The following is a 144179-nucleotide window of genomic DNA, read 5'->3' on the forward strand; positions in this document are numbered from 1 at the left end:
AACTAAAATAATACAACAGGTTAGAATTTTTACCTTGCTATCGTGGTCTATGCTGCACGGTCTTCTAAAATGAGAATGGACTGGTCAACTAAATATGACAGTTGCTTCCTAATAAATCCAGTTGTCCTTTTCAAACACCGGAACTTAACCTGATAGCACCTGCTGCAATTCACTATCTGAACAGGCAGACCTACAGTTGCAAGGAGGGGAAGGGGAGATTGTGCACTGCCATTTTGCATCCATAAATACCTATTTCTAGGCATCCCTCCTTATGTCAAGAGGTGTTTGAGCTCTAATTTCAAAGGCATTTAATTTCTTAGCTGGAGGGGAGAGGAACGGGGAGGGTGAATTGTGAAGTGACAATTCCATTTGTAAAAGGCACTGGAGAAAACCACCCTAAATGCAGGATAACAGCACCCATGTTTTAACTGAGACTAATTTAGAGAGCCAAAGAAGCCAGTTATTGGTTCTATTTCTCTGTCCTTCAGCATCACTCTCAGACTCATTTTTCTGATCAAGACTAATTACAAATAAAGCCAGAGCTCTGCTTTGAAGAATAGCTCTGCTGGACCAGTCACCTGGTGTAATAGGCGACAAATAAATTTAATAAATAAATAAATCAGCCGAAGAACCAGCCAGTTCAGCACTCTGTTCCCATAATGGCCAACTAGATGCCTTCAAGATGCCCCAAGCAACCGCCTCTTTATGTCTCCCAGAAATCGATGCCTTACTTCCAGTGCAGGTCACTCATACTTTTGTGATCTACTGTACAGCTGTTGGTAACCTTGTTCTCCACTGAATAACTATCCTCTTTTACTTTTATCTCCACTGTTGTGCCCTCTATACTTTTCAGTATCCAAACCCAGAAGTTACCATCCGCTGTCTATACCACCTTCTTTACGTGAAAGCTCTGGAGAACAGTAATATGAAGCTGGAGAAAAGAGAGAGGGAGGGAAAGGCTACATCCTTCCCACCATGAAAGTCTGTGCAAACGATATCTTACCTTCCTGGATTCAACTAGTAAGAGATAAGACCGCAACAGATATGTTACTTTGATGATTAACTTCCTTGTTTTGTTTTTAATTTGCAGAAACTTAAATTCCCCTGTTATGTTTGGATGAGGTCTGGAGTTCTGTCATCCATGCTTATCCTCAGTTTACTAAATGCAGTGGCCATTTCAGGCTTTAATACAGGTTCCCCGAAGTTAGATTTCTAGTCTCCAACTTCAGACTGTGGAGCTTATGCTTGAATTGATTGCAGTAGGAAAGTGTTAATTTCATTGGGTTCATATGGAAGCTGTATGAGTGTTCCCCCACATATAAACAGACATATAGTCCTTTTCCCTGTTCTTCATCCTCCTTGTCAGGGCCCTTTGGAGAAGGCGGAGACATCACTTGGGTGTCTGCTTTTTTTTCTTTTGGTCCCCTCCCTGTTTCTCTTCGGTCTCCTCTGTCATCAACAGGCTGGGATCTTTTAAGAGGGCTCAGTTGAACAGATCAGCAGCCAGAAGTGGGAACACTTTCTCCAAGGTCAGTCCAACTTTTCTTATTCTTCAATTCTGTGGACCAAAAGATGTTCAGAATGTAGAGAAGGTTTGCCCTCAGCATCAGGTCAGTTTGATCCACTATATGGCCCAAATGCTGTGGTTTAAAACATGCCTGTTGCTTTATGTTTGGGATGTTGATGATCAAGAGATGGTCTGGAAATGCTAAGAAAGGGAACTAGTATTAAAGAAGAAAACTAGACTGAAAAATACAAGCTGAAAAAAGAAATGGCACCATGGTTGGCTAGAGAGCTAGAAAATAAGCTCTAACTAGCTGAAGTTGGTCTGCTGAAATTGAAACATAAAACAGGGCTGGTTGTATTCGTCTGTAAGGGAAATGCATTTGGCACATGGGTAGAGGTACCCTATCTTAGCTCTTGTTTTGCATACTTGGGTTTGATAAAGAAAACAGGTTCTCAGGCAGTTTTGTCAATTTCTCATGCTGAAGGCGGCTTCTCGCATTTATGTATGGCATAACCCCAGTCGTAGGCAATGGAAAAATGAGATGCCTTCTCTGCTGGAAGTAGTAAGACGGGTGGTTTACCTGCCTGCTTTCTTCCTTTTCTAAAAATTAAGGAAGGGATAGTGTTCCAACCAAATGTGTTAGAAATAATAGAACCATTGGAGAAAGCTACTGATTACAATGGAAGAGAATATTTACGGTACTTCTAAGAACATATGAAGTGGTCTTAGAATATATGATGCATACAAATAAGTGAACAAAAAAAAGGAGTATCTTAGTGAATTGAGATTGTTTTTAAAGCTGTACATTTTGGGGACAATGTGGATAGATTACCAGTGATTCAGAAAGATGTTTGTAAAAAATACAAATAAAATAGATTTGATAATTTATTTATTTATTTATTCTTTATTTATTAATTTTATTTCTATACCGCCCTTCTCCCGAAGGACTCAGGGCAGTGTACAGCCTGATTAAAAGCACAAAGACAGACAAAATTTAAAAATAATTAAAATTATTAAATGATAGGCTCAATTTAAAACCCCAAATTTAAAATCCCATTTTTAAAAACCCAATTAAAATCTTTATCTTGATAGCCCAGCCTGGTGGAACAACAAGATTTTGAGGGCACAGCGAAATACACGGAGATCAGAGATTTTACGAATTTCTGGGGGCAGCTCATTCCAAAGGGCAGGGGCTCCCACAGAGAAGGCCCTCCCCCTGGGTGTCGCCATCCGACATAATTTGGCCGATGGCACCCTGAGGAGACCCTCTCTGTGGGAGCGGAGTGGCCGGTGGGAGGCTACTGGTGGCAGAAGTCGGTCTCGAAGGTATCCAGGTCCAATTGAATAATTGAAGAGCAGGATATAATAGATGCATAAAGTAACAGATAGCCGATGCTTGTCAATTTCTTGCAAGATGAGATTCTATATCTGGAGAATAAGTCTTAACAGATAGATGGGAAACATTCATACTTGGCATTGGGACCTGGTGAATGCTGTAAGACTTGCTGTTGCCAAAATATACAAAGGATCAGGTAGAGTGCGCTGGTAGTCTGAATTCTTCCACAGTGGGTTGGGATTCTGAGTTTTTCTTCTTGTTAAGCGAACTAGCATTCTGCATTCCAGTTGTTGGAAACAAAGTGGGGGGGAAATCAGAGAAAACATGGCATTTTTTTTGTCCAATTAACTATGAAAAATTAATGTGGACAACATCAGGTGTGAGAAAAAATGGCTTGGCAGCTAATGATCAGTAAAGAGGCTACAAGTTATTAAGAGAGCAAAATGTAAATTTAAAAAGAAAATAGACTGTATGGCCGTCAGAACAGAATGGCGAAAGGAGAGCATTGCTCAGAAATGAAGAAACAGGTCGCTCAAGAGTTGTGTCATCGTTTTTACAAAGCCTGGACTGAGAGATTGACATACTGTAAAAAAACCGTATTGAGTAAAGAATGGAAGGAAGACAACTGCCCTTTCTTAAATACACACAAAATGAAAGAGTGGGGTTGCTGAAATAGTGGAAGGAGCAGAGGCACCATGCTAACAACATGTTATGAAATAGAGAATGTCCCACTCGCCCCAAAGTGTGCATCAATCATGTTCACTACACAATACTGGAAAATATGGTAGATGGTCCAGACATATCAATCTAACCAGTTCCTCTACAGAGAAACTTTATGTTCATATGAAGCCCCCTCCTACACTATAATTCCGCGCCTATGCTTTTCAGCCATTTTTAGAATCAAGTGATCAGGCAAACTGGGCTATGTCAGAAGGTACTTGAACAGTAGTTTCATATAACTATATCCAAAATCTGGCTGTTCAACTTCCTGGGGGAAAATGGACCCAGCACTTAACGTAAGATTGGAATTGTGCAATCTCCCTGAATGAGCCTTAAGAGACAGGGAACCTGACTTCAAGCCATGATTTAAACACTGATTCCTTTTCTATAAAATGGACATAATATCCCGAGTTACGCTCATGGATAGATACATAAACAGGTATGTTTACTTTTAACTTTCTTAGGAGAAAAAAAAATGCCTCAAAAGTCTGCAATTGAAGAATGAAGAAAGGGAAGCATATTGACGCTGGGACCCTATGACTATGCTTTCCTTTATGCTAAACAGAATTGGTTATGCTATAATTAATCTGAATTTTAACGGAGCCACAAAACCCCTTGGTGTATTAGCAAGATATAATCACAATTCTCATGGCACTGTGTCCTTGCAATGATCTCACAATGCAGGCCGCTATTATTCCCATGTTGTGGTGGGTGTGTGGGCTAAGAAAAAAATAGACCCCCCCTTCCACCCAGTAAGTTACTTTCAGAGGCAATTTGGAACTGAGAACATTCAAACATATATTCTTTACAACTATACTACATCAAATATAAACATGTTTGCTACCTACACAAATAGAAGGAGAGAAGGAATTATATTTCTAATGAAAATTCTTTAGAACCAAAAAAGAAAAGCAGTTTGGTCTAGTGATTAAGGCTCCAGGCTAGAAAACTTCAGGCATACAAGCCAGTTGGGTGACTTGGGTTAGTCACTCTTTCTCAGCCCAGTCCACCTCACAGGGCTGTCGTTATGGGGAAAATAGGAGGATGAAGGAGTATTAGATATCTTTGCCATTTTGAGTTTTATAAAAATAATAAAGTTTTATAAAAAAATAAAAAAACCCTCTCATCTTTAATTATTGTCAGTAGAATGTTCTGTCCGCCTTGGCCCTATCCTGAGTCCTTCTGACAATGTCTTTGTTTTGTTCATCGGCCAGAATTTCCCACAGTTTTTTGTAGTATAAAGTACCCGACAGCTACAAAAGAGAAACGAGACCAAAGGAGTCAAGAGAAGCCATCATTATAATGACAGTTTGTTCTCCATCATTACAAAAAGAATTTGCTGCTATTAAGAAGGACTACTGGGAAAGACTAAAAACATGAAATTGGGGAAGAAAACGCTACTTAAGAATGAGTCTGAAATAAAGTGAAGAAGAAGAAAAAGAGAAAATAATTGTAGCATAAATAGTAGCATTGTAGCATGTATATGAAGAAATGTTATAAGAAATTGCATGGATGAATAATAATAAGATGAAGACAGATTGGCAATGAAAATCTGGCTTGATAATATACGCAAATCTGGAATGCAGTGAAAGGGAGGAAATTCTTATTATTGTTTCTGTCTTTCTCCGTAAAGCCTCTCTGCCAACTTCTTTCTGCTCCCAGAAATATTTGAATCTGATTTAGTATCTGTCCTGGTAAGAATCCATGCAAAGTTCAGGAAATAGGTTAGATTTTCCCTGCCTGGGTGTTTTTTTTTTGGAAGTGGTTCTCTTCCCATCCTGGTTCAAAATGCTGCTGAAACTGTTTGGAGAGAATGATACCCATACCCAATATTTCCACACCCTCTTTCTAAGCTGTTGATTTACCTTCAGCCTTGGCTCTCAAATTCCTGGATTCGTTCAAAGGCTGAGGCTCCGTGGTCCTGCAAAGTTTCTGATGGAGATGCAGTGAGTTGAGAGAGGCTCACTGTAGGGAGCATCTGATCTTTTTCAAGGTGGATTAACATTGCTGCTTTAGTTGCCCAGGCACCCCAATAACAAATACCCTAAAGCAGGGGTGGGCAACTGTGGCCCTTTTACAACCTGTGGACTTCAACTCCCAGAATTCCTGTGACAGCCAAGCTGGCTCAGGAATTCTGGGAGTTGAAGTCCACAGGTTGTAAAAGGGCCACAGTTGCCCACCCCTGCCCTAGAGATAATTATCTGAATTATCTGGGGTTGGCGGTGATAAAATGCTGTAACCATCCCTGGGACCCACATCCCTTCTTCTCTTTCCCAGCGTAGATCAGAAACAGCAGGTTGATATGGGTAGGACATCAACTGTAATTTTGGGCTAAAATGAAATATTAAAAAGGAAATTTCATTCTTGCTGATAACAGCTGGTGCGGCTGAAAGATAAGGTGATGTCTCCAATGTTTGTGACAGAGTTGGTTTGATATATCACTGTTGAGGTGGGGGGAGGGAATAGAAAACCTGGAAATCTCTTTACTGTTGGGTCTATGTTGGATGTCAGCAAACGTGCTTACCATTGCAAAAAAAAAAAAAAAAAAACCACAGCCAAAACACCATTCTTGTTTTGTCCTAGAATTACTCGGCAAAAGTTGAAATGTGCTTCTAAATAATTCACTTATTAGAAAATGTGAATGGACTGCAGAACAGCCTTCTACAACCATTATTGCTAAAGGAAGTTCTTATAAATGGGCAATTCATAGAGCAAAGAGGCAGATCTTGATGTTCTGGAGCTGCAAATGGTCCTCAGAAGTCTTAAATGCAATTTCCAAGATTCTCCAAAAGTTGCTACCTATTGATATTTTTAAACGTATGATAAATGGGAAATCATTATATGCATGGGGAATAAAGCCAACTATGTTTATTTAAAGGTAATTCTATTTAAATTAAAAACAATTAAAGTCTAGTTTTATCATCGTGCCGACTGTCTAATTTTTGAAATGCATATCAGCTCTGGAAAAATGTTGCACTCTCGGATCCTAGACTTACCAGTCAAAAGTCATGAAGCAGCTTTTTTTGTGTGGGGAAAACAACGGAAATCCTGGGGATGCACTGAAGGGTAGCTGCTGGAAAATGGGCACACCTCGCCATACCCCACAAGGATAATTGCAGAATAAAAAACTGCTCTTTAAACACTCCAAATCCTGGCTAGCATCTAAATTGACAAGTGTTCTGCAATCTATAATTTTAGGCCTGAGCAACTTTTTTCTCTGTTAAGAATTCACCTGGCCTGGAGGTCTGCATGCTAATAAATAAGTAGGGCCAAAAAGGTTTGGTGGAGGAAGGGAGACCCATGCTTTTTCTTCATCTTTCTCCTGCAGTTTCTCTTTTCTACTTCCTCCTCTTCCCTTTCTCTCTCTCACTTGTTCTCTTTTTCTCTCAATTTCCCTGCTTGTGACTCCACATGGTAGATAGGTGTCAAGAGATAGGCTAAGATCCAGAATAATTGCTTGTTGGAATTAGCCCATGAGCTGCCAAGGAATAGGTTAAGGATCACATTGCCCATTCCTTCCATGAACCAGTATGAAACTCCACTGTACTCAAAAGGATTTGATTCTGTGACACTGTAGGCACGATTGCAGAATTAATGTTTCTGTACTGAAATTGCCAAGGGAACTAGATGTGTTTAGCCTAACGAAGGGAAGGCTTAGGGGAGACCCGATAGCTGTCTTCCAATACTTGAAGGGTTGTCATAGGGAAGAGGGGGTGGATTTATTCTCCATAGCACCTGACTGCAGGACAAGGGTGAAAACTTGTCAGAGGGAGATCCAATCTGGAAATTAGGAGGAATTTCCTGACAGGGTCTGCTGGCAGCATCTCACCCTCTGTCTGCTTACTGATTTAAGTTCTCAAGAAACTCAAGAGAAGGGACACACAACCTGGAGAATTTTTGATCTGTAAATATGCAATTTTAAAAAGCCTTCTCAAATGGCTCAAATAAAATAGAAGAAATAAGTAATTATAGAATCATAGTGTTGGAAGGGATCTTGGAGGCCTTCTAATCCAACTCCCTGCCCTTATACCATCCTGGACAAATGGTTGTCCAATCTTTTCTTGAAAACCTCCAGGAGTGAAGCACCCACAATTACAGGAGGCAAGCTATTCCACTTATCATTTTTTCTCAGTGTCAAGGAATTCCTTCTTATTTCCAGATTGGATCTCCCTCTGACAAGATTCTACCCATTGCTTGTTCTGCACTCAGGTGCTATGGAGAATAAATCTAACCCCTCTTCCCTATGACAGCCCCTCGAGTATTGGAAGATGGCTATCAGGTCTCCCCTAAGTCTTCTCTTCATTAGGCTAAATATACCTAGTTCCATTAGCTGTTCATCATACAATTTAGCTTCCAGATCCCTTACCTTCTTTGTTGCTCTTCTCTGCACTTTTTCTAGGGTCTCAACATCTTTTTGTATCATGGTGACCAGAACTGGACTCAGTATTTCAAATGTGACCTCACTAGTATAGTATAGAGTGGCACTATCACTTCCCGTGATCTTGATGCTATCCCTCTACTGACTCATACTTAAGTGGTAGTCCACCAAGACACCTTAGATCCTTCTCACAGGTATTACTGTTGAGCCAGATACTAAAATAATTTATATGTCCCTATATAAATGGGGACATAAAATAACCCAGAACATATATCAGGGAGCAGTACTTCAGTAATATTCTTCATAAACTCACAAAACAACATGAAATTTAAGAAATCAGAAGAGTGCTGTGAGCTCAGATTAAAGACCTATCCAGTCCAGTATTCTGTATCCATGGTGGCCAACAGGAGTCTGATAAGCCTAGAAGCAAGCAGGAGGGGAAAAGCTGTTTTTTACTCACAAAAGGCAGACTGCCACTGATCCTGTCTCTGAGCAATTGTTACCTATCAGTAGTGATCACTGACTGATAGCCGTATCCTCCCTCAGAATCTATGAAGATTCTCAATTATCCAGGTTGCCCCAAAAGTGCTATTCCAAAAGGCGGCTGGACTTGGATAGTTTTTTTCCTTGAAAATGTTTCACTTTCTCATCCAAGAAGCTTCTTCAGTTCTGTTCAGTTCACTTCAGAACTGAAGAAACTTCTTGGATGAGAAAGGAAAACATTTTCAAGGAAAAAACCTAAGAAAATCGACCTTTGGGAACCTCCATCAGAATTCTTACTTTTCTTTTAAAGCTGTTCCTTTTCCTTTGTCTTGAGTAGCAAATTCCATAATTTAGTTCAAAACTTTCAGAAAATAAATATCATAGTTAATCTGCTGTCCCTCCTTTTGATATTCCCTAAAAACTCAAAATTAGTAATGTGTGTATAAACCAAGATAATTTTTTCTTCTATATGGTACAGTTTGGTTCTTAAGAACAGATTTCACCAGTTTGCCAACATGAGATACTTAATTTGGATTTCCTTCCCTCAAATTCCCATCATTTTTTAAAAATAGCATTACATTGATCTCTTTTCCAATCTTTCAGAGCATCTTATATTTCGTTAACCAATGAGCAGAGACTTGATCAAGCAATTTGCCTGCCATCAATTTGTCAACTCCTAGAACTGCATTTCCAGTCACCATTATTTATCACACTATCTTGAAGTATTTTCCTGAAAATTTAAGTTGAGACTAGAGTTCTCTCTTACATTTTATGTCATGAGAAAAGCTCTCAATTCATCACAAATATTTTCTGCGTCGTCGTTATTCTTTTAATTCTATATTCCAACCATCCTCCTACAAGATTTTTGCTTTCTAATATCTTTGGATATATTAAATTGCGTCTTTTAATATAACTTGTTGTTTTTAAATCGTATTATGAAATTGCATTTCTTTTGCATGGGATTGTACTCCTTTATATTCTTCTCATTTAGATAAATCTTCCCATTCTTTTCTCTTGTTGATATAATTTCCAAACATTTTGGAGAATTTTTTCTTTTTTCCTTTTTTCAACATCCTTTTTACTAATCTGCTGATTTTTGAAGAAGCTCTTGGTTGAGAATGTTGGTGTGGAAATTCAAAAACACAGGAAAATAAAACTCCCCCTCCCTTTTCCACTTAAAGAATAGGAGCAGCTTCCTAGACACCCAAAGGCCCTATGAAATAAAAGACCAAAGGCCCTATGAAATAAAAGACTTTGGGATAGGTTGGGCTCCTGCAAAAAAATATTCCCTAGGGGGTAGGCCAGCTACTGAGAAGGCCTCCCTCTGGTACACACCCACCTTGATGGGAGGAACCCAAAACATTTAGGGTTGCCAGGTCTGCTTCCAAAAAATAGCAGAAAAGCGGGGGGGAGGGGGGGTTAAGTAGTAAAAAAATAAAAAAAAATTACAATTAAATTATATATTTTCTTACAAACATTTTAACATGTATTAAAATAATCACTTCAAAACTTTACTTAAAATTCAAAACATCAAATATATTATAATAATATGTAAAATATTAAATTACATTTTACTTTGCTGTTGTGTGTATTTTTTATTTGACTGCGCAGCTTTGATCAATTCTTTGTGTTTAAGGAATAATTCTTTAATTTCAGTACAACGTTGAGAAATATTAAAAAATATACAAAATTCACTTTGAACTGATACAAGCAGTCGGTTACGTTCGTCAGTCCACAAATTTCCTATGACGCTGAAAATTCGTTCAACATTTGCATTTGATACCGGAATTGATGCACAATACTGGAACAGTTTCAGTAAACTCGGAGCTGGCTCTTTCTTGAAAAAGTACGTCCACTTATCAAGGGATGAATTGCCCTGCAGATGAACATAAACTTCTTCTAAGGCAGAAATTTCATCGAAGAGAGTGTTGGGTGGAAGTTCTTCTCGTCATGGTGATAATAACCAGATGTTCATCATTTTTTCTAAAGTTGGAGATTATTGCAATCAATTAGATTGAAACAACTTAGCGTCTCATATACTGAATCGGTGAAATTATACCACTTTTCTAGGTATGCAATGGCTCTTTGATACACGTTGATGGCTTCTTTCTTGAACTTTTGCACAGCATTCTCAGGCAAATGTTTTTTACGTAAGGCAAATAAACTTTCATTCCAAAAAACTGCTCATCTATTTTTTTTGCAAAGAATCACACAGCTTACACATGATAATGTGAAGATCACATGCAAGAATTTTCTTGCTTTCCAGCTTCAGTAGGGTGTCTTGCATTATTGACATGAAGAAGTGCGTGAAATATAAATACAATTCTGAAATTGTTGGTTCATCGTCCTTTGCGAGTTCATTTTTCTGATCCAAAATAAGGTTCCAGATAACCTTATGGCACTCATCAGATCCAAGAGAAATAAAATACGATTTTAGAGGTATCCAGTTTAAAAGAAGTCTTTCGACCGCTTTAAACAAACTTAACCAACGTATTGGAACATGGCGCAAAACTTCACGGAATTCTGACTCGCAAAACTCAAAAAATGATTTCAACTCTTCTCGTTTCTTCGCAGAATTCGAAAATTCGGCAAAAACCTTCAGCACTACATTTTCGATATCAAAAGATAACTGCTTTAATGCATTTTTTGCGCTGTTGTGTAAAATGTGATTATTGCAATGAGCATTCGATCTTTGTCTCATTCTAATTTATGAAAAAAAAGACAAAACGCGATTCTCCTATCCTTATTCCCTTAGACTGTGCAGCTTTAGATTACGTACCATTTCATCATAAAGCTTTTGAATAAAAAAAATGTCCACTATTTTGTGAAAAAAAATAGTGAACATAATGTGAAAAAAGTGGACTGTCCGCTCAAATAGTGGACACCTGGCAACCCTAATAAACATACCTTCCTGGTTGTGTAGGTGGATACAGTTGGAAGGAGATTCATGTCCTTCACAAATCTGAGCAACCCCATTTATAATTAAAATGGTAAAACTTTTATCTATGTAGTTGATCATGAGCTGGTTCACTTCTTTTTTGAGATCAGAATAGGAATTTATCCAGACTAAGGATAATTATAGACCTCTATTACTATAACTATTTCTTCACCCCAGTCCCTGAACACCTCCCAGATTTCATTCCTGGTCTCACAGTCATCTTGGTTAAGGGGGAAGTTTAATAACTTTTGGGTTGAGAATTACATTCAGTCCCACAATGAGTCTGTGAAATAGTGTGAACTTGTCTAGTTGGTTTGATACTAAAGCTTCAATGATCTGTATTCTTCCCATTTTTAATGTCTGCATTTGGAATCAAAGTTTCCAGCTAAACATTCTGTAAATTATATGTATTACAGTTATCTATGCATATGTGACAGTGGTTTGATTTCTTTCTCCAGAGAGAGTACCAAATAAAGACTTGCAAAGATACTGGTGGCCACAGCTCTCAATCAGGAGCAATAAGGAGCCTAAGAACATACCCAGACTACAAAGGAAGTGCAATCTCACTGAGAACAAGCTGTATCTCTAACCTCAAATTGGCTAACTTTCCAGCCCTTTCATGATTGACAAAAGCTACTTTGAACTTCAGTTCCATTGCTTTACATTCTCCATTACCTCCTCATTTTCTTCTGAACTTCAAAAACAAGGTGATGTTTGGATCCATGTAGGCTCCTCATGCTGTGCAAACCCTAATTCCCCAAGATGTTAGAATCCCCGTAGGAATACAAAGGCCCTAGTTTCAGAAGTCTTCATCAACATGAAGAAAGGTTTGCAGAGAGTAGGATTAATACAAAGATTATGATGCCTCTTCTTGAGCCTTAGCTAAACTTAGTTATTGGATACCTGCTACTGCTATTTTTATTTATTAGCATCCCATTTTTATTATTTTTCCAAATAACTCAAGGTGACAACATATCCAACCGCCTTCCTTCTCTTATTCCCTCCACATAGGTCTCTTTTATTTTGTATTGCTGTTGGGAATTCTCAAATGAAGACAAAGCTCAAGTTTGTACTTTTTGACACCAGATTAAAAGGCTTCTGTTCTATTATTTGATACTTCTTTGGAGGGAGGCAGCTACTGCTTGAGTTTAAAAAATGACTTGAGATTAAGAATCAGGTTTAAACGTTTCCTTAAAATTAAGGTGAGATGAAATTTTGATCATGAAGTTTCCCTGCCTTATTCAGCAAATTGTGTGCCTTTTCTACCTTCATCCTAAACTTCCCCATGTATTCCTATTCTCTTCCCAGAAAACATCCGTTAAAAATGTTTTAGTTGAACAATGTGAACTTGAGAGTATTCTGATTAGATCCATCTGTCTTGATACTGCAGCAACCTGTCAGATTATCAGAAAGGACCGCTGTCCTAGCTGTATCAATTTAGTATTACTTTACTGTCAGAATTTTATTCATGATCTTTTGATTGCGGTTGGGGGCAATGTCCTCTATTAGAGAAATACAATGAACGTAGCACAGCCTTTCCTGATAGGTTTCTTCTAAATATTTAGGGATTATAATTCTCAGAATTCCCAGCCAGCATTCAGAGAACACCAGAGTTGGGGGCAGATTGACAAGCTGGTGTCCTCCAGATATTTTGAATTGCAGATTACATAACCTTTGACATTTACCATGATGGTTGGATTGATGGGAATCATAGTTCAGACATCTAGAGGAAATCAGGTGTCTACCTTTGACTGGAGAAAGTTCTGTTCATTACGGATAATAGGATATTGGTTAATGAATGTTCATGGCTTTAATATTCCTCTGGCGGGCTTGCACAGCACACTTGAAGAATGAAATGGGTGACAAGTTTATGATTCTGTGTGGTTTTGGTTATAACATGTTGTCTAAACTGGACCAACATGCTAGGTCAGTGATGGTTAACCTTTTTGGTGCCAAGTGGCCAAAGCACCCATGCGCGCATGTGAATGCTCCCACGTGTGCCGAACCCCAAAATGCAATGTAAGTGCCCCCGCACATGCGCCCCACCTCACCCTGTGCATGCACGCATGTCCCCCGTGCATGCACCCCACCCCCCTGTGCCCTGTTTTGGCTTCCAGGTTGATGCAGGAGGCTTTCCAGGCCCAAAATGGGGCGAATGCCCACGCGTGTGCTCAAACCCCCAAAGTGCAATGTGAACATCCCCTGCATGCGCCCCCCCACGCATGCGTGGCAGGGACCTGAAGACCAGCTGGCCAGTGGGAGGCACGCACGCATGCACAGTGGAGCTGGGCTGGGGCATAGCTGGTGTGCTCGCGGAGAGGGCTCTGTGTGCCCCCTGTGGCACCCGTGCCATAGGTTCGCCATCACGATGCTAGGTCTTTGAATTTTATATTTGTTTTAATCTAGCCCGTGATGGTATGTTGCAAGAATCAAGCCTATGTATCATACCCCAGATGGCATCCCAAATTAGATTTGACTGGTCGAAGCAGATTATGAAGTTGGTGAGATACCTAGACATTGTTTATAGATTCATACTCTTAGTAAATGCATTTGCTTTGTATTTATTTGAAAAGATACGTCCTTTTTTTTTTAAAAAAAGGATCATTATTATTATTAACATTTTCAAAAATCTTTGGAAATTTTTCCTCAGAAGGCAAATTATGCTAAAACATTGTCCTGGCTATTAGAGAAGCAGATTAGTGTGCATTAAAGAAGTCCAGGGGATGATGCAGAGGAGGCCTCATCATTTAAAGGAAATATTTTTACCTGGAACTCATTTCTTCGACACTTTGATGGGTGAAGCAGCATCTACTTGTCTGACAAAGAAGAGGTTTAAAACAGGAGTGGGGAAATACCTATCTCCCCCCCCCATCTGCCACAAATGAGGAGGCAGACAGGTTTGGAACCAAAGATGAGCAGAAGCACCCTCCTGTTATTTCTATGTGCCATAACTTTTCTCTTAACGCTTCAGAACTGCACAGAAAGAGCAAGTGACAATTATCTGGCTTGTGAACAGTTATTTCCTCTGCGTCACTCCACGGCTCACTTTCGGCTTTTCTTTTGCTTTTCTCTCTCTGAACTCCTCCCAACAGTACTAAATTAGACCAAAGGCAAGATGAAGTTAGGCTGAGGGCTGCTTGTGGTCCTTAGCTGCAAAGTGTCTGTCCTGGTTTAAGAGAAACAGATGGAACTTCTTAAGTGGATCTTTGTCTAATCCGTTTAGTATTGTGACTGACCAAGTGCCTGTGGAAGTTCAGAAGCAAAATGGGGGAGGGGAAAAACCACCCCTGGCGATTCTTGTTATATGCTGCCTATATTCAGTTCCTCTGAGGTTGTCAGGTTTTACAGCTACACAGGAAGCTACCAAAGATAAGGATGCTTATACACAAGGGGGGGCTTAAGTTTGATTTAATTTACACCACCCGACTCTTAACCAATTCTGGGCAATGTATAATAAAACCAAGCAAAATAAAAGTAGAATAATTATGAAAGAAAGAAAAAACAAGAACTGATTGTGGATCCGACTAACCATACCCACACCGATTGGCAAGGAGTCCCAAGTGTCCCAGCCCAAGGCCTAGAACAGCACGGTCTTCAAGGTTTTCTGAAATGCCAGCAGGATGGGAGCCACAGGGATATCAGAGATAATAACCTCATTTTATTTGCTCTGATTTTGTTACTTGGTTTCAAATAGCCTTCTTCAGGTTGGCGTTTTTGAGCATAACTTTCATCTTCCCCCAGCAGCGCAAACAGATGTTACCTAATACAGGTAGTCCTCAATTTACGACAATTGATTCCAAAATTTATGTGGCTAAGTGAGAAATTTGTTAAGTGAGTTTTTACAGGGACTTAGGGTCTTTCCCCCCTTGCTGTTAACTATGGGACAAAGCATATCCTGGCTGGTAGCATTTATTTTTTTCTACGAAGCCCCTAGGATGCTACCTTACCAAGGGCATTCTCAGATCCTCTGAAAGGAAACCAGGCAGCTGCTGTGACTGAGGCCAGAGGCAAGATTGGAATTGGGAATGGGCCCATTCCATGCCCATAGAGTTTTTTTTGCTGATTCTGGGATGGAGAAACAGTATTTCTAATCAGTACAGGAAAGACCCTTAGCATGTTAAGTGAACTCAGCCAGTTTTTGACTTAGTTAATAAACATGGCTAAGAATGAGCTATGAAACCCATCCAAAGCATGCTTGAGGAAATTCAGTTTCAGTCCCATCATAAGCAGAAAAATCACTGATGGCTTTCTCAAAGGTTGATCATGGTTAAGGCCAAAGGTGGGTATTTTTGATCTGCATGGTTGCATCACCATCATTACTATTAACCAATTTTTGAAAGAAGTCTGGGCAGAGAAGAGAGGTTGACCCTAAGACATTTATTTATTTATTTATTTATCAATTTTATACAGGCGCCCATCTTACTGAAAGCAACTCTGGGTGATGTGCACAACAAATCTTCCTGTGAAATTCATGACTAAATGGGGATTTTTGAACCGGGGTTCCCCAGTGTCTGACACATTGCCTTTCTGCATTACGTTCAGTGTAATAAGGGGAGTCCGTTAGTAAATTTTCATTACTGCACACATGGACACACACACACTCACAATGCTAGTGCAGAAAAACACACTTTAGGGGGAAGGAACATAATCAGATGTGTATATTGTTATCTGAGAAGAAAGCACGCTATAAAATGAGTTGTCAGTTCTGAGAAAGAGATCAGAGAGAAAGATAGAAAGAAAGAGGAAAGTAATTTGGATGCCTCCATTTCTTAATTTCAGAGTAGTTTTAGACTAGGAGTAATGTTGTTAGGATCAGGGAAGACAACTGCACACATAAAATGTTCTCTTACAGGCATGGCTATGTCTAACTGATGATACATAAATATGGAAAGTATATTTCTACCCTGAAGTATCCATGATATACAGTACTTATCATTTATTATCCAGTCTTTTGAAAGGAGAATTGTTAATCCACCAGAGTAATGCTACTGTCTCCTCTGTTTTGTGCAGGCAGGATATTGTTCTATGGAAAGGGGATTTTTCTGATCAACTTATTAAGAGCATCATTTCAACTGATAAAATTGGGATAATCCAAAAGAGAGAAATATTGGGTACATTTTTACTTTTTTAATCAGTTCTTGCATCCTTAACTACTGCAAAAAGGCTTGGCCAGTTCAAAATTTCACTGTCACATCTTATGTCTATGACAATCACCTACAGAAAGCAAGAATCACACAAACTATTGTTTGCAATTTCAGCATATAAATTGAAGATATTTATCAGAAGATATAAAATGATGAGAATAAAGAAAAGATTAATGAGAAATCATGTTATAAATAAAATAGTGGGAGACAAGAGCAATTTCTCAAATTATTTTTTTCAAATAGAGAAAGGGTTTGATAAAGTAGGATGAAAGTTTATCAAGAATATGAATTATTTCACCTGGTAGATTCGTTTGTTGAAATATAAGCAGACCTTATAAGGAATAATGGGAAATTTAAAACACAGTTCAGGAACAATAATAACAAGCTGGAATATGTCTAGAGGACAGAGAAGGGTGACAACGATGGTAAGGAGTTTAGAGTATGAGAGAAGTGCAAGAAAAGTTGTAGGTGATGGTACACTTTCCTTTCTCACAGAAGAGAGAGAAACTGGGTAGCTAATAAATATTATATCAGTAAATTTTCTGCAATGGATTGTTCCAACAATGAACCCATGATTAGACTAGCAGAATGCCCCAAGAGACTGCTGATTCAAACATTATAGCCTGTAAATTGTGCCATCTGGGGAGACATTTTGAAAACCATTTATTTTGAAAATTCCATATTACCCAAGGAAATGGAAGAGTTTTCAGGGAAAATTAGTCTTTACCTCATCATATGCTTTACAAGTTCTGTAGGGCAATTTAAAATTAAAATCCTTAAAAATCCAATGTTTCATAAGTGAAGAAACAGATTCCAAAGTTCCAGGTCCTATCATCCCTCTAAGCAATTGTTTTTGCAGCCTTGGCAAATTTAAAAAGTATGGACATCAGCTTCCAGAATTCCCCAGCCAGCATGGATGGCTGGGGAATTCTGGGAGTTGAAATCCACATGAGTGAAAGTTGCCAAGGCTGAGAAACACATACTAAATAATAATACTTGATTGCAACAATAGTATTGTTATACCTAGTATTTTCTGTTTTGTTTGACAGCCTCTTTTTTTTTTTAATGTAGGTTTTATCATTTGCAGAAGAAAGTTCTAAGAGAAGACAATGGATTACTCCAGTCAGGATTCTGCCCCACAATACATAGAGTCCTCTCATTTGCAAGGAAATGACGATTCAGACCTTTTCTTTGCGAGTCCTGAGGGAGTTGATTGCAATGCTGTGCCCACATATTTCTCTCGTATGCCCGAAACCTACAGACACTCTCCAGGTAGGTGTGAATGTAACAACTGGAAGGCTTTGCTCCATTGAGGCCATGGATGCTGTGATTTTTGGAAACCGATCTCAGTTTTTAAAGAAAGGCTTGGACACCTCAATTTCGTCTGCAGCTTTTTCCCAATTTAAAGTCATACAGAGGTTTACACTAAAGCCAGTGATGGTGGTCATTGTAGCCTAACACATTGGAGGATATCATCTTAGAAAATACTCTTCTATTCAATCACGGGTGGTTGTGCAAATCTGTTGTGTTGGCAAAATTGCTCACTAAATTCTCAAATGTATTTTTGCTATGTCTTTCTATGCTACAAGCTAGATTTGAGACCCAGCATTATAATTGAATCTAGAGTCTAGCACTTATAAGCCTTGGCTTAGATTAAATTCTCTCTGTAACAGGATCCTTTTTTATCATAATATTTTTGCTCTTCTACATTAGTCTCAACACTGTTGAGAAATTCTGGCTGCTTGGCTGATATTACCTAAGTTCACACACTATGTTCAGTTTAGTGAGTTGTATAAACACAGCCATTGTAGTTTATAAACCAGAGTTTATGGCTAAGTATGCTGTGTATAGCCAGAAAATGTGATTTATTCAACAAGCCACATTAAAAAAGATTGTGGCTTAGCATCATGTGTAAATCCTAACTGTTATTGTGTTTTCCTGCTGCAAACTTTTCCAAACATAACTAACTGTTAAAGCCTCATCATACTGAATCTAAAAACCTGGAATTCTAATATAAAGAATTTTAGACTCAATAAAATACCATAGAAATGTAGAGATACACATGCACATATGTTTGTATGTTTGTGTATATATATTTGTGTGTGTGGCAACCTTTTGCCATACAGGAAATTCTTTTCATTTCCTGTATGGAAATCTGTCAAGCTTTTCTTCAAATGCAATCAAAAGCAGGTGTGTTTGTTGTTCAGATTAGACGGTGGAAACCATGCATAAAACCTTATCTACTAGATATCTTTCATTAGGCAGTGTACTTTTTCCTTAGTCTATATGTGTGCACACACATGTTCACTATAGTGTTGTTATTTCTTGCATATAATTATATCATCATCATCATCATCATCATCATCGCCACTACCGGTACATCTACTACTATTATGTTCCATCTCTACAACAGTGCGGCAATTATACCCTCTTCTCAATGGTTTGCAGTGGGGGGACAGCCATCCCTACAGCACAGCAGCCTGGGTCTCCAGTGCCTCTGGGAAAACCCACACTGGACTTCCCATCTACACCTCTGCCACGTCCTCCTACCACACCCTGCATTCACCACCTTCTCCCAAGGACCTTTCTCCGGATGGCAAGAGCAGCCCCAGATATTTGGAGATGTTGAAGACAGAACGGATCAGTCCCACTCATGCTGAACTGATGCCCCTCGGGACCTCGACTGGCACAGCCCTAAGTCCTTACACTATGGGACAGGAGTATGGATATTTCCCGATGCCTGGAAGCCCCCTGTCAGCTGGATATTCCCCCAAACTCCGAGGGACAATGCAGCTCTCCCCCAGTGGTGAGATCTTCTGTTGGATATCTTTGATGTTATAAAATAATTGCAGGTTTGGGATACTAGATCCCTAATCACACACTTACCTTATGCTAAAAATGTGTGCTGTATCCACAGCACTAACATACAAAAAAAGAAACTTGAGTGCATTTTTTTGGCTGCTATGGACATGGATTTTAATTTTCCAATGTTAACAAATGTTAACAAATCAGGTTATGCAGCAATTTGGATTTGATTCCAAAAAAATGCTTTGGAACGGGCTGAGAAATAAACCTAACACCTAACTACAACCTGTGTCTTTTCCAAGGACTGGGCACTGGATTCTCTAATAGCAAAAGCAGCATAATAAGAATAAGAAAAAGAGAACAGTGATAGAAACCAGGGGTGAAATACAGCAGGTTCTGACAGGTTCTGGAGAACCAGTAGTAGAAAATTTTGAGCAGTTCGGAGAACCGGCAAATACCACTGGCCCCAGAGTGGGGAGGGAATGGGGATTTTGCAGTATCCTTCCCCTGCCATGCCCACCAAGTCACACCCACCAAGCCACACCACACCCACCAAGCCACGCCCACAGAACCAGTAGTAAAAAAATTTGGATTTCACCACTGATTGAAACACCAAATTCTATCCAAGTATAATTGCCTAGTGTCACTAATTATTACATTATATAATGAGATTAAAATACACATTTCCCAATCTTAATCTTGTTTTGGGTTTTTGAAAGAGATGGCTATTAACCCATAGCTATCCCTATGATTCTAGGCAAAGATTCAGCTATTGAACAGATTTGCAAATAGCTGTTACCTTCATAACCTTGTGCACTCCAATCTTTTTGAAATTAAATCTATTAAATCCATAGGATTACACAAGAGCTCCACAATGTGATTTCTCCCACCTGGAATCTCATGAGGCCAGACCTTTCTTGTTCTACTGTAGTAAAGGTTCTTCATTAATATTGCAACATTAAGAGCAGATGCCACTCCAGAGAAAATCCATCTGCAGCTAAATGCAAGATGATGCCTGTCAAATGCAGCCAGATGTCTTCTGAAGGCTTTCATGATTGAACAGGTCTCTGTTCAATCATGAACTAGGGGTTCTAGTTCTGAGTGATGAGCCATGGTGGCGTAGAGGTTACAGTGCAGTATTGTTGGCTACTTCTGCTGTCTGCCAGCTGCCTGCAATTTGGCAGTTCAAATCGCACCAGGCTCAAGGTTGACTTAGCCTTCCATCCTTCTGAGGTGGGTAAAATGAGGACCCAGATTGTTGGGGGCAATATGCTGACTCTGTAAACTGCTTAGAGAGGGCTGTAAAGAACTGTAAAGTGGTATATAAGTCTAAGTGCTATTGCTAAATGCTATTTAAGCCTTGTATATTCAAAGCAGACTCTTCTTCCTGATTTGACAGCTCATTCTACAAAATAGGTCCTACCAGCTTCTTGCCCTCTCCCAAACTGTCCTTCTCCAACACAACATTGTTTCAACAAGAACAACAATCTTTCCTAGAAGTGAAAAATCATATCGTATCCTTCCACCTGAACTATCATGTTATCTTCTCCTTGAATGTCTGTTTCCACCATTTTCCGCAGAGGCACGTGAGTGTGTGAATTGTGGAGCCACAGCCACCCCACTGTGGAGAAGAGATGGCACTGGCCACTATCTTTGCAATGCCTGTGGGCTCTACCACAAGATGAATGGCCAGAACCGGCCCCTCATTCGGCCCAAGAAACGCCTGGTAAGTCAACACTCGCTCTCCAGCAAGTGGATCCTGCTCACCTTCTTAAGAATTCCGTCTTAACATTGCAACTCTCTGCTTATTTAAACAGTGTCATAATTTTGTTTTGTTTTTTAAAAATATGCTCTTTTAAATACAGTAGATGGTTGCAGCAAAACCTGACACCCCCCCCCGACCAAGCTAAAAATTGTTGCCCATCCATCCTCAACTCAGAATAAATATCTGCTTGAAACGGAGAATCGTCTGGTCTCAGGAGTGAAGTATCCTGCTTTTATAGGGCAATGTGCTCCTGTGTTGGGAACCATAGGAAAGGCCTGGCTACTTTCTGCCACATGTCCCTTTCACCTTTCATCATGATGGAACCTTGAGCCAATCCTCTCTTGATGCTCTTACAAGGTGGGCAGTGATAGCTAAAGTCCTCTGATGCCACATTGCAGAGGCTTTATAGGTAATAACCAGCTTTATGAATTGGACCGGCAAGATCTTTGACAACCAGTAGAGAACTGGGTTTTCAAATACTAGTTGAGAAATATACTTTACCAGATTCTACTGTGAATTTTCTGTATGGATTAAGGAACCTGAGTCTCCGGAAAAGGGCGGCATATAAATCGAACCAATAAATAAATAAACCATCCTGTGGTCTACTTGGGACTTTGGCTTCAAGCACCAGAAATTTCTGTAGATATTTAGATTTTTTAAAAAATTAAATATTCTGAGTTCGGTATTGAAAGAGTGTTATGTAGTTTCCATGATCTGCCATGGTTTTCTTCCAATCAATGGAACAAAATCTCAATGCCTCCTCTTGAGGATATATTTCATGTTAGACTTTTACTTTACTTTACTTTTACTTTGATTTATATACCGCCCTACTCCCGAAGGACTCAGGGCGGTGAACAGCCAACAATAAAATACATATATACAAAATTTAAAAAGCAGAAATAAAATCGAATTAAATAGTTTGGCCCAGGCAGATTAAAACCCCAATCAATTTAAAACAAATTTAAACTTTGAGTATTAAAAATATTAAAAAATATTAAAATTATTAAAATTGTTTAAAAAGAGGGAGAAAGTTAGGCCAGGACCGCCTGGTGAAATAAAAAGGTCTTTAGAGCGTGGCGGAAGGTGCGCAGATCCGGGATCCTCCGTATCTCCGGGGGGAGCTTGTTCCAGATAGTAGGAGCCCCCACAGAGAAAGCTCTCCCCCTGGGTGCCGCCAGTCGACATTGTTTGGCCGACGGCACCCAGAGGAGCCCCTCTCTATGAGAGTGTACCGGCCGGTGGGAGGCTATTGGTGGTAGTAGGCAGTCCCGCAAGTACCCAGGTCCTGAGCCATGGAGCGCTTTAAAGGTGGTAACCAAAATCTTGAAGCGCACCCGGAAGACCACCAGGAGCCAGTGCAGCTCGTGCAGGAGGGGTGTTACATGGGAGTGCCATGTCGCTCCCATTACCACCCGCGCGGCCACACTCTGCGCCAGTTGGAGCCTCCGGGTGCTCCTCAAGGGGAGCCCCATGTAGAAAGTGTTACAATAGTCCAGGAGGGAGGTGACGAGGGCATGAGTGACTGTGTGTAAGGAGTCCTGATCCAGAAAGGGACGCAACTGGCGAATCAGGCGAACCTGATAAAAAATCCTCCTGGTCACGGTCGTCAAGTGCTCTTCTAAAGACAGCCATGAATCCAGGAGGACGCCCAAGTTGCGCGCCCTCTCCGTGGGAGAGAACAATCACAAACTTAGGTATATGCCTCTCTTTGGAAGGAGAAAAGCATTATAGATATTGCTGGCTTTCTTCCCAATAACATATACGTAAATGAGTGGACCTAATTGTACTATTGGCTTCTCCTTGAGATCTTAGCTAGGCATAAGAGCAGTGGTGGAATCCAATTTTTTTTTACTACCGGTTCTGTGGGCATGACTTGGTGGGTGTGGCAGGAGAAGGATACTGCAACATCTCCATTCCCATCCCACTCCAGGGGAAGGATACTGCAAAATCTCCATTCCCACCCCACTCTGGGGCCAGCCAGAGGTGGTATTTTCCAGTTCTCCGAACTACTCAAAATTTCCACTACCGGTTCTCCAGAACCTGTCAGAACCTGCTGGATTTCACCCCTGTATAAGAGGTCTTCCCTCCCACCTAAGTCTTACTGCCCTGCTGTATTATTAGAAATTAAGACTTTTAGCACAAAGAACGTTGTCACTTTTCTCATCTCGTTAGGAATCTGTGGGTTTAAAAACCTAACTTCTAACAGCAAGTCATGGATGGTTTGGGGACAAATAAATCAGGAAGTGAGACAAGAACTTTTATTATCTCTATTACAAAGGAACAGAACAGGAACAGGAAACTTCTGACCTCAGCAGATACAATAAAGTTCAGTGTCATCTAGTGGCTAGGGCTGGCAATAGAGTGGCCAGTCTCTTGCTTTCACAGACATGTGCATTTATGTATTTATTCAATTCTATACCATGTTTCCCCGAAAATAAGACCCTTCTTATATTTTTTTGAAGCGCTTGGCCTTATTGCCATACACTCAAAAGCCTGATTGGGCTTATTATCAAGGGATGTCTTATTTTGGGGGAAACAGGGTAGCTGCCCATCTCAATCAATGACTCAGGGTGGCTTACAATTCGAATATACATATACATATACATATACATATACATATACATATACATATACATATACATACACATACACATACACATACACATACACATACACATACACATACACATACACATACATATACATTGGGGATGCATGGCTCAGTGGCTTAGACGCTAAGCTTGTCAATCAGAAAGGTCGGCAGTTCGGCGGTTCGAATCCCTAGCGCCGCATAACAGAGTGATCTCCCATTACTTGCCCCAGCTTCTGCCAACCTAGCAGTTCGAAAGCATGTAAAAATGCAAGTAGAAAAATAGAGACCACCTTGGTGGGAAGGTAACAGCGTTCTCTGCTCCTTTGGCATTTAGACATGCTGGCCACATGAGTATGGAATTGTCATCAGACAGCTCTGGCTCTTTGGCTTAGAAACGGAGATGAGCCCCGCCCCCTAGAGTCGGGAACGACTAGCACGTATGTGCGAGGGGAACCTTTACCTTTTCCTATATACTGTATATATCACCATTGTTTATGTCTAATTCCCTGGTTAAGCTTACTGTATCTCTTTATTAACAAAATTCAGGTTGTACTATTAATTACAGTACAATTGTACAATACGGTACAATTCAAGGTGTTGGTTATTATCTTTAAAGCCCTACATGGCTCAGGGCCAGGCTATCTTCGAGACTGCCTTCTACCGCATAGCTCCCAGTGACCAGTAAGATCCCACAGAGTTGGTCTCCTCTGGGTCCCGTCAGCTAAACAATGCTGGCTGGCAGGTCCGCGGGGGAGGGCCTTCTCTGTGGCTGCCCCAGCTCTCTGGAACCAGTTACCTCCTGAGATCTGGACTACCCCCACCCTATTGGCCTTCCGGAAAGCGGTGAAGACCTGGCTTTTCCGGCAGGCCTGGGGCCGTTGATCTCGCTGTTGCAATCTTGTGAGATCCAGCCATGAATGGTGTGCATGGGCTTTTAATGTTTTAAAATGTTTTCATAATGTTTTTAATAATTTTCTATGTTCATTGTCGCATTACTTTTGTTGTAAGCCGCCCAGAGTCCCTTGGGAGTTGGGCATCATAGATATGTGATAAATAAATAAATAAATAAATACAGCAACTGAGACTGTAATTAAATTGGGGAGGGGAGGGGATCTGATCACCTATTACATCTCAGCTGTTTTGATTTGTTGAGTACCAATGCAACTGACTAAATTCCTCCTGGCAATAGTTTTAAATACAAAACACATTCCAAACTTTTAGATTTGACTATTTTAAACTTTGGAGTAGGGAAAAAAATATTGAAGAGAGAGCCATCGAAAATAAAAAAATATATAAATGATTCAATATTTATAACAATTGTTCTTTTCAAAGGTAAACTACTGAAACATAATAATTAAACCCATTAGATGTTAACATAAACTCTCTGAGGAGGATGAGTGGTTGAGAAGTGTCAAATAGAGCCTTGATAGTACAGTGGTTTAGTGCACCCTGTTATTAACACAGCTGCCTGCAATTTCTGCTGGTTCGAATCTCTCCAAGGCTCAAGGTTGACTCAGCCTTCCATCCTTTCTAAGGTAGGTGAAATGAGGACCCAGTTTGTGGGGGCAATAAGATGACTTTGTATAAAATATACAAAAAATAATGAAGGCTATTGCTTAGCGCATTGTAAGCCGCCCTGAGTCTCCGGAGAAGGGCGGCATATAAATCAAATTTAATATATAAAATTAAATTAAATAACACAGAGTTGCAGTTTGTCAGCAGAAAAAGGGCCCAAGAACTTGTGAATGAGATTTCACAGAACCTAGGGCTGAAGAACAACTAAGTTTACATAGGTAAAACCTGGCTAGAAAGAATATGCACATAAAAGCCTATGAAAAAAGAAAAAAGATATATATATATATATATATAAATAAATTTTCATGAAAAACCCTATATTTAAAAAAAATAAAAAAAAATAAAAAGAAAGTGACATTTTTAAAAATTATTTAAAATTCTTGCAAATATCTTTAAGATCTAGCAAATAATTTTGATTTCACGGACCTCTGAGAGAGGGAGAGTCCCCAGGAGTCCTTGGACCAAAATTTAAGAAATGTTGCTCTAAGGCAGTGGTTCTCAACCTTCCTAATGCCGCGACCCTTTAATACAGTTCCTCATGTTGTAGTGACCCCCAACTAGGGGTGGGTTCTAAATTTTTTTACTACCGGTTCTGTGGGCGTGGCTTATTTTGTGGGTGTGGCTTAGATGTCATGTGATGGTGGGCGTGGCTAGCTGGTCATGTGACTGGATGGCCATGGCTATGTGTATAGGGAATACTCAGAGGGCTGAAAAAAGTCATTTCTGACAGGTCCTCGCACTTTTGACTGGTCCTCACACTTATGACCATCCTCACATTTATGCCCGTGCAGCATTCTTAACAACCATGTCACTCATTTCACAACTGCTTCTCTTCACCATGGTGACAAGATAGGGCAAAAACGTAAAATGTGAGGACAGTTGTAAGTTCGAGGACTGGTCAAAAGTGCGAGGACCAGGACTTCCGGTTTGCTTGTCTTCGGCGACGATGGTGCCATTTGAAGCACCGCCAGCCCCGACGCCTGTGGAGCCGCTTCGCGATCGAGAAGCGGCTCGAAAACTTCAAAATCCTAAGGATTCTTGGAGGAGAGATAGCAGGGCACAGGTCGAGCCCCTGTAACCCCCCAGGGAATTGTTTCTGGGGAGGAAACAGGCGCGGCTCCCTCCCAACCTGCTGAGACTCCGGGCGGCGTGGGACAATTCTGCCTTTGCAGAACAAGCCAGCTGCAGTAAACATTTAAAGTGAAAGGAACCAACCTTAACAAGCAGCGGAAATATACTTGAACCCTGAAACTCGGAATCGCAAGTATTAGCGCTTTGTTGACTTTTTAATCTAAGAAAAAATGCGAATGAGTGACTTGAAAAAATATGGCGCTCAGCATTAGAGTTAACGAGCCAGCGAGTGTGGATTGGTGAAGTCATCTTGCTTTGTTACAAAGTTACCAAGTTGCTACAAAGTTGCTTCGCTTGTAACAAGAGAAACAAGAGAAAAATTTCTCCCTTTTTAATACTTGACTTTGCTTTACTCCAGTCTCTATTTGATTAAATCTGGGGGACTTTTTTAGAAGTCTTTGTGGAGGTGGGAAAGGAAAAGGGACTTCCCTCTTCAGAAAAACTAGCTTACGTGGCAGGATGGCCTCAAAGAAGCAGGAAGGGAAGGCAGCAGGGGGGGGATCCCCCACACACAAACATGCAACGCAGCTTCCCCCTGCTCAACAGTTACAGACTCAGAAAAAAGATTTTGATGTGGGAGATTTAAAAGAATTTATTTCTAAAGTTTTGGATGATAAATTTCAAAAATCCCAACAGGAAATAGATGATAAACTTCAAAAGTCTCAACAGGAAATTATGCAGGAAATTAATGAAGTTAAAGATATGGTGAAACAGAATCAAAACAAGGTGACTAAAAAAATATCAGAGGTGGCATCTGGCCTTGCAGAATTTATTATTAAAGTTGATTCTAAAGTGGAAGAATTTAAATCAGAAGTCAATGTTAAGATGAAAGACAATGATTATAAAATTTCTGATGTTGATGATAAAATGCAGAGAGTTGAAAACGAAATTGTTATGATGCAATTCAGGGCAATGGAATTCGCAATAAGGCTTCGAGGAATCAGAGAAGATGACAGACAGGATTTGAGACAGGTCTGCGCTGAGGCTCTGGCTGTGATTTTAAAAATTAATCCTGATGTGGTCTTTTACAAAATAGATAAAATTTACAGAGTGAATTCTTGGGTGGCCAGACAAAGACAACTGCCTAGAGATGTGGTCATATATTTTACGGACAGAGCAATAAAAAATGATATCCTGCAAAAATCTTTTCATACTACTGTGCAAGTGGGGGGTTCACAAATTGGAGTTTACAAAGAACTACCACCTAAAATGCTGAAAACCAGAAAAGACTTTGGCTTTCTTGTTAAAGAATTGCAAAATCAACAGATACCATTTCGGTGGGATGCCCCAACTGGTATAATTTTGAGATATAAGGGAGAAAGACATCGTTTGAATACCGTGGAGAAGGCGGAGCATTTTTACACTACTATTTTTAAAGAAAGAACACCATCTCCACGTACATCCACAGTTCTGGAGATTAAGGAGAGGGATAAGAAGCAACTTCAACAAGAATCGCAAGAACAGTCTAAGCAGGAACCAGAGGAAACGCAGGGCGCTGAAGGAGGTTTTTTGGATGAGCCTTTGTTGGAATCTTCTCCAATTTTGGACCCGGTTCGGATGGTTGAAGTTAAGGATCAGCGTATAACTCGAGCTAAATCTAAGCAACTTAAAGAAAAGCAACAACAGGAAAGACAAGATAAAAAGGGAGCTAAGAGTACTACACAAGAGACTGGAGCCATGGGGGGAGCGAGACCGAAGATTCCGGAAGACATTCGGTTATTCTGCTCTTTGCTCCAGAAAGATAAAGATGATGATTAAGTGCTTATCTTGGAATGTGAATGGGTTGAATTCAGCACAGAAAAGGAAGAAATTATTTGCATATTTGAAACAATTTAATAATGATATAATTTGTTTACAAGAAACGCATATCACAACTCAAGATCAAAATTATTTGATAAATTCCAAATTAGGAACACATTTTATATCTTCAACTTCGCAAAAAAAGAATGGTGTGGTTATTTATGTAAATAAAAAGTTAACAGCTAAAGTTATAGAAGCAGATGAAGATGGAAGGTTTGTAGCAATTGAATTGCTTACAGCAAATGGCCAAATTCTTCTGATTGGAATTTATGCTCCCAATCAACAACAGGACCACTTCTATAAAATGTTACATACTAAAATACTGCAATGGGACTACAGATCTATTTTAATTATGGGAGACTGGAATGGAGTAATTGATTCTAAATTAAATAAAAAGAGTTTGGTGAAGTCTAGGATTAGATTACCACAGACCTTTTTTGATATGAAAGAAGATCTGGAATTAAAAGATATTTGGAGAATACATAATCCAAAAGAATTGGACTACACTTTTTTTTCTGACAGACACAGATCCTTCTCTAGGATTGACTTCATTTTGTTGTCAGATGATTTACTTGTCAAGACAAAAAGAACAAAGATTTTTCCAAGAACTTTGACTGACCATAGCCCAGTATGGATAGAAATTGAGATAGGCAAGACTGAGAGACGCTCTTGGAGATTAAATGAGAACTTGTTCAGATATGAAAAAAATATAATAGAACTCAAAAAGCACTTGAAAGAATTTTTTGAAATAAATTTGAATAAAGGTACCCCAATTGAAATTGTGTGGGATGCAAGCAAAGCTTATATGAGAGGGGTGCTTATTTATATGAACTCTAAACATAGACTGATTCGACAAAAGAAAAGATCTGAATTGGAAGCAGAAATAAAGAATAAAGAACAGTTACTTATTAAAAACCCAACAGATGAAAGAATACGTGGTGCTATAAAACTTTTGAAAGACCAATTTCAAATGCTTATGGCGGAACAAGTTGCAACAAATTTACAATATGCGAAGCATAATACATTTTGTAATGCCAATAAACCGGGCAGATGGTTGGCATATACATTGAGGAAAAAACAGAGTATACGGACTATTGATAGTATTGATATTGGAGGGAAAGAAATTTTTCAACAAAAATTAATTAAAGAAGCTTTTGTGGACTATTACACTAAACTATATGCTAAAGAGGATGTGCAGAATGGACTTATAGAAAAATACTTAGATAATAAAAGAGTTACAAAAATCACTGACCAACAAAAGGAAAGAATGAATTATCCTATAACAGAGGAGGAGATAATAGTAGCAATTAAACAATTAAAAACAGCTAAAGCTCCTGGAACGGATGGTTTGACTGCAGTGTATTATAAAACTTTGCAAGTAGAAATGGTGGAACAACTCAGAGATCTATTTTGTAATATACAACAAGGGGGTAAAGTACCCCCATCATGGACAACAGCTTATATATCTTTGATACCAAAAGAGCAAGCAGGTTCTAAAAAACCGGAGAATTATAGACCAATATCTCTTCTGAATACTGATTACAAAATTTATGCAAAAGTGTTAGCCAACAGGTTGATGCCAGTAATCCAAAAGGTGATTCATGATGATCAAGCGGGATTTATTGAGGGTAGATACATGAAAGACAATGTAAGGCAAGTAATAGATTTATTGGAATATCTTGAGAAGAATAAACAGATCCCTGCAGTGCTGGTTTTCTTGGATGCAGAGAAGGCCTTTGATAGAGTGGATTGGAATTTTCTACTAAAGACTTTAAAAAAGATGGACTTTGGGGATCAATTTATACAGGCGATTTCAGCAATTTATCAAGAGCAAAAGGCATAGATTATTATTAATGGAAGTTTGACAACAGAGTTTAAAATTGAAAAAGGAACAAGACAGGGATGTCCGCTGTCCCCACTTTTATTTATTTTAACACTAGAAGTCTTGTTAAATACAATACGGGACTCTAATATCTTGAAAGGTATAATGATAAGGCAAGAGGATTACAGAATAAAGGCATTTGCAGATGATCTGGTTGTTACCCTAACACTAAGGTGACCAGATTTTAACATTGGTAAAGAGGGACATTGTGGGCGTGGCTTATTTTGTGGGCGTGGCTAGCTGGTCATGTGACTGGGTAGGCGTGGCTAGCTGGTCATGTGACCGGGTGGCCATGGCTATGTGTATAGGGTAAGGTGAACAGATTTTAACATTGGTAAGAGGGACACCATTGTGGGCGTGGCTTATTGTGTGGGCGTGGCTTGGAGGCCATGTGACTGGGTGGGCATGGCTAGCTGGTCATGTGACCGGGTGGCCATGGCTATGTGTATAGGGACTACTCAGAGGGCTGGAAAGTCATTTCTGACAGGTCCTCACACTTTTGACTGGTCCTCACACTTATGACCATCCTCACATTTATGCCCGTACAGCATTCTTAACAACCACGTCACTCATTTCACAACTGCTTCTCTTCACCATGGTGACAAGATAGGGCAAAAATGTAAAATGTGAGGACAGTCATAAGTTCGAGGACTGGTCAAAAGTGCGAGGACCAGTCAAAAATAACTTTTTCAGCCCTCTGAGTAGTCCATATGCATAAAAGGATACAGTAATTGAGAGGGATGAAGGAAGGGAAGGGAAATTAGAGTAGGAGTGACGGTTAAGAGAGGGAGGAAGAGAGGAGGAGAAGGAGAAAGGAAGAGGAAGTAGGGAGGAGAAGAAGAGGGGGGGAAGAGAAAGTAAGAAGGAAAGAAAAGAGAGGTGGTAGGTTTGAGGAGAAAGATTGTTGTACAATAAAAAAGATGAAAGGGAAGAAAGCCAACCCCAAACAAATATAAAGATATTAAGATAAAGAATGAATTGTTAAACTTTAAAGAATAAAAGAGAACAAATATGAATAAATAGCAATAATTAGAAACACACATACATACAATGTATTTTCTTTGAACAGAATATTTGGCTGGTTCACAAATTTAAACAGTGTTTAGTCATTTCAATTAAATTTACAATTTCTATATTTCCTTTTTGCCATATTTATTCCTCATCTATTTTTTAAAAAAAACAATATTACCCTTCATCCTCATCTCTAATCTTAATCAAATTCAATTTTTCCCTTCTATTCTATTTTATACCCCTTCCCATTGTCATCTATTTTTATATCCATCCTCACATTGGTTAATTATGTAATTATGTAATACAGTTGTTTAATACAAATTCAACATTTTAATATAAATCAATTAGTTATATAACTATCTTTTTTGTATATTAATCAATATGAACATGAATATTCCAATTATTTCCATGCAATCCAATTTCTTACAAATCAATTAATTATACTTACCAATAATAATAAACCAAATAATTTCCCCCATATATTCCTCCAAACCACAACTTAACCATTTCTGCTTTCAACACAGTATACAATTAATAATATCTCAATTATTACAATTCCCTAGTTAAAAAGAGCTTTTTTTTCTTTTGTGTTTTAAAATCTTGAACTCTCCTCTTTTGCCCTAAATTATTTTCCATTGTTTGCACTTACCTTTTTTGGTGAGGAAAAGGAAAATAAATCTGCTGCCTAATTTTCCAACGTTGCAAGCAAACCGCAAAGCCAACAGCCTGTTTTACTTTCAATTTCGTTTTCAGCTTGGTTTGCACAAAGAGGAAAAAAAAACTGAGCAATTTAGCAAGAGCAGAGCCCTGTGCAAATCAGCTGAGAGGGGGAAGCCGAGCTAATTAACGTAGGGCGGCCCTTTGAAGCCCTGCGGCAAGAGTTTAAACAGGTTTTTTCCCTCTAGCCATCAGTGGGGATTCAGGAGGCAGCCGGGAACCAGGAGGCAGAATGAAAAATCGGGACTTTTTTAAAACGCCGCGGGACGCGGGACAAATTGCTCAAAAGCGGGACTGTCCCGCCAAAAGCGGGACGTCTGGTCACCTTACCTAACACAGCCAATGGAATCAATAATCCTGATGAAGGACATTATACAAGACTATGGTAAAGTTTCAGGTTTTAGACTGAATCAAAAAAAACCTAAGATGATAGTTAAAAATATGACACAAGATCGTAAACACGAGCTTGAAAGGAGGGCAGGTTTTGAGATTGTACCAAAGGTAAAATATCTAGGAGTTCAGGTTGCAGAATCAAACACGAAATTGTTTCAAAATAATTATGAGATGTTGTGGCGAGAGTTGCAAAAAGATATGGAGACTTGGAAAAAACTGCAGCTGTCTCTACTTGGAAGAATAGCAGCAGTTAAGATGAACATTTTGCCAAGATTTCTTTTTTTGTTTCAAATGATTCCGGTGCTTAAAAGTGATAAACAACTGAAAGTGTGGCAAACTGGAGTGAATAAGTTTGTCTGGAACGAGAAAAAACCGAGAGTGAAATTGAAAATTATGCAAGATGTTCCAGAAAGGGGAGGTCTTAAACTTCCAAACCTACAGTTATATTATGAAGCAGCAGCTTTGACTTTAACAAGTGATTGGTTTGGAAGGAAAAAGACTGGAATACTGAATATAGAAAGTTTTGATCTGGAATTTGGATGGCATGCTTACTTATTTTATGATAACAAAGTGGATAAAGTATTTTAAAGCCATATACTAAGAGATTCTTTGATGAGAGTTTGGAAGAAGCACCGACTCAAATGGGACTATAAATTACCGCTATGGCTGGATCTTGGTCATACTTTGTGGAATACAAATATAATGTCACTCGGGGGGTTTTTATACAAAGAGGTTCTTTTTACAGATGTGGGCAGATGGCAGCTGAAAATACTACAGACACTGTTGGATGAAGGGATTAATTTAACTTGGCTACAATATAACCAATTGCAATTGAGATGGAAAGAGGATCAAAAAACTGGTATTATGTTGCATGAGGAAGAATTGGTTAGACATATAAAAGAGAAAGGTCCAATGCATATTAAAAGGCTTTATAATGTTTTGTTAGAAAGGGATTCAGAAACTGAATTAGTTAAAGATTGTATGATTAAGTGGGCACAAAATTTTGAAGAACCAGTGATGTTGGAAACATGGGAAAAAATTTGGGTTCAGAATGTAAAATTTACACAGTCGCAGAATTTGAGGGAAAATTTTTATAAAATGTTTTATAGATGGCACTTAGACCCCAAAAAATTGTCGTGTATGTACCCTAATGTTCAGCCAAAATGTTGGAGATGTGACTGTTTAGATGCTACATATTATCATGTTTGGTGGACTTGTAGGAAAGTTAAGGCTTTTTGGATAAAAATTTGGTGGGTTATGCAGAATGTGTTAAAGAAAAAAATTCATTTTTCTCCACAACTGTTTTTATTGGGTATAGTTAAGGGTTTTACATTGGGTGAAACAAAGTTGATATTGTATATGATAACAGCAGCAAGATTATTGATAGGTAAATACTGGAAAAATGAAGTTTTGCCCACTATCGAGGAATGGACTATGAAGATGGCCAGTTTTGCAGAGATGGCGAAGATTTCAGCATATCTAAAAGACTGTTCACAAGAGACTTATGAACGGGAATGGAAAAAGTGGATAGATTATGTTCAGAACAAATACCAAACTAGGAAGTATCAAATAGCTTTCATTTGAAAATGATATATTAAGATAGAAATATGTTAATGTAATGAAGATAAAAAAGAAAATTAAGGGGGAGGGAGGGGTTCAAGTTTTATATAAGTTTTATATAAAGGGTTTTTTTTTTATTTGATATGAGTATACTGTGTGGAAGTCCGGGGGGAGGGGAGGGTTAGGGAGGGTTAGGGAGGTTGGGAAGGTTGGGGTGGGTTGAGGGGGGGGGGGAAAGGGGTGAAAATGTAATTGTAAAACTTTTGCAATAAAAAAAAAAAAAGTGCGAGGACCAGTCAGAAATAACTTTTTCAGCCCTCTGAGTAGTCCATATGCATAAAAGGATATAGCAATAGAGAGGGATGAAGGAAGGGAAGGGAAATTTGAGTAGGAGGGAGAGTAAGAGAGGGAGGAAGAGAGGAGGGGAAGGAGAAAGGAAGAGGAAGTAGGGAGGAGAAGAAGAGGGGGAGGAAGAGAAAGTAAGAAGGAAAGAAAAGAGAGAGGTGGTAGGTTTGAGGAGAAAGATTGCTGTACAATAAAAAAAATGAAAGGGAAGAAAGCCAACCCCAAACAAATATAAAGATATTAAGATAAAGAATGAATTGTTAAACTTTAAAGAATAAAAGAGAACAAATATGAATAAATAACAATAATTAGAAACACACATACAAACATACAATGTATTTTCTTTGAACAGAGTATTTGGCCGGTTCACAAATTTAAACAGTGTTTAGTCATTTCAATTAAATTTACAATTTCTATATTTCCTTTTTGCCATATTTATTCCTCATCTATTTTTGTAAAAAACCAATATTACCCTTCATCCTCATGATGATCATCTCTAATCTTAATCAAATTCAAATTTTCCCTTCTATTCTATATTATACCCCTTCCCATTGTCATATATTTTTATATCCATCCTCACATTGGTTAATTATGTAATATTACAGTTGTTTAATATAAATTCAACATTTTAATATAAATCAATTAGTTATATAACTACCTTTTTTGTATATTAATCAATATGAACATGAATATTCCAATTATTTCCATGCAATCCAATTTCTTACAAATCAATTAATTATATTTACCAATAATAATAAACCAAATAATTTCCCCCATATATTCCTCCAAACCACAACTTAACCATTTCTGCTTTCAGAAATATACAATTAATAGTATCTCAATTATTACAATTCCCTAGTTAAATAGAGCTTTTTTTCTTTTGTGTTTTAAAATCTTGAACTCTCCTCTTTTTCCCTAAATTTCCCATTGTTTGCACCTATCTTTTTTGGTGAGGAAAAAGAAAAGAAATCTGCCTGCCTAATTTTCCAACCTTGCAGCAACAGCAAAGCAGTTTCAGTTTCGTTTTTCAGCAAAGCTAGGGGGAAAAAAATCTGGTCCAGGACTCTTTGCAAGGAAGCAGCAGAGCCCTGAGCAAAACAGCCGAGACAAATCAGCTGAGAGTCGGGAGCCGATCTAATCAAGGGCTAATTAGCCTATGCTGAAGCTCCGCGGGCCAATAAAATTACAAAAAAAACACTGAACCATTTGTTAAATTGCTGGCTCGCCCACCCCTAATGGCAATAAATAGTGGTGCGGAGGGGCGGGGCAAGCCAGCAATTTAACAAACGGTTCAGCTCCTAGAACCGGCAGAATTCCACCACTGGCTATAGGGCGGCCCTTTGAAGCCCCGCGGCAAGAATTTGAACAGTTTTTTTTCCTCTAGCCATCAGCTGGGACTCAGGAGGCAGCAATAGATTGGGAGTGGGCGGGGTAAGCGAACGGCCGGCGATCCAACAGAGCAGAGAGTGAGGGTGAGTGAAGGCGGGGGGGGGCAAGAGAGGGCTTTGGCAACCCCTGTGAAATGGCCGTTCGACCCCCAAAGGGGTCGCGACCCCCAGGTTGAGAACCGCTGCTCTAAGGAAACACAGTGGGCCCTGGGTATCATTTCCAAAATTAATTATGCAAGTATCTATTTCTCTCCTTGTTCCATGATGCAGATTGTCAGCAAGCGAGCTGGAACCCAGTGTAGTAATTGCCAAACTACGACCACAACTCTTTGGCGCCGCAACATGAATGGAGAACCCGTATGCAATGCCTGTGGCCTCTATTACAAACTGCACAATGTAAGACAATAGGAAGAGAGTGGAGGAGAGTATATGTACATGAAAGAGAGGTGCTTGAGTGGGTGAGTGGGAGTTGGTTGTTTCCAGGAATATATTGGAGAAGGTCCCATGGGTTTAAAGGCATTTAATATATATATATGTAAGCCATCCTTGAATAGTTCGGGGAAAAGATCTGGGCGCTTATTGTCCTTATATGTCATGTAGTTCCACACTGTTTTGCTCATACCATCAACCATTTATGGCATGGCCTTAGATTTAGGCTGAGAGAATAACATCTTATCATAATGTAATTGTATTGTTTTAAATGTATTACAATAACGTAATACCTCTGAATATTATCCCCAGATGAATTTTCTCTGAGATCTTAATCTCACCTTCATTTTTTCTCATATTGATACCATACAGGTGAATCGCCCCTTGGCAATGCGCAAAGATGGGATCCAAACACGGAACCGCAAAGTTTCTTCCGCCAAATCGAAAAAGCGCAAAGGAAATCCTGGGGAAACCACAATCCCCGCAAACACACCCTTGGAGATGATGCCCTCTTCCTTGATGGGGGAAGAAGCTGCTGCCCTCTATCCTCTCAGCCCCATGATGCTACCAGGACATTTGCTCCCCTTTGGGGCCAATCCTCACTTTCTAGGATCTCCAGCAAGTTTTCCTTCACAGGCTTCCCCTCTCCCACATGGTTCCCCAGGTACGGTCTCCGCTCTGGTGTAAACAGCCTTGTAGCCTGTGCTCGCACACACACACTTTTATGTACAGAGACTTTGGGAACGTCAGTAGGGAGAAGAATCTCCTAAACAAGGATAGCCTTTCGGCATAGCTCCATTAACAGTTTGGGTCCCTTGAAAATGGTCCCTGGGGGTGAGAACTGAGATTCCCCCAGGTTATCAGAGCAGAGAGAAAGTAACAGTGGGGTAATTCATATAAATAATGGAAGAGCTGATGATAAAGGGGCAAAACTCTTTTCTGTGAAGGGATCATTTTGAAGGGCCAGGATTGAATGTGGAAAGCTTCCTCCGGGGAGAAAACAATTGCTGACTATACAAAAAAAAACCATGAGAGGAAAAAATTAGGCTCACATTCTGGTTCCCAGGATCAATACTTTTATGTGTGAAAGTTGAAATATTTGTTAGTTTCTTAATCCGGAAAGTCCTCAAAGTTTTGCCATTTTATTATACCCCTTCATCAACTGTTCATGCCAATTTGAATGCAGACTGAAGTAAGGTAATAATGCTCTAATAATCCAACTTGCTACCCACCTCCAATCTGTAAATAACCAGCTCCATAACTATTTTCTTTCCTATCCACTCTGCAAGATATGCATTGTAACCCAGATGAGTATTTCTGACCCCAGAAACAATCTGTACCTGCTTCGCCTTACAACCAAGTATTTCTTGACACATGACATTTGTGAAAGCACTGTGGATGTGAGTGGATGTTTCACCCTGACTGCATGGCTGTAGATCTATCCTAAGAATTTCTCCACCATCAGCTCCACTATTGTCACCACTTGGCTCATTGAATTGGTCCATCATCAGCAGGAAGCATCATTTTGAACACCACCATTGATTTCATATTTGGAAGGCTGACAGATACAGAACTCCAATCTGTTGCTTGTGAAAATTAGGGTCTTACTGACTCCAGTTGCCACCTGATGGAGAACTGATCCTGCCTTTTTCATTTAGACATTCACTGTGGTTCTATTTTAACTTCCCTCTATACGATCAAGCCTGTGATACTTTACATATGTGACAAATCTTGGACATTGTAGAAAGACCATTTTGAAGGAACGTCCTCCCAAAGGTTAAAGCCTATTTGTCCTCACAATTTTTGTTCCAAGGACTCGCTTCTCAAATGCACGTTTTGTGCATCAGCAGTGTGTTTTCTCCCTTCTTTATTTGAAATAGGGCTCCACTTTAAAACTGCTTATCCCAGCGATAGTTCTGAACCAAGAAATGGTCTGGTGATTTTTTTATAGCCCTTTTTAAAAGGTGCTCCAGTTATATGTTTTAAATCTATGAAGAAGGAAACATTTCTTAACCGTTTAAACATAACTAATCTGAATAATAGCTCTTTCTTTTTAGCCCATTTCCTACCAATGGGAAAAATATATGCTTTCTTTGTGAATAGAAAATTCACTTAGATAAACTAGACCAAAGCTTGCTCAGGATTATTTGCAAGAATCTTAACTCCCAACAGTTAGCTGGCAACTATGTGATCCTCTCAAATTCTCCTATAGAGTAATTTCTTTCTTTCTTTCTTTCTTTCTTTCTTTCTTTCTTTCTTTCTTTCTTTCTTTCTTTCTTTCTTTCTTTCTTTTTTCTTTCTTTCTTTCTTTCCTTTCTTTTCTTTCTCTCTTTCTTTCTTTTTTCCTTTCTCTTTTTCTTTTTTTCCCCTTCCTTCCTTCCTTCCTTCCTTCCTTCCTTTCCTTTTCTTTCTATGTCTTTGTTTTCATCTTTTTCTTATCATGCCAGCCCATTCATAAACACACCTGTCCAATATCACTATATTCTTCCCTTGAATGAGTTATTTTTACTGTACTCTCACCTCTGAAACACTGCAGTAGAGGAAAAGAGAGGACATAATCGTGTTCTGGTTAAGATACTTACAGGATTTGCCTTTTTTTATATACTCCAATCTCTTTGCCAGATTTACATATTTGCTGGGTTTATATATTTCTATGGACTTTCCCTTCTATATTAACAACAGAGGGACAAGGTTGAAATGCATTTTCTTCAGAGGCGACTTCAACATGACATGAAGAAAGTTCCCCCAAAGAATGACCGTTTTCGCTTAAGTGTCTTTGAAAATTATTTGTACCATTAAATGTATGTTTTAAATAAAATCTCATGGGGAAACGGGAAGTACTTTTTCTTTCTTTCTCTGTCTTCTCTCTGATGCAAAAAGAATGCTAGCCCTTGATATTCTCACAGCAGAAAATTGACTTAATGGCAGCCTCCTTGGCCAAATTTAACTGGAGATGGTTGAAAATGTTAGTTGGCACACCCTGACCATTTGTGGTAAGTGATCATGTTATTGGCAAATAGATAAATTGGTTTGGGTAGGTAGGAAAACATGCTAGTTATTGTGGGGTCACTCAGCCTATAGCTCTTCAGGTGAATGATCTTTCCTGAGCGCAGCACTGAGAGCAAATTCAGAGAAATGCTATCCACACTCTGCTTGATGGATCTCAACTGGCATACGGTAGCTCTAAAATAAAGGATAAGAAATCCAGTGATGAATCCAGCAAATACAGCTTAGTGGAGCAAGGATCAAATCCAGGTATCTTCCAACTCAGATTTTCCTTTAATTCAGAGGGGAGCACAGTTCAAAGTTCAGTGCTATTGAATACAATCATCATTGGAAGTGTGATCAACACTGAACTTACTGACACGCATCAGAACACTGCATTTTCCTTTCCCACCCCGTAGGTTATACATGTAGTCCTTGACTTAGTACCACAATTGAGCCCAAAGTTTCTGTTGCTAAGCAAGGCAGTTGTTAAGTGAGTTTTGCCCCATTTTACATCCTTTCTTGCCACAGTTGTTAAATGAATCACTGCAATTGTTGAGTTAATAACACGCTTGTTCAGTGAATCTGGCTTCCCCATCGACTTTGCTTGTCAGAAGGTCACAAAAGGGGATCATATAACCCGGGACACACTGCAACCGTCATAAATATGAATCAGTTGCCAAGCATCTAAATTTTGATCACGTGACCATGGGGATGCTGCAATGGTCGTAAATGTGGAAAATGGTCACAAGTCACTTTTTTCAGTGCCATTGTAACTTCGAACAATCACTAAATGAACTGTTGTAAATCAAGGACTATGTGTATGATATTGGCTTCAGCTTTGCAATGAGTTCTGAATGCACTGAGATATATCTTAATAAGAAAGATGTCAACTTGCAAAGCATTCCTGGCCTGCTCTTGAGTTGCCATAGGCAAGAGGGATGGGAAACTGACATAGCAGTATGGGAGCCAAAGACAGGAGCACATTCCACACATTTCTTTCTCAAGGCTGTCTCCCAGAGTTACCCACAGCAGCCGGAGGGAAGCGATCTCTACAACCCGCAAAAAGAGTTTTCTGAGCATGTATGAAAAGTCTTCCTCTGAGTCACTGATTTAATCACAATCACATGTGCAAGGTTTTTTTTTTTAAGATGGATTTGCTTGTTTAGATTTAGTAAAATGGCTTAAAAGTACAGCAGGGGGACTGGGAGGCTAAAGAAATATTGTGGAAGAAAACAATGACAACATCTCAATCTTTCGGTTAAGAACAGCACAGGGATTTGTGCATGACCTTGTCAGGGTCAAGCTTGATTTGAAGGAGACTTTACTTTTTATGCTATACTGCAGGTACAGCTAATAATTCACATGAATTCAATTTCATGTAAATTTGCAAAATTTGTACCTACTTAGGAAACTATATGGGAGGCCTCTTTTCATATGTCTTTTTTTAAAAAAGGGAGATGGAAGAGAGCAAGAATCCAATTGCTTTGATTTGCTTCTACTGTATAAAGTTTTTTCAATAAAAAAGTATTTGCCAGAATGCCTGAGCTAATAGTTTAAAAAATAACCTTGTTGTTACTCCTTTCCTATATTACTTATTAATCTGCGTTCAGGCAGACTTTGCTCCTTGAATCTTTCTTTCTTTCTTTCTTTCTTTCTTTCTTTCTTTCTTTCTTTCTTTCTTTCTTTCTTTCTTTCTTTCTTTCTTTCTTCCTTCCTTCCTTCCTTCCTTCCTTCCTTCCTTCCTTCCTTCCTTCCTTCCTTCCTTCCTTTTTTTTACAGCCAAACAGGCATGCTTCACACTTACGGTTTATTTAGTTTCAAATACATCCAACACAAGTAATGGTCCAGCAAGGGTTACTTGGGGTTGTTTCTTCAGATATGATTTTTGAGAACACCATCTTTAACAAATGTTTTCTGAGGAAAAATTCCTTGCCTTTGCATTTCTGATCCTATTAGGACTGAAAATGAACAGAAGTCTAAGATCCCATGCTACTGTCATTCTTTCATTCTAAGGCCAGATAGTAACTACTGAAGGTTAGTTACTAATACTCAAGATTAGTTACTAATGCAATGGAGCCTGATGATTCTTGTCATTCTCTTTAATTAATTTACCTGGCCTGTTCCCAAGGACACTAAATAGACTTCGTTTTTAGGAAAAAAAAATTTTTTGGATGTGTTTGAATTATGGTCGCTGGTAATCTCTCTCCCTCCAAATTAACTGAATAAAAGCGGCCCTAAATTTAATAGTTGCTCTGATGTTATTGCTGCCGATATCCTCCCCGGCGCAGATAGCCCCCTTCATTGTTATGATAGCCATCCTTTTGGTCCTGAAAGTAGCCATCGTTAAGTGCCTTGCTTCTAGTCAAAGACCCTCTCATTGTTTTCCACAAGGCTGCCCAGCTTCTCAGCCAGCTGCAATGACAGGTTTTGTTGGGTGGTGAGCTCTGTTCGATGCACCACAACTGCCTGGGTTGGCTGATCTAAGGAGGCCATCAACTCTTCATTGATGATCATCTTGCTAATGATGCTGTGCACGGTGGGCAGGTCCAGCTCAAACATTGCCCCTTGAATCTTTCTGATTTTGCTTGCTGCTTGAGATGTCTGAGAGACTTCTTCAGGAATGTCCCCCCCCTCCAATCCTAGTCTACTTTATACCCCTGCAATTCCTTTTATCCAAGTAACAATCATCCACCCTGGCTAGCTTTTTGATAGCTAGGGAGCTGTCACTTAGATGGGGTAGAGTTGTGCTATCTCTTTCTGCTTTGCTTCTTCAAGAAAGTGCCATTTAGTTAACCATGGAGGTGGAACTTCAGCAAATTTACTTGATTGTTGATTCTCATCTTGTTCTGATCATGAGATGATTTCCTTAAGTTGTAACTAAAATTTAGGAGAATCCCTCCAAAGTCAGCCATAGATTCTCTTGAAGCACGGGTAGTGAAGAGTCTTATCACCCAACATCTCTGCTTCTCTTTTTCCCATATGCTTCAACAGAGCCATCAAAGGAGGCTGTGGGATGTTATCTTGCCCATCAAGTCACTATGAGATCATTGCTTGTTCCCCCACGCAATCCTCTCCTTTTTGGATAAAGGGCTGGCAGAGCAACTGGGAACAAAGTTTCCAGGGTTGCAAAAGACAGAGAAGGATGCAGATTGGCGGGCATCTCTCCCCCTCTCCTGCCTCCCACCCACACATAAGCTTCATTTATCCATCCAGCAAAAGTTCATGGCTGTGTTATACTGCCTTACTAAGGCACATCCTTCTAACCAAAGGAAGTTAATTAGCTGGAGAAGCCAAAAGATTTGAGAGCACAAATTCATGATCTTACCTGCTAATCAGAGTTGGGTCCAATTCTGACATGGACACTGTAAATACTTGGCACCTGTATCAACTTGTGGTTCTTAAATGAACCTTGTTTTAATGTTGGGTTTGGAAAGTCTTTTAAGAATACTAAACATTGTTTTTAGTTTTTGTTTTATACAACCACTCTGAGTTCCTCCAGAAGGAAGTGTATTAATACATAATAGGAAAAATAGTAATGATTAGAAAATGATGATGATGATGATGATGATGATGATGATGATGATAATGATGATAATGATACACTGCCAGACCTGTGCCCAAAGGCAGCTCTGAACACTTAGATTTTTTCCACTTTCCCCATAGTCATTACCATAAATTCTCTGTCAACTCAAGCACTACCAATAGCTAGTTCACAAACTGAACAACAAAATGCATACAGGACAGTACGCAATGACATGCACTGTTGATATATTAACTTCAGTTCTCATCATCCAAGTAGCACAACCATGTTTCAGGTAGTGCTATCAGCAGTTAAAGCAATACTAAAGCTCAAGACCATGAAAAACAGTAAAAGAGATTCCAAGTATTCCAACAGGCCAGAGACAATGCCTGATTTTTTTAATATCTACTTCTGATAAATCTATTTGATTCTTGCTTTGGAGAAATGATCTCTTAATTAATTAATTAATTAAATTTTTGTTATTTTGCTAACATTGTTAACCTGGACTACTTATTTGAGCAAGAAAGCAAATGAATTAATTAACTAAATTAATTAATTAATTCTCTTGCTTTTTTTCCTCAAGTAAGTACTCCAGGTTAACACTGTTAGCAAAATAACAACAATATAAAATAGCATGCATGGAAATTTAATTAAAAGTTATATGCCCAGCAAAAATGGTGCATCTTAAATGTTCTTCTAATGTGGAAATGTGGGGGATATGTGCAGCTCCCATGGGGGAACATTTAATAGCCTCTTTGCTGGTTGAGAAGATGAGCCATCATTCTCCACAATTTCTAAAACAATTGCATCTCTGTGTGGGAGTAGATGCTTCATATTGCCAGTGCATATGATTATGAATGAAGAGACAAAAATCCTGGGAGTAAACTCCTATCGTGAATCATCAAAAAACTATCATTCTTGCTTTTTCATTCCTTTATAATCTTACATTCTTTCCTTCATGAAGAAATCTGCAAATGTTAGTAAGCCCTAAAAGAATGAACAAATAAATTTTGTTAGCTTCAGCCAAATTTACCATAATAGCCACAGCCACCCTCAGCATTGAGATAACTGTATTGAATCCACTTGCCTTCTAATTCCTAAGGAGAAGCTAAGGAAGAAGTTGAGAAGAAAGAAGTAGAAATCTTCATTCTGAAGAAAATTTTATCTTATTGAGGTTTTCCTTTCTATATTTTACATTTTATAATTGGCTATGAGGTGCCTTTGTTTTGGAAGCATTTTGGGCCAGATTGCATATCTCATTTCTTTTCTTTCTTTTTCTCTTTTTGCATATATGAACTGTCTTTCTATAGGCACAATTGTGAATTACTGTAAAATATAGAGTGATGGTTAAAAAAATGCTAGAAACAGATATATTGGCTCAGGTTGACATTTGAAAGTCCTAATTATAATGATTCAGTGTTACTAGTCCATATTTACCTAATTAGCAGGATTTTTTTAAAAAACCCAGTGTTTTTGTCATCACTTGATCAGTCCATCTAGAATAAACAGTTTATTGTTAGGGATAACAATAAAATAGTTGGGCAAATAAAAGTGCTAAGAATTCCTGCTACTTTTCCTAAAGACTGGTAAGATCGTAAAAATATACTTGAAGAATTATATAAGCAATTCCACAATAACTGGATGGGGTAACCAATATAGCACTCTAAATCAGAGACTCTCAAATTCTGGGTTGGGACCACCAGGAGTTGGAGGTGGGCGTCACATAAAAAAAATATTACTCAGGCTTGCTTGGTTAAATGGGAGCATTATCAAAATTTAACCTGGGCCTTGGTCCCTGCATTATCTGTGCAAGCTTTGGGCTGTCCTTGTAACAATGCTATGTGGGGGCAGAAGGATTGGAAGAATTCATTCTGGGCTTTATTTTGCCTTCATAAGCCCTCAGAAGGCAACTTGAGACAGATAGATTAATCTGTAATTAATATATGGGTGGTATGTCTTGCCCAACTTTAATATCCATATCCATATAAACTGTTCAGAGTTGGGAGTGACTGGAATGGCAAATACAGGTAGACCTCACTTAACAACTGCCTTGTTTAATGACTATTCAAAGTTACGAGGTTGCTGAAAAAATAACTTTATTACCAGTCTTCTCACTTGTGGCCATCACAGCATCCCCCAGTCACAATTAACATTTAGGTATTTTGAAAATGGCACATATTTATGACAACTATAGCATTCCACAGTCATATGATCACTATTTGCATGATTCACAACTGGCTTCCAACAAGCAGAGTCAATAGAGAAGCAGGTTGTCATTACATGATGTCCCCCTTAATGACCTATGGTAGCTTGCTTAATGATTGAATGGAAAGCGATACCATAAGTCTAAGGTGACCAGATTTTAACATTGGTAAAGAGGGACATTGTGGGCGTGGCTGATTTTGTGGGCGTGGCTAGCTGGTCATGTGACTGGGTGGGCGTGGCTAGCTGGTCATGTGACCGGGTGGCCATGGCTATGTGTATAGGGTAAGGTGAACAGATTTTAACATTGGTAAGAAGGACACCATTGTGGGCGTGGCTTATTGTGTGGGCGTGGCTTGGAGGCCATGTGACTGGGTGGGCGTGGCTAGGTGGTCATGTGACCGGGTGGCCATGGCTATGTGTATAGGGACTACTCAGAGGGCTGAAAAGTCATTTCTGACAGGTCCTCACACTTTTGACTGGTCCTCACACTTATGACCATCCTCACATTTATGCCCGTGCAGCATTCTTAACAACCATGTCACTCATTTCACAACTGCTTCTCTTCACCATGGTGACAAGATAGGGCAAAAACGTAAAATGTGAGGACAGTCATAAGTTCGAGGACTGGTCAAAAGTGTGAGGACCAGTCAAAAATAACTTTTTCAGCCCTCCAAGTAGTCCATATGCACAAAAGGACTAACCAGAGGGCTGAAAAAAGTCATTTCTGACAGGTCCTCGCACTTTTGAGTGGTCCTCACACTTATGACCATCCTCACATTTATGCCCGTGCAGCATTCTTAACAACCATGTCACTCATTTCACAACTGCTTCTCTTCACCATGGTGACAAGATAGGGCAAAAACGTAAAATGTGAGGACAGTCATAAGTTCGAGGACTGGTCAAAAGTGTGAGGACCAGTCAAAAATAACTTTTTCAGCCCTCCAAGTAGTCCATATGCACAAAAGGACTAACCAGAGGGCTGAAAAAAGTCATTTCTGACAGGTCCTCGCACTTTTGAGTGGTCCTCACACTTATGACCATCCTCACATTTATGCCCATGCAGCATTCTTAACAACCATGTCACTCATTTCACAACTGCTTCTCTTCACCATGATGACAAGATAGGGCAAAAATGTAAAATGTGAGGACAGTCATAAGTTCGAGGACTGGTCAAAAGTGTGAGGACCAGTCAAAAATAACTTTTTCAGCCCTCTGAGTAGTCCATATGCATTAAAGGATACAGCAATAGAGAGGGATGAAGGAATGGAAATTAGAATAGGAGTGAGGGTAAGAGAGGGAGGAAGAGAGGAGGAGAAGGAGAAAGGAAGAGGAAGTAGGGAGGAGAAAAAGAGGGTGGGGGGAAGAGAAAGTAAGAAGGAAAGAAAAGAGAGAGGTGGTAGGTTTGAGGAGAACGATCGCTGTACAATAAAAAAGATGAAAGGGAAGAAAGCCAACCCCAAGCAAATATAAAGATATTAAGATAAAGAATGAATTGTTAAACTTTAAAGAATAAAAGAGAACAAATATGAATAAATAGCAATAATTAGAAACACATATACAAACATACAATGTATTTTCTTTGAACAGAATATTTGGCTGGTTCACAAATTTAAACAGCGTTTAGTCATTTCAATTAAATTTACAATTTCTATATTTCCTTTTTGCCATATTTATTCCTCATCTATTTTTAAAAAAAAACAATATTACCCTTTATCCTCATCTCTAATCTTAATCAAATTCAATTTTTCCCTTCTATTCTATATTATACCCCTTCCCATTGTCATCTATTTTTATATCCATCCTCACATTGGTTAATTATGTAATTATGTAATACAGTTGTTTAATACAAATTCAACATTTTAATATAAATCAATTAGTTATAAAACTATCTTTTTTGTATATTAATCAATATGAACATGAATATTCCAATTATTTCCATGTAATCCAATTTCTTACAAATCAATTAATTATATTTACCAATAATAATAAACCAAATAATTTCCCCCATATATTTCTCTGAACCACAACTTAACCATTTCTGCTTTCAACACAATATACAATTAATAGTATCTCAATTATTACAATTCCCTAGTTAAATACAGCTTTTTTTTCTTTTGTGTTTTAAAATCTTGAAGTCTCCTCCTAAATTTCCCATTGTTTGCAGTTTTTCACCTACCTTTTTTGGGGAGTAAAAATAAAAATAAAAATAAATCTCTCTCTGCCTCATTTTGTCACGTTGCACCAAAGATCCTGGTTTCGGTTTCGTTTCTGCAGCTTACATTGATTGCCTGTAGGGCAGCCCTTTGAAGCCCCGGGCAAGAGTTTAAACAGTTTTTTTTTCTTCTAGCCATCAGCTGGGGCTCAAGAGGCAGCGGGACTCAGGAGGCAGAATGAAAAATCAGGACTTTTTTGAAACGCAGCGGGACACGGGACAAATTGCTAAAAATCGGGACTGTCCCGCCAAAAGCGGGACGTCTGGTCACCTTACATAAGTCACATGATCAGGGTGGGCTTCAAAAATTTTAGCAAGGGGTTCTCTGCCTGGTTGCTGGGTATGGTGAGCGTGGCCATGGTGGGCGTGGCCTAGTTGGCCTCCTGCACCACGAGGGGGGTTGTTTTTGCCCTCCCCAGGCTCCGGAGGCCCTTCCCAAACTTTGGGTAGGCCCGTTTTTCACCCTCCCCAAGCCTCTGCATGCGCCCTGCATTTACCTGCATCCAAAACGGGCTGCGTGGGAACTCCTGGGCGGGGCGAGGTGGGGTAGGCGGGGCCAGCTAGGAGTGGGTTTTGGGGGTTCTCTGAACTGCACAGAATCTTAGCTAGAGGTTCTCCTGAACCCCCGAGAACCCCCAGCAGTCCACCCCTGTTTCATTTAATGGCAGAGTTGCTGGTCCCAAATATGACTGCTACAGGAAGACTACCTGTAAACTCCAGTAAACAAATAAAAAAATAAGTTATTTATACGTGAGAGTTGGACAAATTTGTATGTATCACTTTAAGAGATTATAGTTCTTCAAAGTTTCAGATTTGCTGTTCTGATTATGTGCTATCAAGTCAGTGTTGACTCTTAGTGACAAGATTTTTTCCTTCATGTTTTCCACTGATGCAGCCATTGCTGCTGTACCTGAGTCCATCCACCTTGCTGCTGGTCATCAGTCTTTCTACCTTTCCCAGCATCAAAGCCTTCTCCAAAAGGCAAGGTCTTTGTATAATGTATCCAAATAATTTATCCATAATTATTTGATAATTTGAGCCTGGTCATTTGTATCTCGAGTTAAAAATTCTGATTTCTTCAGAATTTGATTTCTTCAATGACCCTTTGATTATTTTCTTGCCTACCCACAGTATTCTTAGGAGTATTTTTTCCAACACCATTCACTGTCTTGGAAGGTAGAAAAAATAATGATAATAATAGGCTAGCTGAAAATAATAATAAAAATACACATGAAAGGTCTTCCTTTAGGAAGACCTGCCATGTATAGATACAGGATAATTGTATCTTGGATTCTGGAACTATAGCTAATTACAATTGAGTAAGAGTCATTAGTATGATATGGCTTGCAAAATTTTGGCTGTATCAATAGAAATATACATATTAGGGGAAGTAATTTTTCTGTTGCATCCAGTAGTTGGACCCACCTTAAATGGCCTGTCAAGTTCTGAGAAGGAATGAAAGAAACTGAAAAACAGATGTAAAAGTCAGCAATCTAGATGATCTGGGGCTGGGAATAAGTCTTTTGAGGAGAGGTTTTGGGGGCATATTTTCAGCAGAAGATATTTATTATTAGGTTTTTTTTCATGCTTTTATTTTATACAACTGAGGGCAACATACTAATGTCCCTTCCAACTCCAGCAGCATCATGGAAATGCGGTGCATGGTAAAACAAAGAAGAAGCAGATGAAAGATCAAAGTCTTGCCTCTTTTAAAGAAATGTGCATGCATGACCTATGTGGGAAAGGGCACAACCCATGTACAGTAAATAGGGGCAGGGCTTTGATTGCAGCTGCTATCTTGACTTTTTCCATTATAACATTGCTGTAAAACTTACATCGCACATTGTTTTATTTCAACACCACAGTGTTTATACAATGCTCATCATCTTGGAGTCCCTCCAAAGATAACCTTATCTTCCAATTTTATGATTCTATGATATATATCAGTTCTGATCTGATGGAAGATGAGAAGATAAGCTGATTGCCTTTGATATTCTTCACTGCAATTTGGCCTTCTCACCTGTTCTCTCAGCCTACCGCCCAATTCACAGGTCTGCCTTATTTTTAAAACATGTGAGACCTGCTCACAATCAGCTATCACAACCCAGGTCCATTCTTGTCACCTCCCCTCCTTCCAGAATAGTATATAGCAGTCTGTATCACTTGTCTGTGTTCATTCACACCAACACTTTTCCAAACGCCAGCATATTACTCCCAAGTAAAGTATTTCACTTCTGTACCATTTGCAGATACTTTGAAGGTGAGGAAAAGGAATGACATGGGCTCTCCTTTCCTTGAAAAAAGATATATCTTTCTACTTTTAGAATAAAAATTCTGGGTTGGAAACTAGGACAGAGGCTGAGTTTATTTTGGCAATATAAAGTGCAGTGCAGCTCTATAGGCTACAGTCACAGATTTGAGATGCTTATCTTTATAGGAAAAGCAAATCCCTTTGCTCCTCCCAGGGAATAGAGCCTGCCCTCTAGGAATTATTGGGAATTGCAATAAGCTAGATGCCCCAAAACAGGTATTTGTTGCTTAGGTACACTGTTGAGCTTTTCCCCCCCACTCATTTACCATATCAATTGCCTTCCTGCTTAATTAGCATTGTGACTGTAGCAATCAGAAGGAAGGGAGAGAAGGGATCTTTTGTTTATTAATACGGTGTGATACCTGATATTTATCTGAATGGATTTGCAATCTGTAGCCAATTTTATCCTCTTTGTGTGTAAAGGATGTCCATATCCAGAGTGGATGTAGAAGAGCAAGCAGAGCTGGGGGGCAGAGTTAAACATGTCATTGGTTTAGAGTCCTTGGATTGCCACAAGAAATCCAAGTTCTCCCCCCCATCCTGTGAACCCTTATGTAGCACCATTTTACTGCTGACCGTTAGTTGACCAGATTCTTGTGTAAAGCCTTCAATAAATCATTATACTGCAACCTATACAAATTGATTCTTTGTGTCTGAATGGGCTTTCTAATGGTTTTGATTGAGATGTCTGCCAAATTCTTATTAGTTTCATACAGTGTGAAACTTGACTGAAAGGTTCAAGTTGTTCTTTGTTTTGTGGCCTGGGATTTCCTAGGGCCAGGCATGGCCAAGATTAGTGTGTGATCTGGCTAGAACGCATCATGGAAGCTTTTACCTTCTAACAGTACAATTTCATAACTTCTAATACCAATGTAAATTAGAAGTAGCCCAATGATGCAAGCTGGCAGGAAAGCCAATGTCCAAGAAGTCTTGGAGTGCTGTACAAACCATTTATACAGCCCACGTTTCATTAATGCTTGTCTAATTCATCTGAGTTTTGTCCATTAACACTTATACTATAATAAAACTAATCTAACCAGAAACTGGGCTGAATTATTTTAATGTTTTATGTTTTATTGGGCAAATAATCAAGGGAGGTGGATGGGGGAGTCTAATCACTGAAGCCGCAGTCTGTGTGGAAAATGTGGGTAGTTACAGTACAGGAAATATTAAAGAGAATATCTGTAGCTCAGGGTTGAACTGTGGAGTCCTTGCTACTTGCTGAGTTTGGTTGGTTGGGTTGCAGATATTTCATTACCCAACTATTTAAAATCTTCAGGGCGACTGAGTGTGGCATTGTTGCCTGTATAATAGCTTGCCCTGCAGCAAAGGGATGCTCAATAGTTGCATTCCACCTCCAGCCCTAATTTTCCTTTTATTTTTTAATTTTTTTTAATTATTTATAAAGTTTTTATTTTTATTTTTCATAAACACATTTACATGTACAGTCATTTCCATCATTTTTCATTCATCTTTTCTTTTAACTTTCATTTTTCATTTTTACTTTTTCGGGGCTGCTAATTTTCCTATCTGACAGCTTCTCAGGGCAATTCCTAATGTCACAACTTGAGCACATGTTCAGAGCAGTCCAAGTGCGTGTGCCCACGGCCAAAAATTGAGCAGCCAGGGTGAACCCTCCGGAAGGCTGTGGTTAGAAATATTTCATAGCTTCTCAATTAAACCCTAAATCATAATCGAGCCGGAATGAAGGAAGAGCGACACACATTGAGGAAAACAAAGAAAAAGGGACGCTAATGTAGAAGCCTATACGCCTCCGCCTCCTTTAACCCGTTCTCTACCCCCGCCCCAAAGACAAGTGGATTCGCCTAATCCCCTCCTGCGATCCTCGCAGAGAGACCGCTCTCCAGCGGCCCCGCCCAACGTTTCGCGCCAGTTGGTTCACCCACCCACCCGCCGCGAACAGAATAGTCTCGCCCAGTTTCTGCCGAGGGCGACGAACGGTTTCCCTCGCGGAGGGGGAGTGGCGCCGAGGTGACAGCATCAGGCGGCGCCCTGGAAGAGAGAGAGAGAAAGAGAGAAAGACAGACCGGGCTCAGAACGTGGGAAGGGCGTGGCCGGTCATCTTAGCCCCAGGTGAGTTGGAGACATTGGAGGGGGGGGGGCATGCAAGTTGATCATGAGGAGCGTGGTGATCGCCCCGCCCCCTTGGAGTCCTGCCATCCTTCAACCCCTCTTTTTTTTTGCGGACGATCCCGCAAGGTCCTGGTTGTCTTTGGCTCCAGCTATCTGGTCTTGAGCAGGTCGCCCCAGCCCGCAATCGAGGGGGCAGCGGGGAACCGCGTCCTTCCGAGCCGTCCTGCCTTCCAAGGGTGGGGAAGTGGTCCTTCAGTTGCAGGTTTGGAGGGAGGGTGGGTGTGGTCCTTGTCACCTTGGTAACGCGGACAGGCGAGGGGGGGTTTCAAAGCGTGGCGTCACCGCACCCGTTTCTAAATGGGGGGGGGGGCGTTCGTTCTTTGCCATGCCTTCTGCAAACAAGACCTGGGCATCAGAAGGGTCCGAGAAGGTGTTGGGGGCACAGGGGGTGTATCTGTAAAGATCTTCTGACGGGGCTCCCAGGTTTACTCCGAAGTAAATCCCACTCAGGTCATCCCAAGTTTGACAGCCAGGTAGGTAAGCCTGTGGAATTGCAGTCTCCCTATACTGATGGCTGGAGAAAAAGTTCTGTCAAAATGAAAGCTGATGGCTCCAAGGCAAAATAGCAATGAGAGAATGATGATGATGCTGCCAATGGGAGAAAGAAAGGCCATTGTTTGGTTCTGATCATAGCTGGATGTTTGGGTAGAAATAGGACAGTTTCTGTCTTTGTTATTTTAAGCACATTTGAACCCCTTTCTGCTGCTGTTCCATTTGTGTGGAAGATAAAATATAGCTCTAATTTTGTTTTGATTTACAAAACAATGTATCCAGTGGTGGGGTTCAAATAATTTAACAACCGGTTCTCTGCCCTAATGATTTCTTCCAACAACCAGTTCACCAAACTGCTCAGAAAGTTAACAGCCGATTCTCCCGAAGTGGTGCGAACTGGCTGAATCCCACCACTGAGTGTATCTTTCTTCTTGATACCTTGTTCTTTGGAGCCCTATTTGTTTCCATAGATATTGGGGCACAGTTTGCATTTTAACTGATAAGCCTACACAGGAGTTTGTGTATTGCTGGGTTCACCAATCATAATTTTGTTAATTACAGTGTATTAAAAAAACCAGAACTGTTTTGCACAGATAACAATAAGCCATAGTAGACAATAGTTTATAAACCACAGTGGCTGGATTCATACAACATGCTACGCTTAAAATGAGTGAATTGTGTTATGGCTTAGCACAAAGAGTGAATCCCCCTTGATTAATTTAATACATTTATATTCCATTAAATCAAAGAAAATTCTTGAAAGTTTATATGACACATGTAGGTATCTGAAATATCTCCAGTGAATCTAAACTATAAATATCTAAAATCAAACAAAACATCAAAAATAGATATGATAGGCAAAGTACACACTGGCATGTTAAGCCACCTATAAACAGTTAGGTCTAAGTTGTGAATACTCTGCAAAAGAATCAGTTTTGTGTTTGTTTTCATTTTTTGGAAATGAATTTAAGGAGAGGACTAATCTAATTCCCACTGTTCCTGAGAATCAGCATTGCTATTGAAAAGCAGCACTGTTTAGCTTCAGCAGCTCTTTATTACTAGAAGCAAGAAACTACTTCCTTGATGGCATTATTTGTTAAACATTTCCAACTGGAGTAGATAACCCTAGAGATAACTAGATACCAACTGACAAGGACTTTATAGATCAAGAGAAATCACCAAATGACAGCTAAGATTTTCCCTGCATAAGCAACTACTTTCTTGGTGATTATTTCAAAGAACAAGATATTTAGACATAGGGTGATTTTAGAATTGAATGCTCTAGCACAGGGGTGTCAAACTTGCATCGTCATGATGGCGCCACATTTCATATCGGGACTTTCCCCCCCTTCACTAAACAGGGTGTGGGCGTGGCCAGTGTGTGATTCATCTGGCCTGCGGGCCACAAGTTTGACAGCCATGCTCTAGCATCTGTTATGGAACTTTCTGTAATGTGTGTTTGGTTTTCTTCCATAGGATTGAAGGAGGCAATATCTCAATGGCTTCTGATTTGGGAAATGCCTCAGTATTGGATCCCATATCTGTGCCTGCTTTGGACATTCAGGCTCCATTGGTAAAGTAAACCTGTTGTTGTGATGGAGACTGTGGGAATCAATAATTCACTGGGAGTATGGTTAGCTGAGCTTCCCTTTCTGTCCCATGGAAGAGAGGAGAGCTTTGCTACTTCTGTTGCTGGTCGGTGTATCAAAATAATGTCCTCTTGGTTTCCCTAGAAAAAGGCTAACAAGAAGGGAGGGCTTCCAGAGGCCAAGCGGAAAGGACGGGCAAAAAAGATGAACAAAGATGCTGAGGAACTGCTTTTGGGCCTGCAGCGACTGGTAGGTAGATCCCTTCAATTCCCAAGTTCTGGGCTGAAAAAGCAGCTATGAATTCTTCATTCGGTTTTGGGAGAGAACTGGAAGATGCAAGTCTTCTTGCAGGACTAAAGTCCTAGCTTCTTTTAAGTCCTAGCCATTCATCTTAACAGAACTTAAGTAGTACTTTCCTCTCTCTCAGCAACTCAGTTACAAAACTGAGCCCTGGTAGCGCAGCAGACTAAAGCACTGTTATTAACATCAGCTGCCTGCAATTACTGCAAGTTCAAATCTCACCAGGCTCAAGGTTGACTCAGCCTTCCATCCTTTCTAAGGTAGGTAAAATGAGGACCCAGATTGTGGGGGCAATAAGCTGACTTTGTATAAATATACAAAAGTATGAAGGCTATTGCTTAACGCATTGTAAGCCGCCCTGAGTCTTCGGAGAAGGGCGGCATATAAATCAAATAAAAAAAAAAAAAGATCCTAAACTATTTAAAAGTGCCACTCTTGATAACCTCATTTCTGCTTCATCCTGCAATGATACCTTTAACACCATGAAGCAATAACATCTACCTATCTCATGTCTTTGAGACAGACTCAATAGGTCAGTCCTGTCAAACTGGTGGCCTACAGGCCGGATGCGTCACGCGCAGGGCACGCGCACCCCGGCTCTGCAAAGGCAAAAAAAAAATCACAATATGTCACGTGACATGATCGAGTTTGACACCTGTACAATAGGTGGATAAAAATGCCAAATCCAATCTAAACCTCTGGCTGGTTGTGCAATCATCCATAATAATAATTTATTCTCTTCTGCACATCTATTGTCGTTTTGCACATTCTCTTTTCCCTTAATTTATTGAATTTAAACTATTGTGAATGAAGGCAAATATATGTGTCCCAGGATAATGTTGCAAGATCCAGTTGGCTCGGTCACTATGACCAGAGTTTACTCTTCCAAATTTTTGGACTCAGGCTGGAGCCCATCCTCAGGGAACTTTTCTCTAGCAGAAAATGTAAACTGTTAAACTATTGCCCCATCTACCAGTAGCATTTAGTCCAACATATTTGAAGAGTGTCAGGTTAGGAAGAGCTAATAGAGGATATTATATCATATCTAATTTTGCTCCTGTGAGCAAGAATGAGAGGGAGTGAGTATTAAGGTATGTCCTTATTGGGGAGGGTTAGGATTAGTATGTTTTTCCTGCATGCACCACTTTTTTGTGTTGTTCTTTCTTAAATAGGATCTTACTTCAGAATGTGCTGCTCCCTTAGGAACTGGACTGATTTGGGATAATCGAATGACAGAATTTTGCTGCCCGTGGGATGAAAGGTATCTAGGGTGAAAGGATGGGGTTTTGAGCCTTAAGTATAATAGCTGAGCTGTATTGCTTTAATTTATAGGTCTTTTAATTTTCAGGATTTTTTTTTCAAGATTACAGTCTCTTAATTTCAGTTTTACATGTGCTTAATCCTAAAAGACTTTATCTGCCTTTCCATTTTTCATCCAGTGAAAGTTTTTTAAAGAAAAGTAGGTATTTCAATTTGTAAGTCCTTGGTGTGGGGTAGATGAAAATCTCAACGGTATCTATCCCAGAGATTACAAATAAAATGAATTGCTTGCCTAACAAATAATATTTCATCAAGAATCTTCTTGAAGTGCAGCCGGCTGCTTTTAAACAAGTATTAATAGACAAATTAATGAAGGATTGGTAGCTCAACAAGGAACCACACAGGATGGCCATATTCAGAAACAATGGGCTTTAGAATCCCACATGCTGAAAAGTTAAATGAAATGAAAAGGATTTTACCTTTCTATCTTGCTTCAGAATTTCCTCCAGGCAGATAGCAAGTAAGTGCTGTGAACAAGAACCTACATTTGTCTGTTTCTTCAGCACTCAGTTTAACAGAGCTCTCTTAATCAATACAGTTAGGATGGAAGTGAACTTGACTCTGATTTGCTGGTGATTTTCATAAATTCTTCTAAGGTGCAAATACATACTTTCTCTAATGTAGAACCTCATTTCAGTAATCATGGATTTGGAGCTTTTGTTTTATTTTTGATCAATTGTACTGGGTAATTGCTTGGGATGTATTTAAATAAAAGAAAATGCATTGGTTGTGTGAATAAAACTGTCTCATTTAATGAGGAAAAGCCAAGTTAATCTTCCTGCTTCCTGCAAGCAAGGTAGGGCCAGGCACCTGATGCCTTCTATAAGTTTCAGAGTTCCTGTCCCATCTGCCTTAACCAGCATAACCAATGGAACTATAGTCCAAAATCAGAATATCAAGTTGTCTCCCTTGGTGTAGATTTATCCGAACCTGTTGTATGATATGTAATCCTTACCAAATGACCAGTCAGGGACCAAATATTGTCCTAGTTTTAATCACTGCCTCCAACCCTCGTAGTTTCTCTGAATCATACATTTAGTCCTAGTTTTTCTGTTCTATTCTGTTTTTTTCAGAAAACCTAATATAATGTGTAGTACGTGTAGACATGCCTAAAAACTCACTTTGCAGAGTCAGCCTCACTTCTACCATTACCTTTCAAGTCATAGTACTTCCCTTCAACTTCTGCCAAGTTACTGCGGGTAACCCATGCAGTACATGCCAAAATAAAAATGTATATTATAGTGGCTAATATCTTGTGAGATTTTGAAATCTCACTCAAAGCCTTGGGGGGGAAAATGATATTTTCACCAAAATTATTGTATAATATCCAGTGGGAAAATCAAAGTGCCATGAAATTTAGCCATTTTAAAACATAAATTTTAAGTGAAGTAATTTTGATTGTATTTATGGAATGGGGCCTTTGCCCATGCACTGTGGTAGTGTCTTTCTGATTCTTGATTTACATGATGACTTAGAAAAAAAAATCAGTTATGATATATTGCTAAATGTGAAGGAAATGATTGGGAACCACTGCCTTAGCTATCCTAATATAGCAAGAAGAATATGAAGTAGAGGAATATGAAGTTGATCTTGAAGAGGTACGTGATAGCCATTATGAAGGCATCTTAGCCTGGAAAAACAGGAGGGGTTGAGGAAAAAATGCCAGATTGTCCCATCTTGACTGTCTTTAGTATAAGAGGAAAAAGAGAGGGAAACTGTCAGGATTTCAGGATTCTATTATAATATCCTGTAACAACAAAGTAAAGTTTCAATAATTTTATGGCAGCTAACTCCTAACTTGTATGGATTTCAACACAAAACCCAAAGCAAATACAAGGGTCACTGCATGGTTTGTTTTGGTGGCACTCCCTCTAAAGGATTTTGAGAAAGATGCCAGCCGACAAAGGAGCCCACTTATATTTATACATCTCAGAAAGGAGAGAGAATTTAATGCATAAGCCACAGATAAAATAATCATGCATATTCATAATTAATGGATTGCAGGTTACTTCCTGTGCCTGTTTACTTTCAGTAAAGCAAAAAGGAGGAACAAAGCAATAAAACAAGAGGAGAGAGGAATAAAGCAATGAAACAAGAGAGGAAAGCATCTCCCATAAATCAAGATGAGGCAGTTTGGGAATGCCAGATACCAAAAGGAAAACATCTCCCATTGGTACTTTAAGAACAAATCAATGGGAATTGTTTGAATAAGATAACAGGCTGTGGTTCAAAGTCAAAATCCTTGTATCTCTATTTATCAATTTGATCTAGCCCATTCCATTCAACTAAAAACTGATTTTCCTCACACCTGGTTTACCTCAAAGGCTGACACCAACATAGTGTTTGTAACTATAGTACCTTCCTATGACTCTTGTACTGAAGGGAGCATTATTTTATTTGCTTTGAAAAATAAAAACCAATAACAGTGGTGAAAAGTGGTTGCAGAATTCCTCCCTCAAGGATCTTTTTGTAAAGGGAGGATTCCCTCCATTTAGAGCATGGAGATACTTTTCTCTAGTCATTGGAATGAGGGGTGGGACTTCCCTTGCTAAAACCAATATCTCATTTATTCTTACGTTGCTGAATTCATTTTGTGATTGCCTTGGGATATTGAAAGATGCCTACAAACTTCCAGAGTTGGTGATTTCTGCCGTACGGTGCTTACTTGAAATATCCATGAAGGCAGTGGAACTCTCTTCTAAATAAAAAGATATGGATAGGAGATAGATTTCTCAGGATCAGAGAATTGGATTAGAATGGTTAATGAATCCTTTCAAATGTTGCAAATGATTGTAGATCCCCCCCACTCTCAATATTCTGTCTTGGAAACACCATTGGGTATCTGATCAAAATACTGTCCAGGTAGTCCTTGGCTTATTTCAGTTCATTGAGCAACTGTTCAAAGTTGTGATGGCATTGAAAAAAATGGATGTACAGCCAATCCTTGAAACTCCAGATATTGCAGAATCCCCACAGTCATGTGATTGCAAACTTGGGCACTCAGGTGTCTTATTTGCAATTAGGGAACTGCAGTCATATCGCCATTTGCAACCTTCCCTGCTGGCTTTTCACAAAATAAGTGGGAAAGCCAGAGGGGAAAGTGAGAGGTTACTCAGGTAAGTCATTCTCATGTTTTCACTCTCCTGCACCAATCTGCTCCAGTCCCGCCCAATCCATGCACAGCTTCTTGCTAGCTGTCCTAGGCCATCCCCAATTTTCCCCACTCCCTTGCTGAACACTCTTGCTGCTTACCTGAGACTTCTGTCTCTTTCCAATTAATGACTTGCATATCTTGGGGAAGTAAAGCACAGTAAAGTAGTAAAAGCTTTAAGACTGCATTCCTTAATGATGGCAATCCTGGTCTCAATATGCCAGTATGTGAATGCACTTCCAGAAAGCGTGTTCTCAGTTTTGATTGTGTCTGTGTTCACTCATTTTGTAATATTGACCTGCCTTATGATGATGAATACTCTGGATTTTATAAGAAAATAGGATGGAAGAAAGGTTCTTGTGTAAAATCACATGGCAGGAAATGTGAGGATGTAATAGTCTATGTCCCTGCTGAACTGCTTTTCCCTTTTGTAATCAATTGAAAGCAGTATTAAAGTCTGAAGTGAATATGTTTCATCATTCCAAACCACTGATTTTTTTTCCTGGCAGAGGGAGGAAGAGTAACCTTGGTTTGGATGTGGGTAAATATATAATTCTGTTCTTATTTCCCTTTGTGCTGCCTGTAATTCTGTGGTGTGTGTGTTTATTCCACCCACTTGGCTCACTTTTCCATGTAATCTCAGTGTAATTCCCTGGATATGATGACCATAATCCTTTTATTTCTTCCTTGATTCCTCATTGGATTCATCTCCAGCCCTAAATAGCAGCCCTAAACCCTTGATCCTTGTTCATTGTGAAGTTTCCATCTTAAAATAATATTCTTCTTTGTTAAATGCAATCATCCTTAAATTTGGAGAAAGAAATGCCATTGGGTAATGCTGACTGGAATCCTAATGCCTGTTATGTGAAAGGGAGCCCCAGTGAACACAAACAAATTCACTTCATAATAAGTTCGTATTGGATCTTATCTGCTTTCATCTAGAACAGGATTATATATACTTAAGTAGACTCAGAATCTAACTTTCCTATAGAGATCCTATCCATTTTGCCCTTTCTAATTTAATAGTATTATGGGGACCGTGAAGCAGAAGAGACTCACTCTAGATGGGCAACAGGAGAGATCAATCAGTCACAATTTGCTGCGTATTTGAATGATTATTTGTGGCTTACAACCGGTCACATTGAAAACATCCATAAATTTAATATCGATTGATGTAATGGTCTGTGGGAATGTCCTTGAAAGACGGGAGAAGGAAGAACCGAAGCCAGGGGAAAGGCCAGATAAGCCCACAGAAGAAATGGGGACATAATAAGTGTCCAAAGAGATTCTCTCTAGTTTCTTTGACTGTAAAGGTGAGGAGAGAGAAATGTGCTTTCACACTTATTTTTTGCAATAAAGGTAATGTTAATACTCATGGCATTGGCTTCCTATCTGGACTATCTCAAAGAGCTGATATTTAAAATGTTAAAATCTTAAAATATGTGAAAGTGATGTCTATTCCATTCTGATAATATTAGAGTCATTTTGCAAATTCAACAAAAAAAGGGATTATATTAATGATTTTTTAAATAATATACTGCGTCAGGTTTTATTTTGTCCTTTGCAAGTATGAATAGGCCCAAAGTATAAATGAAAAGAATTTCCCTGCTTCTAGAAAATGGCTATTTTCACTAAAATAGGAAAGGAGTTAATAACCTTTTAAAAGTTCCTTTCCATATATAGATGTTCTAAATTTGTGAGAACACTGCATCAGCACTTCTGTATTTGCAATAACAGTTGACTCTTCATTTCCAGTCTGTACAGCTGTAAATCATTCTTCCTCTCTCCTCATAATATCAGTGAATTTGTGGTCTACGTTTACAAGCCCTATAACAGCCCTTTTCAAACTGCCCCCAGATGTATTGGACAACTTCCATCATTTCCTAGTCAGCTATCACCACGTAGTGAAGGGGATGATGAGAGTTAGTAATATTTGTAGAGCATCAGCTTAGGAAGAACTGACTTTGACAAACTTTAGAAATATTTCTAAAAAGTCTGCTTCGGGGCATACAAGAGAGGACTCATCCTTACGTTCCTAATTTCAACACAAAGATGCTTATCTTGGTCACCTGTGGAGATAGCTCTCATTCATATTTAGCTGTTCTGATTTTAAAGTAGTGTTTTTCTTTCTCTCTGAACACAAATGTTACCATACATGTTTCTTCATTGCCTCATTTTCTGTGTTTGAGGTGATGTGATCAGAGGCTGAGAACTAGCTCTCTTTTGTCGCCACATTTAGCATTCTTCATGTTTGACCGATGCTTCATGATGCATCAACATAAGGCTAGTGTTCTTCTGGAAGAACGACAGATTTTTCTTTTAAAAACAAAAAATATATTTTATTGGTCTTTTGAAAGACCAGCAAACCTGTTTTAAAAAAAAATAGAGCTAATGTGTTCTGCATGCAAGGTTGATTTTAAAATCAGAGAAGTGAGCTTGGCTACCAGCTGTGTGTCTGATTTTGAGCCTCATGAGTACATTACAGGTTTCTCAATACTTCTGCTGACAAAAACTTCTTATTGCTTTTATTACTTTGGATAGGAGGTACCAGTTACCTACTCCAGTGACATGTGAATTTTTAAGATACTTCTCAGTTTGCAACTATTTCCTGTCAGCATTGTCAGCACTTAGCTGATATGGGACATTTGGAAAATAGCATGAAATTAATAAGAATTCTGTCAGTTTCTCTTTTTAGGTGCAGGGTGAGGCAGAAGGAAGGATGTGCTTCCATATGCCTCTTCCAGCTCCTCTACTATACCTATGACCTCTTGCCCAATCTATGTCTGAAATTAGATCTACTGGCTTTCTAGAAAACTGATAAAAATATATTTTAAAAACCAAGCTGATTAACAAGCTTGGGAGAAGGAGGATGAAGTAGAGAGCTCTCTTAAGGTATCTTATAGGTTCCTTCCCTTCTTCCACTTCACATCCTTCTTTCATGCTACGAGGCTACCTTTGGGCATATGTTAAGACTAGCAGACCATATTAAGAAACCACTTGAGTGATGTGGGCACATCTGTGACATGCATCAGGGAGTTGGACATTTTGAAAGGCGATTAAAACCTCTGTCCCAAGCCATTGCCCACAGTCACCCAGGCTCAGTTCCCATTTAAGAAGACTGGTGGTGTTTTTTCCTACCAGCCGGGTGAGCGGGAGGAAACATAGCCAGGAAATCCATCAATCACTGTCCTTAAATTCTCCTCCAATAAAACTCTGAGGGCAGGACTATTCACCAGATTTATTACTGATGCAGATTGTTGCTTGGCAATTGGCACAGTCCAAATCATGCTGGTATATTTTTCTGTCTGCTCGAGGATTGGAAGGATGCACGTTAAAGCTGCCATATAGCGCATAGAGAGTTGTTGGCTAAGCATGAGGTGGCTTCCAGTCCCAGCAGATGGAGCAGGAATTATTCCTATTGCATTCAGTGAGGTTGGGTTTCAGTTTTGGCTTAGTGATTTCAGTTTTGTTTAGTGATTTTTTTTAATCTTTTGATTTCATGCCTAGTTCCAAAATTCTATTTCCATGGAGAATCTAAAAAAGACAGCACTATCAATATATGAAGAGTCTGTCAGTATTGCTTGGGATTGCTTAGCTAATGCTTATTATTTTATTGTTTGTCTTTTTTATTATTTTTATTTTTGTACTGTGTTTTTATGTCCTTGTAAACCATCTTGAGTTGCCATGTGCAAGTAGGCGGCAATATAAATTTTCTAAATAAATAAATAATGTCCCTGCTTCACAGCAGCTATAATAGGCACACACACACAACTTCTTTCGACTCAAAGGACACAGCAGATTTTGCATGTTGTTTGGACCACAGTTTGAAAATATGCCTAGCTAGGTCACTTTTAGGAGGGAGTTTTTCCAGGGGTTTTAACAAATCCAACGCCTGTGGTCGGGCTTGACAAGAGCGCAGAAATTCTACAGAGTAGTTTCTCCCAATATGTTGTCCTTCAGAATTGTCAGGATTCTTCTGCTAGGATTGTTGAACGTTGCCTCCAGTAAACCGCCCAGAAACTCTGAACTGCCTCTGAAGGAAAATGTGTTAGTATAAGTGCTCCATGAGCAGCAGATGAACCCGATTCTACAGTTCTTTGGTTGTTTTGTGGAAGAGAAGGGTGAAAAGAGCAGAGCTAGCTTCTCAGCCAAGTGTGTAGAAGGTCTTATCCATAGAAGTCATAGAGAAATAGCTATATACTTGGCTTCAGGGCATTCCCAAAACAGTGCATCTTCACCTAAGGTCTAGAAACTCTTTCAGTGTAGAAAATTCAGCCCTGTTAATATATTTATTTTATTTATTTCATTTTATTTTATTAGGCTTATATGTCGCCCTATCTCCAGTGGACTCAGGGCGGCTCACAACAATAAAACCACAATCCATAATGCAAGTTAAAATGCCTAATTAAATCAGATACAATTAAAAACCCTTAAAAAACTGTGTGTGAACTTCCAGATCCTCTGTAAATTATCATCTTTTGCACAATTATGCAGATTCAAAGGACTTTGCTCTCACAAGCATTCCCAGATGATTTCCCGAATGTGACCTCTGCTCCCTAGCACTAACTTTTGTAGCCCTACTGTCTCCCTTCCACTTTATTTCCTCCTGTTCTCAGCCCTTAATTTTGCTCCACCTGTTATGATGATACCTATTACAGTGGTTTAAATGCCCTCTGCCATTCTCCCACTACAACCATAGTTCACACTTCCTTCTCCTTCTCCCTTCTTGCTTGTTTTGCTGCATTCCTGAATTATCCAGATAAAGAATGGGTTCTGGAGAAAGAATGCCAGGCCACCTTTGTTTCTTTCTTCTCCAAACCATCTCAACTCCATTATTTGCCTCTTGGTTAATGAGTTGTTGATCTGTCTCTACATGTGCCCTTTGTCGTCTTTTTTTTTTTTTCTAGTTTCCCAGAGTGCCCGGAGCGACTGGTGACCATTCGGGACAAATTACTTCAGTATGAACTGTTGGAACGTTGTGTCCCAGTGACGGTAAGAGAGAGAGCAGATGAGAACAAGCAAGAATTTGTGGACAGGTTCAGGATACATTGCAGTGATGCAGTAATTAGAATAAAGTAGGCAACCTGTGGCTCTACCCAACTTTTTTTTTTTTTTTTAGTTCTCTGAGCTTTATTTCTCTCTTTATTGTGAGGTGGGAAGCATAAAAATAACCAGGTTCCCCTAACAGATAAGGCATTTTAAATAAATAAATTAAATTCAGTATCTAGCAAAACCTTAGCCTGATCTCCCCACCCCCCCCCACCCCAAAAAAACCCCCAAACCCATAGGAAAGGCAATGATCTGGCAGTGGTTGCCCACATTTGAATCATCAGCCCATCTAATAATGTCTCCTCAAACCATTTGGTGCCCCCAGCCACCAAAAAGTTTCCTACCCCAGCTTAGAGAATCAATATTTGGAGAGAGATGAGTTAGACATCTACAACATGTCCTGAGGTCCTTGAAGAAGTCAGGGAATGGACATGTGATAAGCAATCAGTAGAGAATGAAATATCTTTATTCTTATCTTTCCTTGCAGGGCCGAGAAATTTCTGAGGAAGAGATCCTCTTGGCTCACAGGTGAAAGCAAATCTTGGAGTTGTGGCAGAGCTGAGGGGTGGGGAGGCAGTGACTGAGCTGCAGCTGAACACGTGAATATCTCTTTCTTAACAGTCAAGAATACTTGACCCTCATGAAATCGACTGAAACAATGAGTGAGACTGAGTTAAGGTCTCTGGCAGATACCTTTGATTCTGTTTACCTGCATCCAGTGAGTATCTTCAGAATTATGTTTAAAGGCAGAAATGTCTACCGTTTGTAACTAATACTTGGTGCAGAGTTGGCAGGCTATACACTTTGGAAACTTCTAGTGCAGCGGTTCTCAACCTGGGGGTCGCGACCCCTTTGGAGGTCGAACGGCGAGTTCACAGGGGTCGCCAAAGCTCTCTCTCGCCACCCCCCCCCACGTCTTCACTCACCCTCATCCTCTGCCTCTGTTGGATCGCCGGTCGCTTACCCCGCCCACTCCCAATCTATTGCTGCCTCCTGAGTCCCAGCTGATGGCTAGAGGGAAACAAACCATTTAAATTCTTGCGGCGGGGCTTCAAAGGGCCGTCCTACAGCTGATCAGTGTTAAAAGAAAACAAATGAGAAGACCGGTGCCTGCAAAAATAGAAAAAACAGCCCCTTTCAGCTTCAGCATAGGTTAATTACCATAAGTTGATTTAATCAGCCTCTGGACTCTCAGCTGATTTGCTCTCAGCTGTTTTGCGGAGGGCTCTGTTGCTAGCTGCAAAGAGAGGAGCAGATTTTTTTCCCCCTAGTTATGCTGAAAAAACTAAACTGAAAGTAAAGCAGGGTCTTTGCTGCAACGTGACAAAATGAGGCAGAGAGAGATTTCTTTTTCTTTTTCCTCACCAAAAAAGGTAGGTGCAAAACTGCAAACAATGGGAAATTTAGGGCAAAAGAGGAGGTTCAAGATTTTAAAACACAAAAGAAAAAAAGCTCTATTTAACTAGGGAATTGTAATAATTGAGATACTATTAATTGTATATTGTGTTGAAAGCAGAAATGGTTAAGTTGTGGTTTGGAGGAATATATGGGGGAAATTATTTGGTTTATTATTATTGGTAAATATAATTAATTGATTTGTAAGAAATTGGATTGCATGGAAATAATTGGAATATTCATGTCCATATTGATTGATATACAAAAAAGATAGTTTTATAACTAATTGATTTATATTAAAATGTTGAATTTGTATTAAACAACTGTATTACATAATTACATAATTAACCAATGTGAGGATGGATATAAAAATAGATGACAATGGGAAGGGGTATAATATAGAATAGAAGGGAAAAATTGAATTTGATTAAGATTAGAGATGAGGATGAAGGGTAATATTGATTTTTTTAAAAACTAGATGAGGAATAAATATGGCAAAAAGAAAATATAGAAATTGTAAATTTAATTGAAATGACTAAACACTGTTTAAATTTGTGAACCGGCCAAATACTCTGTTCAAAGAAAATACATTGTATGTTTGTATGTGTGTTTCTAATTATTGCTATTTATTCATACTCAGAGGGCTGAAAAAGTTATTTTTGACTGGTCCTCGCACTTTTGACCAGTCCTCGAACTTACGACTGTCCTCACATTTTACGTTTTTGCCCTATCTTGTCACCATGGTGAAGAGAAGCAGTTGTGAAATGAGTGACACGGTTGTTAAGAATGCTACAATGGGCATGATGACCAGTCATAAGTGCGAAGACCGGTCAAAAGTCGAGGACCTGTCAGAAATCACTTTTTTCAGCCCTCTGGGTAGTCCTTTTGTGCACATGGACTACTCAGAGGGCTGAAAAAGTTATTTTTGACTGGTCCTCGCACTTTTGACCAGTCCTCGAATTTACGACTGTCCTCACATTTTATGTTTTTTGCCCTATCTTATCACCATGGTGAAGAGAAGCAGTTGTGAAATGAGTGACATGGTTGTTAAGAATGCTGCACGAGCATAAATGTGAGGATGGTCATAAGTGTGAGGACCAGTCAAAAGTGCGAGGATCTGTCAGAAATGACTTTTTTCAGCCCTCTGAGTAGTCCCTATACACATAGCCATGGCCACCCAGTCACATGACCAGCTACCCACGCCCACCCAGTCACATGACCTCCAAGCCACGCCCACAAAATAAGCCACACCCACAGAACAGATAGTAAAAAAGTTTAGAACCCACCCCTGGTTGGGGGTCACCACAACATGAGGAACTGTATTAATGGGTCACGGCATTAGGAACGTTGAGAACCACTGTTCTAGTGATTTTTTTCTGAACTGCAAGCAGCGCTGAATTGGGGAATGTCACTCATTCTAAGGCTGTGTTACACATATACTTGCCTAATATCCAAGAGGCAAAACCAAGGTAATGGGTAGAATTTATACTGTATAAATACTTTGCATAGCAGCACATCTGATGGAACAATGTGTTGCAGTCATGTTCTGGCATCTTCTTATGGAGGATTCTTGGAGAAATGAGCACGTGGGGTGAAATTCTCCAGAAATAAGGCATCACAGTTTAGGGAAGAGAGATCTGAGAACAGGGGGAAATATAAATGATATTGTAAGATTTTCCATATCTTATATTTTTTTTCTCCATTGCTATATATTTTCTGATACTTGTAAATAAAGTTCTCCATTCTAGATAATTTTTCCTCTGACGTTACTTAAAGAGGGGAGGGAGTGCATTGAAAACCCATTTCTGGAATCAAAAAATTTAGTTTAGTAGCTAGAACAATAAATTATTCAGATCCTATAATTTCTTCCACAGTTAATTATACATTATTAAATATAACTTGCTATTGGATTTGGGGCTTCTTGGATTTCTTTTTTCTTTGCACCTCCAGACGAACACATCTATCCATGTCCTGTTTTGTTTTGCTTTTTCTGAGGGGGGGTGGGGGTGGAGCTAAAAACAAGCAATTGAATGGGATTCCATCTGTTCTTCTGCATCAGGAGAAACCCTGATACTGTAGTAGGCTTTGCTAACCTGATTTTCAATTCCTGCCAAAGAATTTCTACCGCTGTGCCTGCCTTGCTGCTGGTTCTGTCTTGCAACTCGTGGAGAAAGTGTGGTCTGGAGAACTCCGTAATGGTCTAGCTGTGGTCAGGTAAGGTGCAAATAGATTATTATTTTCATTTTTGCTTGACTCAAAACAGTAATGCAGTGCCCTTTGCCATGCCTGTCAGATGGTATATTTACCATTTGATAGCTCCCTTGGCAGTGAGGGAAGGGGCACATTCTCACAGTGGTTTGTGTACACAACAAGCCCAGAAACATAACTTGTATTTGTTATCTTCTTATTTCTTGCCCACTAGCCAGTAGAGAAGAGATTTCCCTTATCTACAAAACAGACTTTCTAATCCGCTGCCTTCCAGATGTGTTGGATTTAACTCTCAGAATCTGGTTGACCATACTGGCTAGGCCTTTCTGGGAACCAGTTCACATCCAGAGGGCCTCACGTGGTGAAGGTTGCATTAAATAGCAACAGGGTAAAACTACAGTAAAGCAGATGGAAGAGAAAAATGAGGGCAATATTCCTAGTGGATAATCCAGTTTAGGTAGTCTTTGACTTACAGCCAGTCATTTAACAACCCTTTATCGTCACCACAGCATCAGAATGTAAAGCACTTCTAGACGTTGTAAAATATTGTGTTTCTGCCCCTCCGGTCACATAATCCCATTTCAGACACTTGATAACATATTTACGTTTATGAGTGATTGTTAAGTGCTTTGCGATCATGTAATTATCATTTGCAATGTTCTGTGCTTGTTTGTCCAGAAAGTCAGCAGGGAAGCTGACAGAGAAGGTTGCAAGCAGAACAGGTATTGGATTTGAGGTTCATTCCCCTAGCAAGCCGAGGGATTTCCCCTTCCATGCAGGAGAGGGGAAATCCTCCTGTATGCTTGAGGAATGGACCTCAAATCTGGTGAAAATGCTGGTGAATGCCAGCATTCTAAAAACCTCACAGCACTGGCGTTCGCAAGCATTTTCCCCTTTGGAGGGGATGCTTAATGACCGCAGCAGGGAGAAATGGAATTGTGGTCGTTAAGCAAAGTGGTTATGTGGCATCTCAGTGACCACTTCAGTCAACAGCCAAGATTCTGGGCCCAGTTGTGGTTGTAAATGGAGGAATATTTGTAAAGGCAGGATTGTCAATGTCTTGACTTTGTGTGTATACATGTGCTTGTTTATGGAGGATGGACATGATAGTCCAGCCGATCCAGAAAGAAAATACGTGATGGAATTCACCCATCTTAGAATTAACAACCCAAAGTATTGTGTCGCTGTCTTCCTCTCTTAATAAAATGTGAGAAGATGTGAGAAGAATAATGATTGAATCAAAAAGAAGTCATATCTTAATCTCTATAATTTTTTTCATATGAGAACATTTTCACTTACACAGTATTGTAAGAACCTTATATGAAAGTAGCCAGAGTGACTCCTCAAAATTTTTGAACTTTATGTCCTTAAAAACGTATGGGAATGATGGCCCAAGCATGCTTTCTTTAGCATTCAGAGCAAAAGGTACAAAATTGATAATTGTATGTACACTGTAGTCACATTAACATTTAGGCATGCTTTTCTTTTTTCTTCAATGGCTAGGCTATGATTATCTAATTCTACATTGAGCCACTGTATCTTTTGGGTTTCAGGCCTCCAGGACACCATGCTCACCGCAGCAAGATGAATGGCTACTGCATGTTCAACAACATAGGCATTGCAGCACAATATGCCCGACAGAAATTGGGGGTGGAGCGGTGAGTAGCTATGAAGAGGAGAGATAACAGTTAAGGCTGGTTGTTGGACAGTTTCAGTGGTGGGTTGCTCCCAGTTCGGTCCGGTTCTTGCAAACCAGTAGTAATGGTGGCAGGAGGCTCCGCCCACCCGCCCGGACATCATCATGAACGATCTGTGCATGTGCAGAAGCTTCTGTGCATGTGCAGAAGCGTGTGCGAGCGAGCAAAGCAAGCACGCGCATGCGCACTCCCATTGCGAACCAGTAGCAGAGGTAAGTAGAACCCACCTCTGGACAATTTGCCACAAGCATGAGCCAATGTTCTTCCATTCCTCTACATTATGTGGATTGATTGATTGAGGATAAGCCAAGATGCTGAATAAATACAAAGTGTTAGATATTTGAACAACTAGTCATAGTCATTCCACACACCTCAATTTTTGGAGGATGTGTCTCAATACCCAGTTACAATCCATCTTGGTCTTCCATTGAACATTTACTAAACTATCATTTCTATTCTGTTACTACCCCGCCTAGAACTTAAAGTAGTGAAATCCATGCCTGTATCATTGGTCATGACAGTATCACTGCTTTTATAAGGAATCCTGGGAATAGTAGTTTAATGAGAAAGCGGAGATGTCTCCCAACCACCGTAGGACTACAGTTCCCATGACTCCTTGAAGAGATGCTAGCAACCGGATTGATGCTAGCATATTTTTTCAGATGCTGCCTTTCATGTACTTCCTTTTTCATTCATTACATTTGCATTTCTTTCTCTTCCAGGGTGCTTATCGTTGACTGGGATGTGCACCATGGGCAAGGCCTTCAATACCTCTTTGAGGAGAATCCCAGGTGCCCAATCAAGGGATGAGCTTTATTTAACTGGAGAACTTGGGACATTCTATAGTGGATGAGGAGAGCTGGCAAAAGCAGAGCAAATCAGTTTGGGGTTAAATACAGGCTGCACCCAGATTGGGTTCAGAGGGCTGGGGCTTGGCTAGTGGCTTTGTTTCTCTTCACTGCTGAATCTGCCGTGACTGCTTTTCCTAGCGTCCTTTATTTCTCCATCCATCGCTACGAAGGAGGGAATTTCTGGCCCCACCTTCCAGAATCTGACAGTCACACAGTGGGCAGAGGTCGGGGAGAGGGATACAACATCAACGTGCCCTGGAACCAGGTAGGGAAGAGTAGGGACTCTTCCCAGGTGGTAGGGATACAGTAGGCTATGATTGCCGGGAGTGATAATTTAGCAGTTCTCCATTCTGGCTAAAGTTGCTTGCATGTTGCCCTGTTTTTCTTGAGAGCAGTTGCAAATAGAGCCATTTGGCTAGCTATCGAATATGGTTTCAGTATCCCAAATGACTCTCCTGGCTGCTGGGGCAAAAAATGGGGGGAGCTGAACATCTTTTACAAATAGACAGATCCCTAACTTTGTTAGTATATATAGTAGCCTAGTTACAAGAGGGAATCAAAGTTGCATGTGGATCTACATTCATATTCTGATGTAGCTTTTTTAGGCTGTGAGGTAGGCTTCAGATGAGAAAAGGCTCCCCACTCTCTGCAGTTGCTTGGAAATGGCCTTTTCCCTTTGCAGTAGCCACTGGTATGAGGACCTGTTAGTATAGGCTTCCAGTGCTACTCAGCTTTTTATAGACCTAATAAACCAAATTCACATATCATTCCGAACCTTGTTCTTGAATAAATCTTGGTTGGGTTCACACTGAATGATAAACCGTCAAGCTTTCATTCACAAATACAGTGTGCTTTTTCATTGTGGTAAACCAACTTCAGAACACTTACATTGTTGGGGTTTAGTGTAGCTCCAGGGTGTCAAACTCGCGGCCCGTGGGCTGGATGCATCATGCGCTGGCCACGCCCACCCCATTTTAGCGAAGGGGGAAGTCACAATACGACAATGTGACGACGCAAATTTGACACACCTACCCCAGTGTAGTTCATGAATCACATCACACTATGTCAAAACAAACAAGCAGAGGTTTTGGATCTGATTTCTTTTGGCGTACGTAATATCAGATCCATCAACGTTTATGACCTTCCTTACTGTTCCTATGTTACATCAACAATAGCTGCTATCTTAGATAGAGTGACCATGCTGTATGTGTGTATATAAAGATATTTCTTGGGGATTTGCTTTAAACTCCTTTGATGTTTTTTCTATCGCTTTAGACAGGAATGAGGGATGCTGACTACCTCTCTGCCTTTTTACATGTCCTACTACCGGTGGCCTTAGAGGTAAGCAATGAGGCATATAGCATTTTGAAAGTATGGACAATCCAATCTATTTCTTGATTTCTTGATTTATTTATTTTTATTTGTATAGTTATAATTGTCCACAAAAGTAGTCGAGGATCATAAACAGCTTGTTGTAATCCAGGCTCATACAATAGGAAATGTTGATGGAAGCATTTCTTAATCCTTTGTTGGATGACATGCTATTTAACATTGTTAGTACAATATTCAAGAGCTGGTCTTGACCTTCATGCCTTCCTCTTTCTCTTGTTATATTGTTGTATTCAATCCAATGTTGTAAACCATCCAGGGTCACTTAGATGAGATGGGTGGTGTAGAAATTTAATTTTAAAAAATGATCTTGATCTTTTGCTTTAATTGAAACACAGGTGAGATTGTGCAGAATTGGGACTTGTTTGTGTGAAATTTGTAGAATTATAGAGTTGGAATGTATCTAGAGGTCATCTGGTCCAGCCTTCTGCTCAGTGCAGGATCCATCAGAGAATCTTTGAGAGATGCCCATGCAACTTCAGTTGAAAATCTCTTTTTTTGTGGCATTCTGTTCTTCTGGCTGACAGCTCATTTGCAGCCTGTATAAATTTGGGGATGGCATTGTCATCTATTTGAGTTGTATGGTCTGCCCAAATCCTTTGTAAAATTTTTCTTCTTGCTTCATGGAGCAGAAATTTGGTGAAGTCAGCATTTTCCTCTCCTCCCTTTCCTTCTTGCCTGTCCACTGCAGTCCTCTAAAGCAGCTTCATTCTCTGTCATGTCATAATACAAAAATAAAGTAGCATGCCAGTGAACATTTGTTCTATATAAAAGTATCACAAAACAAACAATCCTTAGCATACTCTCCAGTCTTGTTCTTGAACTCTGGGAATTTCCTGGTTTTTGTTCCCTTGGCTTCCCAATTGGATAATTTATTCTGGCTCTATTGTACTTTATTTGCAGTTCCAACCCCAGATAGTCCTGGTCGCTGCTGGTTTTGATGCTGTAATTGGTGACCCTAAGGTAAGGCTTGTTGTTGTTTTTTTTTTGCTCCCTCCAGAGCGTTTCTCAGCAATTTTTAGATGTTACAATCTATTTTCTTCCTGGTACCCTAGATTAAAGTCACAATTACGTTCTGGAGCAGGGATAGGCAACCTTTTGGGAACCAGGGACTGTGGAGATCTAGGGTAAAGAAATAGACTAGGCAAGAAGTAAGAAAATACTAACATTAATTGAAATTCAATAAAAAAATAATTCAGTCATTTATTTGATTATTCTTCGTGTTTTTAATAAATTCCCCTTCGTCAGATTAAAGTTGCAATTCAGTGGCAACTTCATACACCTGCCACAACTTACGTATTTGCATCAGGCGTCAGTAGGCAAGTACAGAAAATCCTTGACTTACACCAACTCATTTAATGACCGTTCGAACTTACGACGACACTGAAAAAGTGACATGACCGTTTTTCACACCATTGCGACTGTTGCCGCATCCCCAGAGTCACGTGATCAAAATGCAGGTGTTTGGCAACTGACTCATATTACGACAGTTGCCGTGTCGCAGGGTCATGTGAGCCCCTTTTGTGACCTCCTGACAAAGCAAAGTCAATGGAAAAACCAGGTTCACTTAACAACTGTGTTACTAACTTAACAACTGCAGTGATTCACTTAACAACTGTGGCAAGAAAGGTCGTAAAATAGGACAAAACTCACTTAGCTGCCTTCTTGATAAACATGCTTGACCAATTCTGCAAGAAAAAGAAAGAATGATTAATAGCTAATATTTTTGGAAGTGGGTGGGTTGACATTGTTTAATCCCCTGTCCTGCTTGTAAGACCTCCAGGTTGTAAAAACAAGGTGGTACAACTAATCATGCCTTTAACTTTATGTATGGTATGGTAATTGATGGTAGCTTTGATGAATAATTCAATGAAGTAGATGATTAAGCTGGCTGCCCACCTTAGACCATCCCTGAAGCCACAGGTGGTTTACTGAGAACGAGGGCTGGACTTACCTGACTTAGAAAGAGGACTTTGAAGTGTGGGACTGCCGGTGGCAAGGACAGATCTAAGATATTTCTCTGTAGCCCTAGAGCTTCAATTAGTCAATGCAGAAACAGCTCCACCAACCTTGAGGAACAAGGACTTTTACATTCCCATTTCTCTTGTCACAGCCTTAGAGATGCTTCTGGAGACTGCTGCAATAGAAATAATCTGTCTGATAATGCCTCGTGTTTTTCCCCCCATTTAATTTAATGTATCCCCTCCCTAGGGACGCGGTGGCTCAGTGGCTAAGACGCTGAGCTTGTCGATCGAAAGGTCAGCAGTTCAGCGGTTCGAATCCCTAGTGCCGCCTAACGGGGTGAGCTCCCGTTACTTGTCCCAGCTTCTGCCAACCTAGCGGTTCGGAAGCACATAAAAAATGCAAGTAGAAAAATAGGGACCACCTTTGGTGAGAAGGTAACAGCGTTCCGTGCGCAGTCATGCCGGCCACATGACCACGGAGACGTCTTCGGACAGTGCTGGCTCTTCGGCTTTGAAACGGAGATGAGCACCGCCCCCTAGAGTCAGGAATGACTAGCACGTTTATTTTATTTATTTATTTATTTCAAATTTATATACCGCCCTTTAAATTTATATACAGCACATGTGCGAGGGAAACCTTTACCTTTACCTTATCCCCTCCCTGATTCATGCCTTGCTCCTTTTTCCAAGAGTGAGTCAGGAGAGTGAAATTGATCAATCTTTGCCCGTTTTAGGGGGAGATGGCTGCCACTCCAGCATGCTTTGCTCACCTGACACACCTGTTAAAGTCACTGGCTGGAGGCAAGCTGGTTTTATCTCTGGAGGTGGGTGACTTTCCGCTTTTGAACTGGGGATAGGGTTGGGCTGCCTCTTAAGGAAGCCACCTAGCTCCTCTGCTTTCACTATCACAGGGTGGGTACAATCTCCAGTCTTTGGCTGAGGGAACCTGCATGGCCCTTAAGACTCTTCTAGGAGATCCCTGTCCGCTGATGGAATCACCTTTCCTCCCATGTAGCAGGTAAAAATGATATTGAACCACAGCTCCCTGCTGCCGGATGCTTTTATAATCAACGTGTTGGATCAAATCCAACCCTCTCTCCTCTGAGCAGAAGTCTGATTAAAGCATCTTCTTTTCCTCCCATCAGTGCTCTCAGCTCAGTGTCTCAGACCATTGCAATTCATAGCAAGTATTGGAAGAACCTACGGAGGATCAGTGAGTGAATGTAGCTCTCTTTTTCCCATTCCTCAAAAGCAAGTAGTCTGGGGGGGGGGAGGCATCTTTACTCTCAATTCCTTTCCACTCTGATTGACTGTCAGATAATCGGGACTGCTTAGGACACTCACGGGATCTTTCTCTGCCTCTTCCACACAATTCAGGTGCTGATGTGCCCCAGGAGGATGGCAAGCTCAGCGTAGCTTGGCCACCAGCCAGCCCTCTCTCTGTAGCCGATCCCCTCTCCAGGTCAGCAGCTGAACTGATACAGCCTCAGCCCCCTTCTTGCACGGGGCTAGTCTACGATGAGAAGATGATGGAGCATTACAATATGTGGGACAGGTAAGAATTTCAGATATCGTTTAGGTTTGTTGAGTGTTTCCATCCCCGCTCTATGTATAATGCATACATGTGGTTTTGCTTCAGCTAGTGTAGTAGCATAAAATACAATCCCATGAATCAGCTGGTAAAGAGAAAGTTTTTGAACACACCTAAGCACCAGTTCCCCACTAAGTCACCATAGCTGATAACCCTGCTTTTGACTTGAGTTTCTTTCAAGGGAACATCTAATTATTTTTGGAAACACAGACTTTAAGGGCTATGCTTTTCTAAGATATTCACCAAAAACCAAAAATATCAAATGATATTATCAAATGATTCAGCCACCTGGCCTCCAAGCAGATTTGAAATCTAGTATGACTCTGTCCTTGGAAGGGCAGAGGATTCCCCCATATAAAAATGTTCCTTAGGAATCGTGACTTTCTGTCATTCTTCGTTTCTTACCTTTCTTTCGTAGCCAACATCCAGAGCTGCCTCAGAGAGTATCCAGGATCTTCCAGCGCCACAGGGAGCTGCATCTGACAGAGAGGTGCTACCGGCTCCCAGCCCGTCTTGCTTCTGAAGAAGAGCTACAAATGTGCCACAGGTTCCGATGAGTTCCATTCCAACAGCCTTTTCAACAACAAGGAGAGGAATGGGAGATCTCACAAAGCAGGGTTGGGAGTGGTGCCCATTGATGATGCCTGAAGCTTCACTTCCTCCTCCTCCTCCTCCTCCCCCTCCTCCTCCTCCTCCTCCTCCTCCTCCTCCTCCTCCTCCTCCTCCTCCTTCTTCTTCTTCTTCCTCCTCTTCCTCTTCCTCTTCTTCTTCTTCTTCTTCTTTTAAATATAAAGAAGGAGTGTAGTCCACATTACAGTGTTCTCCAGTCAGATGCCCTGCCAACAGACTTTTAGGGGTTGAAGCCCAACCTGTTTAACCTGCATCCAGTTGAGAAAGGCTGCTTCATTGCCACTTCTCCTCCTCCTCTCTGCAGCCTGCCTTATGTGGAGACATTGAAGTCCACAGCCACCATGAAACCCCGTGACCTGCATCGCCAGGGTGACCAGTACAATTCTGTCTACATCTGTGCCAGCTCCTATGAGTGTGCCCGGCTGGCGGCCGGATCCGCATTCAGTGCAGTAGAGGCTGTGCTGTCTGGGAAGGTAAATGCCAGGGCAGAGAGTGAGCAGCAATTAATTCAGTCAATCTGCTGCAAATGATAGCTTTTTATCCAGTTGCTTTCCTAAGGCCTTTGAACAGGCCCGCCTCTAGCAAGTGGCATGTTCTGTAGATCTCTTTTTAGCTTCTCAGAAATTCTCTGCACAGGTCTCATTGCTCTCCTGAATTTTCAGTACAGCACCACTGATCTCCTATTGTTTCTTTTTCTGGGTCCTTAGACTCATAATGCTGTGGCTATTGTCCGCCCGCCTGGACACCATGCAGAATCAGATACTGCCTGTGGCTTCTGCTTCTTCAATTCGGTGGCTTTGGCAGCACGCTATGCCCAGCGCCTGGCCCAGAGGCGGTTGAGGTGAATATACTCAATAAGAACATGACAGGTTTTTTTGACTAATTAAAGCAGATTTAGTCCTTTAATTTTCTTCCCCAAGAGGTCTCCTGGGAGTGGGGATTGTAATTCTGGGAGCTCCATAACAGTTAACATATATTTTAACTGAACTGAACCAGGGAGTTTGATTTACTGATCTAATTTTGGTTTTATTTCTCAGGGTTATGATACTAGACTGGGATGTTCACCATGGCAATGGAACACAGCACATATTTGAAGATGATCCCAGGTGCTGTCTATAATTTCTCCCCATTTGAAGAAATAGTGATGTTATACCCTATATAGACTAGGGAATCAGGGTTCTTTTTCCCCTGCCCAGCTAGAGGTCACTGTTAAGGATCAGTTTTTACCAAAAGGGGACATTTTAAAATATTCTGCAGTAACACTCCTTCCCGCTCACCCCTGTTTCATAATCAAAATGTTTCCTTTTTTTGAGATATGAAATAATTCATGTATATTAAAACAGGGAAGGGAAATTGGACCCTGAAACCAATTTCTCCCTATGCTCAAACTAAAATAAAGGATAAAATTAAACACGCTTGTGGTGCTTGCATTAATTTTGATGCATGCTCAGACTGAAAAGAGACTCCTCATCGTTTTTTAGTTTTAAATACATGTAGAATTGTTTGGCTGAAAAAGCCTCCATCCTTCCTTATAAAATTCCAGAAATATAGCCATACCATGATAGCATATCTCCAAACAGGAATAGAGGGTTAAATTGCAAAAATTTGACAAGGGTTTCTAGCACCCTATTATCAAATAAAAAGGATCTTCTGATCTTCTGGCTTTTAACTTTGGCAGTTGAAATAAAGATAACTTTTGGGAGGAAACTAGTAATAGATTTCTGTATGGAAAGACTATACATTCAATTCTCCTGTTAACATAAAAATCTGGTCTGTGATTGTGTTCACAAGACATACCTAGCAAGAGAAGTAGTGTCTCATCTGAAGATCAGTTAGTGCTGTGTTAGAACGATTTAGTTTAATTCCCAAACTGTCTCTCTATTGTTTCTCCCTGCCATATGTACAATCCAAAATAGTTAAACCTTTTTTTTTTCATTGCTAGCAGAGAGTAGCTGGGCCCTTCTAGGACTTATCTTTCTTCTTTCCCCCTCCCTGGTTGCCACTGCAGTATCTAGAAGGCCATCAAAAATGGCAGCTCTCTGACTAAGGAACCAGCTGCTGGAACAAAAAGATAACATCCGATATCAGCTTTGTTGTGATCATAGGCAGCAAATACTCAAGAGATGTTCTTCTCCTTAAAATAGATAGATAGGTAGATAGATGGATGGATGGATGGAGGGAGGGAGATAGATAGATAGAGAGAGAGAGAGATGATAGATAGATAGATAGATAGATAGATAGATAGATAATAGATAGATAGATAGATAGATACAGTAGATGATAGATATAGATAGATAGATAGATAGATAGATAGATAGATAGATAGATGATAGATAGATAGATAGATAGATAGATAGATGATAGATAGATGATAGATAGATAGATACAGTAGATGATAGATATAGATAGATAGATAGATAGATAGATAGATAGATAGATAGATAGATAGATGATAGATAGATAGATAGATAGATAGATAGATAGATAGATAGATAGATGTATATATGGATAGATAGATAGATGTAGGTAGGTAGGTAGGTAGGTAGGTAGATGATAGAGAGACAGATAGACAAAATAATATGATAAAGTAAGACAAGACAAGGCAGACATTGTCCTCCAATTCCTTGAAGCCATTGTCCTATGAATTGCTCAAGGTTTTAATGGGAGTGAGAAAGGGAAAGAAGGGAGAATGGAACCAGCAAGTCTGAGAAGCCAAAATATGTAATTGTGATCTGCAGTTCTCCACATCTTGATTAGGAGGAGCAAGGCCTTTGCCTCCGCACTTTCTTTTCTGATCACCTTTCCTTTCCTTTCCTTTCCCTTCCTTTCTAGTGTTTTGTACATCTCCCTCCATCGGTACGACAACGGCACTTTCTTCCCCACTTCTGAGGATGCAGATTATGACCGAGTGGGTGTGGGACCTGGGGAAGGCTTCACCCTTAATGTGCCTTGGAACTGTTCCCGGATGGGAGACTCTGAATATCTGGCTGCCTTCCATCAGATTATCATGCCTGTTAGCTATGAGGTATATTCATGATGGAAAATTTAGGAGTGGCTCGAATGGTGCCATGACGGCAGTTATTGGATGCCATCTATTAACTATTATTAAATAGTTAATAAACTATTATTAAATAGTTATTAAAAGAGACAGAAAACAATGGGGGGGGAGTAGTTATTGAGTGTTATTTATTTATTTAATCAAATGTATATGCTCACCCATCTCACACAAGTAACTTTGGGTGGTGTACAATAAAAGCAACAATTAAAACTTTCTACTGAGATATCCAAGGCATTTAGAGCCCGAATGGTCTTTTGCAGGGAAATGCAGACATTGAGATTCCTTGCCACTGATCCAGAGGTTGTAGGCATGTTCCATTTGGCTAAGATAACTGGGTAACCACTAGGTAGGTTGGGTTACAGTTCTCAAGAACCCAACCCATCCTGGCTTATGTTTGAGGATTCTGGGATCACAGTATCCAAAGAGAACAAAGATACTTGCACCTGGCCTCCAGTGGTACAAAGGGCTGGCCGGACAAAGAGATTTAGCAGGAAAAGCGGAAGGTTCAGTCAGCATGTGTGTGTTTTTTTTCTAGTTCAACCCGGAGCTAGTCCTGGTGTCGGCTGGTTTTGATGCTGCTCGAGGTGACCCATTGGGGGGGTGTCTCGTGACCCCAGAATGCTACGCCCATATGACCCACCTCCTCTTGGGTTTGGCAGGAGGGAAAGTTGCTGTTGTCCTTGAGGTAGGTCAGAAGTCTGTCTTTATTATCTGGCAGAGCTCCGGGAGCTAGTTTTGAGTATGGGTATACAGAGTGACATTAACTTTTTTATTTGCTAACATTTTAAATGAAGCAGAAGCCAGCAAGCTATAAAGCATCAGGTTCTCATGTCAGCATTGTTTGCAAGAACGCCTTTGGGCTCCATGTGGGCTCCAGAAGGTTTCTGATCAAGGAAAAAGCACAATGACTTATCACATTGTGCTTTATTTGGAAGGAGGGGACCTGCTGAGACAACAAAGATTAACTAAAGAGGGAGAGAATATCCTGGAAAGCTGCAGAAGCTACCAGGAAGCAGCATCCCCACAAGCTTGTCATCTGTTAAATTGGAGCGTAGAGTCTGGCCATAACGGCCAGCACAGTTGCTAACTCTGGTGAAACTCTTTTTATGAGAAGGCCCACAACATGTTCTCAGAGTTGCCAATGTGTCTACAGAGGTCATCCAACTGACAGTAATATGTATAGTATCGGCGGTCCTCATTTACCAACAGTAATTGGGACAAGGAACCTCCATGGCTAAGTGATGCAGTCAGAAGGCGCGACATCACGTGACTGCACCAGCTTACGATGGTAGTTCTGGCGGTCCCAGTTGCCATCGTTAGGCAAACTTCATGCAGTTATGAGGATCTGTTGTAAGTCCCCTTCACTCAGTGCTCTTGTAACATGAACAATTGCTGAAGAAGTGGAGGTTAAGCCAGGATTACCTGTCTGTGAATTGTGAGTGCTCAAGCCCTATGTTAATTACCGTTCTTCCTTCTTTTCCTCATTCCAAAATCTTCCATCCTTCACCAATAGACAAGACTTGGTGTTAAGTTGAAGCCCCCAAGTGTGATTGGTAGCTTATGTTCCCTGGAGAGGCTGAGTTGCTTTTGCTGTCTGGAAGCATAGACTTGAGGACTAGAAGCTTGCTGTTTCTGTTTGAGATTGCAATGAAGGATTTTTACAGTAGCAGCTCTGCTCTTGCACGCCAACCCGCATGTAGGCTGGTACCAATTACTTTGACATCAGAGTAATTGTATTTTTTTTTCCCCTTCAGGGTGGCTACAACCTAGAATCTATCTCAGAGTCCATGACCATGTGCACGCGCAGCCTTCTGGGGGATCCTCCACCCCCACTCGGACGCCTAAAGCCCCCCCATCTGAGTGCCCTGCAGTCCTTGGCCCGTGTCACTGCTGTGCACCGCAAATATTGGGCAAGCCTCCGACTGGAAGGTGAATAATTCTCTTTTTATCTAAAGTATCTCTGTTCTGTCTGGGCTGATGCACTTCATAATAACTGCTACAGCCTAGTGGCTGTACACCAAAACAAAATCTGCAATTTACCTCTTGCTGTGAAGCTGTAGTGTCAGTATTTCTTAGTTTGCCCCCACTTCTATTCCATAAGAGGCTACTACTATTGAATCATGAATTTGGGACACTTCTAAAATGGGAATGTGCCACAGTCTTGTGCGGAATGAGCCACAAGTAGGCAACAAGAGCAATTGAGTTTTGCAAGGGAGCCTGTGAATTGCAGAGCAGGCTGATTGGGTGGGCTTTGTGTAGTTTTCTGGCTGAGAGGTTGTGTGCGTCCTCATTTTCCACACAGTCTAAATAAGAGGTATGGAAGCTTACAGCTATAGCAGACTTCCTGATCAGGCAACCAGCTAGTGGGTGGAGTAATTTCGTAGCTAGGAGCTTATTCTCAAATGATGCTCTTTAGACAGAGGGACATAGCAAATCAGAAGAGGGAAGTTTTGGAGGCAATTTAGGAGGGGAAAGAAGAAACTCAGATTCTGCCAAAAGGAAGAAGGTGCAGTTGTATGACTTTGCAGGGCATTTGTCTTCTTATCAGAAGAGCTTGCTTTTTACACCTATGGGCTTGTCTCTTTGCTGGAGAGGAAGGTAAAAGGACTGGAAGCCAGCCTTCCTCCTTTTAAGGCTCATCAAGGTGAAGATCACATAAATAGTGTTCAGAGAGAAGGCAAAAAGAATGAATCCTCTGAGGACAAGAGGCCACAAAAGTTAATTTTCCTAGGGAGGCTGGATGGTCAGGTGTTTGCTATCGTGAGTAGAGAGTTAGACTACATTATTTATATAGTTGCTTTCAGCTCAATCCAGTGGGATTGAACACATCTGCCCTTGGAGGAGCATGTAAGGGGTCTAAACTCCCAAGAAGTGACAAAAGTGGGGGAATCCATTAAAATAGCAGTCCCCAACTTTTTTTGATCTGGGGATCTGTTTCGTGGTAGAAAATTTTTCCACGGATCAGGGCAGGAGGGGGGGAGGAGCGCACAACCGAGATCCCTCGCATGCGCAATTTACCGTAGGGTTCATGCTTCTGTGAGAATCCATGTCTGATCTGAGATGGAGCTAAGGTGGTAATGCTAGCGCTGAGGAGTGGCTCAGGGTTGGGGACCCCTGCATTAAAATACATTTGATCTTCACAGCCATTAGTAGCAGCATCAAGGCTTTTCAACTTGATGTTTGAGGGTGCCTAGCAACTACACAGTGTAGGAAAAAAGTGATAAGAGATTGGTTGAATTCCTGCTGATGTCGCAAAAGGCCCTTTCCTACAAAAGCACTGACACAGGGATGGGCTGCAGCAGAACAGGGCAAAGAAAGCTAGGGAGGGAGTGGGAGAGGCCTGATGTAAGAATTTGGACAAGGGGAATAGGATGAAGTCGGGGAAAACGCAGAGGAATAAGTGCGCAAATAAAGGGAGGTCGGAGTTTTATTGAGTGCCTGCCCATTTAGTAACACCGTGAATTCACGTTCTCACCTTTTCCATTCCCATCATTTTAACTAAGCATCTGAAAGGCGACTTTTGTTTTTCCTCCCCAGTGCCTGCCACTCTGTGGGAGAAGCCTAGGACTCGGGCTGGGAAAGAAACTCCCATTCCAAATGAGATTCCTGAACAAGCCCCTCAGGAGTTGCTCCAAAACCCTGTAGCTCAACCTGTAGCGGAAGCGATAGAGGATGCTGTGGTGGGCTTGGGCTCCCTCCAGCTAGAAGACAATCTCATGGAAGAGGCCGAAACGGCTTCGAGTTCTCTCTCTCCTGATTCTAGTCCAGTGGGTGAGGAAGCTCAGCCAAAAGTCGGTGGATCCCCTAAGGAAGGATGCACCAAGGATGCAGCAGAGGATGCACCAAGGGAAGGGGTATCGGCAGAGGGCTTCTCTGGTGAAGTGATGGCTCCTGACAAAAAAGTGAGTACCGCAGCTTTTTTTCATTACACATCATGGGTTTTCCAAGCTGTTTTTCTCTTTTAGGGAATACTTTTCACATCTGCTAGTATTTCACATGAAGCTACGGCTGTTGCAAAGCAATTGGGAGCTTGGGTCATGGTGGCGCAATGGTTAGAATGCAGTCTTGCAGGCTAATTCTGCCGACTGCCAGGAGTTCAATCCCCACCGGCTCATGGTTGACTCAGCCTTCCATCCTTCCGAGGTCGTAAAATTATTGGGGGGCAATGTGCTGACTCTGTAAACTGCTTAGAGAGGGCTGTAAAGCACTGTGAAGCGGTACATAAGTCTTAAGTGCTATTGCTATTGTGTGAAAGACTGCATTGAGTCCAGGTGTGTTCCAGCTCAGGCTTCTTGGCCTCTCCACTGATTGTGCTGAGAATTGGTTTAGGAATGAGCCAATCTTCTTGTGTTGCTTCATGTTGAAGAGAAAGAGAGTTAGCACTGGGAATGCTCACCCTCCTCCTTGTCTGAAGAGCTCAGAATTAACCTAACGGACTCAGAAGAATGCACCAAACTACTCTGCATCTCTGATTTATTCCTCCTCCTCCCCTTCCCTGCATAGGAAGCTCTTGTTTCCATTTCCCCCAATTTGTCTAACTTCCATGTCAGTGATTCTCTTATTTTGAAAGAAATAACATCTGATTTTAAGTAGCATTCGCTTGAGAATCTCATGCATATATTAGGCCAGGATCCCCAACCTCCGGTCCGCAAGCGGCGCGCGAGCATGTGAAGTTTCATTTGCGCATGCACAGGAGCTAGGTTGCATGCGCAAAACCATCCTTTCCCACCTACCCCTACACCCCCCCCCCTCCAGCCACCACCTCTGCTGCCAATCCATGGAGCCAGAAAGGTTGGAGATCGCTGTGTTAGACTACAATTCCCTTTACCACCTAACAGCCAGCATTTTGTGCTGATGCTGTTTGGGAGAATGGAAGTCCACATTTAAAGGAAGTAAAGTTGATTTAGATGATAAGTCTTTAAACAAAGGCAGCTCATTTCAGAATTCAGATGGTTAAAAACTGCTCAACCCAATTGAAATATTTAAACTATTGGGGAAGAGATAACTAAGCCCCTTTTATTTATTTTATTTATTTATTTATTTATTTATCATATTTGTATACCACCCTACTCCCGAAGGACTCAGGGCGGTGAACAGCCAAAATAAAATACAGAGACATACAAAAGTTAAAAAACTATTAAAAACAGATTAAATAATTTAGGCTCAAAAAACAAATTAAAAACATCCAATTTATCTAAAAAACATTTAAAACCCAATTTAAAACCCAATTTAAAAGGGAGAGTTAGGCCAGACCAGCCTGTTGGAATAAAAACGTTTTTAGGGCGCGGCGGAAGATGCGTAAGTCTTGGATCCTCCGTATCTCTGGGGGGAGCTCGTTCCAGATGGCAGGTGCCCCCACAGAGAAGGCTCTCCCCCTGGGGGCCGCCAGTCGACATTGTTTGGCCGACGGCACCCTGAGGAGCCCCTCTCTATGGGAGTGAACTGGTCGGTGAGAGGCTACTGGTGGCAGAAGGCGGTCTCGTAAGTACCCTGGTCCTGAGCCATGGAGCGCTCTAAAGGTGGTAACCAAAACCTTGAAGCGCACCCAGAAGACCACTGGGAGCCAGTGCAGCTCGCGCAGGAGGGGGGTCACATGGGAGCGCCACATCGCTCCCGTCACCACCCGCGCGGCTGCATTCTGGACCAATTGGAGCCTCCGGGTGCTCCTCAAGAGGAGCCCCATGTAGAGAGCATTGCAATTATCCAGGCGTGAGGTGACAAGGGCATGAGTGACCATGCGTAACGAGTCCCGATCCAGAAAGGGACGCAACTGGCGAATCAGGCGAACCTGATAAAAGTCCTCCTGGCCACGGCCGCCATATGCTCTTCTAAAGACAGCCGCGAGTCCAGGAGGATGCCCAAGTTGCGAACCCCATCTGTGGGGGCCAACGACTCGCCCCCAATAGTCAGAGATGGCGCCAACTGACTATATCGGGACGTCGGAAACCACAGCCACTCGGTCTTGGATGGGTTGAGCCTGAGTCTGTTCCTCCCCATCCAGATCCGTACGGCCTCCAGGCACCGGGACATCACCTCGAGGGCATCATTGGGGTGGTCTGGGGTGGAGATGTACAGCTGGGTGTCATCTGCTTCCCTGTCAGGGTTCCAAGTAATAGTTCCATATCAAGCAAAACTCTAATGCAAGTAGATTCCTTAAAGAATTGCTTTATTGGAAATATCATATTGGCATAGATCTGGGGAAAACCGACTCTGAAGGGTCCTGCGGTTTTTCACCTAATTAAAAGTAAACGTTTTTCCCTCAACCCCAAACAATCAGTCACATGGTCTAATCAAGTCACTGTCCGGTGGTCTGATGACATCACTCCTCCTTCCTCCGGCCAGATATGAGAACGTCCTTGGTTCCCAAGAGAAAGTATTTTATTTTGACTACACGACCCCAGCTATCTCTAATCCCTCCTCCCTATCCCTCAGCTCCAGTGTGGCGGCACTGAAGCTGCAAGATGGCTTCAACCAGGCCAGCTTCAGGGTTGACATTCTCATTGCCCTTTTACATGCCACAAACAGAACAATAGATAGGGAAGCTGCAACTCTGCTATTAAATAACTACATTTTAAGGGCTTCTGAAAAATATTACCTCATATCATCTCAACCACCTGTCTCTTTTTTCCCTCTTACTTTCAGCATCACCGCCCAATGAATGTTGAGGTTGTCCTGTTGGATGAAGCAGCAGGGGGTTGTTCTTCCTTTGATGAGCAGTTTGGGGATGATGTGGCTGGCAGTGTGAGTAATGGGAAGGGAAAAGATTATTGGGGAAGAGATCAGGATTAGATTTCTTGAGTCTAGAGAAAGTTGTGTCTGAGAGAGCTGCAGTAGCATGTCAGTGGCCTAAGGAAGAGTGAACGGCACCTTTGGCTTGGAGTCTCACTGGAAAAGCCTTGAGACTTTCAACTAGAGACGGAGGAGTCTCTATAGAGTGAAAGTGATTTTACATGGATGTGCTATTACTCCATATGTACACCAGCAAAGATTTCAGGAATGCTCCTGTGATGCGCAAGGAGTTTTAGAACAGAGAATCTGTGTTGCTAGTTCTAGAATTAAACCTGACTTCAGAACCAGGACAGAGGCAATAGAAGAAGTGGTCCTTGAACAGTACTTGCAAACCCTCTCAAATCCAATCAGTTTCTGAATTAAAAGCACTGAGACAAGAAAGGAGGGTGGTAGAAGTGCCTGGGGATTATTTAACAGCCCAGGGAGCTGAAGATGCACAACAGGGAATTTCTGAGTTTAGCAAAAGTTTCAGAACAGGGGAAGCGGGGAGTCTAACTTGAAGAGAAAAAGTCAAGGCTCAGAAGGGACAACCTCGAGGCTAGATGTCAGGATAAAGGGATTCTTCTGTTATCTCTTTCCAGGGGCTCTTTTATGTCACGACTCCTTTACCCTGGTGCCCCCACCTCAGCTCAGTGCTGCCTGTGCCTCCGGTGGGCTTGAATGTGTGGCAGCCTTGTGCAGAATGTGGCAGCGAGATGGAGAACTGGGTTTGTCTGGTGTGCTATAAGGTAAGGATACCAGTCCTGAAAGTGCAGCTTTGGGGTTAGAGCAGGGGTGAAATCTACTTATCTTCTCTACCGGTTCGGAAGTGCACGCGCTGTGTCACATGCGCGCTTGGACCCTCTGCACATGCGCAAACCCTTCTGCACATGCGCAGAGGGTAAAAAACAGGTTACTTCCTGGTTAAAACCAGGAAGTAATGATAACTGGGTGGGTGGGCGGAGCCTCGTGCTGCCATCGCTATCGGTTCTCCGAACTACCTGCCTAAAACATGTTTGTTACAACAACATGTTTTAACAAACAACTTACATGTTGTTAAGTCTCTGAGGGCGCATGATATCTGTTTCTTAAAAGTTTCCCATCCAAATTGGCAGAAACTCACACCAACTTTGAGAGCTCTGTGGAGTAAAAAAAAATAAAAGAGAGCTGACCATGCACTGATTGCTCATGTTATAAGGTGGCTCTTTGTACTCCAATAATATTTCCTTCTGGAGTTGCTAGTTTTGAGCTCTGGCTCAGGGGCTCATTGTCTCTGTGGCAGGCAAGGAGACGTTCCTCCATGCGTTCTTGGCCAGGAGCTATTTTAGGCGTTTCATTGACCTGCTTCTATCATCTTCCAGTTTGACTGCTTGAATGAAATAACAACAGAGTTGGTTCTCCACCGTTACTTTCTTCTCTGTAATATGCTCCATTTGCTTTGGTGGGGTGGGGGGGGGTGGGGTATGCCTTTAAGGAAATTGATGAGTTGAGATCATTTGATTGATTGATTGATTAAATTTATGTGCTGCCCATCTCCCCAATAAAATGTTTCTGGGCGGAGATCATGTTTAATGTTTCAGCCCTGCCCTCCTGAAATATTCTATTTGTTTCAGGTCTGTTGTGGACGCTACATTAATCAACATATGCTGGATCACAATAAGGAATCTGGGCATCCGCTGGTGCTTAGCTTTGCAGATCTCTCTGCCTGGTGCTATGACTGCCAAGCCTATATCCATCACCCAGTGAGTTGTAACTCCTCCTTCTCCATCTCCTCCTCCTCCTCTTTCTCCTCCTCCCCAAATTGAATATTGAACTGCACATCTGAGATCAGATCAGAGAAATGCAACCTTTTCTTCTTCCTTTGGCCATCTCAAGACTGGCAGATATACAAGAGTTTATCGTATTTTATTGCATGTGGGTGGTGGGAAGCACAGGAAGTAATTATGGAGCATGATTTAGGGGAACCTTTTCAACTCAGGTGTGCTCCAGAAGAGTTTGGATTATAACACCAGGACCAGGAAAGTGTTTTGAGAGACAGTGTTTTAGTCAATGTATCATGGATGCTTGGCAGGCAACTCTCCAGCCCCCAACTTGTCAGACAGTGTTCATCAGACTTCACTAAGTTTGCAAAATAGCCCAACCATATATCACATAGTTTTTTCAGTTCCCTTCCAGTTTTGTGTTTTGGGACATGTTGGACTATAAACCCTATCATCCCCAGCCAGCACATCAGCAAAACACTTGATTAGGGAAACCTTTAGATTGTTTTTTAGATTGATAATCATTTTAAGGACATTGAAGTTAGACCACAAGTAGGGAAAATAGTTCACTCTCAGTCACAGAAGTTTAACCTGTGTGTGTGTGTGTGTGTGTGTGTGTGTGTGAGAGAGAGAGAGAGAGAGAGAGAGAGAGGGAGGGAGGGAGGGAGGGAGGGAGAGAGAGAGAGAGAGAGAGAGAGAGAGAGTCTATCTCACGGTCATATAAGAGGAGGAAAATAATTATGTGTATTGCCTTGAATGAAAGGCTGGATATAGAGTTAATGAATAAACAAATAAATATCCACTAATGTCTATAGGAGACCTTACTCTGTTAGGAGAAAGGCATTCCCCCCCCCCCATTACTTTTATACAAGTGGCAAAGCAGCTTACCTTCTTGTAAGAAAGCATGAAGCAAATGGCTGGTGTGGAATGGATTTCCTTTTACTGGCAATTGTGTCATTTGTTACTTGGGGTAATTTACAGATATGATGTTGATGAAAGAATTGTGGACAAACTGAACAGCTGAGTAAAACTTCTTCATGCCAACAAATCCAAAGTGCTGAGGGCCACACAATATTGGGCACAGCATAGGATTTTATTTATCACAGTGCAAGAATCAGAATTTGAAAAAATGGCTGCTGCGGAAGAAAAGAATAAATCTCTTCTGCCTGGGTTCTGTAATTCAAGGGAAAAATTGCTTCCGTACATTGTGTTGAGGGGAAAAGGAAAAAACGGAAAACAATATTTCTCAATTTCTTCTGGGGAAGAGAATAAAGGAAGCTGCTTTCAGTTGTCCCCAGGTTAATGTATATGGGGAGCAAGGTTGGGGTAGGGAGGTGAGGCTAGAATGGGTTTTGAATTCAGGTTTAGTAACTCTCTAGGGACATATGACATAGTAACTCTCTAGGGACATAGGATTAATAAAAAAAGAATTAAAATATAATAGCCCTTCTTGTCTAAATTCAGAACTCTCACCAATATACAGTTCTGTCTCTCGGTTTTACCAACTGTAAGGCAGTTACATTAGTCTCACTAAAAAGGAAAAAACACAGGGTGGGTGGCCAAATCCAAGTACTGATGTTCAGTGTGAGTTTCTTTTTCTTCAGGTCCTTCTTGAAGCCAAGTGCCAGGCTCACAGGCTGAAGTTTGGCATGGACGTGCACCTGCCTTCCTAAAGTGACTTTGTCCGGAGGGAAGTCCTAAGATTGAATGCAGCACAATCAACCATCATTTGACCTCACTGAAGTGAATCCGAGGCTTCTTAAAAGGGCTCTTTGTGCCAAAAATAGCCAGCAACCATCAATTGCAATACCACCAGCAGCCATAAATCTTCCATCAGCACCCTCACTGCTTCCACTAGGACAAAAAAAGACCACATCCTCTTCTGGTCCAATCCACGAAGAGGAATAATCAAATGTTGGCGCACTAAGGATATCTTTGCTTCTAATCAGAAGTACTTTGCTTTCTTCAATGCTGAAGAGATACCGTGCCAATTCTTTTTTACTAAAGTTGCAAGGGACTCACTTTTCCAGTGTCTGATTCAGGGGTGGGTTCTACTTACCTTTACTACCGGTTCGCATTGGGAGCGTGCGTGTCCTTCTGCGCATGCACAGATCACCTATGATGATGTCCAGGTCGGTGGGTGGAGCCTCCTGCTGGTTTTACTACCAAACCGGGGGCAACCCACCACTGATCTGATTGCCCAAGACTGCATTTCCTCTCCATATTACTGTATATTCCTCTAACTCATCTCTCTCCTCTGTGTTGCAGTGATTTCTTGCTCAGTTGGGAAAAGCCTGTGTCAATTTTCAAATAATCTGCATTGGAGTGAATGAGAGAGTTTTCCTTTGAGATTAGAGTAGGATGTGATGAGTGACCAGCCCAGATGTTAATCTGTCTTTGTTAAGGACCTGTGTTGTAATTTTAAGACCAGGTTCACACAATGTATATGCATGTATGGGTAAAAGAGAAAAAGGGAAACCTCACTTTCCACACGAAGCAGGTTAACCTGAGGCACGACGGCCAAACCACTGGTTATGATGAGTCATGACACTTCTAGAATGGCATTATTTGAACCACTATGGCAGCCTTTGCATTTATGTGCAGGTTGTTTTCTGCAGATAAGAATGACCTGTGGGAAAAGAGAATATGAGAATTGGGCTTTGATAGCTTTAATGGAAATAACTTGGTGTAGTTGGCTTATTAAGCAAGCAGCAGGGTGGCCTTCCTTAGGGGTCATTGGCAAATGACGGGGGAAAGATTGGGTTGAATTCCCTGGCCGCTTTCCAGGTGGTGGGGTGTGAGGGTGGGATGTACAAGAGGAAAGCCTTCAAGCTTCTCTTCTGTCAAGATAAATAGTGATCAGGAGAGGGGAGAGAATTATTTGGGAACTGGTAAACACAAACAGCCTTTAAATAAGAGCAGCCAGTGTGGTGCTGTTCAGGTATTTTGGTTTACAGCTTCCATTGTCCTTAATTGATTATGTTACTTGGGTTGAAGGGCATGTCCAAAGCATCTATGTGGAGAGGATCAATTTGCTTCCTGTCCTGAAAACTGATGGAGGAAGAGGGTATTTGTTGAAAAGAGTTAATGAGGGAGGGTGGCAAGAAAAAAGATTGGGGGGGGTGTCACTGTGTTTGAAAAAGCACCAACTTCCACATGAGGGTGCATCGTTTTCCAGGGCCGGCCCTGGTGGTTTAGGGGAGGGGATATGGGTATTATGGGGTTGATATTGAAACTTGGAGAACATTTAGTTGGATTGTAAGCTTTCACTGAAAAAAAAAATGTATGTTCCTCTGCTTGATTTGTACTCTTTCTAATTCAAATAAAGGGCGTCTCTGCAATTGTATATGTGTGTGTATTTAGGGATGGCTCTGTATTTAGAGGGATCTTGGAGGAGAGAGAGGTGCGGTGTTAAACTTTTGAGGGTGGGACTGATCTGTCCTCATCCCAGGATTCGGCCCAGCTTGCAGCTAAGTTTATACTGTCCTTCACTTTCTGCCAGTACCTACTTCCGCACAATTTCTTATAACAGGTACGCATTTCAAAAAGTACAGTATGAGACTGTAGGCCCAATAAGGAGAGACCTGGCTGGTATATTGGCCACAGTACTGAATTAAGAGGGAGGAAACCCGGGTTCTAATCTTGCCTTAGTCACAGAAGCCACTTGGCTGATTTTGAGCTAGTTACCCCCTCTCCACTCTGATCCATATCAGACTGCAGCAAGTTGGCTGAGAAACAAAACTCCTTTGTTATATCAGGAATTGATAGCTATGCTGTTAAGAAGTAGGAGAGCAGGGTACAAAAGCTAGGAGGCTCTGCAACTTTGTGAGACAAATGCTAACAAAAACAACAGCAGCCACATGACATCCATCGAATATTTGGGAAGCATCAGTCCCTTTCCCTTGTTCCCTTCCTTTGTGGCCTATAATGCTGGGCTATTCGTTGGATCTGTTTAATCTATTCATTTATGATGTGAGACAAAACATTACAAACGTTGATAGTCATGATTTGTTTGGCAGCCTGCCCCAGCATTTTCTGATACGCAAAAGCTGACGAGCATTATCTGTTTTCCTGCCAGCTGATGTATGGTCTGCTGAGGGTCTACTTTCTGCTAATGGCAGCAGACAACCAATAGATTGCTAGGATAATTGGGGTGGGGACAGAGATAAAGATAACTGGCCAGTGGAAAAAGTAAGTGGATTCCATGTAATTTAGGGGTGCCATTTTTCTCTGAAGGCCGCACAGGCTGCTCACTTTTATATACTGTACAATCACTTCTCTGAACATTTTTTTCTTCATGGATAGCTTTTTCTGTTGCTTGTTTTTAAATTCCTCATCCCTCCCCAATCTCTACCCATTTTCTTCCCAGGTGTCTGCAGACATTTCCATTCCTGAATCTCCCCTTTTGGTCTGATCCCATCCAACTAATGTTAACAAAAGCATTTACTTTCCTTTTATCCTTCTCAATATTTACTTGCCTCCTGATCCCGGTGTTCCTCTCTTCGCTCTTCTCGGTTGCCATAGCTCGTAGAGTTCCTGTTTTCTTGAGAAAACACAGTCTAGTAAGGGTATCTTGGATGCTGGTGGGCTGAGCAAGATGGCACTTGGCAGACTGCGGCTACGAGTGGCCCGAGTCCTTATTGGTCTGTTTGGAGGGAAAGCTTTGCTCCCATAACAGTGATAGTTTTCTTTAATTCAGCAAACCTTGAGTTTTCCTAGAGCGTGTATGTTTCTCCGGCGCCTTGTTTATGCTCCTGTTCCGTTGACACTTAACACTCACTAGAGGGAGTAGATTTCAAATCCATTGTACAGGGAGCTTTAAGCATTCCAAGCATTTCTCAAAAATGCATTCAAAAATCCTCTAAAGTATTTAAGAATTATCATATCCTCTCTACGTTGCAAATGAAAGAAACAGAAAGATGCTGCTCATCTCATTACTCCTGAATTTCTGGCAGAAGAAAATTGCAAGGTAGATAAGCAGCCAGTCTTCCAGGTATAGTTCTCACTGCAGTGGGTAAGAGATATATATACCCACTGCAGTGAGAACTATACCTGGAAGACTGGCTGCTCATCTATGCTATATATATATATAGCAGTTCTGGATAGCAATGGCCTGCACCAATCACTTGCCTATTTTATTTAAAGGTGCTTGCTGCCTCCTACTGGAAGCTCTAATCCCTTCCCTGGCATTTGCATCCCTATAACTCATGCCTGGGGCGAATAGGAGAAAGGGAGCCTTGTTTCTACCCCCCCACCACCCAAGTCCCCTTCGTCTTTCCTTCGTCTCCTTTTCTAGTTCTATCAAGCCACGGCACAATTTAGTAGTGGAGAACTGGTGAGCCTCGGCATCCATCCTCTTGTGTGGAAGATGAATTGGGCAGCAGATGCTCTGAATCCAGTCCGAATCCTTCCTAGTGGCTGTTGCTCAGAAAGATAGAGAAGAAGGGCAGTGGGCATTTGGCCAAGTGGCTGCTTCTGTCTCCCTGGCAGGAGAAGTAAGAAGCAGTGTAGAGAGTGATGAGCTTGGCAAGGAAAAGAAACCAATTCCCTGCCCCCCTCTCCCTCACAGCACCCAGAAAAAGAAGGAAGCCAATCTTGGAGAAGGAGGCAACGTAGCACTGCTCCCCCCCTTCCTCCATCACCATCAGCCGAGGAGTGCCGAGACTGCAGAGGAAAAGAGCTTAGCAATCATCACCCCAGGAGATCCCTACGAGGAACGGGGGACTGTGAGGGGGACGGGACACAACTCTGCTGCCAGATTCCAGGGGTGGAGAACCTGAGCAACTCGGTGGAGAAGTGGAGCTGCTGGAGCTGAGGTATGCAGAGGTTTTTTTCCCCGAAGGAGGAGGAGCTGAGCAAAGGAAAGGAGAGTGGCCAGAGAAAGGTGTGCATCAACTGGCTTCAGGCGTGAATGCTCTTGTAGGATTTGGCTCCCTGGAGAAAGGAAAAGAAAAACACTTCTTGCAGAAGAACACTTGCAGCAGGTCCCTCAAAGGAGACGTATGGACCATGTTGGCAGCCCGAGAAGCAGCAGCCCTCTACCAGACCGATTTTGTGCGCAATGCCAGGGCAGTGGGCGCTCTCTGGGCTGGCTGTAGCTTATGCTTTGGCATCTTGGAGGTGGTGGTGCTTATCCAGCCAGCATGGGTGCAGACAGCACCTCTCACCTACCAGCTGCCAATCTCCGGGGCCCTCTCCGACCCCAGCGTGAGCGCCGTGGGCTCCTTCGGCCTCTACCAAGTCTGCACGGAGCAGGATGGGGTCCTCGAGTGTGAGGGATCGCTGGTCACCCTAACCCCCATCCCATCTTTCAAAGCAGCTGCTGTCTTCGTCCTGATGGCCCTGGTGTTGGTGATGGGCAGTGTGGCCTCCCTGGGTCTTTTCTGGGTCTGCAGTGCAGGGACCGTCTACAAGGTGTGCGCCTGGCAGCAGCTTTCAGCAGGTAAGAGAATCCAGGTCGGGCTGTCATTTTGGAAAAGACAAGGAAGAAATTTGGAAGGAGGGAGGGAGGGGAGTGTGGGATAGAGAAAGAGCCTCCAAAAGGAGATGCTGCCGAAGCTCAAGTCTCACACAAGCCACGCTGTAAACTTAGTAACTGAATTTGTAAAACACAAAGTTTGGTCTCTTCTTGTTGAGGATAGAAACAGTCAAATTCAGACAAGACCATGCAGGCTTCATTCAGAATAAACAGGAATGTTCAGATGCAAAGGTTATGTTTCCCTTCCACCAGTGTCCCTGAGTATGCTGATTGTTCTTCACTTGCTGCAATGAGAGAAAATTGTTTGTTTTTTTTTACACCTGAGTGAGCCTGCAGGTCCTTCACTATCAGGGATCCTATCTCCATCAAGCTACACTGCACACCTGGCCTTTCACCTTAGAGAACCTTAAGTGGCAAAACTCTTCTTCTGGTCTGATCAGCAATAGCAGCTTTGAGAATGAAGGTGATTCCAATGACCAGGCTTTGGAGTTACCAAGTCAGAGAAAGTGGAATACAATCCATGAGTAAGGCACAGTGTGAAGCAAAAGTTAGTTCTTCGTCCAGGTAACCCAGACACCAGTCTAAACAAGCTAAACTCTGAAACTGGTCCGAGTTGTGCGAATGTACATTTTATTTGTTTTGTGTTATATTCACTTTTTTGTGGGGTGTGCCCCGATTTATTTGTGTAATAGTATAGAAGGATGTAGAAAACATGCAGGGCTGGGGAAGAGTTGTTGTGTTTTGGCAGTCGCTGCCCACCTCTTTTCAATCATTCTTTGTGGCAATAAAGGCTGCTGGCTTGGTTTAGAAATGAATGCTAACCAGTGGTGAAATCCAAATTTTTTTACTATCAGTTCTGTGGGCGTGGCTTGGTGGGTATGGCTTAATAGGCATGGCAAGGGAAGGATACTGCAAAATCCCCATTCCCTCCCCACTCCTGGGGGAAGGATATTGCAAAATCTCCATTCCCACCCTACTCTGGGGCCAGCCAGAGGTGGTATTTGCTGGTTCTCTGAACTACTCAAAATTTCAGCTACCAGTTCTCCAGAACCTGTCAGAACCTGCTGGATTTTACCCCGATACTAACTTGGCAGTTGAATTATGAGCCCAGGAGTCCTGAGTGAATGTAGTTCTCTTCTGCAGGTCTCATTCCTTTTAATTAGGGTACGGTAGGATAAGTTCTTGATGGACAGTGTCATTTATTAATTAGTAGGAGGATAGTGCTATAGATGTTGATATCATTTCAGACAAATGGTTGTCCAATCTCTTTGTAAAAACCTCCAGTACCAGGGGAGGGTTCTACTCACCTTTACTACCGATTCGCAACGGGGCCGCATGTGTAGAAGCGTTCTGATGACGTCGGGGTCAGTGGGCGGAGCTTCCTTCCAGTTTTACTACCGGTTCTATAGAACCGATCCGAACCGGGGCAACCCACCACTGTCCAGTACCCTCAGCGTCTGGAAGTTGTGGGTGCTCCAACACTGGAGATTTTTAAGGAGATTGAACAAGCATTTGTTTGAAATGGTATAGGGTTTCTTGCTTGAGCAGGGGCTTGGACTGGAGGACTTCCACGGTCCATTCCAACTCTGTTATTCTGAAATGCCAAAACATGTTGGGGACGATCAAATTGAAAAACAACCACTTCTTATCTCTCCCCACTGGCTTCAGAATTGTGGGCCCTTTAGAAAGCATCTTCAATGGACCCCTTTAACTTGGAAATGCTGGGATAGAAACTTCCACAGGTTGAAGCCAATTGTCTTGAATTTTCTGTGTGAAACAAAAATTCCTGGTGATCTAAGAGCTCTTGTAAATGATCGTTTTTGTTACCTTTCAAATACAACCTTGGGAGAGAAGATATGAGTTCTATGTGGATAAGGTCATGCATTAATTCAGATTCAGACTGGAAAAAGTACCTCAGAGCTCACACGGCATGCAAGTAGCACCTTTGGCAACTCTGTAAACCAGGTTTTTCAAACTGTTGGTAACAACTCCTTATGGGGTCAAGAGCAAGTTTGATGGGCTTGTGCACACCAAGAAGGAACAGTGTTAAAACATATTTTCTCACTGCCTGTATAAGCAAAATTGGGCTTTGCTATTTCATTTCAAACATAAACCTGAGATAAATGTGGAATGTACAGCAGGAAGGTCTTTTTCAGAAATAAAATCCAGATTTCAGGAATTATGCCAAACTTTGTTCAAAATATGGTTGTAAATGTGATAGGGGAGTATTATTGACTTGCAATAAAAATATTTTAGATTATTAAGTTGCAAAGTTCTACCACAGTTTTCATATAGAGTTTAAAATCTGATAATTAAAGTGCAGTAAATGGTATGTTTCTTTCTTGCACAACCTCAAATCAAATGAAATAACGGTAGGTTATTGTATTTGTGGCACTGTCATTCATTTATCACTTTTAGGAGTCACGGCACGGCAAAGTTGGAGGATACCTGCTTTCAACCAAACTGCTTTTTCCCTACTCTGGGGTTCTGATGCAAAAGAGCAGGCATCGAGTCCTGCCTCATTTAGCGACCATTTGCAGTTATTATTAGTACAGAAACTTTGTGGCCAGTCCACACATTATGACCTTCCCAGATCTGTAAAGAAAAGGACAGTTGAAGTAAGATCTTGCAGTTGCAATCAGTGACAGTTTCACTTAACAACTGAGTTGCCAGTTCCAACTGTCATTAAATGGGTCATTAGGGTCATTTACACTCACCCAGTCAGCAATCATACTGCCTGCTGATTTATTTGTCAAAAGAGCAGAAGAGAACTATCAAATATGAAGCTGCCCCAGTTACCTTGACAGCAGACATGGTGAAATTTCACCTGATTTTGGCTAGGCCAGGCTGGGGGAGGGGTGAACAATGTAGAAACTAAAATAGAAATCTGCAGCGTGCTAATGAGGTTAGAGCCACCGTGGATGCAAGCTGGGGTGGGGGGAGATTTATTTGGACACCTTCTCTCTCCTTTATGCCTATCGGTGGGAAATGTGCTTCCAAAAAAGAGAGAGTTTGAGACTCATTTTTGCAGAAGAAAACTCTCACTTCCGGGTTCAGTGCAGAAGCAGGAAGAGGCTAGCAATCCCAGTGGAAGCTTCATTGTCATGTTTTGTCTCCATGGCTGATTGTGGGAGGCTGTTCAACCCCAAACAAACTTGGGGATCACCCTTGAGTGGAAACCAACCTTCTCCTGCTCTAGAGCTGACTGCGTTTTCATTTTTGCATAAAGCATTCCTTCTTTTCTTGACCTGGTTATGCATGTCGTGTGAACTGGGAGGAGGATATCAAGCCTGGGAAAAGTCAGTGGGTTTGTATTCCACAGCAAGTGTCTGTATCAGTGGTGGATTTCACTTACCTTTGCTACCGGTTTGCATGCGCAGAGCGTATTTGATGATTTCTGGGTGGGTGGGCGAAGCCTCCCGTCGCCACTACTATCAGTTCACACGAATCCGGGTGAACCGGTACCAATCCACCACTGGTCTGTATGGACTCTGTTAATTCTGTCTCACCCCCCCTCTTTCTTCTTTGTCTGCCCATCTCTCTGTCTCGCAGCAACTTGTCAGGCTCTTGGCTGCCTGGTCTTCCCAGATGGCTGGGGGGCGCCAGAGGTGAGGGCTCTGTGTGGGCCCCAGGCCAGGAGCTACACCCTGGGTACCTGCTCGATCCACTGGGCCTTTACTCTCGCTTTGCTGGGCATCGCTGATGCGTTGGTTCTGGCCACTCTCGCTTTTGTGCTGGGAAACAGGCAGGACGCTCTCTTGCCTGCGGGTTACACACCACCCCGAGAGGGAAGAGGTAAGCATGGGCACATCTTGTGCCTCTTCTGTCTTGGGTAACAAATGGAGCCAACAAATGCTTCGACAAAGCCAGCTGCATGAGAGGCAGGACTGGCAGCTACGTGAGCCGTTGCTTAGTTACAGGCAATGAGACTCCCAAATGCAATTTGGATTGAAACTGTCCTGCCACTGGTGTTCAGACCGTGATGTGAATGAAGTGCATTCTTTCTTGCATCTTACAAATATCCCTCCCTTTGTCTTACATGTGCAAAATGATTTTTTAAAAAAACCCGCTTGTTCTCAAGGAATACAAATTCTGTGCAGAGACTCCCTAAAAAACTGGGAGCTGCAAAATCTGGGCCTTCTTCAATTTATGCTAGTCTTTGGAAGAGATACGAAAATATTCTGTTCTTGTGACTAAATGGTTTCAGCAAATGGCAAAGTATTTGTCTCACCTGCCTCCCTTTTGACTACAATGGGAAGGCCAGACTAATTTGTTCAGGGTGGGCTTGTATTAGCCTTGATTTGTGAGATATGTTAGAACTAATAAAGCTGGGCTGGAAAAAAAAATCCAGACGATTATTTGATAGAAATGAAGAATTGGAGTTTTCTGCCTCTCTTTGATCTTCTGCAGCCCAGATACGATAATCCTAAGTATATCTCCAAAATTGATATCAGCAGGTTAGTGAGGCTTACTCAAACATATATACATAGATTTGTATACTATTTAGGGCTCATTTGAATGATAAATGAGAAATTCACATAGAGACAAACACCAATTGCTGGCCTTTAATCTTCCATTTTACTACAGACTGACATGTCAGGACAATTATAGGAAATTAAAATGGCACGATTTTGTTCCAATTTAAAATGTTGCTAAGTCTGCCAAAAAAAGACTTATTAAGGTTAGAGAACACGATGTTGGCATCTCTCAAGTTTGCAGAGTGCTCTGCTCACAAGCCCTGCTGTGGGAAGCTCACATGACTGATTGGTGCGTAAAGCTTCAAAGAGCCAGCAAAACTCCTTGGACTGCAAGGTTAATTATCGCTCAAGCATGATGGCAGCTAAAGTCAGTGCATCTGGAGGGCCCTCAGCTGGAGACTGCTGGCTTACCATTTGCCTGTAAATTGAGAAACAATGTCAGAAAAGACAAAGCTGAAACTCCCAGCTTTTCAATGTTTCCTTTCTTCTTCAATGTACATGCGTTGTGAAGGACTTGCATGCATGTGCGCATATGACAACCAAGGGAGAGGACAAAACATCAGGCCTAACATTTTTTTAAAAAAAGAAAAAGTATAATTACCTTCAGAAAACACACTTCAGGAAATGAACGAAGCACTTTTGTCTGACTGGGTGATTGCCCATCATTTTGTACCCCACAAGTTCCTTCCTTCCTTCCTTCCTTCCTTCCTTCCTTCCTTCCTTCCTTCCTTCCTTCCTTCCTTCCTTCCTTCCTTCCTTCCTTCCTTCCTTCCTCATAATGTAATCTTTTTAGGGTTTATAAGTGTTTTTAAATGGGTTTTAGTGCTATTTTAGAGGGAGTGAATAGAAAAGCTAGACTTTGCTTCAAAGCCCCAAAATGCCTTGGGCATCACAGATTTCAGAAAGTATCTTATCATTTTCTCCTTTTCTGCTTGCGGTACGTGCTTAGGTGTGACTTCAGCACTGACTCCAGATTGATCCCAACCAGCAAATATTCTTCAGAGTTGGATATGTCATGGTTTTGCTGTACCCGTTGCAATAAATTTTAGAAAACGCTAATGTTATGGTGTCTCCTCAGTATCTTTCATGACTTTTTGAAATTGTTTGCATAATCCTTTTCTCTCATTCAGGACTGGACAGCAAAAGGCTCACAGACAATATATGGCCTCCTAATTCTAGATTTTTATATGTCAAAAATGTAAACACAGTCAAAATTTGCCAGCAAGTTGGGTGATTTCCAAATGATGTTCAGCAGGAAATGACAGGAGGTAAAGACATTAGTAATAGCAATAGCACTTAGACTTACAGTATATACCGCTTCATAGTGCTTTTACAGCCCTCTCTAAGCAGTTTACACAGTCAGCATATTGCCCCCAACGATCTGGGCCCTCATTTTACCCACCTCGGAAGGATGGAAGGCTGAGTCAACCTTGAGCTTGTGAGATTTGAACTGCTGAACTGTAGCTAGCAGTCAGCTGAAGTAGCCTGCAGTACTGCACTCTAACCACTGCACCACCTTGGCTCTAAGTTAGCCAGTTTAAACTTTAGTATTTAAAATAATCTCCAAGTTCCCCACCCCCCGCCCCAAAATGAAACGAAGGAAAGGTGTTTCAGGTCTATCAAGACTGCCATACTCCCTGAGGCCTTTGGCGGATGAAAAAATACAGTTGAAAATGAAAAAAGACCTAGTTCCCAAAAAGTATCCAATTCCTGAAATTGTTTGTTGTCAGGGTCCTCTATGACATGAAAAGAATTGAGGAGAAGGTGTGTCCCTCCAGGAGAAGACTCTGTGATTTTCAAGTTGTATTGAACTCCTCATTCAATATGACATCTGGAAGAGAACAAAGTTCTCTTTATGTATATGGCTGCCCAACTCACTCTCAGTGACTCCCAGAGGCTTACAAAAATAAAACTCCTGGTGCCCTGTGGATTGATCATCACTTCTCGTCAGAACTTCTTGTTTGTTTAAGGCAAGTATCTACTAGTAGAATACCAATATAGTTTGACATGGAAATCATTGTTTTTGAAGATTCTTGACTTTTGAAAGCCCAGAGGTAGACTGTTCATTCAGCACCAACCTCTTTCTTCTAATAGTAGAAGAAAGGGTGTGATTCCCTCTGCGCATGTCCAAGATGGCCGCTCCCAGCTGAGCGGCGGCGATACTCGGGGGATATTCCCCGGGTTTTGGGGGTTCCGGGGGCTCGACCAGCTAATTGACCCCCATGTCTGGTGAGGGGAGCTTCTCACCAGTCTGTGTCATCTTCTTGAGAGCTGGCAGCTCTCCAGGACACGATGGCCAGGAACGAGACGGAGACGGCTGCGCTGCGGCTCTATGAGCGGGGAGAGCGCCCTCAGCGTCCTCGGCATCTCCCCGCAGCTGCCGGGCCAGTGGAACGGGCGGTGGCGGCGTCGGCGATGCAGCCCCTCCCTGGAGCTTCAGGGACTCCGAGGGGATGACAGGGGCTTCCTGTTAGACCCAACGGTGGACGGGATGTTTTAAGAGCTGGCATCGTCGGGATTGGCACTCGCTTTAACACTGGGACGAGCGGCTGGGAGAGATAACATCAGAGAGGCCGGAAAGGGACAGGAGCCTGAATAGGGAGAGCGAGGGGCATCCTGACCATGATTTGAATCAGACCATCAATGTTTTGTTTCTTGGAACTGCCGATTACAGCTATGGATGGGAGGCCCACTTGGAGGGGGCCCACTCCTGGTCCTTCCAGAGGCTCCCCCCCTCCCTTATTTGGATGGGGGTGAGCTAGAAACATTGCTGTTTGATGGTCACAAAAGACCTTGGGCCAGGCTTTTATGCCTTACGTGGTCTATTAGCCTCCAGGAGGCCACTTATCATCTGGAGATGCCTCTGAATAATATGATACGATACTTGTTATGATACCTGCCTCCCATGGACATGGACATCTATAGTCTCCCGATTCGCCTCCCTACTCGCCTAAGGTGCAGCCGCTAGAGTTATTGGAGTCTTCTCTGGGCCCGTGAACCTGTAGATTGGTGGTTTGTCATCAATGCCCCCAATTGTAAGAGGGAAATATTCGGATTTCAAGTCTTTCATGGTGCCGGTCGATGACTGCGGTTTCTGGCCCTTCCCAGCTTTCGTGAGAGGGCAGCTGGTGTTAACATCTGGCCTCGAAGCGGCCTAAGACTCCATCCACTGCTGTGAGAGAGCAGTGGAGTTTACTGACTTGGAATTGATTGAATATCCCTTTCCAGACTTTGGACTATCTTGATTACCCCCAGGCCATTGATTTTCCCCCGATTGATTGATTAATTAATTGATTGATTAGATGTATTCGCCAACAGAACTTCTTATTCTGCGAGACTCCCCCCTCTCGCAGGTGTGGCCCTCCACTTTATCAAGGGCCTACCTTTATGACGGGCTTTGGCACCCCGAGAGGTGGCATGCTGCAAAAAGGGGATTAAGGGGTTTTTTAGGGAAACTTTTTGATAGATTTTTAAGGGATTTTAAGGGGCGGGAGGGTTGTGTGGGTTTGGGGGTTAACCCACGGGGGGAGGGGTCCGGCCCAGCTGTTAGTGGGGCCACGGAGGGTGCAGATTCCGGGGGTAAGAGGGACATCAGAGTCCATTCTGTCGAGGGCTTTTCTATCAATGTGTTGAGTGGGAGGGGCAGATATGGTGGGAGCAGGGGGCCGCATCATGTAGTGGGGGCGCGCACTCGCTATCTTCGAGCGGTGGCACGCCCCGGTCCCCATAGCCCTTCTCGTATCCCAGGCTGTTCAGACTCTCAGGGCCCGAGCCTTCGGCTGCTGTCGTGCAATGCCAGATCCGTGGTAAATAAAGCCCCCCTCATTTGCGATCTTATTCAGGAGGGGGGAGCGGACCTGGCAGGTATTACGGAGACCTGGTTGGGCCATGAGGGGGGGGTTCCCCTCGTGGATATGTGCCCACCAGGTTTCCGAGCATTCCATCAGCCGAGAGCTCAGGGCAGGGGCGGGGGGGGTGGCGGTTATTATAAAGGAAAGTCTTGATCCGAGGGAGACCACTGTTCCACAGATAGCCGGATGTGAGTCCCTTTTTGTGAGGTGGGGTCGTGGAGTACAGATGGGCTTGTTGATCACGTACCTGGCTCCCTGCCGCGTGGCAACGGCCCTGCTCGAGCTGCTCAACGTCATAGCTGAGGTGGCGGTTGGTACCCCCAGACTTCTAGTCATGGGGGATTTCAACCTGCCGTCTATCGGCGAAACGTCTGAGGTGGCTCGAGAGTTCATGGCTTCCATGACGGCCATGGACCTTACTCAGTTAATTCATGACCCCACTCACACGGGTGGACACACTCTGGACTTAGTTTTTGTCTCTGGTCAGTGGTTGAGTGGCCTTGATACAGGGGATATAGTCATCGAACCCTTGTCATGGTCTGACCACTCGCTCCTTCGACTGGACTTTCTAACCGCTGCACCCCGCCGCAGGGAGGCGGGACCGACCAGGTGGTTCCGCCCCAGGCGCCTGATGGACCCTGATAGGTTCCAGATGGAGCTTGGGCCATTTCCTGAGACTCTGGCTCATGACTCGACTGAGGACCTGGTGGCCGCCTGGGATAGTGCGGCTGCCGGGGCCTTGGACCGTGTCGTGCCTTTGCGGCCTCTGACCCGGCACCGAACTCACCTAGCTCCTTGGTTTTCCGAGGAGCTCAGGGAGATGAAGCGCCGGAAAAGACGCCTGGAGAGTAGTTGGAGGACCAGTCGCTCCGAATCCGACCGAACACTGGTGAGGTCTCATATTAAGACCTACCTAGTGGCGATAAAAGCGGCGAAATCTAGTTATTTTGCCGCTCTTATCGCGTCATCAGATAATCGCCCGGCCGCCCTGTTCAGGGTGACCCGCTCCCTCCTCCATCTGGAAGCGCGGGATGACCCCTTGCAGGGCCGAGCCGAGGATTTTGTGCAGTATCTGTATGACAAAATCGCTCAGATTCGGGAAGGACTGGCCTCTGACTGGGTATGTCCGGATGGGATGACTGAGGCAGGTCTTGAGAGTGTTATCTGGGGGGAGTTCGATCCTGTGGCTCCCGAGGACATGGACAGGGTCCTGGGACGGCTGAACGCGACCACATGTTTATTGGACCCGTGTCCCTCCTGGTTGGTTCTGGCTTCCCGGGAGGTGACACGAGGCTGGCTCCAGAAGATCGTTAACGCTTCTTTGAGTGAGGGGGTCCTGCCGGCCGCTTTGAAAGAAGCGGTTGTGAGGCCCCTCCTCAAGAAGCCCTCTCTGGATCCGGCTGTTTTGGCTAACTATCGTCCAGTCTCCAACCTTCGCTTTGTTGCGAAGGTTGTTGAGAGTGTGGTGGCGCAACAGCTTCCCCGGTACCTGGATGAAGCTGTCTATCTAGACCCGCTCCAGTCCGGCTTCCGGCCTGGGCACAGCACGGAAACGGCATTGGTCGCGTTGGTGGATGATCTCTGGAGGGCTCGGGATAGGGGTTGCTCCTCTATCCTGGTCCTGTTAGACCTCTCAGCGGCTTTTGATACCATCGACCATGGTATCATGTTGCACCGGTTGGCGGGGTTGGGGGTGGGGGGCACCGTTCTGCGGTGGTTCTCCTCCTACCTCTCTGACCGGTCGCAATCTGTGTTGACGGGGGGGCAGCGGTCGACCCCGAGGCACCTTGCTTGTGGGGTGCCACAAGGGTCGGTCCTCTCGCCCCTTCTGTTCAACATTTATGTAAAGCCGCTGGGTGAGATCATCCGTGGCTTTGGGGTGGAGTTCCATCAGTACGCTGATGACACCCAGCTGTACATCTCCACCCCAGGCCACCCCAACGATGCCCTTGAAGTGATGTCCCAGTGCCTGGAGGCCGTGCGGGCCTGGATGGGGAGAAACAGGCTCCGACTCAACCCCTCCAAGACCGAGTGGCTGTGGCTTCCAGCGTCCCGATATAGCCAGCTGACGCCATCGCTGGCTATTGGGGGCGAATCACTCGCCCCCACGGAGAGGGCTCGCAACTTGGGCGTCCTCCTGGACGCACGGCTGTCTTTAGAAGATCATTTGACGGCCGTGGCCAGGGGGGCTTTTTATCAGGTTCGCCTGATACGCCAGCTGCGCCCCTTTCTAGATCGGGACTCTCTACGCACAGTCACTCAGGCACTAGTCATTTCCCGCCTGGACTACTGCAACGCTCTCTACATGGGGCTCCCCCTGGGGTGCACCCGGAGGCTCCAGCTGGTCCAGAACGCGGCCGCGCGGGGGATTATGGGGGCGACGAGGCGCTCCCATGTGACACCTCTCCTGCGCGAGCTGCACTGGCTCCCAGTGGTCTTCCGGGTGCGCTTCAAGGTGTTGGTGACCACCTTTAAAGCGCTCCATGGCTTAGGGCCAGGGTACTTACGAGACCGCCTTCTGCCACCAATAGCCTCCCACCGGCCAGTACGCTCGCACAGAGTGGGCCTCCTCAGGGTCCCGTCCGCCAGACAATGTCGGCTGGCGACCCCCAGGGGGAGAGCCTTCTCTGTGGCGGCGCCCACCCTCTGGAACAACCTTCCCCCAGAGTTACGTATAATAACAGACCTCCGGATTTTTCGTCGGGCCCTGAAAACCTATTTATTTCAACAAGCTGGGCTGGCCTGAGTTAAATTTTAAATTGATTTTAAATTGGGTTATCTTAATTTCGGCCAAAACATTTAATTATTTTAATATTGTTCTTAAATTTTGTATGCTTTGTTTTTTATCTTGGCTGTGCACCGCCCTGAGTCCTATTTGGAGAAGGGCGGTATAGAAATTTAATAAATAAATAATAAATAAATAAATAAATAAATAATAGTACCCTCTGAGTCTTCCTAGATTTAGCGTCAAGTTCTAGTGTAAGGATTTTTGTTTTCTTCTGTGGCTTTTCTTCATTGAAGAACCCAATAAGCAATAGTGTCTGGAAAACTTAAAATATGAAAGTAACTTTTAGGTTGATGATTTGATTAGATTTACTGTCTGGTTCAATCAACTTATTTCTAATACTGATGGAGTTAGGACCCCAAATGGAGCTAAAGATAATGGTCTATCTTCACCCAGTCCTGGATGCCCAACTTCTTTCAAACTTAGTTACCCTTGACCTTTAGAGTAGAAAGATGGGAGCCAGCTGAAACTAAAACATGTGAAGGTTAATTAACTAAATATAAGGAATATGATGCCTCCCCATGTATGTCGTCATCATCATTCTATAAATTTCATGGCAAATTCTGGAGGAGTTCTGAGGGCCACAGCCAAGGCTTCCCAAAAATTTCCACAGGACAACACAAGACTACTACTACAATAAAATACCTGGTGGGACTTTTTATTCAGTAATTAATCAACATTAAAACTCTGGCCACAAGCATGATTGAACATGGCAACAAATCAGCAAGGGCAGCGTTGGTGTTTATGTAGGCCAACGAGGTTTGAACACAAGGGGTCTTACAAACCAGACAGAAACAAGCAGGTGGAAATAGGGAGGGAGGGGTGAGAGGCAGCATCAATGAAGGAGGAATATTAAGGCAGTTGGAAGTTGGGTGGGGGGAGTTGGAGATTTGTTTAAGCCACAATTTTTTAAAAAAAAAGCCAAGATGTGAGAAGGATGAGGATGGTGATACCTAGCTCTGGCTTTGGAGGGAAGTAGGAACTAGCCATCAGTGAAAAACCATCTCCTTAGCTGAAAAGACCTTTCCATCAGGGCACTGAGAAGGTCAGTGAAGAGAAAAGCGGCCGTCCCCTGCACACACTTTATAGAACATAATTGGGATTTGGGGATCCCAGTCCAAGGTTATCCCCCTTCTTTCCCAGTATTTTGGGGTCACAGGTAGGACAGAGGCAGGAAAGAACACAAGGTGTCACTCACAGTCCATTGACATTCAAAGGGAGGGGCTCCCCAGTGTTTCTTTTCACAGAAACCGATTCTCATTATTCAGAGAGATACCGAAGCCTCTGGGTGCCCCCACTCATACTCCGTCTCCCTCCCACCCCTTCTCCTTCTGTCCGCTTGACTCGCTGCAGCTCGTCCCCACTCTCCCCACCAAGACGCTTGACCCGCAGAAGATTGGGGGGTTCGGGGAGGTCTCCTCCATCAAAAATGGCACGACGCAGGCGTCGGGGAGCCAGTGGGAGGCGCTGTGAAGGCAGGTTGCTTGCTCCTGACAGGATCCTGCCAATCAGATACCTGAAAAGGACAGAGAAAGATAGAATTGGGGGTTTACCACTTACCACACCACCATTTTAATCTGCAAGCACCTTTTGCAGGAAACAGACTCAGGTATTGATTTGCAGACTCAGTTCATACTAAGCTATGATTTATTAAACATGGTTTTTATTAAAAGGGCTATGATGGCTGGGCTCCTGCATATTCTTAAACCATGGCTTACAAACTACAACAGCCACGTTCACACTTCATTCTGAGCCAAGCCAAACTCTTAACGCATTAGAAGGTTTCCCACCTCCATTTCAAAAGCTGTTACAATTCCCCATGTAAAAGAAGACACAGGTCCCAACTCTTCCCTTCCCAAGAACAGAATCTAGGAAAATCTATATGTACACTGAGGATTGGGGGCGTAGATCCTTTTCCTGTTAAGCTGATGCATTCAGATAGAGAACTGAACATGGGATCGCTGGGCACCAAGCCTTCCCTTCTCCAAATCACACTGGTGACATCAGTGAAGAGGCATCTCTCCATTAGTATAGTGTGGTTATCTGCAATGTAGCTGGAGCTTAATAATGGAGAGGACCAGCATGGGTGGAAATGTCTGAATGTGTGCAAAGGGCCAAACTGGCCAGCTTTTCAGTGATACCTTTATTGTGGGCTGAAATTGAGAGGGGCTGCTCCCTGCAGTTCCTACAGTCAGTTGGACCCATGAACCCACTGCCCAAGCCTGATTTTTCTCTGGAGAGATTGTTACACTTCTCATGTGTAGTCTTTTCCAATTTAGGGAGCTCCAAAAGCATAAGAAGACCAGTTGTATTGGACCAGCTCTCACAAAACATGGCTTGTGCCTTAATTGCAGCTCTTGCCATCTTTTTGCCCCAGGAGGTCTCACAGAATCTTTTGCTGCATAGAAAATCATGGGACAAAGGCTTCCTAAACTAACCCAGACAGGAGATTTAGCCGTCAAAAGCAAAACGTCACAGGTCTAAGCAAAAAATAATAAACCTGAATGCAATCATAACTGAATGAATCTAATTTTTTAATGTTGTATGCTGTCCGGAGTCACTGGGCATGAGTTGGGCAGCTGTATAAATGTTTAATAAACAAACAAACAAACAAATATATCCTATTGGTTCAAAGTACCTTTCTATTGATGAAATAATGATCATAATTATTATTATTATCAGGAAAATTTTCAAAGAATGCAGGGCGTGAGAAGAATTACAATAGTGCTCCTTTCTTCCCTCTGCAGCAACTCCCTCTCTTAAACATTTATTCCAGAGTGTGGATGGTTCTCAGTGCAGGAGGAGGAGCTGCAAATCTGAAAAATTTCTCTTTCGTGTTATTTATGCTTCCTTTGTGAACTACTCCCTGAAAGATTATCAAACAACCATTTTGTTTTCTTTTAAAAAGTTTGATTCAATTAAAGTACAAGAGTGGCCTGATTTTACTCAACAGCGAAAAATGAATTGACACAGGCTCAGAGGCACATCCCACTCTATGTTCTACAGCTCAATGGCTGCAATCTGAACATTTGAGAGTTAAATCCTTATTCAAAGCAAACCCTGATTTTTTTTTTCATCTCTGGCTACCTCAGCATCTCGGGGTCCACCTCTCCAGCAGCTTCCTCCTCTGCGCCCAGCTCTTCTTGGGGTTCGAATCCTCCTTCGGGGGCCCAATAACGATTCGGCAGCGCTCTGGGTGGAGAGGAGCCACCTGCCAAGCCAGTCTCATCGTATTCAGGGTACAAGGTTGCCCCCTTGGCTTCATCCCACAGCCTCAGCAGATTTGCCAGGTAGACAGATTCCTGGTCTCGGCGATGCCCATCCTGAAGGAGGCGCTGCAAAGCACGTGCCAGGTGCTTGTCTGGCTGGAACTGGTTGCTAGGTGGGGACACCACTCTTTCAAGGGCCTGGGCCATTCGCTCATCAGCCAGCTGGTTCCCGGAAGAAGCCAACGCTCGTTCCAAGGCCTGGGCAAAGTGATCATCTTGTAGCTGGTTACCTGGAGTCGACAGGGCCCTTTCAAGGGCAGCCAGCTGAACCAGTTCCGGGTAATACACTTCATTGGCCAAGGCGGTCTCCACAGCCTCATATGGTGCCCCCTGAAGCTCACGGCGCAACCGCCGGACCCCCCCTGACAGGTTGTGATTCATCCCTCCATGGGAGCTGCCTGTGGTGGGCAGAGGCTGCAAGAAACAGGGAAGATGATTGACAGGAAGTGAATAAATATGGACAGACAGTAATCAGGCTGGGGCCAGGCAGGGAGGGAAATAATTAGATCATTCCTGCTGTGGACTTGGAGCTGGGTCTTTGGCAATGGATTCACTACACATCAATATAAAACAACAGAAAACACCCCCATCAAAGTATAAGTAGCTCAGCACACAAGAAGTTTAATTAAAAATAAAGGTAAGCTTCAATCTGATCATAGGAAAGCACTTTTAAATCTTATTGATTTCACCAGAGAAGAGCATTTAACTTGCTTGTTAAAATAAATTGGTATTTTTATCTTTGTTATATATACACATGAATTTTAATTCTATCCTTCTCCAGGGAGCTTAGAACGGCATGAGATTCCGCTGTTATTTTATTCTCTTGAAGTAGGTTAGACCGTGAGCTAGCAGTTGGACCCTAGCAGGAGGACTTGCAAGTAATCACTGGAAAATGGAACCACATTTATTTAATTTTAAATGAATAAATAGAAGGATGGCTGCATGGATGAATAAAATCATTGATATACAGACACCTCAAGATCAATCTCATCCCCCCCCGATGCATAATAGATAATAGTTGGCTTATTCTAACATTTGTAGTGACATACAATCACAGAAATGACTTCACATAGTAACATAGTCACAGAAATACAAAACAGAAGCTATTTTTCAATGCTTTTGTTTCTCTCTCAAATGCCAAAGCATTGAGGAGAAAGGAGTTTCTATTTGTGCCACTGAAAATAACAGTAAGTATTTCTATGGCAAAAGTTAATTTTTGTTAATTAATTAATTAATTTATTTATTTATTAGTCCAATTTATATGCCGCCCTTCTCCGTAGACTCAGGGCGGCTTACAATGCATTATAGCAATAGCCTGCATACTTTTTTGTATATACCTGCTTATTAGGGCTTTCGCCACCCCCCCCCCAAGCGGTGTTGTTCTATACAAAGTTGGCTTATTGCCCCCACAATCCGGGTCCTCAATTTACCTACCTCGAAAGGATGGAAGGCTGAGTCAACCTTGAGCCTGGTGAGATTCGAACTTGCACTAATTGGAGGCAGCTGGCAGCTAAGTGCTAACACTTAACAGCACTTTAGTCCGCTGAACCACAGAGGCTCTTTTAATCATTTTTAATTGGTCATTGTAATGAAGACTGACTGTCACTGACTGAGGTGCATTGTCTATTTATCATACATTTTATCAGCAACCCTATAACTGAAGTTCTGTTGATGTTATCAAGACTTTAAAAATACAAATACAGTAAGAGAGAGAAACAGAGAGAAACAGAGAAAGAGAGAGAGACAGAGCTTAATCTTATTAACTATTTGTTCTCTCTCTACATACACATACAACACATGCCCACAAACACATGTAAACTACAGTATGTTGAAACATATAAGCCTGATTCCACTCAAACTATATCAGTACGATTCTATGAAAAACAGACGCTCCTCTCAGCATCTTTATTATTGTAATTCCCATTCATCATTCCTATCATCTTCCTTTCTATATTCAGTAGCCCACTTTTCTGTAGAGTAAGTCTGATTAGATTCTTCGAAAGTTATGACAAACCCTCCAGACCTTTGAAAATAAAAGAAACGTCCTGCTCCATTTAGCTATTTGTAGCTAAACAGCTACCAGTTTTTAAAATGAGAAAAATTAACCTGAGTCTCAGCACAGCAGGGATGAAGAGAACGAAAATCAGGGCAGAAAGCATCTGGGAGAATGGGGAAGGAAGTTCTTTTCCCAAAAAAAGACAGTCAGGCATCTCTGCAGAGAACTATATAGAAATCTGTGAGGACACCAAAGAGACACTGCAGTCCTCCTGCAGGGTTAGTCACACACCCACCGGCAGGAGGGAAATTAGGAAATCTTGGGTAAATCAACGCATCAAAGAATTGCATGGTTAAATCAAACCATGACCTTTCAGGTTAATAATCAGCCCTCCACACATCAAGCTGATGTTTTGCTACCGCTCAGCATCCTACTTAGCTCTGCCTTTGCTTTCAGCCGCCCTGATCCCCCCCACCCCCCAGGCAATGATGAATCAGTCATGACGCCAGGAGCAGGGATGGTGGCAAGGGACTTGGTGCTTACATAAAGCATCCATGACGGCATCGCGGAACATGTCTTCTTGCTCTTCCATCACACATATGTATTCCATGCTGCACCTTTCATTTAAAACAACAGGCACCTTTCTGTGAGCACACCTGGACACCTTACCCTTATCAGGGAAACATAGGCACCCATAGGTGTCAGGACACAATGCTTTTTACATAGTCACTTGTCACGCCCCTTCTATAAAAGTCAGATCTATTCACATTTTGCACCCTTTGTCACTTGTTGAGATGAGCAACTATAGAAATCAAACACATTAATAAATAAAGGCTCACCCTTTTTTTGCACACATAGAGTGCTTTGCACCATTCTTTTGCAAACACCCCCCCCTACACACACACACACAATTCAGTCCTGGGCACAGCCACACAGACAATTTGCAAACCTTGCTTATCCTCCCACCCACAAGTACCCCACACTCAGCAGTCCTGTGAAACATAACACAACTGCTTCCCGTAGGCACATGTGTGAATCACTTGCACAACAGTGACTTCGCTGGGTAGGTGGGTGAAAAATAGACATGCATGATTCACGGTGCTTTATACTTTCCTACGACAAATGTCCATGCACGCACGCACGCACACACTCTCATACACACAGAAGTGCAGCCAGATGTCCTTTGCAGTTTGAAATTGCTGGAAGAAGGGTCTTGTATGTAGACTGGCACCTGGTCTTCCATAATTCCTGCTTCCTCTGAAAAATCAGGACTTCAGTCAACCCATCACAACACACAAGTGTCCCTTGGTTGAGACTTCTGATGAGCCCAGCTCTGAATTGGGGACTCGGCGGTTTACAGACGGTCAAGCGTTGCTCCACTTTATTTCGCTACCGTTGATTCCCCCAGAATCCCCCAGATCAAATCCTGGCAATCTGGACAGAGGCGTGTTAAGAGAAGCAGGAATACAGATGCGCCACAAAGAGGCTGACAGACGACTCAAGTAAGGAAGCCAAGCCACAAACTAGGGATGACTACTAACCACCCCACCCCCCCCAAAAAAATGATGGAGAGAAACAAAAGAGAAATCACCCGTTAGCCTACCACCAAAGTATGGGCTAACCAATTTCCCCCCTCTATCTTCGGCTCCCTTGATCGCAGATATGCATCGCTCGGGGCAATCGCGTTTCGCACGGCCAGCCTGCGTGTCGGACTCAGTCAACGCGTTGGAATTCGCATCTCCTACCTTGGCGGCTCCGAGGCTCGAAAGCAGCGCGAGCAGCAGCGCCGGGCCCATCGCTCCCGAGTCCCTTCGGGAGATAGAGGCTGCCCGGATGGCGGCGGCGGCGACAGCAAGCGAACGACGGAGCCGAGCGCGGTCTGCAACCAGCCCAGAGGACAGCGCTAGTCAGAGCCAGCAGCTCCACCCAATCGCCCCGCCCCGCCGACTTTGGCTCCGCCCACATCCATTACTCAGTTTCCCCAGCAGCGGGCAGGCAGATGGGGGATGGGGGGGGAAAGGTAAGGAGACGGGTGGTGGTCCCTATCTTTCCCTTGGAATCCGCGAAGAGCACTTCTGAGCTCATGCAGAGTGCACTCCTTTCCCATTGGACAATCTGCCTTGAGGCCTTTTCCCTGCTGGGAACATCTGGAAAGCACTGTTCCTGAGCACGTGCAGAGTGCACTCCTTTCCTACTGAACAGTCTGGCGTGGGTGGCTGCTTGAGAGACAGTGAGTCCCAGGATTATATGCTCTCTCTGGCTTTTGAACTTCCTGGGGCCCCGAAAGAGTATCCTGATTGGTTGTCAGACTCCCAGGGGTGGGGGTCTTAGCTAGCCTTGCTGGCTGATGCAATCTTCCCAGGTGCCACGTGGTGAGTTTCTGTCGAGTTTCTGTCGCTAGATGGGTCCCATTGTGTTGCAGATGATGGTCCATTGACAAAGATTGAGTTTCTGCCTCTGGCCCATTAACAAAAGGGTGGGGGCAGGAAGATGGGAACTGCTTTGTCTTTAAAACATGCTTCTCCATTTCTCATCCAGGGAAACACAATATTCTGCCTTTTTAATATTTCCTAAAATATTTCATTCTTCTAGGAAAGGGGTGGGTGCTAACTTCCTACATTGACATTTGCCTGGTTGGGTGGGATGGACCAGAAAAATTAAAATGATATTCTTTGAAGTATGAAAGACTTTCTGCAAAGTAGTATTTCTTTTGGCTTCTTCACAAAGGAAAGGGATATATTTTTTTTAATTTTTAATTTTAATTTTAAGAAATTTCTAAAGAGAAATTCTACTGAGTAACCATTTGGTTGCTATTATTTATTGCACTTATAGCAACGGTAATATTTTCTGCAAAAAAAAAGTTGAGGAAATGCAGAGTTCTCTCCCAATCCACACTCATCTTAAGCTAAGAAATTAAGACAGACCAAGACTACCCAATGAACTTTATAAATCAGGGGTCTCCAACCTTGGCAACTTTAAGACTTGTGGCCTTCAACTCCCAGAATTCCTCAGCAAAGCTGGCTGAGGAAGTCTGGGAGTTGAAGTCCACAAGTCTTAAAAGTTGCCAAGGTTGGAGTCCCCTATTATAAAGGAGAGGAGGCTTGAATCTGTGTTCCTTATTCTCCTCCATCCTTGTACTCTAACCATGACACTATTAAAAGCCAGTAGTTGTAATGGTTGAAATTTAACTTATAAAAGCACATTTTCGTGCCTTCTTCCAGTGGTGGGTTGCTACCAGTTCGCACTGGATCAGGTGAACTGGTAGCAGCGGCTGTAGGCTCCGCCCACCCGCCCGGACGCTTCTGCGCATGCATAGAAACATTGCATGTGTGCATGAGTGCATGCGCGCCCACGAGCAAACTGGTAGCGACGGATTTTGAAACCAGCCCCTGCCTTCTTCCTTCTCAAGAAGTTAAATGATTGCTGTGCATCTCAAATGGGGAACTTGTGAACTCCAGATATGGCTGAATCAACATTCCCAGCAGCTTCACCTCCCTTGAGAAATAGGAATTTGAATTGTTGTTTAGCAATAGGTTGAAGATCATCCAGTCCCTATTTGGATTTAAGCCATGGCACTAAAATGTAAGTCTTTTACATACATATAAGTCCTGCTTCCACTTTCCACCTTAAATTGTTCAGCCAATGGTATCTTTCTGCAATTGAGCTAGGTTAGTTCTTTCATTCGTTTGTTCATTCATTCATTCATTCATTCATTCATTCATTCATTCTACCCCTTGGGTACCAAAAATTGGACAGTTCAAAATTGGACAAGTAAAAAGAATGGAAAACTAGAGAAAAGATATAATAAATGATGGAGTAATGGATGGTAAAGATGACAAAACTGACCAGAATGAAAAAGGAACACACACACAACTCAAAGGGATTTTAATTATTTTCACCAAAGGTCTTCAAAGCCTTCTGGAAGGGTGTGGTCCACCCTGATCTTGGGGGGAACCTCATTCCAGAAGGCAGGGACTGCAACAAAAAAAGACACACTTCCGTTGTCTCATTTGATAGCATTGTTTAATCAAAGGAACCCAGTTCAAATTGGGTGGGCATATACTATGGGAGACAGGAGGTCCCTCCTAAAGCAGGCCCTATGTCATCAAAGATCCAGGAAATGACTTTTATTTCACATTGTGTTAGAGCACACTCTATTTTACCGACATAGGATGGATCCAAAATTCTCTCCATCTCTCTTGATGATAGGTAGGGCTTGTTTTGTTTTGTTTTTTAATTTGGAAAATCTTTTTCCACCTACATAAAAAAAAGAGAAACAGAGCATGAAAGAAAACTGACTCTCCCATCCTGTGTCCTACAGTATTTCTAAACACAGAATGTTGAAATTATTCCATTAATATTGGTATTAATTGGTTCCCCATTTTATACGTTGGTTCAGAGGCTCTTGCAATTCCCCATATTGGGGGGGGGGGATTCAGTTCATGCTACAGTTATTTCTTATGTTGTTCCATAGGCAAGCCTGATGATAATCTCTCCTTTCAATATGTTGCTAAATAAAGAATATTTATAAATGAGCGCCTAATAACCGAAAAGTGAGCAGCTTGTAGATTTTCGGTTTCCAAATTAAGATCACTTACTTGATTACATCAAAGGTGCTTAGTCTTAATGTAGATCAGTGCCTTCCAAATATATTCCCCTAATTCTGCCTTTATTTCACTAAGAATTGTAGCCAATACAATTGTGCTGCCCTTCAGATGTGATAAGCATCGGTAACCATAATCTCCCGGTAATACTGGTGACGTTGGCCAGAATTGATGCAACCTATACTCTAGCACATCTGAAGGGCATCAGCTCGAGAAAACTGGATTGAAATATCAAAGCATTCATGTTTAAACCACTGCTCGGTTTGCCATAAAAAGTAATCTTTGAATCTGCTGATTTCATTTCCATTTGTGGTTAGTTTTCTGATTGCTGTAAATGGATGTTGCTGTATGGATCACAGAGAAAACAAGAAATAGGAGACAGTAATTGACAACCTATTCATTCTGCCTGAATCACCCAATTTCAGTACAAAATGAAAGCAGGATCACCACCTGCTTTGGAAAAAGAAATATAAGGCTTTGCTCCTTATTTTACCAGGATGTACAAGCTTTCATGTGAGGCCAACCCAGGAATTAAGCACCAAGCAGAAAAATCTCAGACTGAAGCAGTTTCGTTTACAAAATATAGCATATAGCATGTAATTATTTTGGTAACATTTATGTATTAATGATTTACAAATGAATACAGGTAGTCCTCGACTTATAAATAACAGTTCATTTAGTGACCATTCAAAGTTATGACAGCACCAAAAAAAAAATGACTGACGATGTCCATTGTTCACAGTTACAACCATAGTAGCATCCCCATGGCCACGTATTCAAAATTCAGATGCTTGGCAACTGGTTCGTACTTAGGACCGTTGCTGTGTCCCAAGGTCACGCAATCACCTTTTGCAACTTTCTGGCAAGCAAAGTCAATGGGGAAGCCAGATTCACTCAACAACCAGGTTACTAACTTATCAACTGCAGTGATTCACTTAACAACTGTGGCAAGAAAAGTCGTAGGGGCAAATGGTCACTTAACAAATGTCTCTCTTAACAACAGAAATTTTGGGCTCAATTGTGGTCGTACATTGAGGATGACCTGTACATACAAATGTTGATAAATCAGAAGATGAGATGAGTTGGAAAGGGCAGACTAGACTATATACTTGACACTATATTTTCTCCCATTCTCTATATTAATTAATCTGCTGGCCACAGGTATATGCAGGATGCTGTCTTGGAGAGAAGCTTGTGTGAAGTCTGTTCAGATCACAAATGTGAAATTCAGGGTTGCAGCATTTTGGTCCATAATTTGGCTAGCAAATATCCTGGGGCAGCCCCATTGTGATTTGGGATTTGGCTCTTATTGGCATGTAGAATTGATTGAACCTTTGACTAGATAAAAATAGCATAGTGTTTCTCTGAAGAAATACAATTGTCTTGTTCTTGTAAGGTTTTGCTTTGGTTGCTTTATATTTATTTATCTGGCAAATTTCTAGTCAGTCCAGCTTCAGAATGAATGACTTCATAAGATTAACAACCTTATGCATAAAACAATACAAAACATAATATAAAATATCCATATGGCATCGGGGGAAACAACATACAGTATTTCAAGGTCCCTTGCACCAAGAAGGGGACCCCAAAGCAGCTAGCTCCTACTCCAGAGAAAACCCCAATTTGTAAGATTCTAAAGGTGTGCGGGGGGGGGCATGTGGACAGTTGGGAGTGGGGTGCTGTTCCTACAAAGAGACTGATTATTTCTGCCTGCAAATGTCATTTAAATCTCCAGAAACTGCTTAGTTTTGTGTACTTGCTGTGATGAAAAAGTCGAGGTATAGCTCATTCCACATAGCAATTTGTACCTTAATGCAGTTACATTCCTGGATTGAAGAGAGAACCCTGAAACAAAATCACAGAAAGCTTGCAGATAGGAAAGGATTAAAGGTAGATTACAGTGAGAGCCAGAGTGTATTTATATATACTGCATACGCTATAATAAAGATCATATACTAAATTTCTAGTAAATTTATTTTCTAGTAAAGATACAGCTGAAGTAAAGATCATCCATGATAAAGTTGCATCTTATAAAGATTTGTTATTTCTAGACCATCTTGACTGTAATCATATTTGAACTGGAACCTTGCAAATCAATCTGTTGAGTGGTTTATCAGATTTATATCCTCCCTTTCATTCAAGGGCTCCAGTTTCATCCTGTCTCCTATTTTCCCCAGCAACAACCTTGTGAAGTACAGTAAGCTGGGCTGACAAAGAAGAACTATCCCAAAGCCACCCAAAGAGCATTTGTGGCTGGGGATGGATTCCTACGTTCGAATCCCCCTTGCACCTCACCAGGCCACAGACATGCCCTAGCAACATTTTTTTTTTTTTTTGCTAGGTCCCCATAATGTTGCCTTTGTCAGTCTCATGCTGGAACGGCCTTCAGTTATCCTCAGCTCTATCAATGTAAAAGTTGCACTTTCTCCCTCAGGCTGCTGCTGATACTGTCCAAGGGCAGCCTCCAGATGTCTCACATCTGTTAGGTTTGGTCACCCATGACAGTGGTGGGTTGCCCCTGGTTCGCACTGGTTCTATAGAACCAGTAGTAAAACCGGTGGGAGGCTCCGCCCACCAACGTCATCAAAACACTTCTGCACATGCGCAGAAGAGCGCACGCATGTGCACGGCCCCACTGCAAACCAGAAGTAAAGGTAAGTAGAACCCACCCCTGACCCATGACCTTGGAGGGTAATAGGGAAACTCTGGTGACTGGGGCAGGAGAGGGATGGCCAGCCAGCCCACGTGAGTGGGGACAGTAAGTTCAATGCCAGGGTGGTATTTTGCCAACTCCATACTAAAACCCAGTGTGAAAAGGCCCATAGATTTTTTTTTTACTAAACATATATTTTAAAATCTGCTTTAAAAAGTATTAGTCTCCAACCTCATTAATTGCTTCTTTTATAAAGTGAAAACGCCGCACTATAGTATTGAAGGGTGGCGACAGATGGTACGGAGGTGGGGGGGAGGCTGAAGTTGGACTCTTGAAAACCTGGAGACGGGAACTCGCTTTGTCATCATCATCATCTCAAGCATACGCCCTTGAGCCTGGTGCTTTCTTTGTCCTTCCCCCACTCGTTTTCCCATGCGCTTATTACAATCTTGCTTTCTGCAGCATCTATCGCCATGGAGACAAAATGAGTCATTTACAATCGAGGGAGGACAATGGCAGGAGAGGAACGGTGCATGATGGGAGTGTCCTAGACTCGCTCGCAGTGGAGTTGACATTCTCTCACTGCGCTCCTGGCAATGCTTCGGGGACCCCAAGAGAAGTAACTATGAGGCTTCTCCTGATGCTCTGTGACTCTACCCAAGGGCTTTTGTTTCTCCAAGCCCAGGCTCAAACCCTCAGGGGCAGCCTACAAACAGGACACCCCATCCCTCCCACTTTTCCAAGCACTGACTTCCCCCAGAACCTCATGTACATCCCCCAATACTCTCCAGCTGACAGCTGTCAAACAAGAGGATGTTAAGTTTTCTTGGCCTGGTTCCCATTCTACCAGAGCTAATGGCATTTAGAGATCTGTAAGTAATCCTAGCCTGGCCTGCTCTGGAGCTCTGGGAAATCCAGCCCACCCCTCCTGGGAAGCCAGCTCTTCCACCCTTCTAAATGGGATGAATTACTTAAGGTTCAGTCCATTACCTGAACCGTCTTTCCCATGTGGCTGCCTTTCTTCCCAGCTTCAATTCCCACTAGCCTGTCACTCCCCAAAAAAAAAAAAAAAAAGCAGTTTTACCATTGGGAGGCGGGGAGGAAGTGGGAACCCACTGAGCACAGAAGTGTGTGCTTTTTAATATATACAGAAAGAGTATGGCCCAATGGTGGCATGTAGCTGATGATTTGGATCAGCTTCAATGGCTTTGTGAGAGTCTTTCCCTGTGCCCTGAAAACATCCTTTTCCTTGCTTTGTCCTTCCCCTTGACATTGCCTTTATCGCAGTAAGTCCTCCTTGGCTGTTCCAGTGTTAAAGTAGTATTTCTAACTTATTTTGGACAGCATACAAGGGTACTCTTGAGGTGTATAAAATATGTATGCCTGTCTCTCATTGCCTTGGAGAGAAATCAGGGAACTACAGTGATGGGGGGAACCGAGGCAGGATAGGGATTAGTAATGGGAACACCAAATGCCAGCATAATGTTGAAGGCTGTACAGAGAATCATATTCTCAAAGGGCAAAATATGATTCAGAAGACCGGGTCTGGGGTGGAAGCAGGGGTGGGTTCTACTTATCTTTACTACCAGTTCGCAACTGTAGTAAATGCGCAGAACGGGTGGGTTCTACTTACCCTTACTACTGGTTCGCAACTGTAGTAAATGCACAGAACAGGGGTGGGTTCTACTTACCTTTACTACCGGTTCGCAACTGTAATAAATGCGCAGAACAGGGGTGGGTTCTACTTACCTTTACTATCGGTTCGCAACTGTAGTAAATGCACAGAACAGAGGTGGGTTCCACTTATCTTTATTACCAGTTCGCAACTGTAGTAAATGTGCAGAACAGGGGTGGGTTCTACTTACCTTTACTACCGGTTCGCAACTGTAATAAATGCGCAGAACAGGGGTGGGTTCTACTTACCTTTACTACTGGTTCGCAACTGTAGTAAATGCACAGAACAGGGGTGGGTTCTACTTACCTTTACTACTGGTTTGCAACTAGTAAATGCACAGAACAGGGGTGGGTTCTACTTACCTTTACTACCGGTTCGCAACTGTAATAAATGCGCAGAACAGGGGTGGGTTCTACTTACCTTTACTACCAGTTCGCAATTGTAGTAAATGCGCAGAACGGGTGGGTTCTACTTACCTTTACTACCGGCGCTCTTCTGTGCATGCAGAAGTGTTTCTGCATGCGCAGAAGTGTTTTGATGACGTCGGGGTCGGTGGGCGCTGGTTTACTACCGGTTCTATAGAACCGGTGCGAACCGAGGGCAACCCACCACTGGCGCAGAAACGTTCTGATGATGTCAGGGTCAGTGGACAGAGCCTCCCGCCAGTTTTATTACCGGTTCTATAGTACCGGTGCAAACTGGGGACAACCCACCACTGGGTGGAAGTCAGAGACTGTTGGGAACACCTTGGGAATCGGTATTTCTCAATCTTGGCAACTTTAAAATGTGTGGACTTTATAAAAGGTGGAGAAAATTTCGATTCAGTAATGGAAAATATTGAAAGCCTAGGAATCTGCTAAAGAGGACCATTGGCTTACTATACTAATGTTATTATTACACAATCTTGCAGCACGTAACTGGATTACAAATGTAACAGATACTGAGTCCTATCTGGGAATATATTAGAAATTAAATATTTTGCATTAAATGCATATTCTTGAATCCTGCATCCAGTTTTGGTCGCCACAATATAAAACAGATGTTGAGACTCTAGAAAGAGTGCAGAGAAGAGCAGCAAAGATAATTAGGGGACAGGAGGCTAAAACATATAAAAAACGGTTGCTGGAATTGGGTATGTCTAGTTTAATAAAAAGAAGGACTACGGGTGACATGATAGCAGTGTTTCAATATCTCAGAGGTTGCCACTACTAAGAGGGAGTCAAGCTATTCTCCAAAGCACCTGAAGGCAGGACAAGAAGGAATGGATGGAAATTAATCAACGAGAGAAGCAACCTAGAACTAAGAAGAAATTTCCTGAGAACAATTGGAACAACTTGCCTCCAGAAGTTGTAAATGCTCCGACACTGGAAGCTTTTAAGAAGAGATTGGATAACCATTTGTCTGAAATGGTATAGAATTTTCTGCCCAAGCAGGAGGTTGGACTAAAAGACCTCCACAGTCCCTTCCAGCTCAGTTATTCTGTTATTATTCTGTTACTCTGCTTTACTTCATTGCATAATTATGTCCCTTCCATTAATCTTTTGCTGCCTGGATCAGACATGCTCCATCAGATCATTTAACAGACTTAATGGCTATTCTGACTTAGCACAATGTTAGAACATATTCTAAAGACGAGGCTGTTGTAGATAATAAATAATAACCAGCATGTCTGACTCATCTCCGTTTGTGAAGTGCCTACCATATTCTGAGTAGTATACAAATTTGGTCAAATTTCAGAGGATTAGTCTCAAGGTTGATACAGTACAAGAAAAACAAATGTATGGGGAATGAAGAGGAACATATACCTCATTAGGTCATTCAAACTAGCCCACAAACATTTTCATTTATTCTTACACAGATCTTATTGAAATAGGAAGTTTTAGTTCCATGTTGTCATGATGGTGCTGAAATTGGGTTTCTTAATGAAAAATATGATTTAGTGGTTTATGGATTTGAAGATTAAGAAAGATGAGGGGACAGACAATAATGTAACTAGTGAAAAGAAGGAAGTTTATCTATTTATTAACTTGGTTTTTTCTTTTCTAAATTTTGTTTTTCTTCTTTTTTTTTAAAGAAATTCTTTCGATTTGGGATTAACTGAACAGAATAACAGGGTTTGGAGGGACCTTGAAGGTCTTCTAGTCCAACCGCATGCTCAAGCAGAAGACCATATACCAGTGATGGCTAACCTTTTTGCCGTCACGTGCCAAAAGAGGGGGGAGCGCGGAAGGGTCACGTGCGTGCATGCCCACACTCATAATTTAATGCGCCCCGCCCCCGTGCATGCACGCATGACCCCTCTGTGCTCCTCCCACTTTTGGCACGCAATGGCACAGTGGGCGCAGTAGGGCTGCTTTTTGCCCTCCCCAGGCTCCAGAGGCTTTCTAGGAGCCTGGGGAGGGTGAAAACAGCGTCCCCCCCCCGAGGCCCTCCAGAGGCCAGAAATGACCCGTTTCCCAACTTCCGGTGGGCCTGAAAGGCCCAAAAATCAGCTGTCTGGTGCACACATGCGTGCTGGAGCTGAGCTAGGGCAACGCTCCCGTGCCCACAGATATGGCCCCGTGTGCCACCTGTGGCACGCGTGCCATAGGTTCGCCATCACAGCCATATACCTTTTCAGGCAAATGGCTATCTAGTCTCTTTTTAAAAGCCTCCACTTTTAAAGCACCCACAACTTCTGGAGGCAAGCTGTTCCACTGGTTTATTGTTCTCACCGTCAGGAAATTTCTCCAACCTAGAACGAAGGAATTATTAGATCAAAGTTATTAATAAACTTTGAAATAATAAACAAGAAATAATATTTATAATGTATCTATTGTACTTTAAATGACAACATTTATGAGTTACCTTATTGCATTTCCTTCTAAGTTGGCCTTCAACTCTGTAAGTCTGTTGAAAGTGAGGAAGTGAGGAAAGATTCGATAACAAAAGATCCTTCCCTTTTTGAAGATCAAACTTCAAATATAACCAACAGGTATAACTTCCAGCAATGAAAAACTCTCAGAAAGTTTTACACTAGAAAGTGCAGCCATATCCTTATTTAGCTGGTCTCCTTAAGCTTCATTTAACTGCAGAATCACTTAATACCTGGGTTCACTTCAATAGAACTAAATCCCCCCCCCCAAAAAAAACCAACCCTTATATTCAGCCCAGCAGTTGTGTTGTTGCCCTCCTTGTGGGGAACAATTCTGAGCCAAGTCTTGTGCTAAGACCTGGCTCAATCAGTGTAGAGTGTAGCCTTCATCCTTTGAAGAGTTGTCTTCAGATGAGGCCATGATATCCTGTATTCAGTGGAAGGTGGCATCTTATTGGCAGTGCCCACATGAGGTCCATCTGACAATCTTATTGGCTCTGGTTTGTTACATGAAGGAAAGGTTAGAGGTGGGGTGAGAAACTCCCATTGTGCAAAGTAGTTTGCACAAGCCATAGGATTTCAGTAGGATTTCAATTTGGATGAAAGCTGTGAAAAAAAAGACATCTAATAAAACAATAAGAAGTTGACTTACTTATAGATTAAGAATTGGAAGGGACCTTGTAGGTCATCTAGTCCTAACCCCCACCCCCCAGTCCAAGCAGGAGACCCTACACCATTTCTGACAAATGGCAGTCCAATCTCTTCTTGAAAGTCTCAAGTGATGAAGCTCCCACAAGTTCCAAAGGCAACTTCTGTTCCATTGGTTGATTGTTCTCACTGTCAGAAAATTTCTCCTTATTTCCAGGTTAAATCTTTCCTTGATCAGTTTCCATCCATTATTCCTTGTCTGGCCTTCAGGTGCTTTAGAAAATAGCTTGACCCCTTCCTCTCTGTGGCAGCCCCTCAAATATTGGAACACTGCTATCATGTCTCCCCTGGTCCTCCTCTTCGCTAGACTAGCCATGCCCAGTTCTTGTTCCAGTACCTGTTCCAGTTCCAAGTTAAAATGATCTGAATGTGATGTGGGGCAAGAAATCATGAGAAGAAAGAACAATTTCTGTACTTCACACAATGAAGTCATGCAAAAGAATTGGGCTTGGGACAACAATCAACTTAAGGGGTTCGAATCTCGCCAAGGCTCAAGGTTGACTCAGCCTTCCATCCTTTCTAAGGTAGGTGAAATGAGGACCCAGTTGTGGGGGCAATAAGCTGACTTTGTATAAATATACAAAAGGATGAAGGCTATTGCTGAGCACATTGTAAGCCGCCCTGAGTCTTCGGAGAAGGGCGGCATATAAATCAAATTAAAAAAAAAAAAGACAACAAAGGTATACAGGTAGTCCAAGACTTACAACAGTTACTTAGTGACCATTCAAAGTTGCAACATCACAAAAAAGTGACATGACTGTTTTTCACACTTACAACCATAGCAGAATTCCCATGGTCTTGTGATCAAAATTCAGAGGCTTGGCAACTGACTCATATTTATGACGCTTGCAGTGTCCCGGGATCATGTGATCTCCTTTTGTGGTCTTTTTACAAGCAAAGTCAATGGGGAAGCCAGATTCACTTAACAACCATGTTACTGATTTAACAACTGCAGGGATTCCCTTGACAACTGGGGCAAGAAAGGTCATAAAATGGGGCAAAATTCACTTAAGTCTCTCACTTAGCAACATAACTTTTGGCCTCAATTGTGATTGTAAGTTGAGGACTGCCTGTAAAATGTTCGTTTTGGAACAAGATGCAACTATTCTATAACATGAAGAACTATACATCTTGGTGAGGAGGGGGAACAATTTCCAGCCTGGTGGAATTTTGCAGAGATAAAAAGGTTTTGCATGAACTGAACTTTTCCTGCCCATTCCCTGGACCTCTGCCCAGCCCAATAGTAAGGCAGGGGGATGGGAGTGGCTACTTTTTATGATCTGATATTTGTTTTTCCTCCCCAACCACCATGCTGAGCTACAATTAGGATGTGATGACGACAGAGAAGTTGGAGCATGAGCCAGACTCTGATGGACGAAGCAGATTGAGCAGAGTCTATCCCAAACAGCAAGTGTGCACAGTTTGTAAATCAGGGAGCCCGGTCAAAGCATCCTGGAATTCTGAAGAGAAACCACAGCTGTGAATTGCTTGCCTTAACAGGTACATCGGGATCTCACTAGGACAGAGACTTGTGGGAGGTGGGAGTGTATGTGTGTATGCGTATATACACACACATATGCAATGCCTGTTGCCCATTTTTGAAAATAACTGCATCCTGCCCTTCATATGCAACGTTCATCCAGCAGCTATTTAAAAAAGAAATGTTATTTTGATACAAGTTGGAAAGTTTGCATGTTGTAGTGGCGCACAGTTATGCACTTCTATTTCACATTTGCTGAGAAGTGGATGCTAATATATGATTACCCCTTTAAAAGATTCCTAGTGGAACAAGAAAAAAAAATATATGCAGGATGTGTGGTATGCAGCTCTAGACTAGAAGAAAGGCTGAAACTTTAGACTTAGTCTTTGATAAATGAGGAGCACTTCTGTGGTTTTTTGCTCATTTTGTTTTTATTTTTGCATATATCTTCCTAAATTTAGAGATTTACTTTGTGTTTTAGTCTAAATGGCTCCAAGACTATCTAAATATAATCAATGAGAATCCACAAAGTTGCAGATTTAGAGGGCATTGACTAATTGGTAGATGTTATCCCTGCCCTCACCAACTTGGTAGATCCACTTCTCCTAATTCCATGGTGATTAGCGTGGTGAACTTGGGTCATAAATGAACAGAAACTGAATAATAGGAATAAGCCAGACTAAAAGCAAAAGAGGACTATACATTTCTTTTCATTATATGCGTTAGAATTAATGATTATATTACTTAGAATTACACTGATGTTGAATTTCTGAGATGCCTTAGACAGTTTAACAACTTTTATTCTTGTCATAATTAACTGTTTTACATCATTATAATTTACAGGCTGCATTTTACCTAGCTTAGTAATGCTGAAATCGTTTTGCTTATAAATTAAGAGCTGCAATGTTTTAATCATTATGTTTGTAATATTATGTTTCATTTACTCTTGAAACATCTGTAATCCAGTGGTGGGTTGCCCCCGGTTCGCAACGGTTCTATAGAACCGGTAGTAAAACCGGCAGGAGGCCCCGCCCACTGACCCTGATGTCATGAAAATGCTTCTGCGCATGCGCAGAAGAGCGCGCACACATGCTCGCTTTGCTCGCGCGCGCACACAGCCCCATTGCAAACCAGTAGTAAAGGTAAGTAGACCCCAACCCTGCTGTAATCCTTGTATCAACAGGGTTTTGTCACTGTATACTAGTCTTTGATTGAAGCAGTAATACTTTGTTTCCTATAATACAAAATATGTCAAGGTATGGGACACAAACATTCAGCAAACAACACTTGTTTTACATCTAATTTAGTTGCCTCTTAGTACAATTCAGAAAGTGAATGGCTCTTTCACTACGTGAAGACAAGCTATTTTATAGTTGGTCTTTAAAAAGCAATGCTTTTTAAGATAACAATGGAAGTATTAATTAGGCATCATCTGGAAATATTAGTCCTAAACAATAAAAAATAAACACGTTTAAGAAACAAGAATTTGGGGGAGAACTAAGCATGATGGGCTTATCTAGATAGAAACACTTAACTTTATTCTGCCTCTTTCCTCTAAATTCACTGGATTTTAAAATGAAAACGGTAAGCAAACATTTAGCACAGATGCTTTTCCTATCCCTGTAATATTGCAGAAAAGGCTGGCACTGAATTTCCACCTGTCAGACATCTATTTTTAAGACCCAGACCTGTCACTTGAGAAAGAAAAAGTGATGGCAGTACAAATGGCCTCGTTCTTGCTACCATTCTCTGCTCCAGCCTGCTAAAGCTAGGTGGTTCTCTCTGCCCCAAACCCAGGGCTCCAGCCCTCTCGATGCTTTTGTTCCTGCTGTTTTGCCTCCTCCTGTTATTTTATCCCCAGCAGGGTGGGAGGTTAATGGCCCTGTTGTTTCCTGTTTCCCCCTCCCACCAAGGGCTTTGAACTGACAGGGCTGGTTAGGAGTATGATGAAAACTCAGGAAACGGCAGCAACCCAGCAGCAGCTTCACGTTGGGGACCCTTGATCCTTTAATTTGCACCAGGTCCAGTTGCACACAACTATTATGTTATAGTCCATTTTGTTGGCGAAGTAGGTCATGCATTTGAATCCAGCAGAGAGCTCCTTTGTAGGTTGCAGTCTAAATTACCACTCAATGGTTGTATAAATACACTGTCTTCTTTTCTGATCTTGGGTCAGATTTGACATTCTGGCCAGAAAAAAAAGACCACCTTTATTTCCTTTGCCTCCCGCTACTTTCAGGAACAACTAATATTCTCCTGGCAGACAAGCAGATTCGTTTTGCAAAAAGAGAAATTTTACTTTGTGATCCATTCCCACTCCCAGGATGGTTCAAACTTAAATGTAATGCAACATGTTCTTCTCTTCTGCTCTGCATATTTATTTCCCAGATGTCAGCCATGAACTCCCTTGCATTGAACAGGATTGATGGAACCCAGGCAGAATCCATAAAGGACACAGTGGATGCCATTCAAGTCACTCCTGATTCAGGTGAGTGATCTGGCAATGCTAAGCAATAACAGCCTTCTGGATTGCACAAAAACTGTCTGGATTGCCCAAGTACTACTGTGTTTCCCCGAAAATAAGACCTTCTCTTATATTTTTTTGAACCCTGAAATAAGCACTTGGCCTTATTGCCATGTGCTCAAAAGCCCGATTGGGCTTATTATCGGGGGATGTCTTATTTTGGGGGAAACAGGGTATATTTCTCTTTCTCTTCATCTTCTCCACAGGCAAATGTTTAATACTCCCTCATAGAAAAACGTTACTGCTAAAATGTTGGGGCTAGGTTGGTGGAGTGAGTTAAGGCATCAGGCTACAAAAAGGAAGAGTGTGTAGTCCCACTTTACTTAGGCACAAAAACAAGTGGATGACCTTGGGCCAGACATTCTCTCTCAGTCCTGGGAAGCAGGCAATGGCAAGCCACTTCTAAAATCTTGACAAGCAAAATGCAGGGACTTGTCCAGGCAGATGCCAGGAGTCAAGATTGACTTGAAGGCACCCAAAAAAAAAAAGGGGGGGGGAAGGGAAAAGACTCACTGTAGGTGGAGCTTTTCAGTTGGCATAGCTGGGCAGATAGATTTGTGATGCTCTGGATGGCAGGGGTGGGGGGTATCACACAAAGCACCCTTCCCAAAAAGGCTTACCTGGTACCAGGGGTGAAATCCAGCAGGTTCTGACAGGTTCTGGAGAACCGGTAGTGTAAATTTTGAGTAGTTCGGAGAACCGGCAAATACCACCTCTGGCTGGCCCCAGTGTGGGGTGGGAATGGAGATTTTGCAGTATCTTTCCCCTGCCATGCCCATCAAGCCATGCCATGCCCACCAAGCCACACCCACTAAGCCATACCACGCCCACCAAGCCACACCCACTAAGCCATGCCACACCCACCAAGCAACATCCACTAAGCCATACCACGCCCACCAAGCCATGTCCACAGAACCGGTAGTAAAAAAAATTGGGATTTCACCACTGCCTGGCACCAGAGTCCTTTTGACAAGTAAAGACATCTGTATTTCTCTGGACATTTTGGCAATCATGCTGGTGTTTTTTTAAAACATAAGATTTTATTTGCTTCTTCTGTTACTGGGACTTTTATGTCAGATTTATTGCCTTTATAAATAATACCCCAGAGTTCTACCTTACATGTTACTCAGTTGTTTTTCATATTGTTCAAATATACATGCTTATAAAAAAATAAAAATTCTCTTCAGTTGAATTCATAATATGGAAATGGTTGGTCACTGCCTCTTCCAGGCTGGTTTTTTTTCACCTTAGCTAACAGTTCCAGGGTTGGTGTCCCATTCAAATAGTAACCAGATCTGACTCTGCTTAGCTTTATTTGACATTGGCTAAGGTTGGATAGGTACTGCTATCTAGTGCCTGTGTGCTTTAACTGATTTTTAACTGATAACTGTAGGACATTGAGAACTATGTTATCAAAAGATCACAGTAGATCAAGTTGGCAGATATTGAGAGATACGCTCATGGATTAAAGGTAACAATGATAGTCCTGATGCACTGATTTACAGCTCCCATAATCCCCAGTGAACATGGGTGTTCTAAAATGAATAGGTTTTTCAAGAAACGGTTTTATTGCTGTACAGAACACGTGAATTGGAATCAGTCTGATATCTACATTGGTCCACTGAGACTATTTATTTATTATTTATTTATAAAATATATTGGCTGCCCATCATACCTCAGGGTAACTCTGGGCAGTTTGCAATCATAAAAAATAAAAACTGTACAAAGAAAAACATAAATAAAATACTACACACCGCCAACTAAAAGATGGGGAGGTCAGAAGCACAATTAGAGGGAGGTGGGATCTCTTGTTAATTTGCTGTGAAGAATATTGTGCCTACATTACACAGCCATTTTTTAAACTATACATTTCTTAGAGATTACAGAATCCATTGAGCCTAATTTATGATAAGTGATTTGGAGATTTAAAATAATTATTTGTCACGATGAGATTTTTACAAGGACATTATTCTCTATAAAGAACCCTGCAGTCTTAATTAAGATGAATTAAAATGTTTGCTAAATGTCCCTTAAATGACTTTTAATTTTTAATTTATTATGTTTGTTAATGCAGCTTTTATTATGACATGTATGCGCTGATTTACATTACTCTTCACAAATGATAATGTTGGTGTTTAGACAGTGCTTCTGATAGGCCAGGTTTTCCTAAATAAATAGTATATGCCAGAAAAATATTCCCAAGGATAGTTGCTAGCTAGAGAGTACAAATAAAGGAACTCCCACATGAACATGCTTTATACTTCCCTGTCTCACAAAAGAACAAGGAGCTAAAATCACTGGTCTATAGCAGCTAAAAGAGAACAGAAAAAGTATAGAATTTTGTCAATTTCACATTTGCTTGCTTACCCAGGGCTACTGAGGAGATGCAATGCTGTTGAGCCAGGATTCCCCTTTGAAGCCCAGGTAGCACAGTTGAAATTCAGGAATCAGGAGGAGGAGTGAGACAAGCATTCCCTCCAATACCAAAAGAGTCTCCCCCCAGCCCCCAAAAGATCCAGAAAAGTGGCTTCAGAAAGTCTTCTGCATTGTAGTTGAGAAGAAAATAGCTCAACTGCCAAAGAGGGACAATGATTTAGGAATATGTATGCGCCAATCCAGTCTAGGAATAATTCAACTCCCCTGTATGGAAATGCTTCAGACTGAGTTGTACTTTTCGAATTAGATGATAGGATGGTTGGATTGGCTGGGATATCAAAGCAAATCCCTCTCTGAAGGTGAAAATCTCATATACATTCCTCTCATTGAATATCAAAGCAAACCATCCAATTTTGCTTCTTGATCTACTGTCCCCCATAAGCCAGACTGGGCTGTCATTCACACAAAATATTTGCACGTGGCTGGCATCAGTTGGCTTTGCTTCAGACGACATGACTTCCTGGCAGGCTTCATTCCTGATATCTCTCACTTGGAAAAGGAAGCACTGCTGCATACAGATATGGTCTATGCTGGGCCTCAGGGCAGGGACATGTAGGACTGGACAAACAAGGACTTCCAAAGCCCGTTTGCAAAATCAGAAATGGCAGGCCTGAGGGACATCATGTCATCTTTTTGTTCTGGTTTTTTTCCATTATCACAGCCCTTCTGAAGGAAATGCAAATGAAATTCACCTAAAAAAAACCCAGGGTGATATGGACGAGCTGAAAACTGACAAGCAAATGTCAGTTTTTCACCCCATTATTAGAGGTTCTGGAACCTCATGTTGTTCTCAGAATTTACCAGTCTTTTTCCACAAGCTGCTGTTCTTGGAGACATCTAGCATAGGGGTGGGTTCTACTTACCTTTGCTACCAGTTCGCAATGGGGCCGCGCGCATGCACAGAAGCTTCTGCGAATGTGCAGAAGTGTTCTGATGATGTCGGGGTCGGTGGGCGGAGCCTCCCGCCGGTTTTACTACCGTTTCTATAGAACCAGTGCAAACTGCGGGCAACCCACCACTGATTTAGCACATTTCTGCTAAAATGGAGAAATACAGGTTTTGGGCAGGGGAGTAGGCTGAGCAATTCTGGAAGCTGAAGTCCATACATGTTAAAGTCTCCATGGTTAAGAAACACTGACTTAATGGGGGGTCCTTGATGCTCTCTGAGTTTGGGTGTTTTTTTGCAAGATGTTTTATTACCCAAACTAAGTAACATCGTCAGTGCTAGTAAGGAGTGTTTGCTCTCAGAGAATAAACCCCACTCCTTATTAGCACTGATGATATTGCCTAGTTTTGGTAATGAAATGTCTGCAAGAAAACAACCAAGCTCAGAGAGCACCAAGGACCCCTCATTTCAACCCTGAGCTACAAATATTCTCCTTTATTGGTACGCTGGCTTAAACATTTGTCCTGTCACAGTGCCATTCCAGTGATCACTCCTCTCTTTTTTTCTTATCTTTCAAAAATATTATTAATTGCATGACTAAGCATCAATGTTGCTTTGCCCTGGCTTAGCTGCAATTAACAGAACTCATTCCCTCCATCATTTTTTAAAATTTATTTCAGAGTCCCTTAGTTTCTGTAGAAATAAAGACCAAGAGGCTTGCATTCTCTGGCTAAACTATGCTAGAAGAACATATTAGTCCTACTAAGGGTTAGCAACAGCTTGAGATCTATCTCAGCCTTGTTGTGCATGAGATAGTAGAGGTTGAGTCAGTCCCTTGAGATATACCAGGCCAGGAAAAATACTTTATAAGGACGAGTAGAACTCTACCTTGTTACTGCGAGGTATAATAACAGCCTCTTGACAGCCTGATAGAGCTTCCCTCTTTCTCCTGTTATACAAAGAGAATCAAGGCAGGGCACTTTTGAATTTCTTTCTCACTCCTTCTTTTCCAGAGCTGAGCTAATATTTATGTAGCCACCCTTGCATTCCTTCTTCAAGGTTATATCCAAATGCTTCTATAGGTTGTGTGAGGCATAACCCCTTGTGATATTACTTTGGAGAAAATGCATATACTTTCTCCTGAAAGCTTGTGCCCTGTCCCCACTTGCACCTTAGCAAAGCTCAGGCATGACACAGCAAGTTATCTGCTTCAATCTCTACCTTAATTTCATCACATTCGCTTCACTTCCATTCCCAGCCCATACGTGAGACTGGCTTCAGACATTTAGCATTTTCTCCCTTAAGTTGATACTGTCTTACCACATTGTCTATCAAGACAAGAGCCTTGATAGTACAAGGGTTTAGTGCACCCTGTTATTAACACAGCTGCCTGCAATTTCTGCTGGTTCAAATCTCTCCAAGGCTCAAGGTTGACTCAGCCTTCCATCCTTTCTAAGGTAGGTGAAATGAGGACCCAGTTTGTGGGGGCAATAAGCTGACTTTGTATAAAATATACAAAAGAATGAAGGCTATTGCTTAACGCATTGTAAGCCGCCCTGAGTCTCCGGAGAAGGGCGGCATATAAATCAAATTAAAAAAAAAAATTGTCAAAGTTCATAAAATCCATAATGCTTTGCCAACCATTGCCTTAACTATGAATTCAGGTGGACAATAGTAGTGTGTTCAGAGGAATATTGTGCATACCGATTCCCTTCTGGGAATTACCTAACCTCTACCCAGTGGTGGGATTCAAAAATTTTTACTACTAGTTCTATGGCTTGGTGGGTGTGGCATGGCTTGGTGGGCATGGCAGGAGAAGGATACTGTAAAATCTCCATTCCCACCACACTCCAGGGGAAGGATATTGTAAAATCTCCATTCCCTCCCCACTCCAGGGGAAGGTTACTGCAAAATCCCCATTTCCTCCCGATCAGCTGGGACTCAGGAGGCAGAGAATAGATGGGAGCGGGGCCAGTCAGAGCTGGTATATACTGGTTCTCCAAACTACTCAAAATTTCTGCTACTACTTCTCCAGAACTGATCAGAACCTGCTGAATACCACCTCTGCCTCTACCTCAAACATTTCTCTCTCATTCTTTAGCCTGGCCATTTGCATTTCATTTCCTGCGTTGCTATCATAACTTTCATCTCTCCCTTTCTCTGGTTTCAATACCACTCTGTTTCCATCAATGGAGAAAGGAGAGCTGAATTCCATATTTTCATCTGGAGAAGAGGAGGAGTGAATTTGTGTTTATTGCTAGCTTCCTTGTATTGGTCAGTTTCAGTCATTGAGTGGTGACCCAGAGGCTAGTCAATTTCAGTTGCTCTGCAGGTCCTCTTCAGGCAGGTCCTCTGCCAAGGTTTCCTTGGTATCTTTCCATATGTTTCTTTATTTCATATAATTTTTAATTGAAAAGTGCCCAAGTAAGCAGTAAGAGGTGACAAACCAACTGCCCAGAGTTCCTTCCCTTCCCTTCCCCTGTTAATTTCAAAGTTGTGTCTCTAATGTAAATACCAAACTGCAGTGCAATTCTAGAGCGCCTTTTATGATTGCTTGTGGTATATTACAATAAAAAGCACCTAAATACTTTTGAGATCAAATTACATGATCTAACATACACAGTAAATGTTTCCTTTCCCACAGTCCTAAATAGTCCTTCTTCTCCTAAATTATGTATCTTCCAGAACTTTGAAACAAGGTATAGTGTATCATGTGATATAATTCTGTACATAGTCTTTTTGGAACTAGGATTCATTTAATTCAAGAGGATTTGCTTCTTGCTAAGTGTTTATATAAGACTGCACCATAGATATTATTGAACTCTGCCTCTCCTCAAATAAAGCCACTTTCATACTTCTGTATGGAAGGAGAGATGTAGCTAATTCTGCTTTCAGTGATCAGAACATGAAAAAGCAGTAGAGAATATATCTTTCCCTGAAAACTAGATTTATTTGTTTAAGGAGTGTAACTCCAGTGAAAATTTGCTCCTTCTTTCTTTCACAAAGCTAGTGAGAATGGTAAGGACAAGAGCAAAAAAGGAGTACATCAATAATGTCAGCCAAAATAGACTTCTTGGTTATAGTGGGCTATTGTAATGGTCTGTAATCCACTGTGATAGTCAATTATTTATAGAGATCTATACATATTGATCCAAGCTTAGGTACAGAGGTTTCTACTTTGGATCTGCATCAATGCTTCCAAGTTGTCTTCTCCAGCCACTATTTATATTGCTGTTCTATGAATGCTTGTATAAAGCATCAATGTGTAAGGTTGTTTGGGATCAAGAGGATCCACTTGGCCTTTCTGTGATGTGGAAAGCATTGCTCTGCAAAAGTTGGTTTAATATAAATTTAAATGAAGCATAGTTGAAATGACTAGTCCCTGTGTGTTTGAGGATTTCTCACTTCTATTTTATTACCAACTACTGGATGGATTCTAGGAGCAGTGGCTCAACTACTCATCACTGGTGAAAGAATATTGTAAGCCTCCCAGAGTTACCTGGAGGTAAGATGGGCAGCTAATAGATTTTTACAAATAAAAATAAAATAAAATACTTTCCCAACGAGTGATGTGTTGAACCCAAATTCCCCAAAATGCTGATTTAAACTTATGGGAGTTGTAATGATTAGCAGGTGACATGAATTAATTAAAAGAATTCACTTTTGTTTAAAAATATGAATGGTCACTTTGATCAGAGTGGTTGAAGTAGAGATTAGAACCAGGGCTTGAAAGGAAGCATATAATTTTTTCCCCACCTCTCAAGAAAGTTATTCTTAACCACAGAAAGGAAATTGCTGTTTGAGCTGCTATTCTTCCTTGAGCTAAATAACAAGTCGATCAGATGCCAGCCTTGTACTTCTACCCCTCTTTTCAAATTTTGTTGCAGAGCTTCCTCCTTCAGTTGCCACCAGCACGGCCTACTTGTCTTCCCAACAGGGGAAGGTTCCTCTCCGCCTTGCCTCCTGCAGCAATAGCTGTGGGGTTCCCCCTCAGGCTTCTGTGAAGCAGCACCAGCCCCAGACCTCAAAGAAGCAGCGCATCAGCTCCACTTCCTCCGTCTGTACCACCAGCAGTAAGAAGAGCTGCAAATCAACAGCTTCTCAGATTCAAGAGGTGGCCGGGGATGGTGAGTTCATGGAGGGAGGGGCTGGTAGGGTGGCTACTGAAGAATGACCACTGACAGGTAATGAAGGAGAAACAGCCTCCAAGGAGTAAAATATGGGTTCTGGGTCAAGGTTTAAAACAAAAATGAGAATTCTATCCCATAGGAAAGTAATGAGAGAGCAGGACAAAACCACTGGTGGACGTCAGGAATTTCCCATTTGGCCCCTGATAACTTTTCCAAGGCAAGCAGATACTCCAGCAGAGGACTGAGAGTGGCAAAATGGCAGTTAACTGAAGTTACACCCTTTTTAATGTCTGTCTTATACATCCCATTCATGTAAAACAGGGCAAGGTATCGATTACCCAGACACACACACTCCATCCAAAAAGAATATTTAAACCTGTCTTCTTCCATACAGATAGGGATGGCTTTATAAAGAAAACTCTCCTAATTAGGAAGGACCATTTCCCGCCTAAAACCTATCACAGAGGACAGCTCTACTGTTAGGCAGACTGAGGCACCTGCCTCAGAAGGCAAAGAACAGGTAGACCAATTCGGGATTCCTGAACTAACTTTGCTGAAAGTTCAAGTGCGGAAGGCATTAAACCCCAGTGTGATCTTTAAATCAGATTCAACAGCAGCTTGAACTCTCCATGGCAGCTAGTCATGGGGGCTACAACATATTACTTCCAGTAACAACATGGAAGGCCTTTCAGGGCCACATCTTGGAAAATAGCTGGAAGATGGGAGAAAGATGATTCCCTTCTAAGCTGCCTAAGGGATTCATGGATGCTTTTGGTAAGCCATTGTGAAAAAACAAGGCTGGCTTAAGAAGACAATTGGTTTGAGCTTGCAGGCCTCATCCTGCTGTACTTCTGTGCCATGAAGGAGTGGTGTGGGAGGCTCCATTTTGTCTTGGCGCATGGTGGGAAACATTTTGGAGCAGCCTTGCCGTATCAGCATTCTCCATTGGTGGATACACTGTTTAAAATCTGAAATGTGCATTGTATAATCATTGGGAAAACTCCTAAGGCCAGGATCAGGAATGACTAACGGGGGTATAAAACAGGAAAAGGAAAATTTAACAAGGAGGTTTGGTCCCATTCTGCCCACAGTTTTATTTGCAGTGAGAGATAGGGTTCTTTGCATCTCTTTTGCTGTTTTCTGTGATTGTGGGTTTTTTGCAGGCTAGATCTCCGGAATGATTAGCAAAGCTGACTTTTTTTTATTGAGGCTAGAGAAAAAGCTCTTAAATCATTACTCAGCTGACAATGAGAAGGGTTGAAGAATATTGTGTACCATCAGCCCAGGGAGCATTTAAGGGTGCCGTTGTTCCACTTGTAGACTTCTTAAATGGTACCCTTCCAACTGGGTTGTGCCACGTGTCTGCCCTGAAAATGTAGAGTGGCTCTTACCTATCTTCCCCTTTACGCTTAATGAATTTAAGTGCCAAAGACCAGACATTCCTAATGGCTTTTGGCTGGAGATGCAAAAATAGAAACAGGCATAAACCAAAAAGGAGAATTCAGAACACGTCCCTTAGCTGTGATGTGGGATAGCTTTCTCATAGGGGCTCATTAAAAAGATGAGATGGGCAGACTGGCAAATCAGAACCTTGATTCCGTCTTCCTCTTGTATGTTTAAAATGGGCCTCCTTTGTTTCATTCATTTTTATTACATACACACATGTGTGCACACAGAAAACTATCAAATCTGTGCTGCAGAAGTTTAGGGAGAGACACTGAATGTGCTAATTCTTTGGTCCAGTGTCATGGTTGTCTGGATTTTTCTAGCCTAGCACTGCTACTCCTAACAAAAAGGCCCAGGAATGGGGTTTGGGTTTCATGATATCCGAGGTACCAGCCAGTTCAGTCACTGCTAGCTTCAACTTAGCATGCAAAGCAAGTATCTTCAGATGTTGATTTTTGCCAAGAAAGCTACACTTGAATTGATTTATAAGATATAAGGATGTTGCCAAATTCACCCTATTACTGTGCAAATGTGACCTCTGTCTTCTCCTCTGTCATATTCCTTTCTACAGAGGTGTGTGCTGCCATCCTCTTAGCCTCTTTTGCTATTTGTCTGATATCCTGCCTCTTCTTTTTGGGCCCCACTCTTTCTGCTCTGTCTGTCTGCCTGTCATTCAAGGCTCCTGGGGCTGTATTCTGACCCTTCCAGCTGTTGTTACTGCTGTAAGCTTGAAGGATCAGCCCTGGAGTTCTGCTACCAGAGTGGTGAGTGTCTGGAACTTGCATTAGAAGTGTCTGAATTGTGCTATCATTGATTAACCTGGCTACCATGGAAGCTTCCTAATAACTGCTTTTCTTCAGGGATCATTATGGCAGGTGAGTAGAGTCTGATATTATTTTAAGAGTTCTGTGTATCCTTGTTCCCAGTATTCTCAGAATATTATCATATCTTGGAATATTGTAGAAGGAAATAATACTGTGCATGGTGGCCAGATTGATATTAATTCTGTTATACTTCCTGAGCAGGGATGTATAGCCGAGGCCCAATTCTGAAACATTTTTAAGATGGGAAACTTAAAAACTCTGGTGTGAGCCCTAATATAGGTATATCACAGTTTACAAATGCAGGCAACCCATAAAACTCAGCATAAAGGCAGAACTGATTTTGCTCATCTGGTAAGAACATCTCAGGAAGACTTGTTAGGAATCCCCCTTCTCTCTGAAGTGAGGGGATATGGACAAGATGATATGCTTCCCTAGTGGATCTCATCCTTTGGAATGCCTTGTGTTTAGAAACTTCATCTCCCACAGTTTTTAATAAACAGTTTTATTTCACTGGATTTTCAACCAGGCTAACTTTTATTAGCTTCCAACTTGGTGGAGGTTTGACCTTATTGGCTTATCATTATTGTGCTCTTTACAATTTTGATTTATTTTGCACTTTCAGTTGTAACATGTCCAAAGTTGTATGAGCTAAGAGGGCTATCAAAGCTGATAAAAAGATAGGTAGGTAGGTAGGTAGGTAGGTAGATAGATAAGATAGATAGATAGATAGATAGATAGATAGATAGATAGATAGGTAGGTAGATAGATAGATAGATAGATAGATAGATAGATAGATAGATAGATGATAGATAGATAGATAGATAGATAGATAGATAGATAGATAGATAGATAGATAGATAAATACCGTGGGTAGGTAGATAGCAGAGGTGGAATTCAGCAGGTTCTAACCAGTTCTGGAGAACCGGTAATGGAAATTTTGAGTAGTTCGGAAAACCGGTAAATACCATCTCTGACTGGCCCCACCCCCATCTAGTCTCTGCCTCTGTCGTCCCAGCTGATCGGGAGGAAATGGGGATTTTGCAGTAACCTTCCCCTGGAGTGGGGTGGGAATGGAGATTTTTCTGTAACCTTCCCCTGGAGTGAGGTGGGAATGGAGATTTTACAATATCCTTCCCCTGCCATGCCACCAAGACATGCCACACCCACCAAGCCACACCCATAGAACCAGTAGTAAAAATTTTTGAATCCCGTCACTGATACAGTAGATAGATAGATAGATAGATAGATAGATAGATAGATAGATAGATAGATAGATAGATAGAATCCTAACCTCACATTTTACAGCCTTTAGTTTAGGCCTCCAGGTAATGAAAAGTAGTTTGTCCTGGCATTTTCCATTATCCTTTTCCTTAGAGCGGCCTAGAGGTGTGGAATTAAATTCCCAGAATTCCCTGGCCAACATGATTATTCTTGAGCATTTAGGGAGGTGAATTCCAGTCTGGAGAGTGCCATAATGGAAAAAACTGGCCAGGAAGGTCAGAAATATAAAATAATTTTTTGTTGCAAAGTTTCAATCAAAGGCCAACTTTTTCAAAATCAGAGGGAGAGAGACAGGAATCCTCTGTTCTAAAAACACCTTGCTTAGATGGCTGTTTCTGTGGGATGTTGAGAACCATGATTCAACATATGGAGGACCCAGTTCTCTAGATCTCTTTTATGCCCACAATTTATCTTTTATAATTTATTTAAGGAAGGAAAATCCAAATGGGTTTACCTTTGGGCTCTTTTTAACCTTTCTTCTAACCAGTTTCTTTGCAGAAAATGTAATTAAACATGTTTTTCTGTCAAGTTCCATTCTGTTCTATCCTAACCTATTTTGCTAGAGAGTAAGGAAATAAACATTTCCAAGAGTTCAGCAGCAAGATCAAATTAATCTTATTGCAATCTATTTGTATAGGGAGGCTCTTGAGCCATGGTAAAATTAACCTGGACTTTATATGAAATTCATAATTATATGGACAATTAACCTATCCTTATAAATCTGAGGAAAAGATCTTTGTTTGTTAGAAAACGAGAATGAAATTATGAGATACATTTAGCTTTATGGTCTATTTGGATATGCAGAGAATCTAAATTTTGATCAGGAAATTAACTAGCTAATACTCTGTAGAGATGAGGTTCTTCCATCTTTAGTTTCACTACTCTAGACAAATCCAGTGGTCAATTTGGGGATCGACTCACAACTCCTGCTCAAAGATCAGGTGGCAGCTATGGTTAAGAGAGCCTTTGCACACATTCAGGAAGTGCACTAGTTGCACCCATTCTTAGACCAGGAGGCTCTGCTCACAATAACTCATGCTCTTGTAACCTCTCATTTAGACCATTGCAACATGCTCTACATGGAGCTGCCCCTGAAGAGCATTCAGAAACTTCAACTGGTACAGCATGATAGTAAATCATGCCAGATCAGGGGTGAAATCTGACAGGTTCTGGAGAACCGGTAGCGGAAATTTTGAGTAGTTCGGAGAACTGGCAAATACCACCTCTGACTGGCCCCAGAGTGGGGTGGGAAGGGGGATTTTGCAGTATCCTTCCCCTGCCATGCCCACCAAGCCACACCACGCCCACCAAGCCACGCCCACAGAACCGGTAGTAAAAAAATTTGGATTTCACCACTGTGCCAGATATATGGCATATGTAACACCACTCCTGTGTGAGCTGTTTCTGGATGCAATTCAAAATGCTGGCTGTCACTTTTAAAGCCCTACATGGCTTGGTGCTGGGTTACCTGAGGGAACTGTCTTTTTCCAAGTCCAACTCAATCTAGCAGATTGGACATGCTGCAGACCTTGTCAGCCAAAGAGTGTTGGCTGCCAGGGTGTCAAACTTGATTTCATTGAGGGCCAGATCAGCATTCTGGTTGTCCTCCAGGGACCAGAGGTGGGGGGAGGGGCATGGCCGAGGTCATCGCAGCTGACTGGGCATGGCCCAGGATGTGGCCAGTTTGATATCACTCACAATGGTCTCCCTGCATCTCTCTGATCCATGAGGAGGAGGTGGCGGCGGCAGCAGCCAAGGGGTGAACGATGGATGAGGCAACATTGGCCTGCCACCTCCTGTGCGCACGCATGTCTGCCCAGATGGCGTGGGCTGGGCCGAAGTAACATGGGCTGGCCCCTTACAATTTCTAGGACAGCAGCGCGGACCAGATCCGACCATGTCGTGGGCCAGATTCGGCCCATGGGCCTTGGGTTTAACACCCCTGGTCTAGAAGGTCGGCCTTTTCTGCAGTAGCTGCTGAAATATCTGCGAAATATCCTCCTGTTGGAGATTAGAATGGCCCCAATCCTCTGGGGCTTTTGTAAAGCTTTAAAAACCTGGCTGTGTTTCACATCTAGGATGCTGAATGTGCTAAGGGCCCCATTTCCTAGATTTATTGTTATCTGTCCAAATATCTCAGCTGCTGTGCATATTTACTTTGGATAAACATTTTTATTTAGTTTTTTATTGCTTTTATTGTGTTTTAAAATGTTTTTGTTGTTATATTTTTTGAATCGTAAGCCGCCCATTAATTGAGATGGGTGGCTATAGAAATAGAATATATAAATAAATTTATACAGCAGTCAAGATAATTAACAAGTTAACAATAAAGCCAAGGAACAGGGTCATTAGCACATTCAGAGCCCCAGGCTTGAGCGCATAGCCAATTTTTTTAAAAACCTTACCAAGTATTCGTGATGTAATTCACAGACATTTTAGAATTTGATAGGGGAGACAAGGGAACAATGATTTTATTTTAATATGCTGTCTTTCTTTCTTACAGTTTAGACTATTTACAATAAAGGACAAGATAAAAATTAATCATTTGTTTTGAACATTGTTCCGTATAAAGTTATATGACACATAAATGGCCCACCGAATCTATATTCATATACCATGGCATCGTCATCCTAGAAGAGGATAAAGGAGAACCTTATTTTCCGACGTGCAAACATACAGATTTTCATTTGCACTAATTTATGTAATGTCCCACCCTTTGAAGTGGTCCAGCAGAACAGTTTGTACGTATCATATGCTGATGGACTAGAAAAGATTTCTGACTTCTGGGGGGGTGGGGAGTTAGCAGGGAGAACAGAAGGAAGGGCTAATAGCAATGTGGAAATCTGTGGGTAATTGATCTTAGAGTTCCCTTGTATTCCTAATCTTTTTTTTTTTCCCTCTCCTTTTCCTCCAGATTCTTGTACTCTCTGTGCCCTGGCCTGCCTCTTTTGTGAGTTCATGACCGTCTGCTCTCTCTTCCTGGAATGTGGGGCCTGTAGGGGCTGCCTAGAGGCTTGCTGCAGTGTGGAAGGAGGGGAGCCACTATCTGAAGGCTGCTGTGGTGAGGCAGGTGGTGGAAATTGCCCCTGTGGTTTGGGTTGCGGGATGCTGCAAGATTGCTGTGGTTCCTCGGACTGTCTTGAGATCTGCCTGGAATGCTGTTCCATCTGTTTCCCAGCCTAGTTGCCACATGCCCATCCAATGTATACAGTGGCAGGCCCGAAAGGTGCCCATCTGCCTCTCCAAGATTTCCTTCCCTAGCTTCAGAGTGAAAAGGTGGATGCTCTGAATTTTTTTTGCTATGGCCTCATATATTGTGATGCCAATGAAAACATCATACTACAATTGGGCATCCACTAGGTGGCAGCAAAGAGATACAAATACCTCTGGCAAGTGCCATCTAGTGCCATCTAGTGGTTGTCTACATCTTTGTAAAGCAAAAATGGTATCGTAACTGCTGGAATATCCCCATATTGCCTTCACACATAATGGATGGATGTTATTGTTCAGACAAATGAAGCACATTTAAAACAGTTCCATTCTGCTATATTTGTGTCATCATCAAAAGTATACATTTATGCTGCGGACATCTTAAAATTCTTCTTAAATCCTGAAATATTATCAAATCTAGTTTCTCTTCTTTTGATAGTTGTAGATAGAGCTATTGATGATGTCTTTTCCATGATGGTTGCAGGGATGTCCCAATAAGATGAAGCAACCGATAGGATTTGTCCCTGGTCTTCTCCCTCTTTTAAAAAATGTGATTAAAGATCAGCTCCATTGACTTTGCAATATTTTTATTGGATGAACTGAAACTGGAAAATTCTGCTGCTATTAAGTCCTGCAGAGGTCTCAGACCCAAGGAAATTCCTCTAATGTGATGGGATGGTGTGGTGTGTGCCTTTGTTTCAAACCTGTATTCTGCAACTCACTGCCTCCTGATGTGTTGAACTACAGCTTCCAGGATCAGCTAAAGAACCTGACATTTGGGAAGGCTGAGTTAGACACACTCCAGTTGCCATAGCTCCACTCGTGTGTTTTTTTATGTGCCAGATAATATATTACTATTTTAAACACAATGACTGTAAAATAAATTAAATTAAAGGAATAAAATGAAATGAGAGAATCCAACTTTTGCTTTTTAGATTTTGCTTTTCGTTTTCTCTCACATTCCACGGTAAACTTCTGGCTTGCTGTTAATTTCCTGAGCTATCATCATACCTGTGGAGATTTCTTATATATGCTTATCTTTATGCAAATAGATTGGTTTTATTTATTTTATTTTATTTATTTTATTTAAATTTGTATACCGCCCTTCTCCTAGTGGACTCAGGGTGGTGCACAGCCAAGTAAAAAACATCCAATACAAAATTTAAAAATTTAAAAGATTTATAAAATTATAAAAAATTTATAATTAGATAGCTTCAGTATAAAAAGCTACTTCTCTTAGGCAACTGATTTGGAGACTGATGGAACACAACCAGTAGTTTTTCCATTTTTTGTGACTGTATTTTCTCCCTGGAATTTTCTGAATCAGATACTTACCTTTGAGTACTAGATCCTGTAACTTGTGAAGGATGATGGTGAAATGTATTGTATTACTGCAGGTAGAAAAATATTTTGACCTGGACAAGATCAAGTTTTTAAGAATGAATTTCTAGTTCTTTCTTGGTACCAAACTATAATATTAGTTTGATTCAGAACAATGGTGAAATGTAAAATTTGTTACTACCAGTTCTGTGGGCGTGGCTTGGTGGTGGTGGTGGGTTAAATATGACTGAGTGGGCATGGCCAACTTTTTTTTTTTTTCCTTTTAAAAACATTTTTTTCTATAACCTCTTTGGCCGAAGAGGTTGTAGAAAAAATGCTTTTAAAAATTAAAAAAAAGCCTCTGATGATTGCGTGGCTCAGCTGGGCAATGGGGGGGGGGCAGGGATTTTTGCTACCGGTTCTCTGAACCACCCGCCTCCATCGCTACTGGATCAGGAGATCCGGTCCGAACCGGGAGCATTTCACCCCTGATTCAGAAGCTTTGGATGATGCTTATAAATTGTTTTTGGCTTGGGTGTTTTTACTTGCTTTCTAATTCTAATTAATATTCTATCTCTTTCTTATGCCTTAAATTCATCTTTCAGTCTCTGAATGAACGTCTGAATCTTTTGCCTAGCTCATAATTGTCCCATTAATGAAGGACCATATTGTCATATTATGGTAACATTGTAAATATTGTGGAATTTAAGAGAAATGCAAGAAGTCACAGATGGATTCTTGCTACACTGTACTTTGGTAACTCCTACTAACAATAGTTCTCAGGATTGTGTTTACATAATATTATGACATGAATAGAGCCTGTTAGGTGTGGCATCAGGCTAGAAGCCAGGAGATCATGAGTTCTAGTCCACCTTAAGCACAAAGGAAGGGTGACCTTGGGCCCATCACTTTTTTCTCAGCTCTAAGAAAGAGGCAATGGCAAACCACTTTTGAAAAACTTTGCCAAGAAAATTGCAGGGACTTTTACAGGCAGTCTTAGAGAATTGGACATGATTGAATGAGGAAAAAAAAGACATGAAATGCAGACATGTATCAAACAAATAGAGAGAGACTATGGGTCTCAATATTGCCAGCCGATCATAGCATATTGGTTGGAGAAGACTGAACTGAAATACTTAAATTATATTTATTATAAGATGCTAGGATACCTAATTGTGAACAATCTGGCAACATACAAAATTTGGATGTTGTGTTAAGACATTAGCCTTAGCTTAGATCCTTGGCTTTGTGGTGCTTAAGCCAACAGAAAACAGCCTTAATGGAATCTTAAAGTGGCTGATTTTTAATCAGTTTATAGCTGAGCTAACTATATTATATACTATCCAGGACCACAATAATTAATAGATTTTGTTCCTTTGCTTGAAGAAAAGCTGTAACAGGAAGGGTACAACTTTGTGGGAGAATGTAAGTTACTTGGTAGAAGGAGAAAATTGTGCCCTTTTATTCTGCACTATACAAACTTGCAGGGCAGGCTAATTTAGTAGGCACTTCCAACAGAGGAGAAAAGCTTGGTGGCTGGGGACATGGCTGGGTAAATTGCCACTGCTCCCTTTCCCATTTCTTCCTCATATATGCCAGCATTTGTTCACTTTGCCAAATGATCGGGCTGGACTAACTGAGCACATTCTTTGCATACAAATTATCCCAGGCTTAGACTGGCTTTCTCCATGTAGGGAGGGAAGCAGTGGTGGGTTTCAAATTTTTTTACTACCGGTTCTCTGAGTGTGGCTTGGTGGGCGTGGCATGGCTTGGTGGGCATGGCTTGGTGGGCATGGCAGGGGAAGGATACTGTAAAATCTCCATTCCCACCCCACTCCTGGGGAAGGTTATTGCAAAATCCCCATTTTCTCCCGATCAGCTGGGACTCGGGAGGCAGAGAATAGAGGGAGGTGGGGCCAGTCAGAATTTTTACTACCGGTTCTCTGAACTACTCAAAATTTCTGCTACCGGTTCTCCAGAACTGGTCAGAACCTGCTGAAACCAACCTCTCGAGGGGAGACCTCGATGGTCAGTGGAACCAAGGTTTCCCATGGGTGGGAATATGCAAATGGAGCTGCGGAAACCTTTCCTATTTTCCTCCTCTTGCTACATCCAAGAATTCCCTTCCTGCAACACACAGACAAATACACACACAGAGAGACACAGAGTGTGATATTTTTAGGAATACTTACAATGGTTTGATTTGATCTGACGCAGTTTCCTGTATTCTTAGTAGCAGATGCTTTTTTGTTCTTTAGTTATATATTTAAAAAGATACTCATTTGGTGGTAATTTATGTTATGTCTTATATTAGTATTCCATTGATTGATAGTGGAAAATAGCTTATCTACACAAACAAGTCTGAACTAGATTTACTGGCCAAATAGCACAGAAAATTCAAGAGAATGCCCTGTGCTATGAAAATGAATCTTTTAATTAAAGATGACATGGCCAATTTGAATTTTCTTGATTTATGTCTCTTGTCAAACAGGTCCATGTATGGCTTACTGATCCAATATTTCTCCTATTGGTTGGCAATATCATTTGTGTCAACTTCAGACCTGGGATGTAGCATGCTACTGCCTCCTACTGCAGGGCTGCATGTATAGCATCCAAAATATGTGGAACACAAATATCATAGAACTTTTAGTCCCTGTTATATGATCCCAATTCTCTTCACTCTTGACCAATCCAAGTGGCTGTAATAATGGAAATAGGGAATTAACCTTATCTGGAATAGGGGCCGAACTTCCCTACCCACCTTTATTCTGGGGTGGTGGAAAAAGTGC

General features: G+C 41.8%; 5 protein-coding genes across 16 annotated transcripts; 4 read left to right on the top strand and 1 right to left on the bottom strand.

The window, feature by feature from the left end:
* Positions 1-1449: 1449 nt before the first annotated feature.
* GATA1 (GATA binding protein 1) lies at positions 1450-38731 on the top strand. 12 transcript variants are annotated; one of them, XM_070938089.1, is made up of 11 exons: positions 1482-1610; positions 6147-6441; positions 11821-12069; positions 12374-12564; positions 13769-13863; positions 17578-17778; positions 18920-19312; positions 20892-21037; positions 35742-35867; positions 36273-36564; positions 37190-38731. In XM_070938089.1, exons 6-11 carry the CDS (start codon positions 17616-17618, stop codon positions 37219-37221), a joined length of 1152 nt encoding a protein of 383 aa, XP_070794190.1. In that variant the 5' UTR covers positions 1482-1610; positions 6147-6441; positions 11821-12069; positions 12374-12564; positions 13769-13863; positions 17578-17615; the 3' UTR covers positions 37222-38731. The 12 variants fall into 12 exon arrangements, with proteins under 12 accessions (XP_070794191.1, XP_070794198.1, XP_070794190.1 ...); XM_070938094.1 differs by adding an exon at positions 4778-5556 and having other exon boundaries at positions 1512-1529; positions 11821-12564; XM_070938090.1 differs by having other exon boundaries at positions 1450-1529; positions 11821-12564.
* A 12751-nt stretch (positions 38732-51482) lies between these two features.
* HDAC6 (histone deacetylase 6) lies at positions 51483-89848 on the top strand. Its single transcript, XM_070938100.1, has 29 exons — positions 51483-51492; positions 53259-53355; positions 53516-53620; positions 54844-54932; positions 63050-63134; positions 63679-63719; positions 63813-63909; positions 66703-66800; positions 68348-68452; positions 69214-69282; positions 69481-69607; positions 70618-70683; positions 71635-71694; positions 73430-73519; positions 73607-73713; positions 73841-73908; positions 74073-74250; positions 74705-74833; positions 75221-75389; positions 75624-75757; positions 75954-76022; positions 77749-77941; positions 78510-78659; positions 79729-79903; positions 81512-81876; positions 84617-84715; positions 85345-85491; positions 86356-86484; positions 88107-89848. Exons 2-29 carry the CDS (start codon positions 53281-53283, stop codon positions 88173-88175), a joined length of 3288 nt encoding a protein of 1095 aa, XP_070794201.1. The 5' UTR covers positions 51483-51492; positions 53259-53280; the 3' UTR covers positions 88176-89848.
* Positions 89849-92249: 2401 nt separating this feature from the next.
* LOC139310888 (LHFPL tetraspan subfamily member 5 protein-like) lies at positions 92250-98464 on the top strand. Its single transcript, XM_070935135.1, has 3 exons — positions 92250-92944; positions 96533-96775; positions 98408-98464. Exons 1-3 carry the CDS (start codon positions 92512-92514, stop codon positions 98434-98436), a joined length of 705 nt encoding a protein of 234 aa, XP_070791236.1. The 5' UTR covers positions 92250-92511; the 3' UTR covers positions 98437-98464.
* Positions 98465-104747: 6283 nt separating this feature from the next.
* On the bottom strand, positions 104748-111186 carry PCSK1N (proprotein convertase subtilisin/kexin type 1 inhibitor). Its single transcript, XM_070935136.1, has 3 exons — positions 111105-111186; positions 107182-107777; positions 104748-105610 (listed from the first exon to the last, which is right to left on the bottom strand). The coding sequence occupies exons 1-3, from the start codon at positions 111153-111155 to the stop codon at positions 105355-105357; spliced, it is 903 nt and encodes a 300-aa protein (XP_070791237.1). The 5' UTR covers positions 111156-111186; the 3' UTR covers positions 104748-105354.
* A 14535-nt stretch (positions 111187-125721) lies between these two features.
* Positions 125722-140043, top strand: LOC139311048 (myoD family inhibitor domain-containing protein-like). Its single transcript, XM_070935374.1, has 3 exons — positions 125722-125821; positions 133067-133306; positions 139775-140043. The coding sequence occupies exons 1-3, from the start codon at positions 125722-125724 to the stop codon at positions 140041-140043; spliced, it is 609 nt and encodes a 202-aa protein (XP_070791475.1).
* The last annotated feature ends 4136 nt before the right edge of the window (positions 140044-144179 follow it).

Source organism: Pituophis catenifer, unplaced genomic scaffold (assembly GCF_029215685.1).
Source record: "Pituophis catenifer annectens isolate HBS135680 unplaced genomic scaffold, rPitCat1.0.hap2 SCAF_2, whole genome shotgun sequence".
Classification (NCBI taxonomy): Eukaryota; Metazoa; Chordata; class Lepidosauria; order Squamata; family Colubridae; genus Pituophis; species Pituophis catenifer.

Excerpts from the sequence above, each read along its gene's own strand:
- GATA1 (XM_070938090.1), top strand. The coding sequence starts at position 17,616 with ATGGATTACTCCAGTCAGGATTCTGCCCCACAATACATAGAGTCCTCT. Across the intron at positions 19,313-20,891 it reads AATGCAGCTCTCCCCCAGTG|AGGCACGTGAGTGTGTGAAT; the intron begins GTGAGATCTTCT and ends CATTTTCCGCAG. Across the intron at positions 21,038-35,741 it reads TTCGGCCCAAGAAACGCCTG|ATTGTCAGCAAGCGAGCTGG; the intron begins GTAAGTCAACAC and ends TCCATGATGCAG.
- LOC139310888 (XM_070935135.1), top strand. The coding sequence starts at position 92,512 with ATGTTGGCAGCCCGAGAAGCAGCAGCCCTCTACCAGACCGATTTTGTG. Across the intron at positions 92,945-96,532 it reads CTGGCAGCAGCTTTCAGCAG|CAACTTGTCAGGCTCTTGGC; the intron begins GTAAGAGAATCC and ends TCTGTCTCGCAG. Across the intron at positions 96,776-98,407 it reads ACCACCCCGAGAGGGAAGAG|GTGTGACTTCAGCACTGACT; the intron begins GTAAGCATGGGC and ends GTACGTGCTTAG.
- PCSK1N (XM_070935136.1), bottom strand. The coding sequence starts at position 111,155 with ATGGGCCCGGCGCTGCTGCTCGCGCTGCTTTCGAGCCTCGGAGCCGCC. Across the intron at positions 107,778-111,104 it reads CGAGCCTCGGAGCCGCCAAG|CCTCTGCCCACCACAGGCAG; the intron begins GTAGGAGATGCG and ends TGTTTCTTGCAG. Across the intron at positions 105,611-107,181 it reads GTGGACCCCGAGATGCTGAG|GTATCTGATTGGCAGGATCC; the intron begins GTAGCCAGAGAT and ends TGTCCTTTTCAG.
- HDAC6 (XM_070938100.1), top strand. The coding sequence starts at position 53,281 with ATGGCTTCTGATTTGGGAAATGCCTCAGTATTGGATCCCATATCTGTG. Across the intron at positions 75,758-75,953 it reads CTGGCCCAGAGGCGGTTGAG|GGTTATGATACTAGACTGGG; the intron begins GTGAATATACTC and ends TTTATTTCTCAG. Across the intron at positions 76,023-77,748 it reads ATATTTGAAGATGATCCCAG|TGTTTTGTACATCTCCCTCC; the intron begins GTGCTGTCTATA and ends CTTCCTTTCTAG.
- LOC139311048 (XM_070935374.1), top strand. The coding sequence starts at position 125,722 with ATGTCAGCCATGAACTCCCTTGCATTGAACAGGATTGATGGAACCCAG. Across the intron at positions 125,822-133,066 it reads TCAAGTCACTCCTGATTCAG|AGCTTCCTCCTTCAGTTGCC; the intron begins GTGAGTGATCTG and ends ATTTTGTTGCAG. Across the intron at positions 133,307-139,774 it reads TCAAGAGGTGGCCGGGGATG|ATTCTTGTACTCTCTGTGCC; the intron begins GTGAGTTCATGG and ends CTTTTCCTCCAG.